Raw genomic sequence first — 136,047 nt, 5'->3', positions numbered from 1 at the left:
AATCTGTATTTTAACAAGCATCTATGATGACTTGAGTAGCAGGAAGTCCTGCTTCTCAACTCACTCTGTTTATCACAACTTATTTATTCATTCGTGTATTTGACCGAGTTTTTTAAGAAGTTTTTCAGTTTTTTAAGAAGCATCGTTCATGCTAGGCTTTCGCACTAGCTGCTAAGGACAGGGAAGGCTTGCAAATTAAGGTGTGGTCCCCGGACAATGGCCAGCAGCACTAGAAGCATTTAAAAACTTGCTCGAAATGAAGAATCTCAGGCCTCAGACCAGGGCTACTGAATCAGAATCTGTGTTTTTAACAAAGACCCCGGTGATTCACGTGCACAGTAAATTGTCAAAAGGACTGGGCTAAAGCATTGCCTTTCAGGGACCACTTTCTCCTCTTCCTTTTCCCCTTCATTCACGAGTGGGCTCTTCATACAGACTTAGAAGCCAGGAATCCCAGGCAAGTGGGTGGAGCCCTTCCGGGCTATCTCTCTGTGCCACCTTTTCTCTCTCGGGTGCAGAAGGGAGCTGTACCTCTTCTGAGCGTGCAGCAGCTGGACCTCCCCTCACCTTAGCCTCTTGCCAGATTGCCAGCCTGGGGGAGGGAAGGGAGGTTCATAGGAGACACTTGAATGGGCTGGAATGACTTGCTGAAAAAACTACCTTCCCTTCCACTCTCCTCTGCAAGGGCTTCATGCCTAGTGCAAACGGAAAAGCGGTTGTCTAATCATTTCCTTCCTACCCAATTGCCTTTGCTTTGTGCTCTCCTTCCTCCGAGTCTGCATAAGCCTCCCTCTCTCCTCCTGTTCCCCTAAGACCACCTGCCTTGGGTAGACACTCTTAGTGGCCCCCCACATGGCAAAGCCTCTGTTCATTTCCTAAGGATGTGTTGAGCATCTGGTGTGTGAACCAGGCTCAGTTTGGGGGGGGGGGCGTTGGGAGGCGAGTCCTTTCTATCTTCCTCCCCGGCGTCTTTTCTGATCTCCCACCTTTTTTCTCTTTTCTGGCCACAGCAGCCTCTGCAGTGTGTTTCCTGGGGTCAAGCAAAGCAGCTTTAAAGCCAGGGAGGGGATTTTGAACTTTGTTGGCAAAACTTTGTTGTCTTTCTCATTTTCTCTCTCGACTTCTCTGTCCATTCCACGACTCCCATTTTCAAATCTGAGCGGCTTACCTAAGTAATTCAGGCTGGGATTTGGGAAATGGAGAGAGAGGAAGCAGGAGGGTCTGGGAGGCAGGGTGAGAGTTACGGCCTGGCCTCCGTATTGGTGACAAGAGCAGAGCTGGCCTTGCAGCGGGAGGCGTAAAAATGGGACTTCTGAGCATCTTAGAGCGCACATCACACACAGTCTCCTTCCTTATCACTTTTTTAAAAATAGCATGCTTTCGGAGTTTTCGTCGAGGTGCAGTGGTTAACGAATCCGACTAGGAACCATGAGGTTGCGGGTTTGATCCCTGCCCTTGCTCAGTGGGTTAAAGGATCCAGCGTTGCCGTGAGCTGTGGTGTGGGTTGCAGACATGGCTCAGATCCCGCATTGCTGTGGCTCTGGCGTAGGCTGGTGGTTACAGCTCCGATTAGACCCCTAGCCTGGGAACCTCCATGTGCTGCAGGAAGCAGCCCTAGAAAAGGCAAAAAGACAAAAAGACAAAAAAAAAAAAAGGAGTTCCCGTCGTGGCGCAGTGGTTAACGAATCCGACTAGGAACCATGAGGTTGCGGGTTCGGTCCCTGCCCTTGCTCAGTGGGTTAACGGTCCGGCGTTGCCTTGAGCTGTGGTGTAGGTTGCAGATGCGGCTCGGATCCCGCATTGCTGTGGCTCTGGTGTAGGCCGGTGGCTACAGCTCCGATTCGACCCCTAGCCTGGGAACCTCCATATGCCGCGGGAGCGGCCCAAGAAATAGCAACAACAACAACAACAAAAGACAAAAAAAAAAAAAAAAAAAGCATGCTTTCTCCTATTCCAAAATAAAACAACAACAAAACAAAACCCTGATAAGGCAATGGCGCTGAATTGGACTCCCTTGCTGACTCTACCCTGTAAGCCGTCCAGGCTACTCCAGGTGTCTTTTCTGGCGCACCCACCCTGCTCCCCTGGCTGTGGGTGCATGTGAGGTCATCTTGCTTGTCTTCTCTTCTAGGTTTCTGTTTGGAGACAGGCCCTTTTGGTGGGTCCATGAGTCTGGGTACTACAGCCAGGCGCCGGCCCGGGTGCACCAGTTCCCCTCTTCTTGTGAAACTGGTCCAGGTGAGAAGCCTCAGCCCTCCCTCTGCCAGAGTGGTTAGGGGGTCAGTGAGTGTTGTGCAGTACTTAACAGCCAGGGTGGCCTAACCAGAGGCCTGGCCTCTCGTTTCCTGGGCCAGGGAACCAAGAAACCCAGTGAAGACCCAGCTGAATTTTAGGGGAAGAGCACCTGTGCCAGTGTGCCTCATGCCTACCTTGTACTGACTAGAGCCAAGAGCCAAGGTCAAGCCAGAAGCCTGAGAGCAGTGGCCTCAGGCAGGGGCTAAGACAACTTTAGGGCAGAGGGAGCTGTGGGCCAGCGCTGGAGGAAGACCCTCCACAGGGAGGCCGCTGCGTTGACCTATCAGCAGGGGCATCAGGGTTCCAACCCCATCCTCTCACCACACGCTTCTGAATCTCCTGGCAGGCAGCCCTTCTGGACACTGTATGATCACAGGAGCAGCCCTCTGGCCCATAATGACAGCCATCTCTTCCCAGATGGCCACTCGAACCCACAGGTACACCTTGGCCTTGCCCAACAGGGGGGCAGGGGGGATGGTACCCTGGACCCAAAAGACCCAGCAGCAGGACAGCCTGGGAGCTGGAGTTCTGGGGACCACGGGGCATCTGGTCAAACCATGGAGTCCAGCTGTGTATGGACACCTCCTGAACTGTCTGCCTCTCTTCTTTTTAGCCGCTGGGTGAGGGTGATCCCTAGCCTGGCTTATTGCACCTTCCTGCTGGCTGTCGGCTTGTCCCGGGTCTTCCTCTTAGCACATTTCCCTCACCAGGTGCTGGCTGGCCTAATAACTGGTGAGCAGCTGGGGCGACAGGGTGGACCCCAAGGGTGCCGTTGGCCGTGGGAGGACCAGTGTATGATCTTCCCATGGTACGGCCAACCCCAAGGCCCCCCTTACATCGCAGACTATTCTGCCAAACCCCACTGCAGCTCGGGGTGCAGGTCCTATCCCCAAACCCCTTGAAGCTGCTGTCACCCTACTTCCCCAGGTGCTGTCCTGGGCTGGCTGATGACCCCCCGGGTCCCCATGGAACGGGAGCTAAGCTTCTACGGGTTGACCTCGCTGGCTCTCTTGCTGGGTGCCAGCCTCATCTATTGGACCCTCTTTACGCTGGGCCTGGATCTTTCTTGGTAAGTCCTGCTTTGAAGCTTGGCCACAGTGGGGCCACAGCAGAACATGGGGATAGGCCCCAAAGGGGTTGAGAGCCATCCGCCCTCCAGGTTCCAGGGGAATCCCTCTCCTGGCAAAGACTCTTGCTCCCTGCAGGTCCATCAGCCTAGCCTCTAAGTGGTGTGAGCGGCCCGAGTGGGTGCACTTGGACAGCCGACCTTTTGCCTCCCTGAGCCGTGACTCAGGAGCTGCCCTGGGTCTGGGCATCGCTCTGCACTCTCCCTGCTATGCCCAGGTACGGCGGGCACACCTGGGCTATGGCCAGAAGCTAGCCTGCCTCGTGCTGGCCATGGGGCTGCTGGGGCCCCTGGACTGGCTGGGCTACCCGCCGCAGATCAGCCTTTTCTACATCTTCAATTTCCTCAAGCACACCCTCTGGCCATGCCTGGTCCTGGCCCTCGTGCCCTGGGTGGTACACACATTCAGTGCCCAGGAAGCACCACCCATCCGCTCTTCCTGACTCTGGGTGCCTCTTATGGCCACTCTCCCTCTCACAAAGCCAACGCTCCGTGCCCTCCATACTCCGGGAGGCAGCCCTGTCCCCCCTCCAGCCCCGTAGCCGGCCCGGCTCGTCCTGAATTTTCCACTTCTCCCACCTCCTGGTCTCCACCCCACAGAAGGGCCTCCTCTGTGCCAGGAAAGCTGGTCCTCCTCCTGCCTTCCCTCCCAAGACCCCAAAGAACAGAGGCAATGGCAAGACCAGTGGGTTCCTGTAACACTGTGAGGGGCTCAGGGCAGCCCCAATAAAGCCCTTCAACACTGCTGGCCTCTCTTGCCTCTGTGCACACTCCACTGGACTTGCCTGTGTGGGCGCAGGTGGAACTCTGGCCAGACCGCCTGTTCTGACCTACTCCAACCCTGTTCCCACAGAGGGAGAGAGTCAGAAGGAAAAGGAAGACCTCCAGCCCTGGGGCCCCTTGCCACCATCACCCCGTTGGCCACCCAAGAGGTCCCCAGAGATGCTGTGGCTCTGTTCAGTGAAACCTCGTCTTAAGCTACAGGACAGAGATCCAACTCCCTCCCACCGTCCGGTTTCCTAAATGGGGGCTGGAGAAGAGAAGAGCAGGCTTTTTTGGCCCACAGGGGGAAGGAGAGCCTCAGCACCACTTGGGAGCCCAGGGAACAGAGACCTTGGCCCCAGAAGGCATGCCAGAAACAAGTTTATTTACCCAAGGACGCACAATCTAACAGGTTACAGAATACTTAACCGAAATCCATGTCTGGGGAGACAAAGCCAGGAGTGGGTTTACATGAGAACCAGACCAGCCATGGGGAGAGGGAAGGTAAGCCCGGAACCGGGGCTCAGTGTGGGGAGGCCTGGTACACTGGGCCCAGCCCCGGCCCCATCCCCCAGCAGGACCGAGAACACACCAACAACACACAAGATACAAGTGCACAATGAACGGATGGTGGTGGGACTCCTGCCCCCGCCCCAGCTCCCTCAACCCTGCTCAGGCCCCCATGAGGATAATAAATATGGGAGTTCCCATTGTGGCTCAGCAGGTTAGGAACCCAACCTAACCTGAGGATGCGGGTTTGATCCCTGGCCCTGCTCAGTGGGTTAAGGATCCAGCATTGCCATGAGCTGTGGTGCAGGTCACAGACGCGGATCGGATCTGGCATGGCTATGGCTGTGGTGTAGGCCGGCAGCTGCAGCTCCAATTCGACCCCTAGCCTGGAAACTTCCATGTGACCAGGTGTGACCTGAAAAAGCGGAAAAAAAAAACCAAAAAAACAGACAATCAATATGTAAACAGGTTGGTGGGGCCCTGGGATGGGAGGAAGGAAAGTATACTGGGCAGGAGGAGGGAGGAAGACTCAGCCCCCTAGGGGCTGCTTCCCATCTCTTGTTTCCCACAGGCTGGACAGCGTTCCCTAGAGGCCTTGTGAGCCTCCGGCCCCAGAAACAAGTGGGCCAGGCCAAGCTCCTGGGAAAGAGAAAGGCCAGCGCCCAGTCCCATGCTGGTCTTTCTTCCCTTGGGCTGGTGGCCCACAAAGGAAACCCAGGAGGAAGGGAAGCTACAGCTGAGGGCAGACTGCCCCTTCTAGAACCCCTACTCTCACCTTCTCCAGGCTTCAAAGCCCCTGACCCTCCTGCCTGCAGCCTGCTGGATGGCTGGGGACATCTGGTCCTGAACAGCAGGGGGGGGCTCTCACCAGCCTGGAGGCCCCTGCAGGGACCACCTTCTCCCCCTCCCCAGGCTGTGCCAGCAGAGGGGGCAGGGAGGCCCCCAGAGTCAGGTGGAGGGCAGGCCTGGTTCGGAGCCCAAGGGTCGGGCCCCAGCCCTTCTCACACACCTTCAACCTCTGCAGCCCGAGAAGGGGAGAGAAGCACTGAGGAGCGGAGGGCAAGACGGCCCTGCCCGCAGACCTCAGGCCCACATCCTAGAACACAGCTTCGCTTCGGCGCTGAGGAGGAAGGTGGAAGCGGGGGCTGCATAGAGTCGACGAGGATGACAGGAAAGGGAGAGAACAGGAAGGAACGACAGGCCAGAGCCCCCCTCCCTGCCTCTCTCCAGCTTAGACTGGAGCGGGACCCTCCAGACCCGCCCCTGGGGCTGGGGAGGGGAAGGGCGGAATGAAGGCATTTTCCCCGGGTCAGCCGAAGCCAAGGCACCAACTCGCTGTGCCTTCCTCACCCAGGCCGAGCCCAGAACGGGAAGGTGCTGGGCCCACTCCCAGGGGGACCGGGGCAGGATGCAGGAAGTTGGGGGGGGGACCCAACAGGGGGGGAAGGCTGGAGAGGGCCCCCCTCCCCTTCCAGAGGGAGCAGACTTCTGGACCTGAGGCAGCTTGGAGGAGCGAGAGGGGCAAGGCTGAGAGACCCACACGGCACACGTTGTGGATGTGTGACTTTTTCTTTTTAATAGAAAAAATAAACAAAATCACAATGATGAAGCCCAGAGGGACGGGGGCCAGGGCATCACAGGGCAGGCTCCTGCTCCATGGGCTCCTCTGCCGGCCTGTAGGGATGAGCACAGAGCGGGGTATTGGGACCACGCGGGGAGGGGCCGTCAGCCTGGGCCAGGCAGGGAGGTGGGGGAGCCTCACCTGGGGCTGTGCTCCCGGGCTGCAGCAGCCTGCGCCTGCTCAGCCCCCACCGACAGCAAGGCCATGGCACTCACAGTCTCGGCCTCCTCTGTCTCGCCTGCCTGGGCCTCCCGCAGGGAACGGCCTAGACCAGCAGCGAACCTCTGCACACAGCTCCAGTGTTTGCCTGTGGATGAGGGGCGGGCAGGGGGGTCAGGCAGGGGGCAGAAAGCCCCAACGGGAGGGCCATTCCCCAGCCCAGGCCCTGGCATGTGCACCAGCGCCGCCCCCTTGGCAAGCGGAGGCCCAAGCCCCTCTGCCTGTCCCCACGCACTCTGGATCCCGATGACTTTCTCTAGCGTGGCCACTGCATTGATGTTGGGCTTTTGTTGCAGGACTGCCTCGTCCAAGGGCTGCAGCTGGCAGGGGAAAGAGGACAGGGCTTAGGGTGGGGAGTGGGCGGCCGTAACTCTCCCTCTAAGCACCCATTCGACCCCATGACGGCGGCAAGCATAGGCTTTCTGGAGAAACCCCTATTCAGAAAGCCCTTCCCTAGAGTTCCTGTTGTGGCTCGGTGGGTCAAGAACCAGACTTAGTGTCCATGAGGTTTCGGGTTTGATTCCTGGCCTTGCCCAGTAGGTCCCACATGTAGCTCGGATCTGCTGTTGCTGTGGCTGAGACACAGGCTGCAGCTGCAGCTCCGCTTTGACCCCTTGCCTGGGAATGTGCATAGGCTAGAGGTACAGCCACAGGGAGGGAGGGGGAAAGGGAAGGGAGGGAGGGAGGGAGAGAGGAAAGGAAGCCCTTCCTGGCCACCAGGAAAACCTCCCCAAGGGCCCTCAGTACTGCTCGAGCTGCTTGACCCAGGACAGGGACCCTCCCTCGCTGGCCCCTCACCCCCTGGCCTACTGTCCCACCTCCCCAGCCCCTCTGTGCACCGCCTCACCTCCACGCTGAGCAGAGCTGAGACACAGGCCTCAGAGGCATCACAGATGGCGGTCAAGTCATGGCCTCCCTCCAGGGCCAGCACCACCCGGCCCCCTGCCAGCGTCATCAGCTGCCTGGTCAAGTGGCCAAAACCTTTAGGGATGGACAAAGGGAGAAAGATTACAGAAAAACGGTTAGGAGTTCCCATCGTGGCTCAGAGGTTAACGAACCCAACTAGCATCCATGAGGATGAGGGCTTGATCCCCGGCCTTGCTCAGCGGGTTAAGGATCCGGTGTTGCTGTGAGCTGTGGTGTAGGTCGCAGACGAGGCTCAGAGAGCGCGTTGCTGTGGCTGTGGTGTAGGCCGGCAGCTGTAGCTCCGATGAGACCCCTGGCCTGAAAACCTTCATATACCCGATAAGCCACAGGTGCGGCCCTAAAGAGACAAAAAGACAAAAGAAAGAAAGAAAGAAAGAAAAACTGTTAAAGAAAAAAACCAATTCAAGAAAGAAAAAGAGAAAAAGAAACACAGACACAGAGGTGGGACAAATAGCACAAAAGAAGATGGTGGATTTAAACCCAAATATAGATCCACAATAAAATTCAATGTCAATGAACTAAATACTACATTAAAGATAGAACATGACAGGAGTTCCCGTCATGGCTCAGTGGAAACGAATCTGACTAGCATCCATGAGGGCACAGGTTTGATCCCTGGCTTTGCTCAGTGGGTTGAGGATCTGGTGTTGCTGTGAGCTGTGGTGTAGGTGGCAGACTCGGCTCGGATCCCGCATTGCTGTGGCTGTGGTGTAGGCCAGTGGCCACATCTCCGATTCAACCCCTAGCCTGGGAGCCTCCATATACTTCAGGTGTAGCCCTAAAAAGACTGAAGGGGGAAAAAAAAAAAAAGAAGAACATAACAGATTGAAGCAAAACAAGCAAGCAAGCAAAACCAGTTACATTTTCCCTAAGGAGCACCACGAAAAATCACCAGTGAAATGAGGAGCAGCCATCTCCACCCCTGCAACTCCAGGAGGTATACCCTCTGCTACCCAACCCCCACCTGCTTGCCCCTCAAGGCCAAGGTTGGCAGAGGGAGCCTGGAGGAGGCTGCCAGGATGAGTCCAAGTCTTAGCCCTGCCCCCAGCTCTCCTCCCAACCTCCCACCCAACCACCTCTTCACTGCTCCACAGCCTCCCTCGATCCCCCAGCAGGCTCACATCTGGCGGTGACAGAGTAGCCACCCAACGGAGACAAGTGTCCCTCAACAGCATCAAAGCCGGCGGAAACCAGGACCACGTCAGGTGAGAACTCGTGGGCGATGGGCATCACCACTGTCCTGCAAAGGGAGGGCCCAAGCTGACACTGGCAGATAGCTCGGCCAGCCTTCACCGCGCTGTGTCTCCTCGGCAGAGCCAAACCCCTCCACCCGCATCGAACCGGGTGCCTTGTGCCCCTCCCGCGATGGCAGGGCCCCCGGGGGCGCCCTCCCCTCCCGGGGGCTCTCCTCAGTCCCCACCTGAAGGCCGTTAGGTACTCCACGTCTCCGATGGGGGGGTCCACACCTCCCGTCCATGCCACGTTCACATTGTACCCCACACCCGGCCCTCCGCCAACCTGGCAGCACGGTGGGAGAGGGTTATTCTCCCTGCCTGCGGATCCCAGACCTTGTCCCCCGCCCTCAGCCCTGCCTCCAGCCCTCGCTCCACTGGCCTCTGTTCTGCACGGAGGGGCAGCTGGCCGGCGCGGTCCTCCCACTAGAGCCCACTTCCCAGGCACCACCTCGGGCCTCCAGGGCTCCCTGCTATGTCCCATTCTGCTACCTCCCCGAGGCCCCCACGTTAGAGCCCAGGAGCTGTACCTCTTCAGGAGCCCCAGAGCCTGGAAAGAAGTTCCCATTGTCATAGCGATGCAGAGAGATATAGAGCACGGAGGGGTCGTTGTAGAATGCTTGCTGGGTGCCATTGCCGTGGTGTATGTCCTAGCGGGGAGGGCAGAAACATCAGGACGAGGACCCGAGCTCTGACCCAAAGGTCGAAATTCCACTTGCCCCCACGTCGCCCTGCGTCTCTAACCAGGGTCTGCGGGCCAGAACGGGGCACTGAAGAGAGGAGACACAAAGCCAGGGGATGTGTGTGGCCGGCCTCCCCGAGCGCCCTCTCCGCTCAATAGTGTGGAGGGAACATTAAGGCTACTCAGGAATCGAAAGCAAACAGATACAGTCCAAGCCGAATCCAACATTATGAACTTTTATGCCCCAGCTGGGTTTCTTTTTTCTTTGTCTTTTTGCCATTTCTTGGGCCGCTCCTGCGGCATATGGAGGTTCCCAGGCTAGGGGTCCAATCGGAGCTGTAGCTGCCAGCCTACGCCACAGCCACAGCCTACGCCAGAGCCACAGCAACGTGGGATCCAAGCCGCGTCTGCGACCTACATCACAGCTCACGGCAACGCCGGATCCTTAACCCACTGAGCAAGGCCAGGGATCGAACCCGCAACCTCATGGTTCCTAGTCGGATTCGTTAACCACTGCGCCATGACGGGAACTCCCCCAGCCGGGTTTCAAAGAGACTAGATTCCCCTTTGCCGAGGATGGTACCCAGCTCCTCTGCTCACGAGGTGCAGTAGAGGCCTCTCCCTCTGCTGCGAGAGGCAGGGTTGGAGAAGCACAGCATGGTGGCAAGAGCAGAAATGCTGGGAACAAGAGGCCTGATCTGAAAACCCGGTGCCACTATCCCAAGCAAAGTGACTCTGGTTGGGTAGGTCACCCAACAGCCCAGTGTCTGCTTTTACAAAAATGGACATCCTCATTCTTCAATCGAGGTGGCCATGCAGCAGCACCGTGGGTCCCGGGACATGGTCAGCCCCCGTCTAGAGTGGCTCTGGCAATGGCAGGACCCGTCTCTACTGTTCAAGGCAGAAAGTCTCCTCGGCTGCTCTAGGCTGCTGGGTGGGGGTCAAGGTGGACTGGGGCTAAAACCACATTTGAGAAGTTCCCGTTGTGGTGCTGTGAAACAAATCCAACTAGTATCCATGAGGATGCAGGTTCCATCCCTGGCCTTGCTCACTGGGTGGGGGATCTGGCATTGCTCTCAGCTGTGGCATAGGCCAGCAGCTGCAGCTCCAATTCAGCCCCTAGCCTGGGAACTTCCATATGCTGTGGGTGCAGCCCTAAAAAGAAAAAGAAAAAGAAAAACTAAAAAAAAAAAAAAAAAAAAAAAGCTTTGTGGAGTTCCCGTCGTGGCGCAATGGAAACGAATCTGACTAGGAACCATGAGGTTATGGGTTCGATCCCTGGCCTCGCTCAGTGGGTTAAGGATCTGGTATCTGCCGTGAGCTGTGACGCAGGTCACAGACGTGGCTCGGATCTGGTGTTGCAGTGGCTGTAGCACAGGCCAGCAGCTGAAGATCCGATTTGACCCCTAGCCTGGGAACTTCCATATGCCTTGGGTGCAGCCCTAAAAAGGAAAAAAATTAAAAAAATTACATTTAGAATGGATAAGCAGGAATTCCCACCATGGCTCAGCAGAAACGAATCTGACTAGTAATCATAAGGACGCAGGTTCAATCCCTGACCTCGATTAGTGGGTTCAGGATCCTGCGTTGCCATGAGCTGTGGTGTAGGTCAGTGGCTACAGCTCCGATTTGACCCCTACCTAGCCTGGGAACCTCCATGTGCTGCGGGTGCAGCCCTAAAAGGCAAAAAAAAAAAAAAAAAAACCACTTTGGGGTCCTCTCCTAGTAAGGAGGGAGCCCCATGGGACTGTGAGGGCTGGGCTAACACTCCAGCAGGAGGGTATAAGGTGACTCAACAGCGGGGGCTGAGGAAGAGGGGGCAGGGCCGGGGCGGGGGCTTCCTGAAGGCTGCTCCTGGTCCCCTGGGTCCACTGCCTACCCAGTCCACGATGAGAACCTTGCCCACGTTCAGCTTCTGCTGCAGAAGTTTGGTTGTGATGGCTACAGAGTTGAAGAAGCAGAATCCCCTGGGGAAAAAGGGGCCAGGAGTCAGCCTTGGTGGAGGTGTGCTGCCCGTGTCAGCTCTGCCGGGAACGAGGCCGGGTGAGGGCAGTGGGCCCGGGGCAGGGCTGGGGTGACACTCACATGGCTGTGGATTCCTCCGCGTGGTGGCCTGGGGGCCGGATGATGGCAAATCCATTCTGAAGAGGTACAGGGAGACGCAGGCAGGCAGGCAAGGTGGCCATGGAGGGGGTGGACACAGAGGGCAGCATAAGCCGGGCAGGGAAGAGAACACAGATCAGAAATATAAATCCTATGATCTTTGGGAACACAGGCCAAGGGCCTCACGGATGGGCAGATACCTTCTCTGGCCGGAGACCCATGAGAGCACCAGGCATTATTAGTGCCCCTTGGTGGCTCTCTTTTTTTTTGCTTTTTAGGGCCATACCCACGGCATATGGAGGTTCCCAGGCCAGGGGTCAAATTGGAGCTGTAGCTGCCAGCCTCTCCCACAGCCACAGTAATGCTGGATCCTTAACCCATAGAGGGAGGCCTGGGACCGAACCCATATCCTCATGGATACTAGTTGGGTTCGTTATTGCTGAACCACGACAGGAACTCCCCCTTGGTGGCTCTCTTTACCCCCTAGCCCCAAGCTGGCCTGGAGCTATCACCTCCTCCCCACGCTGGCACCTGAGAGCTGGGGATGGTGCCTTACCGAAGGGAAGGCCGAGGCTGCTCCCCTACACACACACACACACACACACACACACACACACACACACACACACTCTCACCTTGAGCTCCCCCGCAGCCACCTTGAATGCCAGCTCCACCAGGCAGCCCACCGCCATGCGCACAGCACTGGAGGAGTGCATCTCATTCCACACCGTGTCGCTGTCCACCTGCAGGGGCAGGAGAGCAGGCTTCAGCGTGCCCCCTGCAGGGGGAGGGCAAGAATGGGGTGGGCACCTGGATGCGGGGCCAGTAGCTGTGGTGGGCAGGAAGGGAGGGGCAGAGCTGGGAGCATCCCCCGCCCATCCCCACTGGCAGGTACCTACTCACCCCGATGCCCCCGCAGGGCAGCACAGCATACATCTTCTGGCTGATGGGGCCTGCAGGGAAGACGGACAGAGCTACTCTGGAAGCTGTCCCAACTCCCAGGGTCACAGGTTGGGGTGTGCACAGGGCAGCAAGCTCAGTCACAGAAAAAGAAGGTGAGAGCCCAGCCCAGGACAGGCCTCTGTGCAGCCCATGCTAGTTATCTGGGGGGACATCCTACTTTGGGGCAGATGGCCAAGAGATAGAGGCCTGACAGGTTAGGGAGAAGAGCAAAGCCCATCACCAGGCCTGACCTGTCACCTCCCATCCCCCTGCACGCACCCCACCAGCATGCTCTAGCCTATGTGAATGTCGCCCTCTGGAGGTGGTCCATGTGGCAAATGTACCCGGGGAGACCCACTTGCCTGCGATGGTGGTGGTCTTCCTGACAGTCCCAATGACCCCGGGAGGCAGCAGACCTGGCCCTGCCCACACCCCGCCCACCGGCCTCTGGCTCACCCAGCAGCTTCTTGCTGTCCAGCTTCTGGCGGTTGAGGGGGCTGGTCCCATAGAGCAGGGTGTGGTACTCGGAGTGCACCGTCTGGATCTCGTCCAGCGTGGCTTTGCGACCCCGAATTCGCTGCCACGGGAGAGCAGGAGGAGAGGCTGGTGTGAGGGCTGGCACCCCAGGCCTAGCTCCCCCCGGAAACCCCGCTCCTCTCTCTGCCCACAGCCTGGGACACGGGGAGCCACTTTTTGTGTGTGTGTCTTTCTTTTTAGGGCCGCATCCGCAGCACATGGAGGTTCCCAGGCTAGGGGTCCAATCGGAGCTGAAGCCGCTGGCCTACACCAGGGCCACAGCAATGCAGGATCCGAGCCACGTCTGCGACCTACACCACAGCTCATGGCAACGCCAGATCCTTAACCCTCTAATCGAGGCCAGGGATCGAACCTGCATCCTCGTGGATGCCAGTCAGGTTCCGTTAACCGCTGAGCCACGACAGGAACACCGGGAGACACTTCCCATCCTCAGGAGAGCCAAAGGTTTTTCAGAAAGTATGCCCCGGTCCCCCGGGGATCCCAGGCCAGGAGCCTCCCCCATTCAGCTGGGGACCGTGGGGGAAAGAGGCTACAAGGATGGTACTGGGAGGTGGCTGGGGGCCCGAAGTCAGGGATGGAAGAGAGGATGCGGAAGAGGCACGGAGAAATACAAAGGCTTTCACTGGGTTTGAGGTGGAGGCTGGAAAGAGGGGCTCCCTTACCTCACACTTGCTGAGCAGGCCTGTTTCCTGCAGCCGGGACCAGATGCTCTGGATCCGGCCAGCGTGCTCCGGGTGCACGTGTGTGTTCCCGCACATGCACTGGTGCTTCAGCATGAACGTGTCATAGACCACACCTGGGCCGGAGACACACCTGTCAGCCAGCCCTGCTCTGGGCCGGGTCACAGCCTGGCCACTGCCATCCTCGGCCAAGCTCCCTGAGCTCTCCCCAGACCACCCTGGTCCCCGCACCTCCTCACGGCCACTCCAGCCACCCTCGCACACACTCACCTAAGCCTCCCCGCTCCTGCAATTCCCTCCCTCCATCTCTGCCTAAAAACAGCCTCCCTGCTCCTTAAGCTTCCGCCAAGCTGCCCTTGACAATGCCATTGGTTTTCAGTTTTTCTGGGGTTTTCCAGGGTTTTTTTTTTCTTTTCTTTTTTTTTTTTGGCCACCCCTTGGCATATGGAGTTTCTGGGCCAGGGATCAGATCCAAGCCCGTAGTTGCGACCTATGCCACAGCAGCAGCAATGCCCAATCTTGAACCCACTGTGCCAGGCCGGGGACTGAACCTGCATCCTGACGCTGCGGAGACACCGCCAATCCTGCTGTACCACAACAGGAACTCCCTTCCATCAGCTGTGACCTCTGCCCACCATGCCCCCAACACTGTATCCTCCTCATGGCACATCCTCCCTGCCCCCTCCTGCCACACCCCCTGTGTGCTGCCTCTACTTCCCCTCATGCCACACTGCTGAGATGGGACCATCCTCAGGCAGCTATGCCCCCTTGGAGCACAGCACAAGCCAGCTTCACATGACAGAGCCCCTTGGAATGGTCTACGGCCTCACCTCACTCTTTTTTTTTTTTTTTTCAGGGCCGCACCTGCAGCATATGGAGGTTCCCAGGCTAGGGGTCCAATCGGAGCGACAGCTGCCGGCCTATACCACAGCCACAGCAACGCAGGATCCAAACTGCCTACACCGCAGCTCAGGGCCACGCCGGATCCTTAACCCGCTGAGTGGGGCCAGGGATAGAACCCACATCCTCATGGACGCTGTTCAGATTCGTTACCACTGAGCCACAGTGGGAACCCCCGAGGCCTCATTCTTGACCTCAGTGGTGGGAGTTGGGGGCCCTGAAAAAGATGCTGCCCCAGCAGGTAGGGACACTCACCATCCTCTCTGCAAGGCAGAGGCTGCCACCGTTACCAGAGACGGCTGCGGTGCGCAGGGAGAGAGTGAGGGCTGGTTTTCCCTCCCTTCGGGGTGCTGTGAGGGGCCCTGGCAATGCCTACAGGGCAGGGGCCGTATCTTATCTCTTCACGATGCCCCCAAGGCTGGGTGCCAAGCACAGACCCCTGGCACATGATGGAAGGACAGCTATGGGGCCGGGGTAGCTCACCTGTGGTGAAGAGGTGCTTGGTGGGCTGGTCTGGGGGGCTCTTCATGCCCCCTGGGGCAGCAGGTGAGGACTGGGTGCGGCCCAGGGCCTGGTGGGGCACAGTGGCCAGGCTGAGGGGTGCCTGGTACACCTGCAGCGGCTGCAGCTGCTGGGCATCTGCAAACACCTGGGAAGGAGGAGAGCAGGATGGAGCCTGCGTGAGGCTTTAGCCTGAGATGGAAGCGAGGACAGGCGCCCTGGGGCCTCTGGAGGCGCCCAAGCCAGCCCTTCTCTTCCCGATCTCCTTCCCCCACCTCCTCCCTCCCGGGCCTGGAGACGCTCCAGCCTTCAGCCTTCGCCATCGCCATCTCCATCTCTGACGAGACGGGGAGGGATGGGGGGATGCGATGAGTCACGGGTACCGGAGCAGCATTGAGGTAAGCGGCTGGGAGGGACGGGGGCGTGGGAGGGGGGTGGGATGAGTCAGGCCCGGAGGGCTCAGCTGTGTCCGCAATGAATGGAGTGCATGCCAGGCGCCGGGGCAGACTGTAGTAACAGTGGGGGCGTGTGTGTACACACACGCACACATGCACGCAGAGACCGACGCACAACCGGCCCTACACAGGCAGAATATACAGAGACCATGCGCACATGTGCACACACACACACACAGAGGCGGGGCAACCACAGACTCTGGGAGGGGCTGGTAGATGGGGGCACAGATAACTGAGACGGATACAGGCGGCTCCCTCCCTCCCATGGCCCCCGTCTCCTTCCTGCTCCCCTTCTGCTCTCTTCATAAGGCTGCCTCTGCTCAGCCTGGACTGCAGACTGGCGAGAGCAAAGGGCAAAGGTGGAAAGATGGCAAGGGAGTTACCACTGTGGTGCAGTGGGTCAAGAATCCAACTGCAGCAGTTCAGGTTGCTGCAGAGGCATGGGTTCAATCCCCAGCCCAGCACAGTGGGTTAAAGGATCTGGCGTTGCCACATCTGCAGCGTAGGTAGAAGCTGGGGCTCAGATCTGATCCCTGCCCCTTCCGGGAACGTCCATATGTCACAGGTACGGTTATGAAAGTAAAAAATTAAAATAAAATAAAAAAAAAGACAGACAGCAGGGAGGACGGAGGAGTGGTGATCCAGGGCAGAGGGGGTACCTTTTTGTAACCAGCACTGGACTCCTCCAAGTCGGGGCCCTCCTCAGCACCACTCTCGCCCGCCTCATCCTTGACCTGGATACAATCCTCCTCCTCCTCCTCCTCTTCCTCCTCCTCCTCTTCCTCCTCCTCCAGGTCTTCCTGTGTGCTCTCGCTCTCCGTGGAGCCTTCTCGGGGGATGGTCAGGGCTCCCTCCCCCAGCAAGGCCTCCTGCTGCTCCGTCAGCTCCTCCTCTGTCTCCTCCGGGTGGGTGGTGGGCTGCCGGGGCAGCTCCCCAGTCTTGGTGAGGATCTGGGAGCAGGGCGAGAGGCACATCAGCTGGGAGGGGGCTCGGCTGTGCAGCCAATGGCCAGGAGAGTCTATCCTTCCCTCCTCCCTCCCCGGCAGCTGCCCAACCTATACAGGGCTTAGATGTGAATTAGAAAAGGTAAGGCTGGAGTTCGCACTGGGGCTCGGCAGCATCTTGGGAGGGCTGGGATGCAGGCGCGATCCCCAGCCTGGCACAGTGGGTTAAAGGTCCAGCGTAGCCGCAGCTTCAGCTTAGATGGCACCTTCAGCTCAGATCTGATCCCTGGCTCAGGAACTCCATATGCCACAGGGTGGCCAAAAAAATGAAAGAAAAGGAAAGAGAAAGGCAAGGTGGCTCCTCTGATGAAGCCCGGGGAATGGCCCGGGGTGTCCTCCCTGCTCCCGTGCTGCCAGCCTGGTACCCTCCTATCTCCTGCCCCCAGCTCAGCCCTGGACATTTGCTTCTCCCAGCTCACCTTGCCCAGCTGCAGCTGTTGCTGCTTCTGCTTCTCCAGGAATTGCTGGTGCTGCTGCTGCATGACCAGCTGCTGCAGGGCCTGGGGGCTCTGGGGCAGCGGCGAGGACTGAGTGCGGCTCAGGGGCCGGTGCCTTGGGAGCTTGCCCACCGTCCGCATGCTGGTGGCCACGCGTTCACCCGTCACCAGCGGGGACTGCCCGTGGAGTGGCACTGTGGGGGGGGGGGGAGTAACCCTCACTGTCAGGGCATCAGGCTCCCCCCTCCCACCCCCAGATGCTCCCTCACCTAGAACGCATCCACCTACATACTCAGGAGAAAACTAGGAGGGGCCTGGGGAATGCTGCCCCCAAACCTGAATCTCCCTCTTCCTCCCCACAATCAAACAGTCTTACAGCTCAGAGCCACTGCCTCCAGCCAGCCTTCCTGGATTCACCATTCTCTCCTTTTGATTCAGTTACTACTGCACAGATCGTCTCAGGCCCTCCGTGAGAGTGAACAAGGACTAGTGCTCTCTCCAACTGCAAGACACCTCCCTGACCATGGACTTGGCTCTGCCTGGCTGGGAAGGATCACGTGTCTTTTAAGCAGAACCTCTTCGCATACTACCAGCTACTCATAGACTGACTGTCCAAAGCTGTGCTGGCCAACCCCACAGCTGCCAGCCACATGTGACCATTGAGCGCATGAAGTGTGGCCTAAGCTGAGATGGGCTCCAGTGTGAAATACACACTGGATTTCGAAGTAAAATATTTCATTGCCGTTTTTATTCATTATATGTTCCAATCATAATATCCTAGATATACTGAGTTCAGTATGTGTTACTAAAATTAATTTCACCTGTTTCTTTTTATTTATTTATTTATTCTTTGGCCACACCTGTGGCATATGGAAGTTCCCAGGCCAAGGACCCAATCCGAGCGGCAGCTTCGACCTATGCCCCAGCTGCAGCAACACCAGATCCCTAATACATTGCGCCAGGCCAAGGATCGAACTGGTGCTCCCATAAAGACAATGCCAGATCACTTATCCACTGCACCACAGCAGGAACTCCTCTTTTTACACCTTTAAATATGGCTACTAGGCCACTTTAAGTACATACATGAGAGTTCCCGCTGTGGCACAACAGGATTGGTGGCGTCTTGGAAGCACTGGGAAGCAGGTTCAATCCCCCATCCGGTACAGCGGGTTAAGGATCTGGCATTGCCGCAACTGCAGCTCGGATCTGATCCCTGGCCCAGGAACCCCATATGCCTCGGGGGCGGCCTAAAATAGGGTGGGGAGGAAGTACACGTACAGGAGTTCCCATCGTGGCACAGCAGAAACAAATCCGACTAGGAACCATGAGGCTGCAGGTTCAATCCCTGGCCTTGATCAGTGGGTTAAGGATCTGGCATTGCCATGAGCTATGGTGTAGGTCGCAGACACAGCTCAGTTCCAGCATGGCTGCGGCTGTAGCTCCACTTGGACCCTTAGCCTGGGAACCTCCATATGCCACAGATGTGGCCGTAAAAAGAAAAAAAGCCAAAAAAAGGTACATTGGAGTTCCTGTTGTGGCTCAGTGGTTAACAAACCCGACTAGGAACCATGAGGTTGCGGGTTCGATCCCTGCCCTTGCTCAGTGGGTTAAGGATCTGGTGTGGCCGTGAGCTGTGGTATAGGTTGCAGACACGGCTCGGATCCCAAGTTGCTGTGGCTCTGGCGTAAGCAGGTGGCTACAGCTCCGATTGGACCCCTAGAACAGGGAACCTCCATATGCCGCGGGAGCAGCCCTAGAAATGGCAAAAAGACCAAAAAAAAAAAAAAAAAGGCACATATACAACTTGTGTTGTGTTTCTCCTGGACAGCACTGCCCTGGAACACGAGCTCCATTCCAATACAGACATAGGAACAAGGTCCAGCAGGCTGTCGCTACTCAATACTGTCTGCAGGAAGGGCAAGAAATCAATGATGCCACCGAGGGGAGCTGTGACAGGGCTGGAGGGTATCCCTGGCTACTTCTCCCTGAAGGCTGGTCCCACCTTGAGCCCCCAGAAGGGGGGGACCCACACCCTCTCCTTGCACAGCCAGCTGCCCACTCACCCGCGATGAGGGTGCTCTGCTGCCGGGCCTGCTCCAGCAGCAGCACGTGCTGCAGCAGGGAGGCATGCCCGTGGGGGCTCGTGTCGCCCTCCAGTGCCACGCCCAGCAGGCAGCCGGGGATGGAGGATGTGCTCATGAACTTGCCCGTCAGTGCGCCACCCTGCCGCAGGGACTGGAGGGCCTGCCTCTCGGCCTCCTGCTGCGTTGACAGCTTCGGGGAGGCCTGCGGGTGGGGAGGGGAGATGGAAATGAGGGAAGAGTTTATGCCGCCCCTAGTCCTGCCAGCTTTGGACCAGCGTCCCTCCCCTACTCTCCGCCCTCGCCCCCACCACCAAGCTCCGAGGAGGGCCATCTGAGCTCCATGGGGACCTTGGGAAGACAAAAGCCCCAGCTGGGGGCATCCAGGACCAAAGATGTCAACACCAGAGGGAGGACAGGGTATGTGCCCCGCACTTACGGTGAGGTGCGAGTTGGTGACAGTGACCGTGGCCTGCAGCCCTAGGGAGATGTTGGGCAGAGAGGGAGACGTGTAGAGGCTGAACTGGTTGGGGGAGCTGTCCAGAGGGAGGGCCCGGTGCTGGGGGAGCATCTGGGGAGCAGTTGGGAGAGACAGGCATGAGAGCAGGCAAAGGGGGGCCACCTGGGGCTGAGGCCGAGGGCTCTGAATGGCACCCCGCTTCCCGGACCAAGCCCCACCTGGGGGGCACTGAGAGATCAGAGCCATGAGACCCATGGGACAAATCCCACTTTGGGGCAACAGGTCCCTCCAGCCTGTCCACTTGGGCAGAGAGCTCCCTCGTGGGCACTCTTAGCCAGACAGACCAGATGGGACAGAAAGCAGCTGTGGCCCACCCGCCCAGCCCTTGGCAGGCCTGTACCTCGGTGGGGATGTTGGGGACTGAGCCCGTAAAGCCATTCTCGGCGATGGTGCTGTGCGAGCTGTTGGGAGAGCTGGGGCCGGAGCCTGGAGCACTGTTACACACGGATGACACTACGGGACAAGTGGCTGTCACCTGGGCCTGCTTGGAGCCATGCCCACCGCCGCCCCCCCCCAATTCCCCGGCCCCCCTCCCAACAGGAACAGGAGAGGAGCCCTTACCCCCAGGCCCGGCACCCGTGATCTCAACAGCTCTCTTCTTAAAGGTGCTAATGACAGTGCCATCCTTGCGACGCAGGAGGGGACTGCTTCTCCGCTCGGCCACCTTCTGCTTTAGCCTCGAACGTACTTTCAAGTTGGGTTCAGAGGCTGGGGAGAAGACAACCGGGGCTCAGGCACATGCGCACAAACAGACACACCTGCATTCTGGCCCCTCCACATTCCCAGCCCCCCAACCCCACCCCCCAGGAGCCTTATTCTGGGAGACCAGGCTGCACGCACTCACCTGTTTTGCGGAGGGGGAAGTCATCGCGGCTGTCGTAGGGCCCAAGCAAAGGCAGCTTGTAGGAGGGAGGCGTCCCCGGGGGGCCGCTCTGGGGAGGGGAACTCTGGTCCAAAGAAGCATGGTGGGCTCCCCTGCCCGGTGCAGGAAGGGAATGGAAACAGATCTAGGTTATCACCCAGCCTGCTGGACCTGCCACCTAGCAATCTACATTTTTTTTTTTTTGTCTTTTTAGGGCCACACCCAGAAGTTCCCAGACTAGGGGTCAAATAAGAGCTGCAGCTGCCAGCCTACACCACAGCCATGGCAATGGGGGATCTGAGCCGAATCTGCAACGTATGCCGCAGCTCACAGCAATGCCAGATCCTCAACCCACTGAATGAGGTCAAGGATGGAACCCGCATCCTCATGGATACTAGTCGGATTCTTAACCTACTGAGCCACAACGGGAACACCGCCATCTACATTTATGAAGCATCCACAGCATCTGGGGATAGGAAGTGGATCCCGGAGAGGGAAGCAACAAGAGAAACCAGGGGTGGAAGTCTCATCTCCCAGGAGAGATTGCAGGGCCCCCATGTGGCTTCGGGCCAGGAAGCCACAGCCAGGCAGCCCCTGGGCAGAGCGCGTCTTTGATCCCTGACTGCCGAGAGCCATTACCAGCATTTGGGATGCTGCGGGAGGGAATGGTTGAGGCCGCCTGGTGTGGGCTCCTTTGACTTCGACAGGAGGAATTCCTGGAGCCTCAGCTTCACCTCAGTGCTGGCGATGGCACCTGCAGGACAGGGCACAGCTGACCTGGGAGGTCACGGCCAGGACCCCCACAACCGGGGCTGCCGGGGTGGGGTGGGAGTCTGGGCCAGCCCCAGGAGGCCCTAGGCCTTACTCTCTTTGCTCTTCTCCTTGTTTCGCAGGATGAGCAGCTGCTGCTCCAGCCGCTGCTTCTCCAGCTCCTCCTGCCGTTGCTGCTCCCGCTGCCGCTGCTGCTCCAGCTCCTGCTGCCTCTTGGCTGCCAGCATCTCCTGCTGCTGCTGCAGGGGTGCAGGGGGGAGGGAGGCAGGGTGAGCCAGGTCCGGGCGGGGGTCGGACGTCTGGGTGGCCCCCCCGCGCCCCCCTCGCTCACCTTGAGGTGCTTCTGCAGCTGGACCTCATGCTGCCGGGTCAGGTGGTCGTGCTGTTTCTGGAACTCGGCGAACAGGAGCTGCTTCTGCAGCTGCTGCTGCTGCTTGAGCGCCAGGAGCTCCTGCTGGAGTTGCTGCTCCCGCAGCGCGGGGTCCACGGGGCCTGCCAGAGCACCCCGAAGCTCCACGGGGCTGGGGCTGCCTCCTCCCCCGCCCCCCATGGAGCTGGGCATGGCTCCTGGCAGCACCGGCTTCACCTCCACTGCAGGAGAAGAGACAGGAAGGGGGTCAGCGGGCCAATCCCAGACCCCACCAGGCCTGGCAGCCTTGCCTGGGGCTCAGAAAGCTACCAGGCAGGACTATTAGACCCAAAGAGGATTGGGGGGGGGGGGAGCCAAATCCCTCTGCTCCCTGGATGACACCTTCTGCCTTCATTAAATGAGCTGGAAGGCATGTACTTCGATAAGAAAATGGGCAAAAGCAAAGCAGGGTACCTGAAAGGTTGCGAGGGCTCCAGACACAATATTGTCACTGACCGTTAAGGCCACCGGGCATTTTACGAGACTGACTTTATTGATAAGGAAACCGAGCAGAGGGGTTTAAGTAACATGACTAAAGACCTGCAGACAGGTGATCAAGGAATGAAGATGTCAATCCAAGTCCTTTGCTTCTAAAGCAAAAGGTGCTTCCTCCCCCACCTCTCAACCCCACACCCTTCCGGCCAAGAAGTCTACACAAGAGGAGAAACTGAGGCACAGAGGTGGGTTCTAGAAATGATGGAGCTGGCAACCAGGGCTCTCGGTAAGCCCAGGATAGGCCTGTGGGGACCCTCTGGCCATGCCCATCTGCTGCCCTTTTCTCTGCCCCACACCCAGCTGGGGCAGATGGGGCGGGAGGGTGAGGCTCTGGGAAGAGGGGGCGGGGCGGGAGCAGGAGGCCGCAGGGCCGGGGGGGTGCGGGGCTGCACCCGACCAGGGGCAGGAGGGGGCTGGGAGTCAGACTTGCTTCCTTTGCTGGATTATCTCCTTTCAACAGTTTTATTGTAATTACCCTGAAAATGCCGCTATATATAGAGCGAGCCAAACAGCAGCTGTGCCTGGGGGGAGGGGGAAGGAGAGAGAGAATGGGCGGGCGGCGCGGGGAGGAGGAGAAGGCAGGAAAGGAAAGGGAATCAGACAGGAAGAAGGGCAGTGGCAGGGGGCGGGGGCTGGCGCTGAGGCCAGATCCCAGGGAGAACCCGCTGGGAAGGGGAAAGCGGGGGAGGGACTGGCCGGGGCCCAAGACCAAGACCCGGACGCGCAGGGTCCGGGCCTCCAAGCAGACAATGGGCCGAGGGGTCCCCGGGAGGGGCAAGGGTTCCAGTGGACCAATGGGAAGGACAGGTCTCGACCTCTTGATCCCTGTACACTGTCCTCCCGTCACTGAATGTCACTCCCCACCCCTGCCCTGTGGTTGCCAGGGCAACCGGGCAAACACCACGCCAGCGGGGAGCCCCAAGCCCAGCCCACACTCCACGAAGCCTCCCGACACCAGCAGGAAAGGGAAGGCAGGCTACCCACGGCCCAGGAAGGAGGAAGTGAGAGAGGCAGGGCCCAGCCGGCTTGTTTCTCTTCCATTTCTTTTCCCAAAGACATGGCTCACGTTCCCCACTCTGGCCCAGGGAGGCCACGGGTAGTGGGGAAGACTTTCCGAGGGCAGGGAGGCCCTCTCCAGCCCAGGCCTGGAGAAGGAAAAACCCTGCTATCCCGAGGGCTGCCGTCGTCTCTGCGGCCTCGGCCTCATGAGCAGGCCTGTGCCCAGGGCCCCACCGCCACCCCTTATCAGGAGTGGAGAGGGAGCTGGGAGGAGGTGCTAAGGGCTGAGCTCCGAAAGGCTCCCACACCCATTGCAGTCTATGAGCCCGGATCTCCTCAGGGAGCCTGCAGAATGAGCGTCACCAAAGCAAGGGCAAAGCCTGCCGAAGGCCAAGGCCGTGCTACCTTCATGGCTGAACTTGGCCCCCGGGACCCCCGGAGCCGGGAGTGGGAGGTGGCCTGAGTGTAACATGGCACCCCACCCCTAGCCCTTCTCCCCCCAGCACCGCCAAGCACATTCCTCTGTGGTCTGCCCGCCAGCCACACTGACGACTCTGCGGCCACAATGCCAGAGCCACATCTGCAGGAGTGGCCAGATGTGGCCAGGAGGGTGGGGTTACACACACACACACACACACACACACACACACACACACACACACACAGGCTCACTTGCTTTCCCTCCCAACCCAGAACCAGGAGGAAAGGCCCTTGGAAACTGCAGGGGGTCCTCCTGGAAGTGACCGGCCCTTTGCAGGGTGCAAAAGCAGGGTGGCAGCAAGGAGCCAGCAGCCAGCCTCAGGTATCCCCGGCCCTGGAAACGCTCAGCAAGGCCCCATGCTGCTAGAGAGTTATCCCGTTCCTAGGCAAGGCCGGCTTGGCCCGTGGCACTCAGATCGCTCAGCCAAGAGGTGGACAGGCTTCAACCTGCTGCTCCCGGCAGTGCTGGGGCTGCGGGAGCCGGATGCCAGCCCGCCCGCCCAGGGAAGGGCAGGGGTCCAAGCACTCCTGGCTCCCAGCAGATAACCCTGCTTGGGCTGGAACTCCCGCCAGCCACGCTGGCTTCCCTTGCAAGAGCCCTGCAGAAAGGGCACGGGCTCCGGCAAGGGGACTCTCCTACCAGGGCTCCTGCACAGCCGCCACCGCCGCAGCCAAGATGCTAGGTCCTGCGCTGCAGTGGGAGCTGCAGCCCCATTGGTATGCAGGTGGTGGGGCAGCCAGCGGGCTCCGCCACACAGCCTTGTTCCCACACAAGCAGGAAGCACAGGCGACTCGAGAATATTAATCTGCGGACCCCATGGGGCCTGGAAAGGATGCAGCACCCCGTGGGTGAGCCAGGTAGTAACCTGGCTCCATCCCAGATGGAAGGAGCCGTGGCTGGGCAGCTAGAGTCACGGCAAGGGGGGAGAGAGGCACAGAGCCCCCCAAATGAGGTTTTCTGGGCACAAAACCTAGAGTCCGGCTAACCGTGCCGCCCGTTGAGGATCTGTGCCCTCTGCCAGCCTGGCATGAGCAGGGCAGGTGGCAGTGGCTGCCATGAGATCCAGGCACCTGGAAGGGGAGATGGGTGTGTCCTGATAGGAGGAGACTCTTGACCGCCGCCTGGTGGCCTGAGGAAGAGGGGAGGACCTCCGGAAAGGGACGAAAGGAGGCGGAGGGCGCTGGTCCCTAAGAGGACAGGCTGGAGAGTCTGGCAAGGACAGGCTAGGGGAAGGTCACATGGGAGGCACAGCTCTGGGTGGTCCCCCTACCCCGTAGCTGCAGGATGTCAGAGAGGAAGGCAGCACCTGAGGCAGGGACCTCCTGCAGAGGGAGACAGAAGGGCCCAGGTCTGCCGCTCCATGCTCCACTTCTTCCGGGGACTCTGACCCTGCCTCCTGGGAGAGCGGGCCTTAGGGACAAGCAGCAACAGCCCTCCTGTCCTCTGGCCCCCGGTAGGACTAACCATCACTGCCTCCCCGGAGAAGCCCCAGCCCAGGCAGCTGGGAGACAGCCATCAGCATGTCCCCGCACATCCAGGCTCTAGCTTAGAGGAGTACAATGTGGACAGGAGTCTTTCTTGTCTGGAAGGCTTTCAGTGAGAAGAGATTCTAGTTCCCCAGGCAGACTTGGTTTTGGTTCTTGTCTCTGCCACTCAGTAAGCTATGTGACCTTGGGCAACTTACTTGCCTTCTCTGAAATTCCATTTCCTCACTTATTTTTATTATTATTATTATTTTTTTTTTTTTGCTTTTTTGGGGCCCCACCAGTGGCATATGGAGGTTCCCAGGCTAGGGGTCCAACCGGAGCTATAGCTGCCAGCCTACGCCACAGCCACAGCAACGCAGGATCCAAGCCGCGTCTGCGACCTACACCACAGCTCACGGCAACGCCAGATCCTTAACCCACTGAGTGAGGCCAGGGATAGAAGTCGCAACCTCACGGTTCCTAGTTGGATTCATTTCTGCTGCGTCGCAGTGGGAACTCCTAGTTTCCTCTCTTAAAGGCACAACTGAGCAGGTACAACTGAGCAGCAACAGCCACATCCTAGTGACATTTCCTTCCCATGAGCTGGGCTTCCGACCTCTCCACGAACCCCATCAGCCCAGTGGGGGCTCCACAACAGATTCTTTGGGTAGCACAGCTTGGCTCCTCAGAGGTGGGGCGGGTGTCGATGCAGGTTCTGACAGGGTAACCTCTGGGATGACTGCCAGCACAGGCTTAGATGAAAAAGAGAGTGTCCAGGAAAAGGGACACTCCCCTGGAGCAGCCAAGGGATTCTAGGACACGAGGGACAGGTTTTAGCAGCACCTTTGGGAAAAGGGTTCAAAATAAAAAACAGATCTGGCTGCCCAAAAGCAAGGTCAAGCCTTCCTCCTGCTCTGAACACCTAAGCCATGCCCCAGGTCCCAGCCTGCTCTTGGAGAAGTCACCAACTCCAAAACCCCTGTGACCCGAACTCTAGCAGCAAGGAAATGGCACTTGGGATTCCCCTGAAGATGCCCGGAGGGAGGGGGCACCAGTGTGTGGACCCACCCAGCAGACCTAAAACACTTAACATTTGGCTCTCAAAAGACCCTGCTCCTGGAGTTCCTGTCGAGGATCAGTGGAAACGAATCTGACTAGCATCCATGAGGACACAGGTTCAATCCCTGGCCTTGCTCAATGGGTTAAGGATCCGGCATTGCCTTGAGCTGTGGTGTAGGCTGCAGACGCGGCTCAGATCCTGAGTTGCTGTGGCTGTGGCATAGGCTGGCAGCTACAGCTCCGATTCGACTCCTAGCCTGGGAACCTCCATATGCCGCTGGTGGGGCCCCAAAAAGATTAAAAAAAAAAAAAAAGAAAAGAAAGACCCTGCTCCTGGAAGCCACTGAACGGGCCGGGGGCGGGGGGCACCAGGGTACTGAGAGTGTGAGGGAGGGGTGCATTAAGTGGTTTGGAATGTCTACATAGGATGCAAGTGAGGCCTCTGCAGATAAACCCTGGGTCTGAAGAACTACTCTCAGAAAAGAGGGGAGAGGGAGAAAGGGACATTTGAGATGAACTGTTTCGGCTGCCACCTAACACAGATGAGGAAACCAAGGCTCCACGGCTGCTGTGCGGAGAACGCCACCACTTACGGGGCAGGGGCTCAAACCCAGGGGTTCTGACTCTTGGCTCAGGGGGGCTCCCTCTGAACACTGATCGCGTAGCACCCACTCCAGTGCAGGGCGTCCCCCGGGCTGAGTGAGGGCTGGCCCTGGACATCTGGCCCCTCCGGAGAGCATAGGGCCAGCTGCCCACCCTCCCGGGACGTGCCTTCCACCAGCACCCAGGCCCCCGGGAGCTCCTCTGGGGAGTCAGCGGCTGCCCTAAAGGTCTGATGACTTTGTTCCATCGTCCTGTCCCTCCGGAGAACGGGAAAAGGCTCTGGCCCTTTCCTGGCCTGGAGGGATTTTGGAGGGAGGCAGGGAACAGTTTCACACTCCTCCCCCTGCCGCCGCTGACCCCTCCCCACAAGGACGGTTTCCCATGATCTATTTCTGTGCTCTTACGTGACTAGGGAGGCCAATTTAGGCTCAACAGGTTCTACCACAATTCAGACGGCATTTCCACATGGGCGGGCTGGGGGTGACTCTCTCCCAGCAATTTTCACAACTCTTCATGCACCTCGAGCGCACACACTTCCCGTAATGGTTAAGAGCCAGGGCTCTGAAGTAAGAGAACACCTGGGTTGAAGTCAAGCTTCACCACTTCCTAGAGCAAGGCCCTGAGCACCCCTCCCGCCCCGTACCCCATTTGGGCATCCGTGAAATGGGCACAAGGATGGCGCCTGCCTCCCAGAGCTGTCGGCGCTCGGGAGAGATAACACACGCGGTGGAGCTTGGCACAGAGCCTGGGAAAATCTCGGGGTATGAGTCGAAGCTATTCATGCCTCCTGACATCCTTGTGTGTGTCCTGGACCCTGTCGGCAGTCACTGAAGCCTATGGACCACTTCTCAGAATGTTCCTTAAGTGTGTAAAATACAATACTCAGAATCACATTCAAGGCCAGTTCACAGACGGCCTGAATTCTTTTTTTTTTTTTTGCTTTTTAGGGCCACGCCCATGGCATATGGACGTTCCCAGGCTAGGGGTCGAATTGGAGCTGCAGCTGCCGGACTACACCACAGCCACAGCAACGCCAGACCAGAGCCACATCTGTGACCTACGCTGCGGTTTGCGGCAACACCAGATCCTTAACCTACTGAGAGAGGCCCGGGATGGAATCCACAACCTCACGGATACTAGAAGGGTTTGCAATGTGCTGAGCCACCACGGGAACTCCCCCTCTGTCCCTTAAAAGCATTACTTAACACAGACGAGCACGGGTTTTGGTACCTGCTCTTGGGACCCCAGCTCCCAGCAGAGTCTTCCCAGGAGTTCCCGCTGTGGAACAGGGGGTTAGGGATTTGTCATGGCTGCAGCTGTGGCATAGGTCAAAGCTGTGGCTCAGAGTGAATACCTGGCCCAGGAACTTCCACATGCCACAGGTATGCCCCCCCCCACACACACCAAAAAAAATCTCTCTGGGTTTCTGTGCCTTCGGCAGGTGACACCTCTCTCCCTAGTACTATTTCATATCCTCCTGGGGCCAGGACTCAGGAGACCCTAAGCCCATCTTTTCACAAGACAGAAGCAATGCGAAACTGACTTGAAAGACTCTTAGAACGTCACTGAAGGAAGGGCCCGCAGATCAGCAACTCAACTCCCCCAGCTGATAGAGGAGGAAAGGGAGGCCAGAGGTGGAAGAAATTTGTCTCAGGTACCGTGGAAAGGAGAGGGAGGAGCTGGGGCTTAATCTTAGGTCTTGTGGCTCTCGCCTCCCACCAAAAAATAGGGGCAATCTTGAAGGCTGCTCCTGATTTAATGAGAGATGGAGCAGAAAGCCAAACTCTGCATAAAGGATCCAAGGATCTAGACGGGGCACCTGGTCTAGAACACCAGAGGCCAGGAGTGCAGGTGCAAGGGGCCAAGTGAACGGAACCCCCAGAGTCCTCGAGGGAGACCGTGCCTCCGAAGGACCTTAGGCTGAAAGGCTGCAGGGTCCTGATGGGGGGCACAAAGCATCTCTCACCAGGGAAGATGGAGTTGTCACTGCTCCTGGGCCGCTCTCTGCAGAAGCAGATTCACTTCCTGCAGCCCAGCCATTTTCAGGAAACACTGGGCACTAAACTAGAGGCGATTAAAAAGGCACACTGGGAGTTCCCATTATGGCTCAGCAGGTTACAGACACGACTGGAATCCATGAGGATGTGGGGTCGATCCCTGGCCTCGCTCAGTGGATCAAGGATCCAGCATTGCTGTGACCTGTGGTGTAGGCCGCAGACACAGCTCGCAGACACAGCTCGGATCTGGTGCTCCGGTGGCTGTGGCGTAGGCCAGCAGCTGTAGCTCCTATTTGACCCCTCGCCTGGGAACTTCCATACGCCACAGGTGTGGCCCGAAAAGGCAAAAAAATAAATAAAGTAAAAAAGACACACTGACCATTCTAAGCCTGCCGCTGTTGCTGGGACTGTTGGCCCTACACCTGGGGTGGACAGCGGGGACCCCAGGGCAGACGCTCTGCCTCCACTCCCCATGCACAACCCAGCCCTGAGCATCCAGCAGGGAGCCCTGTCCACCTGGCCACTTGCCATAATCCCCTTTTCCCGGGTAGGGTTTTGACACCTGCTCCAAGCCTCTCAAGACAACCCCCTTCTCCAGACTGCCAGGCTGCTGGGAGATGGATCTGACTCTGGTTGGGGCAACAGCCTCCCTCCCTCTGCAGTAGGCCCTTCTCCCAGGAGTCCCAAAACCCACTGAGGCCTTCTAGGAAGATTGGCGACACCCACTGGCAAGATGCTAGGCCCCAGGGCCCCTGCCCACAGAACCCTCACTCCAAGTATGGGCTGAGCTACTCCCATCAGAATCATCTGAGATGCTGACTCCTGGGCTGCCCTATGGAATCCAAACATTGGGGTCAGGGGTTGGGGCAAGGCTTGAGAACCTGAATTTTTTTTATCTTTTTAGGGCCATACCCACAGCATACGGAAGTTCCCAGGCTAGGGGCTTAATCGGAGCTATAGAAGCCGGCCTACGCCACAGCCACAGCAACATAGGACCTGAGCCACAACTTCGACCTACACCGCAGCTCAGGGCAACGCCAGCTCCTTAACCCACTGAGTGAGGCCAGGGATCGAACCCATGTCCTCATGGATACTAGTCAGGTTCTTAACCCACTGAACCACAAGAGGAACTTGCAGCATTTTAATATATTCCCTTGGAGAGGTCCCTTGTGGCGCAGTGGGTTAAAGATCCGGTATTGTCACAGCAGCTAAGATTGCTGCTAAGGCAGCACAGGTTCAATTCCTGGCCGAGGAGCTTCCACATGCCAAGGGTGCAGCCAAGAGAGAAATACATAAATAAATAAATACCTTTACTATGTAGATAGGTTGTAACTGAAAGTTTGAGAACTACTTTCTCACAGTGTCCAGGCCTCCGGCTGGCTGTACTCATTTCTGCTGCCAACCTGACAGCTGTTACAGCTGTGCTCGTGGACACAGTTAATCTGATTTCCTGTCTGGCAGCTGTGCAGCAGTGAAGGGACAGCTGAGGGTCTCAAAAACAAGAAGAAGGGATGAAGGAGGAGGAGATGGGGGCAGGGAAGGCTATTAGAATGAGACAGGATATTCAGATTTGTTCCTGAGCCTTTCTCCGCCTTGGGCCAAAACCCCTATGGGGAGGAAAAGAGCTGATCAAGTGGTCCCCAGTATTTATAGAAAACAGACCCCTCTCAGAAATGTCAGGAGCCCCAGCCCCCCCCCCCCCCCCCCGCCCCAAGGTCAGACTGGTCTCTCTTGTCCAGGAGCACAAACTTCGAAAGCAAGACAGGCCCACCACATCCGGTTGTGCAGGTTGTGTACTGCACAATGGCACCCAACTGAAGGGGCAAGTTGGGAGCTGAAATCTAGTCCATGTCTCAAGGACTAAGCCATGCACTCTGGCAGGAGGATACCGCCACCTGGAAAGAGGGCTGCCTTTTAAAAACTTGCACTAGGGAGTTCCTGCTGTGGTGCACTGGAATCGGTGGTGTCTTGGGCGTTCTGGGATGCAGGTTTGATGCCCAGCCTGACACAGTGGGTTAAGGATCCAGCGTTACCGCAGCTTCGGCCTAGGTTGCAACAGATCTGATCCCTGGCCGGGGAACTCCATATGCCACGAGGCGGCCAAAAAAGGAAAAAAAAAAAAACAAACGAACAATAAAAATTTGGACAGGGAAGCTCTTGTGTGGGTTAGCGGTGGCCCTAGACCAAGACCTGAGTCCAAAGCCCTGCTGTCATTTACTGTGCAACCTTAGACAAGTTCTTAACCTCTCTGTTCCTCCTCAATTGCACAGCATAGTTATTAATACCTTCCTATGGGACATAAGGTAAGGAAAGCACCCAATACCCTTGTCATTTAATACATTATAATATTAATTCCCTTCCCACCCCATTCTCGCCCTTCCTACCTTCCCCACACCCGTACACCTCCGCACCCACCGACCTAGCCAAGCGTGGAATGATGTGAAGAATTTGAATACGAACATCCAGGGGAAACCCCAATACCGAAACCAAACCCCATGGCACTTCCCAACATCCACAGCATCCCTTCCTGGCATAAGCGGGATTCACACCCGCCCTCACTGGGGAAAGAAGACTCCTCCTCCACGCCTGCTTTTAACATCCTGCGCGTTGCCCAGGCAGCAGCTCTGCCCAGTTCAGGCCGGAGGGAAGCCCAAGGCCCAGGAGGAGGGAAGCCCAAGGCCCAGGAGAAGGGAGGCGGGGATCCCCCAGCACTGAATCCTTGGGAATCCCGCACCAGAGTTCACGCTCCTGGGCTTCCTGAGCCTGGACCAAGACTGAATGAGACAGGGGAGCCGGCCGTGTGCTGGGCTGCTGCAGAGAAGCCAGGCAGAGACCCCATCCATCAAGAAAGACCTGATAGCACTAGCAGAAGCTGTCATTTGTCCCCCTCCTCAAGCGGAAAGAGCCAAGAATACCCCGCACCCTTCACGGGCTCGCCTGCCAAGACTGTGGCTCGCCCACCAGGGCAACTTACCATATCTGTCTAGTCACCCAGAGGGCCAAGCCCCAGAATAGAGCCCAGGAATCCTGCTGTCAACCCTGGATGCCAGCCCCCTCAAGCAATATTCATTCATCCATGTGCCAGGCACCATGCTAAGTGATGGGGGAATGGCAGTGCCCAAGACAATCCAGAGAGCAAAGGATGCCCCCGAAATAGGGTTCCAAAGATTTGCTGCTGGAGTGGGCAAAGAGTCCAGGGCACACAGCCCCTTTGCCCCAAACCCTCAGGCCGAGGAGGCCTGGTGACACACACTGCCCAAGAAGCGTCCCTGGACACCTGCTTTTTCAGCCACAGGCTTTTGCATCCTGTCTGGAGACTGATCAAGAGATGGGGAGAGGAGGCGTGGGGGGGGGGGGTGCAGAGGGGGGAACACCAGGCTGCCTGGGCGCTCAGGGCCGTGTTTATCCAGGGTGGATTTTTTTTTAACCCAAAGGTTAAAGCGTTTCTATTTGAAACATCTATTTACATTCCAGAGTCCAAAAAAAAAAAAAAAAAAGAAACAAGGCAGCCGAGCTCCAGGCCTATATCTGTCCCCAGTCGCGTCACAGACACAGCATCAGAGCTGCGCACGGGGAACATTCTTAGCCCTCTCCCCGAGCCGCTGAGGTGACTCACGCCTCCCTCCTGCCAGCCTGGACCACGCCATCGCTCAGAAGGCTAGGCAGTGTGCGTGTGTCGGGTGGGAGGGCACGGGGATCCGGAGAGCAGGACTGGCAGGGGGTGGGGAGGTGTCTATGCAAGAAGAGGGAGCCTTAGAGAAGGAATGGGGATAGCGGGGTTCCAGCCAGCAAGGATTCTGGGCCCAACGTGAAAGAGGATGAGAGGAGGAAACTTCGGGCCAACCACCAACTGCTTCTGGGAGGCAAAGGACAGGGGGACAGGGCAAGAAGGGTGGATCGACAGGGTATCTGCCAAATGAGGTGGAGCTGCCATCGAGCAGATGCTTTGCAGTCAGCCCTTTGCTTTCCAAGAGACCACCTGGACTCCCAGCAAGAGGTCAAGCAGGGGAGTCAGCAGGCAGCATCTTTACCTAGACCCGGGGGTTCGGCTAGACGAGAGCTAGACCAGCCCTCCCGGCTCATGGCTCACACCCCGGCCAGGGGACCTCGGAGAGACTCTGCACTGCTGGCCCTAGGGTTACGCCTCCACCCTGGGGCCTGCGTGGGCACCCTCAGGGCTGGTCCCCAGGATTATGCCCCTACCAAGAGAGGCTACACAGGCATCCCCGCCCAGGCAGATAGGAGGCCTTGTTTGAAGGGTATTCCAGACCTTCCCCAAACCTTCATGCTCTGACACATCCCAGTCCAGCCACAACATTATCCCTGGACAGCCTGGAGCCAAATCACAGGTACCCAGGCAGACACGCGGCTCCCACCTTCCGATTCAAAGCGTGGGACCCACACCTACGTCTCCAGAGGCAAAGACTCCCCATACACACACACACACACACACACACACACACACACACACACACACACACACACACACACACACACACACATCCACGCCCCAGTGCCAAGACACTGCCAGGAGGGGCCAAGCGGGCATGGCTCCAGCAGGCCCCTCCTTAAAGGAAGCATCTTGTGGTGCCGGCCTGGTGAGGAGGCTGTGCCAGAAAGGCTTGATGCTGCCAACAGGTTCCTGGGAAGGAGGGTGGGAGTGGCCCAGCTCTGGGGGACCCCACCCCCAGCCACGAGCCAAGAGTCCCTGCTGAGAAGGTGGGAGGACCAGGGAGTCCTCAAGCGTATGAACCCAAGTGACATCCCTGCATCCTCGTGTTCTGGGAACAAACCAAGGCCCAGGGAAAGGAGAGATATGGAGGAGCCAGGAGCCAAGGCCGCCAAGGCCCCCAACATCCCGGCTGCCAGGCTCTGCCTAACTCTACCACGAATGCATCAAGCCTCCTCCCCAGGCGCCCGATTCCCAGGGCACTCCTGATGGGCAACCAGCAGAAATGCCGGCACTGGATTCACTGACCCCAAGAACTCAGCCAGAGGAGTAGGGGGTAGCCTTTATTCTTACAGACACTCCGGCTCTAACTTTTCTTCCTTTGCCCAGACCTGGGGAACGGGCAGCCTGGAGGCAGGTCAGTGACCCACTTCCTCCCCTCTGACCACAGTGCCAACTAGGCCAGGATCCTCTAGTAATCCACAGCCCCCAGCAGCCCATGCTGACCCTGCTGGAGGCCAGAGGGCCTCGAGGAGCTGCAGCTGAGTGCAGCCGAGGGCACGGTGGGAGGACAGGTTTTGGCCCCGGGGGAGAGCAGGGAAGCCCATCTCAGGGAGCACACACCCGCCCCCTGAGAGCGCACATCCTCAACAGAGACCGCCAGAAAGATCTAAGCGGGATCCCATCCGGGGGAGACGCGAGACTCGGAGCCAGATGCTCAGCCTGAGACAAGGGTGCCCCATGGCAGAGGGCAGGCGGGGACACCGAGGCACTTACCTGCCACAGGGATGCCGTGTAGAGGGGTCCGAGGCAGGATTTCCAAGGATGGTTCCCGGCCTTGCATCCCATCTGCTGAGAAACAGGATTCCGTCTCATAGATGGTCTGCAGCATCTGCACGAGCCCCTGAGCCTTGGGCACCAGCAGCATGCCAGGGAGGGGGCCGCCCGAGGCGGGAGTCGGCCCAAGGGAAGGTGGTGGGGCAGGGCCCTCGCTGCTCAGGGGCTCGCTCCCTCAGGCCACGGCTGCTCGGGGACCGCGCTGTGGGGAGGAGGTGCCTCGTCCGGCCCCGGCCCTCCCGGTCCTCCCTGCCGCAGGAGGAGCCTGGAGGCCCTGGAGCCACAGGCCCAGCTCCCCTCTAGAGGGCGGGGGGCATCCGACCACCGGCCCTTCCCCGGCTCCCAGGAGCGGGCTATGGCTGAGCACTCCGGGGACAGGAAGGGGAGCCGAGAGGCAGGCGGGCTCTCTGTGTTCCCTCCCAGCCCTGGGTGACAGCTCTGGGCCCGGCTCCCTGCTCCTCCTTCCCGAATGAGCCGCCGGCAGCTGGCAGGAGACTGAAATAGCAGTTGGGGGAGGGCCCTGTCTATAAATAGGTGGAGCATGCTCAGGGAGCCGCCGGCCGGCTGCCAGGAGCCCGGGCCTGGCGGAGGCCCCATGGGGAGGGGGGGGGGAGGCGCGTTCCGCCCCAGGAGGAAGCGCCAGGCAGGGGGATGGGAAGCGGGGAGGGCCTGCACTCAGGGCCAAGGCCACAGAGCGGGGTGGCCGGAGGCTGGGCTGGGGAAGGGCCTGGGCCGGAATACCCGCGCATCTGGGGACAGCTCTGGCGCTGCTCTCGGCAGGCAAATGGCCAGAGACCAAAGAGCCATCCTCCGTCTTCCCTCTCGCCATCCAGAGCAGGTAAAGGACCTGGAAGAGTCTGGGAGAGGGTGGCAGACAGGGCCACCTGGCCTCACCTCGCATCTTCCCTGGAGTCCCTCTAACAGCCGCTGCGAGTGGATTTAACTTCTGCCCCCCTCGCAGAGCTGGGCGGCGCCGCCCGCTCAACCAGCAAGGAGACCCCTGAGCAGCAGCTGAATGGCAGCTCCCTGCTTCTCATTAGGGGTGTTGCCTCCAGAGGCTGCTCAGTTTCCTTCCAGGGGGGTGGGAGACATTTCCTGGGGAGGCCCCGCCCCGCCCAGGGAAGGGGACCCAGGAGCACCTGCGCCTTCTCAGGGCACAGGGAGCTCTTCCCTTCGCAACGTGCCAGGTGCAACGCGAAGAGAAGCACCTGCATCACCTGGTTTATTCTGCACGGTGACCTCAGAAGGTAGGTGCAGATGGGGAAACCAAGGCACGGAGAAATGAAGTCACTCATCCTAGCTCCTGCAGCTGCTTCAATGATAGGGCTGGAATGTCTGAAGTTCAAGTCTGAGCTCGAACTACCACAGCCCACTGCCTCCTGCACAGGGAGCATGCGAAGCTGCCCGGGTTCTGCTAACAGGTACAACAACCCCCAGTACCCAGGTGGGAAGAGATTTGGGTATGGAGCGCCTCTAAAAAGAGTCAAGGGGCTGCCAGCATCCAGCCCTTCCCCACTAGCCCCAGGCCTGGCAGAGCAGCCCTCACTCCTGGGGCCCTGCTGGGACCTCAGGCTAGTGCACCAGGGACCGCCTACCCTGCCCACTGCTGGCCCGTCCCTTCTCCTGAAGCTGTGCCTCCCACTGATACAGAGATCCCACTTGGCCTCCTGACCTCACTGGAGCCTTTTAATAGCCTGGTTATTCCTGGGTTTGTGTCCCCCTCCCCCTTCCTGATGTCACAGTTGCTATTTTGGAGCCCCCTCCTGGCCCCTCCTTGCCCCCAACTCTAGGCATGGAGCCAGGGACACCTGTCCTCTCCCTGGACTGGATGACCTCACCCTCCTGTCAGGAGCCCAGGAGGAGCTGGCCAAGCAAGGACACAGTGGCTATGGCTCCTGCCAGCCAGGGACAGCAGAGGGGCCTCCGGCCCTCAGGTGGAGGGAGCACATGGACAGGGGAAGTGGCAGAGATGGGCTTTCCCAGGCCCCAGGCCGGCAAGATGTATACTGGGGGAGTTGGAGATAAACAGGACCTAAGCAAAGATCTGGAAAACTGGTGATGCAGCAGTGCTTCCCACAGGGGCTGGAATTGGTGGACCTCTCAGCAGAGGTCCAGGGACTCTGTTCCCTACCCTTTGCCCCTGGCCAACCAGCCCCTCCCAAGAGCAAGCGAAGGGAAGGCCGAGGTCCCCTCAGCAGGGTGACAGGCAACAGACTCCAGGGAACCCAGAAAACTGGGGGCAGCAGCCTCTCCCAGCCAGAACTCCACCCATCCACGCTGGGAGCAACCAGAAGGGCTGGCTAGCCCTGTCCTGGCTCTCTCTGCCTGCCCCAGGCACAGGAGAGGACAGGAGGGGAGCCCTGTTCTAGAAAAAAGTGACAATGACTAAAATGACTCAAAGCAGTCCCCCCAGAACCTGGAGCCGTCAGAAACCTAAGGGAACAGAACTCCCTGTTTAGGGCAGTTAGGAGCACCCAGGAGGCTGGGCACCCAGAGGTGGCTGGTGCCAGGGGCTCGGGGCAGTTCCCAGCACTGTTCTGACTTCCAGGAACAGCTTGAAGTGGGCAGCGAAGTGTCAGACACAGTCAGACAACCTTCAGCCGCGTTCCCCGAACCCTCCAGGGGAACAAGAACGGAGGCCCGGGATGGGGACAAGTTCTTCTGAGATTCAAGGGCTGCAACAAAGTCTCCCTAAAGTCTAACCTCCATCCTTCCTGCTTCACAGCTCCTCTCCTCGTGGTTCACTTCTCTTCTTCATCCCCGCCCAGCAGCTCTCCCACGTGTCACCCACCAAGCCTGGGTTAGGAGCCGGCACGGTCCCCTCCAGAACCACAAAGACCTCGTTCCCCACCCTTGGAGGCTGGGCTTGGGCCTCCTAACCCTCAAAATCTGGAGAAGGGGAACCTAAGGTGGTTCCTCGAGCTCTTGGGGGCTCCAATTTCCTGGGTCCCAAAGGCTGGGATGGGGCCCTGACAAAAAGGGAAAAGGGAGAAAGCAGTCTGCTTTGTGCACCATAAAAAAAGCCAAGGGCTGACCAGGGTGTACCCCAGAGGGAGCGTGGGGTGCCAGCTGCACCGGAGCCCCAGAGACATCAGGTCGGCCAGCCCCCCGCTTCTTTCCTGCCCCTAGAGCCCAGTCATGCTGGACCCCGTCAGCATCACCGGGAGCTGCCATGTGCCAGGCCCCATGCTAGGTGCTGGCTAAACCCTCTCGTTTGAGACCAAGTCCAGGAAAAACGTGAACACCTCCTCTGGCATCTTCCTCACACCCGCAGGGTTGAGCCTGCCTCCTCTGATCTGCCCGGGCTAAGCCATCAACCCCTTTGGGACGACAGCACAGGGAAGTGGGGCATGGGGCAAATCCCAATCTAGAGTGAGCGCAGAGGTGCGCCAGGGGGCATCTGAGGGGAGAAGGGATGCCAGAGTCCACTGTCCAGAGCCCCACTGTCCAGACCCCCACCCCACGCCAGCTCTGGCCCACTTTCTCCTCCTCAGGGTGGCTGCCCGCCTTCCCTGGGGGCTCCGAGGCAGAGCCTGAGCCTGAGGCTGGGAGGCAGGACGCCGAGGTTCCTGGCTCCACCCTACGCCTATGCCCCAGTTTCTCTGGTCACCCAGAAAGGAGGGGGCAGCTGGGGAAAGGAAGAGGAGAAAGTGTGCAGCGAGCCGGGGGGTGCAGGCCGGCAGGTGTGGTCAGGAAGCTGGGCTCCTTCCCACGCTGGGGCCAAGGAACCTGGCTGCCGCCTCCTGGGGCCCTGTCGCCATCCGCACTGGCTTGCATGGCTGGCTTCCCCCTTGCCCTCTCCTCTGGGCAACAGCATGGAGGACAGGGCAGGGACCAGAGCGGGGCCCAGGTCCCAGAGCAGCTCCTCCAGGCTGGCCGGGCCGAGCCTGGGCAGGAGGCACATTCTGTCAGCCCTTTAGTCCCACTGAGGGAAGCAGAAATGAGCCATTCCAGCAACATAGAGCCTCGCTCCTTCAGCCCCCTTTTGCCTGAAGAGAAGCCAGACACCAGGGAGCGGCCTCCTCGATGGCCTCTGCCTGGGCTCCCAGGACTGCCAAAGAGGCCAATCAGGTCAAGTGCTGGCATTCTGCCCAGTCCAGAGGTAAGTGGATCAGCTCCCACTCCCCGGGGAAGACGGGTGAGCCCCAGAAGTAAATCTCTCGAGGAGTCCCCATTGCGGCTCAGCAGGTCAAGAACCCAACCAGCATCCATGAGGATGCGGGTTCAAGCCCTGGCCTTGCTCGGTGGGTTAAGGATCCGGCACCGCTGTGAACTATGGTGTGGGTCGCAGACGCGGCCCAGATCTGGCGTGGCTGTGGCTCTGGCGTAGGCTGGTGGCTACAGCTCCGATTCGACCCCTAGCCTGGGAACCTCCATATACCTCGGGTGCGGCCGGGGGGTGCAGGCCGGCAGGTGTGGTCAGGAAGCTGATCTCCCTCCCACACTGACAAAAAAAAAAAAGAAGCAAGTTTCTCGAAATCTCTACCTGCCACCCCTCACCCGGAATATGCTCGCTTCCTAACTTGTGTGTTTTAAGGGCAGGCATGAGCCATTTTCTATTTTTCTTCTGTTTCCCCACAGGCCAAGCACAGGGTTGGGCCGGTTGGGGATACCCAGCAGGGGTGTGCCAAATAGGAGAGCTCCTGCACTGAGAGAAACTGATGGGCACTGCCCTTCACCCAGGGCTGCTGCTCTGCCTCCTAAGGAAAGAGGTGCGAGCTTTCAGGGACTTGGTGGAGGGTGGGAGGCGCTCAGGGGCCGGGCCGGGGCACCCAGGCCCCGAGGACTAAACATTCTCATCCTTCCCACCTCCACCCCCAGCCCTACGGCCTCCCGGCCTCCCTGAGGCTCCCTCAAGGTGTCTCTGTGGGGAGTGGACACCCGCTGCTCCAGCTACAACTCGCGGTTTCATCTGACTTCCGTGGAGTCCAAAGGCATGTGGTTTCCAGGCTTCTGCCAGGTGCCCGACACTCAGAGCCCCAAGCCAGGTGCCACCCCGAGTTCTGGGACTAGCCGATGCTGAGCCCCTAGAAGCGGAAGACTGTGTGACGGTGCAGGGCCAGCCCTCTCCCTGGGCCAGAGCCACTGAACCTCCCCAAAGGCCCGGAGCCCCGGGCAAACTCATGGGAAGGGCCTCCAGGCGCTGCCTCCAAGCAAAGGGCCCAGCTCTGAGGCCTGACCACTGTCCTAAACCAAGGTTCCTAATCTGGGGGCCCCCCTCCTTCTCCCTCCTTCTGAAGAGAAGAAGGGCATCTCCCCCTGCTGGGGGGAGCCGGAAAGCCAGCCGGGAGGCGTGGCCAAGGCCATAGGGCCCCCACACCCAACCCTGTCCCCCAGCCCTGGCGCAAACAGCTCCAGGGGGATTCAGACCACATCCATCTGGAAAGGCGTCCCACTGTCAGCTGTCGGAGCTTGATGATCCCAGCCTTTCCCTGAGAGGGAATAAAATTCAAGGTGGGAAAACATCCTTCCTGAGCCACCCACGGATACCTCTGGGCAGCTCCTGTTCCCGTGGCCAGGGATTAGACCCCAGGCCCGCTGTGACTAGAGATGGCTCCGGGACGGGTCAATATAGTAGCTCAGAGGAACACCAGGCATAACCAACCCTGCGAGGGGGCATGTCCAGCAAAGATGGCCAAGGGACTGATGAGAAGCCACCAGGCCTCTCCTTTCCCTTCATCAGCCCAGCCTCCGAGAAGGAAGCAGGGAGTCAGGGCTTAGCAGCCCCCGCTCCAGCCCCAGAGTCACACCAACCTCTCCACGTCTAACACCTGGCACAGCCCCTGCATGGGGAACGAAGGCGAAGCAGAAGCGGAAGGGTCTGAGGTGGAACCACAACCCCAGGAAGGGGCTCATTAGCAAAGCCAACTTGGGGAGTCCCCTTCCTGGCTTGGCGGTGAAAGAACCCGACTAGGATCCATGAGGATGCGGGTTCGATCTCTGGTCTTGCTTAGTGGGTTAAAGATCTGGCGCTGCCGTGAGCTGCGGTGTAGGTCATAGACGTGGCTCAGATCCAGCATTGCTGTGGCTCTGGCGTAGGCTGGTAGCTGCAGCTCCTATTCAACCCCTAGCCTGGGAACCTCCACATGCCAAGAGTGCAGCCCTAAAAAGCAAAAAAAAAAAAAAAAAAGCTGACTTGGTGAGTCTCAGGGGGCCCAGTGGCCACTCCTCCACCTATGCCCGGGATAGGTCATGCTGGAAAGGGAAACGGGAAGGGGCACAGCCTTGACCAAAACAAATGTCACAAAGCCGGCCAATCCTGCTGCCTTCTGGCTTCCCTGGAGTCTGCTGGAAGGCCAGGGACCGTGGCCAGGACCACACATCAGTCGCCAGCACAGGGTCTTCAAAACAGGAAGCTGTCATGTCCAGCACAGTGACCACCGGGAATGAGAAGCGAGGGGGCCAGGGTTTCCCCCTGAAGCTGCTGCTCTACCATACTGCAAATGGCTTTCGTTTTTTGTCTTTTTCTTTTTACGGCCACACCTACAGCACATGGAAATTCCTGAGCTGGGGGTCCAATAGGAGCTGCAGCTGAGGCCTACCCCACAGCAACACTGGATCTGAGCCGCATCTGCTACCTACATCACAGTTTGAGGCAATGCCAGATCCTTAACCCGCTGAGCCAGGCCAGGAATCGAACCCACATCTTCATGGAGACAACGCTGGGTTCTTAACCCACTGAGCCACACTGGGAACTCCCTGCAAAGGGGTTTTTGTCTCTAGGCCCTAGTTTCCCTACCCCCAAAAGAAGGAAAACTCTCTTCCATCCCTACAGAACAAGATGTAAGGGACGGGATGGACTGGGTGAGGGGGGGCTCAGAGTTGAGCAAGATGGATTCTGACTCTGTTCAGAAGTCTGTGCAGAAGGAGACAGCCAAGGAGAGAAGGCAGCTATTACCCTGACCACACTGACCCAGGACCCCCCTGGGAAACCATGACCCCCCTGTCCAGCTCAGGCCACTTGGACACATCCACATGGGCACACACCCAGACCCACCCGTGCACCAGGCTGCCTGGAGTCCCACCCACAGACTATTTTGGCACTTCTAGGCAGGCTCCCAAGAGCAGAGGGGAATGGGAAATCTCAGAGTCAGAGACCCCAAACCAGAAAACTAGCATGTCCAGGACAGGGCTACCTGGACTCAAAGGAAGAAGCCAAGTCCCCTCTGCTAACATGTCACTGCAACCCACCCAACCCCACACAACCCAACACGGGCTCTGGCCACAGGCCCTGCAAACCTCCACCAAGAAAAAAGCATGGAACACAGAGAAACACAGGAAAAGAGGACACCACCACAAAGAGGAGGCTGGGCATTCAGCTATGACAGGGAACTTCTTCCAACAGCATCCCTGGACCACACGGAGAAGCTCAGGGACTCACATCCCCCTTAGCCCTGCCTGTGCTGCCGAACACGGCAGGGTGGCGTAACTTGAAGGCCCCCGAGTTGAGAGGGCAGGCATGGGGACGAAGTTGGACCAGGGCCTTCCCAGGGCCAGGCTGGACTGTGGCCCCATCAATTCCCAGCCCTACCCCATGATCAATAACTGCAGACTTGCCTCTGTCCTTTTCTCACGATGCTTCTCAGACAGTTGGCCTGGGCTGCATTCCCATACAGCCCGGTACACCCAAAGTCACCCCAAAGGCCCTCTCCAGCCTCCCAAGCTCTTACCCGACTCGGTGGGAGTGTTCATGCCGGCTCTGGGCCCACAGGAAGCTGGCGTTGGGGGCTGGGATGGGAGGGGGTGGAGCTGCAGTGATGTCAAGAGACACAGACGATAACAGACAGACGGACGGGACAGGAGCCCGGGGCCGCTGTGCCTCTAACGCCCATCCGAGGCCATCCTTCAGGGCGAGGCAGTCAGGCACTCAGAACAGCATCCCTGGGGAGAGAGGGAGCAGGGTTAGAGGTCCCCAACTCAGGAGACTGAGAGGCGAAGGAGACCTTGCAGCTTGTCAGTTTACACCCAGGGAACAGAAGAAGGACCACCCACCCAGGGGCAGAGAGGGAATCAGCGGAACTGGCCCAGCCCCTGGTTTCTTGTTTCTTTCTTTTTGTTAGGGCTGCAGCTGCAGCACATGGACCGTGCCCAGGCTAGGGGTCCAATTGAAGCTGCAGCTGCCAGCCTCTGCCACAACCACAGCAACGCAGGATACTTAGCCAGGGATCCAACCCACGTCCTCATGGATGCTAGCTGGGTTTGCAACCTGCTGAGCCACAAGGTGAACTCAGGTTTCTTCTTTCTAATTGGAGAGGCTGCCAGCACTCAAGGGAAGGGAAGTGGCCACAGTAGCCACATCCTAACAAACTCCTTTTCAGGTGACAATGTCCACTGCCAGGTGGAGGGATCTCAGAGACCCCTATGGGTGCCTGATGTGGGACGGAGCATGTACCAAAGGAGCAAGTGCAGGGAGGCCTCTGAACTCCGTCCGGGGCCACGGGGAGATACAGGGCTGACCTGGAGTCCCTCGCAGAAGTTACAGGAGAAACTGGTATCCAGGCCCAGGAGCCTGAGCCTGGACTCTCATCGACCCCTTGCTCCCTGATCCTTGTACCACTTCCAGCTCTGGAAACGGGCCGTGCTTCCATCTCGGTCTTATCCATTCAACAACCGGGCAGGGAAAGAGGGTAACAAACCAGCCTTTCTCTACCCATTAACCACGTTTCCAAGAATTTCGAAAGACAGAGACATTCATCCCACATCCAGCGCCCTCTGGACTGGGGGTCCAAGGCCCAAGCCTGGGGCCTCGCGGGTGTCGTATAGGTTGTGCCCTGGGCAACGAGGTCTGAAATCCAGCCCCTGCTCTGCCTGCCAAGCTACACAGGCTGGATCCACCCAGAATAAGGGACGCCATGTTCCAGGCTCTACAAAGGCACCAAAAGGCCCAGCAATGGGCCTGCTGAGGCCAAGACGGTAACAGAGAATGTCCCAGGACTACAGGACCAGAGTTTGCCAACTGCTCCCCGCTCCTCCAGCTCCCCACCCTCCCCAGCCCCACAACTCGTCCTCCAGCCTCAGACACTACGCACGCACCCACCTGGGCCCATCCCTAAACAGGCCAAGAGACCCACCCTAGACATGATCTCATTCATTTACTTCCAAAACGAAGGCAGGCCCTCCGACACCCAGTGAAATCGAGGTAGCAGGAAGCACCCAGATGAGGCCAAGAGGAGCTGGATGTTTAAACTCTTAACTCTGCTCCCCAAGCCAGGGACAGGCCATCCATCAGCCGTGCCCCTTGGCCAGCCCACCTCCTAGCAGGATTAACTCTCAGTAAGCTTTGCATTCTCAAGGACTTCCAGGCGCGGGGTCCATTTGGAGCCAAGAAGCCCAGGAATCAGACATAGCAGGGATACAAGAACACACTCGCACACCGTGCACACGCCATGCACACGCTAGGAAGACCTCAGGTCTTCCTAGGCCCGCTGGCCCCTGCTCTCACCCACAGGGTCTAGACTCTGTAGTTGGAGGAAAAGTGCACTCAAGACGCGGAGGAGGCAGAGCGAAGGGGCCAAACGGCTCCCAGCAGACACAGGTGTGGGACAGGGACAAAAGAGGCTGTGCAGGGCTGGGGCCACGCTCAGGAATGCAGCAGGTGGGGCTGCTGGTGCCCCGGCGGGGCCCGCGTGGGCAGGCAGCTCAGCCCGTGCCCACCCCAGGGCTGGCGCCCAGTCCTGCTCACACCCTTTCCCGTGGGCTGGGGAACACAGGTTCAGAAATTCCCACGATTCCCAGCAGCCCAAGTGACCCAGCCCATCTCCTTAGTGAAAGGAACCTCAGCAGCGGGGCACTCAGAAGGGACAGAGCCTCCGTGGGGCAAAAACTAGGTTAAGATCCGCCATGAGCCCCACTGGGTCCTCACCCCTGGGGAGAAGGCGAAGGGAGGGGCTCCTAGAACTCCCAGCAGGGCTCCGGGACTCCGTCTGGCCGCTCTCCCACCTCCCCCGTGCGATGCAGTAGGACCCCTGGGCCCTGGTCCACCTGCGGAGAGTGGCTGCCAACACCCTCATCAAGCCTCCTGAGCGAACAGGAGCCCCCAGCCCCGGGAAACAAAGCAGCGTTCACAGCCAGATCAGGACAGGTTGTGGATTTTTGTCTAGAGTGGGGCATGAAGGGGGAAAAGGGCAGCTTACTGGTTAAAAGCTGAGCTGTTTGGTCCCTCCTCGGCTGCTGGCCATTGTTACAGAACAGTCTCCGCCGGCAGTCAGGGACCAAGAGCTGTGTGCTTCCTGGCACTTCGAGGTCAAACCAGTGAGCAGCCTAGCTTCAGGACATCCCAAGCAGGCAGACCCCAGAGCCCTGTCCCCAACCCCTGAGAACTCTTTCTTCCAGTGAGACCTCAGTCCCACTCTGGGATCCAAACCCCGGAAACCAGTCACATCTCACCCTACAAGCTCATGGCTAAGCAGGGGGTGGAAGGGCAAAACCCCACCCACCCCCACTCCATTCTTGAGCAATAAAAACTCGGCAAAGGGTGGGTGGGAGGAGAAGGACAGACAAGGGAGGAACGTGAGGCAGGTGTGATGCCTCAAAGGCCCCAAGTTCACAACGCTGCCCCGCAGGTATTCCCCAAGGGACCTGGACTCCAGCACCACCAGGCAGCGCCTCAGCCAACACACCAGCTCTGGCCCTGCTATAGGCAGGCCCGAGCCCTGAGCAGGGGCCAGGAACCCCTCCCCAGGTCAAGGCAGTCAGGGGGACTGTCTGAACCAAATCTTGTGAGCCTGAGATTGCTCACGATCTGTGATGCACCGCTAAAGGCTTCATCAGAAAGCTACAAGCCCAGACATCCCATCCCTAGGCACAGAGGGCCTCTCGTCTTGACCTCTCTGACTGTGGCCGTGGCTGATCACTTTCCCAGCCTCCAAAAGCTTCCACTGCCTCGCTGCCTTCTCCCAAGCTGGCCCACCAGGAGCCTGGGATGATCACAGCCAGGCGGGGTGGCTGACTTCGATGTCCAGGCCCCAATCTAGGAGATGGGGGAGGGCAACAGAGAAGGAAAAAAGGCACCAGGCTGACAAATTCATTTCTGCAATCGGCCCATTTCTGTTTGTCTGCTCAGACGCAGCTCCAGGCATCTGCACAAGCCAGATGGAGGAGGCTGCTATTTCTAGAAAAAAAGGGGGGGGGGGCGAGAGGGGAGGGAGGGACAAGACGGAGGCAGAGGGCAGAAGACCAGGTCTGTTTCCCCTGAAACCTCAGGCACAATGATACCCCCACCCCAACACTACTAGACAGGGTCCCCATTCAAGAAAGGGCTGGGGCCGGGGCTGGGGGGAGGTGGGGTTGGGGAGAAGAAAGGCAGAGAAAGTTTAATTAGCCAAAGTCGGCTACAATAGGCCCCCTCACGGGCTGCATCAGGTTTTCATTCATGAGCAAGCAACAGTGCTCCAAAAATGCCGAGAACCGCCCCCCCCTCGCAGTCTCTCCCCCCTCCCCCACCAACAGGAGTGCGTCCTCCAGCAGGCTGGCTGAGCCTGATGCCGTGTTCCAGACACCCCTTCTCAAAGGGATGTGAGTAGGAAGAATTAATTATTAAAGAGCAGCTGGTACTTCGGCACCGACTACACTCCCCCCCAACTCCTAGCGCGCGGATGCCCCCTCCCCTGCAGAAACACAAACTACCCCCCCCCCACCACCCCATCCCCAGGCCCTATTTCTAAACACACAGCGAAGATGCCACCCCTAGGGAAGGCAAAGCGAACCTTTGTCTCTGCAGCTACTTGGAGTGGGTGGGGCATGTGATACAGCTGCCCCCCTCTCTGAATTACTCCATCCAGCCCCAAAGGAGGGTATATTGGAGAGGGAAGGGGGAGGCTGGCACAGAGCTAACATTTCTCATTCCTTGCCGCCAGCCCCCCCCCCAGATAAACTGCACCTGGTATCTGTCTGTCTGGCCCCTGGCATGCACACATATTCCCAGGATAGAATGGAGATGCTGGGGGCCCACCCCCTCTAATTCAGAGACCCCCCCCCCACACCTGCCTTGTCTGGCCATAGCCCAGATCCAAGTCCAAGGGGGAGACAGAGCAAAGAGAGGAATCAAGAAGAGGCAAGACGCAAACCAAGAGCTCCCCAAGCTTGCATTTACAAGGTACAGGAAGGAGGTTAGGACTGAAATGAAACAGCAGGCAGCCCCCTACGTGGCTCATCCACCATCCCCAGCCCAGCCCAGCCCAACCCAACCCAGCATCTCAACAGCCAGCACAGGTTCAGGATCCCTGGCACCTGGAACTCGGACTGAGGACCCTCCAAACCTGAGGAGGCCCAGGGCAGGATCCAGCCCCAGGCCCCAGTCCTGCAAAGTAGGCTGGTTAGGGGTCCTTCTGGCTAAAAGTCCTGAACCTCCCATCCTCTGCCTCCTTTTGTTCCTATGTTCTGACTCCATCTTTCCCTCCCAGTTGGACCCTGAACCCAGTCACCACGAGCATCACTTCCAATCGTCAAAGCTAATTCCAGGCCCCTGAAGCACAGTGGTCACTGTCAGAGTCGTGGCTCACTTGAGCACCCCCAAAAGCAACTGCAGCTGCTAACCTCCCTCTTTTGGGACACATCTCATCTCAGAAGGCCAACAGGGAGTATCAGGTGGTCACCTCCTCCCCCCAGAGGGGTGCTCCCACCTTCCCCTCCACCCCACTCCACTAACCAGACTCCCAGATTAATTACTTATTACCCCATCAGGTCTCATCTTCCCCAGGGCCCCAGGGAAGGGTGGGGTTGGGAAGCAGCCTCCCCCAAGTTAAAAGGCACAGGCAGTGTTTCTCCCTCCATGAGACACAGATCCAGGATGAAAAACGGGGGGCATTCACCCCAGACAAGTAGGGGGGAGCTTTCATCTCCCAGCTTCCTCACTCGGGTTCCAGGGTGTCAGACAGGAGAAGAGGGTGGGAACAAACGCAATAACGCCTCAAGGGGGAGGGAATGAGAATAATGGGAGAGAGAAGTAAGGTGGGCCCGCAGGCCCCCTCCTCCGGCACCGAAGTCAAGGACACAGAATCGAGGATACCTTCTGAGGTATGGGGAGAAGCGCTGCGGGGTGGGCAGCGCCCCTCACCTCAGAGTACCAAGAAAGGGTGTCCAGCGAAGAGGGGTCGACACAGAATCCGGCTGCAAGGCTCAAGTCGCTCTGCAACGCACCACGCGCCGCCCCGGAGAGGGCAAATCCGACTGCCCCGGCCGGTCTCCCAGCCATTCGGGGGTGTGGGTCGCGGGAAGATGGGCCCCTCCCTTACCTGCAGGGAAGGCGCCCCTACCTGGGAGGGGCTGGGAGGGGCGCGCGCAGTAGCCCCGAGGCCCGGCTCCCGGGCCGGTGATGCTCCCAGGGGGCGCCGGTTGGCACCCGGGCGCCAGGAGGAAGGAAGGGGGGCGCGGATCGCGGCGCGCGCGCGGGGAGCCCGCGGGCAGCGACGGCTGGAGGAGGGGGCGCCGCGTCGCGTCCGGGGGGCTGGGGGGAAGTGGGATCGGGGGTGGTGCAGCGCGCTCACCCCCTGCGGCTCGAGCTCCGGCTTCGCAGGCGGCGGCGGCAGCAGCGGCGGCGGCAGCAGCGGCAGCGCCTCCTCGACGGCTCCTCCATCTTTGCGGCAGCTCCTCCGGCTCCGCTCGCCGCCGCCACCAACAACAACATTCGGAGACGTCACTCCCGTCACGTGACCCGACCCAGAGCTAAAAATAGACCCAGACCCCCCCCAGTTTCAGCCACCACCAACCCCTCCCCTCCTTCTCGGCCCTCCCCGCGGGGCGGGGCCAACAGCGCCACCGTGACAGCTTCTTAAAGAGCCAATACACAGCCAAGGGTTGGGCTGGGGAAGGGGAGGAAGGCAAGGGATCGGAGCCCCGTGAGTAGTGGTGGAAGGATTGCTGCGGGGGTACAGGTCTGGCTGCTAGGGGCTCAGCCTTTGGGATGCACGATTTTCCTCTGCGCTGTCTCCACTTCCTTTTCGAACCGTGGATGGTGCAATCGCTGCCTGCCTGAGCTTCTCCTTAACACGCCCTCCCGCCTTGGGGGAGGGGAACTGGGGATGGATTCCTAGGGGCTGGGAGGGCTGTGGAGGCCCCACTTTGGGGGCCAGGCTGAGAGCGGATGGCTGGGACAGGTCCCGAACCCGCCGCCATCGACACCAGCTCCGACCTCACACACTAAATCTGTGCCAAGGGGAGGAAAAAAAAAAAAAATACTGGAAAGAACCAGGGTACAGTTGTAAGAGTCCAAGGCCTTCAAAAGGAAGACTTCCGGTCCCTGGCTTCAGTGCCACCCTGTTCCACAGCTCCCCTTAGGACACGGTATATGTGATAGACCCTAGATGGTTTGTCAGTGACCTAGTAATTTCACTAACGAAAATGTATTCCAGGGAAATAAACATTGTGCTCAAAAGTGAGTATAGGAGGAAAGAGATTTCCTTGTAATCCGGTGAAAAGTTGGAAACAACCTAAATATCCAGCAGTTGGGATTGGCGAATAAACCTGGGCACATCCATTCAGTGGAATACTTTCCAGACATTAAAAAATATGTCTATATTGACCTGAAAAGATCCGCATGATATATTGTATTCTTGAAAATCAGGAATCAAATAAGTACCACAGAATTGTTCCATTTACTGTAAACGCCAAAAAACTAGACCCATATGTCTGAATATGTATGCATATTAAAAAGCCTTTAAGAATATATACCAGGGAGTTCCCGTCGTGGCGCAGTGGTTAACGAATCCGACTAGGAACCATGGGGTTGCAGGTTCGATCCCTGGCCTTGCTTAGTGGGTTAAGGATCCGGTGTGGCCGTGAGCTGTGGTGTAGGTTGCAGACACGGCTCGGATCCTGTGTTGCTGTGGCTCTGGCGTAGGCCGGTGGCTACAGCTCCAATTGGACTCCTAGCCTGGGAACCTCCGTATGCCATGGGAGCGGCCCTAGAAAAGGCAAAAAAAAAGACACACACATGCAAAAAGAATATATACCAAAATATTTACCTTTGCTTTCTTTTTAATCTTTTTCTGTATATCTGAAATTTTGTAACTATCATGTATTATTCGTCTAATCAGAAAAAGTGAATATATTGGCGTTCCCACGGTGGCAGAGTGGGTTAAGGATCCGGCTTGTCCCTGTGGAGGTGCCCATTTGACCCCCAGCACAGTGGGTTAAGGATGGAGAGTCGCTGCAACTGTGGCGTAGGTCACAGCTCCAGCTTGGAACTTCCATATGCTGTGGGAGCAGCTGAAAAAGAAAAAAGGAAGGAAGGAAATACATAAATGTTTCTGTAATAAATGATAAAAGTTCTTCCTACAGAGTATCTCATGAACCAGTCCCACCCATCTTCATCCCTGCCCCTTGTCTGCAGCCACATCATCCCTCACTTGAGATGCTGTAGCTGTTTCTCCAACCAATCCACTTCCTGCATCCATCCCAGACTTCTCCCAAAGCCAAAATAACCTTTTTTAGAACATAAATCTAATCAAGGGAGAGCTTAAAGGCTTTCCAGTGTTGTCACTGAAATCTATATCTGGCCCAGAAAGGTGGTTTTTAAACTTTAGGGAGTTCCTGTTGTGGCTCACTCAGCAGGTTAAGAACCTGGCTAATATCCATGAGGATGCAGGTTCAACCCCTGGCCTCGATCAGTGGGTTAAGGTTCTGGTGTTTCTGCAAGCTGTGGCATAGGTTGCAGAGGCAGCTTCGATCGGAATTGCTATGGTGCGGCTAGGAATTCCATATGCTGCAGATACAGCCCTAAAGAGGAAAAAAAAAACTTTAGGGTGCTTGAAAATGCCGATTCCTGAATCCCACTGGCAGAGCTTGTTTTTCAGTGGCGATGGGCCCAGAATCTTCTTCCTCTTTTTTTTTTTTGTCTTTTTTTTTTGCTATTTCTTGGGTCGCTCCCGCGGCATATGGAGGTTCCTAGGCTAGGGGTTGAATCGGAGCTGTAGCCACCGGCCTACGCCAGAGCCACAGCAACGCGGGATCCGAGCCGCGTCTGCAACCTACACCACAGCTCACCACAACGCTGGATCGTTAACCCACTGAGCAAGGGCAGGGACCGAACCCACAACCTCATGGTTCCTAGTCGGATTCATTAACCACTGCGCCACGGCGGGAACTCCAGAATCTTCATTTTTAATAAGTATCTCAGGGGATTTTGCTGCATCTGGTCTTCTCCTCATAAAAACAGCCTAGAAGCTTCTACATCTGGTCCCACCTCTTAGCTCTCTGTACTCCAGCCATTGTGGCTTTCTCTCATGTCATTGAATAATGTGTCCCTTGTTCCTCAGGACCTTTGCACAGGCTGTTTTTTCTTTCTAGAATGTCCCCTTCCCCTCTTCCCTCTGCCTGGCTAACTCTTACTCATCCATAGAGCTCAATGAAACATCACTTCCTGCTAGAGGCTTTCCTTGGTCTTTCAATTAACTTCATTGACCCTGATAACGACCTGTAAATACATACATCTATTTATGGCATTGTCGGGTTAGTGTCCGTCTCTTCCCCATATAAATGTTAACTGTAAGCCAAGATGAGCAATTTTTTTTTCCCCCTTTGGCTGCACCAATGGCATATGTAAATTCCCAGGCCGAGACCTATGCCACCGCTATGGTAAAGCCAGATCCTTAACCCACTGGGCTGGGGAGGGGATTGAATTCACTCCTTGGTAGTGACCTGAGCAGCTAAAGAGATAACCCCAGATCATTAACCCACTGCACCACACCGGGAACTCCAAGATGAGCACTTGTTGACTGTGGACTTTGAGCAGAAAGGCCACCCTTACAAAGTCATCCCATGTCATTCTAAAACAGGGGTCTTGCCTTTTTTTCTGGAATGATGGTGCCATCCATTGGCTGTTATTCTTTTAAATTTTTTTAAATTGAAGAATAGCTCATTTACAATGTTGTGCCAACTTCTGCTGTGCAGCAAAGTGACCCAATCTCACACACACACACACATTCTTCTTCTTTTTTTTTTTTTTTTTTTTGTCTTTGTAGGGCCGCACCCACAGCATATGGAAGTTCCCAGGCTAGGGGTCGAATCAGAGCTGTAGCCGCTGACCTACACCACAGCTACAGCAACACCAGATCCAAGCCATGTCTGCAACCTACACCACAGCTCACTGCAACGCCAGATACTTAACCTGCTGAGCAAGACCAGGGATCAAACCTACATCCTCATGGATGCTAGTCAGGTCCGTCTCCACTGAGCCATGATGGGAACTTCCCCGAAGAGTTTTAAATGAAATTGTTCTGCGGAGTTTTAATTTTATTTTGATTTCATTTCGTTTTAAATGAAATCATAGACATGGCTCAGATTATAGATACTTGTTGGATTCGTTTCCGCTGAGTCACGACGGGAACTCCTGTACATTCTTTTTTAAAAAATATTATTTGGAGTTCCCGTCGTGGCTCAGTGGTTAACAAATACAACTAAGAACCATAGGGTTGCGGATTCGATCCCTGGCCTTGCTCAGTGGGTTAAGGATCCGGCATTGCCGTGAGCTGTGGTGTAGGTTGCAGACGCAGCTCGGATCTCGTGTTGCTCTGGCTCTGGCGTAGGCTTGGCAGCTGTGGCTCCAATTAGACCCTGGGCCTGGGAACCTCCATATGCCACGGGTGTGGCCCTAGAAAAGACAAAAAATAAAAATAAAAATAAAAAATATTATTTCCAGAGTTCCCGTCGTGGCTCAGTGGTTAATGAATCCGCCTAGGAACCACGAGGAACCCTCACTCAGTGGGTTAAGGATGTGGTGTTGCCGTGAGCTGTGGTGTAGGTTGCATTCCAGGCTCGGATTCCTCGTTGCTATGGCTCTGGCGTAGGCTGGTGGCTTCAATTCCAATTAGATCCCTGGCCTGAGAACCTCCATATGCTGCAAGAGCGGCCCTAGAAAAGGCAAAAAGCCAAAAAAAAAAAAAAGATCGCAGCGTATGGGGAAATAGGTCCCCACCTGATATGATGAATGTCAATAACTGTGTCATGGCCAAGCACTTCCCATCCAGCAGGTGAAGGGACTGAGGCTCAGAGAAGCTATATAACTTTTTTTTATTACATTTATTTATTTATTTAACTCAATGAAATTTATTACATTTATAGTTGTACAACAATCATCACAACCCAGTTTTATAGCTTTTCCATCCCAAACCCCCAGCCCATCCCCCCCCCACCTGTCTCCTTTGGAAACCGTAAGTTTTTCAAGGACTGTGAGTCAGTATCTATTTGGCAAGGAAGTTCATTGTGTCCTTTATTTATGCATTTATTTATTCATTGCTTTTTAGGGTGCCCCCATGGCATACAGAGGTTTCCATGCTAGGGGCTGAATCAGAGCTGTAGCCTCTGGCCTACGCCATGTAACTGATAGCATATAACATTGGTGTCTCACTGTGTGACTAACTTCACTTAACATGATAATTTCTTTTTTTTTTTTGTCTTTTTGCCATTTCTTGGGCCACTCCTGCAGCATATGGAGGTTCCCGGGCTAGGGGTCGAATCGGAGCTGTAGCTGCCAGCCTACGCCAGAGCCACAGCAACGCCGCATCTGCAACCTACACCACAGCTCACGGCAACGCCGGAACCTTGACCCACTGAGCAAGGCCATGGATCGAACCCACAACCTCATGGTTCCTAGTCGGATTCGTTAACCACTGCGCCACAACGGACACTCCTTAACATGATAATTTCTAGGTTCATCCATGTTGCTGCAAATGCCATTATTTCTTTCCTTTCAGTGGCTGAGTAATACCCCATTGTGTGTATGTACCACGTCTTCTGGATCCACTCCTCTGTCGATGGACATTGAGGTTGTTTCCATGTCTTGGCTAGTGTATATAGGGCTGCAATGAACATTGGAGTACATGTGTCTTTTCGAGTCATGGTTTTCCCTGTATAGATGCCCAAGAGTAGGGTTGCTGGATCAAATGGTAATTCTATTTTTAGTTTTCTGAGGAACCTCCATACTGTTTTCCACAGTGGTTGCACCAGTGGCCCCACCAACAGTGTAATAGGGTTCCCTTTTCTCCACACCCTCTCCAGCATTTATTGTTTGTAGACTTTCGGATGATGGCCAGAAGCTAAATAACTTACCCAGAGTCACAGAGCTCATGCAAACAAGAACTTGGATTCAAACCCACATCTCTCTGTCCCTCAAACCCTAGGCACAGGGCCTGCAGGACCCCGCTCCAAAGTTCAGCACTCTAGCCCTGTTCTCTGGAATTCTCTGAGATCATCACCTTGTCCCGACCATGGACTAATGCCCCAGAAGTTGGGAGAGTTCACCAGATGGGGTTCTGAGGAGCCTTCGGATTTTCCCTTCTCTGGTAAGTTGAGGGTGAAATAACTCCACATTAATTCTTAGGTTTCTTGAGGACATGCTGTAGGTACCAGAGATGTAGAGATGCAACTGCCTTTAAGGATCTCTGAGCCTCCCATAGAGAATGAAACTGCCTTTGCTATGAATCCCTAGGGTGGGCCCTTGCCAGGACCATTCACCATGGAAACAGGGGTCATGGGGGTGTCTCCTTAACCACCACCTCAGTTTCCTGATGTGGAAAGAGAGAGCAGATGGGATCTAGCAGCTGATGGGAAAAAGTGGGTGGGGGGGTTGGGTTTTTTGGTCTTTTTAGGGCCACGCCCACGGCACATGCAAGTTCCCAGGTTAGGGATCAAATTGGAGCTGCAGCCACTAGCCTACACCACAGCCACAGCCACAGCAACGTGTGTGTAGGACCTACACCACAGCTCAAGGCAAGGCCAGATCCTTAACCCACTGAGCAAGGCCAGGGATTGAACCCACGTCTTCATGGATACTAGTCGGGTTCGTTACCGCTGAGCCGAGACAGGAACTCTGGACAGGGAAAACTTCTGGCTCTGGGACCCAGTGGTGAATTTGGCCTCATGGTAGAAGGAAATCAATCTCGGAGGAGAGCCAGGCATTTAAACCAATAGCCTGACAGGTTGGCAGCACCCCTGGACTTTGAGAAGGAGGCATCAAGGCTGGGGAGTGGAATGAGGAGTGGTGAGCAGCACTGCTAGAGGCTCTGGGAGTTTCTATTCCTGTCTGAAATCATGACAAACGTCCTGGCCGGTTCTTGGAGCAGGACAAAGAGCAAACGTTCTCCCTGCTGGGTAGATGCTGCGCAACAGCCCCCGTCTTCTCCAAGCCCCTCTCACCCACCCGGTACCTAAGCTCTCCAGACTTTGCGGGTGAGGGCCCATTGGCACTGGGTGACCTGTCTGTTCCCCAGAGCATGCTAACTCCCATCTAGCATCTCTCCTGGGGTGGAAACGCTCAGATCCATGGGAAGAATTTCAGAGGCTCTGGGGCGGCCCTTGTCAGAATGGTCCAGCCCAGAGGTCTGGTCTCTGGTGGAGCAACATTTTAGGCAGCCCTGCTGGCCTTCGAAGAGTGCCTAGTGTGGAAATAGTCCAGCTGGGCCTCGGGCAGAAAATAATACAGAACAAAGAAGAACTGAGCTGGTAAACTGATGCATTTGGTAAATATTTATCAAAGGAACTATGCATTCTTGAAAGTTTTTATCTATTACCGAGGTCAACTTGTACATAGAGGCATCTTGTTTCTAGTTCATTCAGCAAGAATTTATTGAGCTGGAGGTCCCCTTGTGGCTCAGCAGGTTAAGAACCCAACATAGTCTCCATGAAGACTGGGGTTTGATCCCTGGCCTCGCTCAGTGGGTTAAGAATCTGGCATTGCTGCAAGTGGCATAGGCCAGCAGCTGCAGCTCTGATTTGACCTCCAGCCTGGGAGCGTCCGTATGCCACAGGTGTGACTGTGAAAAGAGAAAAAAAAAAAATCAAAGAATTTATGGAGCTTATTGAAAAATTATGAGGCTAGCACCATACTAGGTACTTTGGGGACTGCAAAAAAAAAAATCAAAAATAAAATATGAAAACAGGACAGGAGGTGAGAAAACCCGGGTCCTAGGATCAGCTCCAGCCTAATGTGCTGCTGGGTGAGTCATTTCCCTTCCGGGCCTTGGTGTCCTTTTGTGGGAAATAAGACTGGACATCTGTAGTCCAAGGTCCCTTTCGGTTCCAACCCTCCGAGAATCCCAAATCAGATGTCACAGCATCCAGCACAGAGTAAGGCTTCAAAGCTTAGATCCTTCAGGATGCTTTAAGGTACAGTCCTGCCCATGGGCTGTTTACAATAGACCCAGGAGGCAAAAGAGAGTTTAGGGCAAAAAATTCATGTGCCCCAAGGCACAAAGCAAAGGCTTGTTACTGAGGACTAAGCTATGCAGAGTTTTATGAAAACTGCCCAGGGTCGGTGGGAGGGATGGATTGGGAGTTTGACAAATTAAAAATTTTTTAAAAAGTGGCCCCCAGGATACCTGAGTTTGGCCCAGGCCTCTCAGTATAACCCTGGACAAGTCCTTCCCTCTCCATGGGGCTCTGTTTCTTTACCTGTAGGATAATGAGTGCTGGACGGGATTTCCTTCCTTCCAGCTGGAGACATTCCTGGTCCAACAGGTGAAGCTGAGAAGGAAGGACGGAAAACCCGTTCCCACTCCCCTCGGTTCCTGTCTTCCCCTCAGGGCCCTCTCCCCCAGCCCTGAGGCAGAAAGAAACTGGCTTCAGGCCAGCATCCAGCTATAGCTGTGCTTGACTATTTGAGATGTTTGGGTGGAGGGCAGCCGGTGCCTGGGCAAGCTGCTATCCCTCTGGACCTTCGTTTCCTCATCTGTAAATTTGTATGATTGAATGGATGACTTCTGAGGATTTTTCCACCTCTGGGGTTTAACAATTCCAGAGCTGTAGCTCAAGAAAACTAAAACTAAAGAGTTCCCATTATGGCTCAGTGGGTTAAGAACCCGACTAGTATCCATGAGGACGCGGGTTGGATTCCTGGCTTCACTCAGTGGGTGAAGGATCTGTCTTAGCCGTGAGCCATGGTGCAGGTGTCGGATGTGGATCAGATCCTGAGTTGCTGTGGCTGTGGCTGTGGCCAGCAGCGGCAGCTCTGATTCGATCCCTAGCCCGAGCATTTCCCTATGCCGAGGGCACGGCCTTAAAAAGAAAAAGAAAGAAAGAAAGAAAAAAAAGAACTAAAACAAAAAACAAGAGAGCCTCAGAAGTGAGGGTCTTACCTGGCCCTTGACCCCTTCTGTCCCTTCCCAGACCTCCCACATCCTGCCTTCCTGGCCTAGTGATGAGAAGCAGGGTATTGCCTCTTCTCTCAGAGATGGCCAAGCTTTGAGAAAGTCAGCATTGTGGCTCCTAGAACAAGCTGTGAGTTTGTTCAAAAATAAAGACTATTACGGGTGCAGCTACCGCCATTTGTCATGGTACCTTTAAAATATATGCAATGGACAGAGAGAAAGAAAAAAAAAAAAAAAAAGCTGCCAGTATATCGACCAAGAACCTCCCCCAGCAGCTAGTTGCCTGCTAAAGAACAGCAGGTGACAAAGCTTCTCAGCCCAGCTCCCCCCAAGGACCCAGAAGTGACCCATTCTGAGCCTTCATACCCCTCCAGCAGTGAGAAGAGCAGAAGGTCCTGGGGGGTAGCTGAAAAGGAAGCCTACCCTCTCCCCCACTGCCCTACCAGGACCTGGAAGGGAGGCCCAGGATTTCCTGTACTGTGTGGGGTTCCTGTCTGCCTGTTCAGGAGTCAAGGTCACATAAACATAACAGTGCAAGGGCAGCTATGGCCAGTCACATCCTGTATGTCAGCAGGTCCCTCCAGAGGCTCTTCTCTGGGCGGGGCATGTGTGTCAGGGAGGGGACAGAGGGTGCAAATGTGCCTGCCCTCTGGGAGCTTATGATCCTGTGGAAACAACGCAGCCCCAAGAAGCAGAGTGAAGCAGTGGCGAAGGAGGGACCCTGGGAGACACAGGCCAGCTCTGCCTATAAAAGCTCCTGTGGCCCAATAGGTTAAGGATCTGCCATTGTCATTGCAGTGACTTGGGTCGCTGCTGTGGCATAGGTTCAATTCCTAGCCCAGAAATTTCCATATGCCAAAGGCACAGCCAAAAGAAAAAAAATTTTTTTAAAAGATGAAGGGGGAGTTCCCACTGTGGCTTGGTGGGAAGGAACCCAAACAGTATCTATGAGGACGCAAGTTTGATCTCTGGCCTCATTCAGTGGGTTAAGGATCCAGCATTGCCATGAGCTGTGGTGCAGGTCACAGATGCAGCTCAGATCTGGTATTGCCGCAGCTGTGGTGTAGGCTGGCAGCTGTAGCTCTGATTCAACCCCTGGCCTGGAAACCTCCATATGCCTTGGGTGCAGCCCTAAAAAAAAAAAAAAAAAAAAAAAAAAAAGAAAGACCTGAGGCTCAGGAGTCTTGAGGAACTGCCCCAAAGCTGCAAACCCAGTAGGTGAAGATACAGGGATCTGACCCCATGTTATCAGGACCCAGAGCCTGATTAGTTTAACCACTGGACCCAACCCCAGAGAAGGGGTTAAAGATCTAGACCTGGATTGCAGCTCTGCCACTTACCAGCTCTGTGAACTTGAACTTTTTTTTTTTTTTTTTTTTTTTTTGCTTTTTAGGGCCGCACCCGAGGCATATGGAGGTTCCCAGTCTAGGGGTCTAATGGGAACTACAGCTACCAGCCTACACCACAGCCACAGCAACTCGGGATCTGAGCCGCGTCTGCCACCTACACCACAGTTCACGGCAACGCCAGAGCCTTAACCCACTGAGCAAAGCCAGGGATTGAACCCGCAACTTCATGGCTCCTAGTTGGATTCCCTTCTGCTGCGCCTGAACATTTTTTATCTTAGATAAATTCGTTATCTCTTAGGATTTCCTTACCCGTAAACATGGGCACTGACGTCCTCCTCCCTGGGTGGCTGGAGCAGGACGTGGGGAACTCACGATTAGCACAGGGCATGGCAAAGGGCGAGGCCAACCCTCACCTCCAGCCTTAGTGTTACCACTCCTTGGTTCCGGGCCAGCAGAAATGCCACTGCCACAGCCACTCCCTGAACAAGGTACTCGCCCTGGACACTGAAAACGACCTCTGCCTCGCCCTGCTGTTTCCAGCTCCTGGGTCCCCATCCCACTCGCCCAGACTTTGCAGAATTGCCTTAGGGGTGGGTGGGGCTGCCAGCCCAGATGTCCATCCCTACCTGGGTTTGTCTCTTGGCCCCAGGGGTCCTGCAGGCGCAAGGACTCCAGACGAGGGTTGCCAGAATTGGATGCCCAGTTAAATTTACATTTCAGGAGTTCCCCTTGTGTCTCGGCGGTAACAAACCCAACTAGCATCCATGAAGATGCCGGTATAAATCCTGGCCTCGCTCATTGGGTTAAGGATCCCAAGGTGCTGTGAGCTGTGGTATAGGTCACAGACACTACTTGATCTGGTGTTGCTATACCTGTCGCGTAGGCTGGCAGCTGCAGTTCCAATTAGACCGACCCCTAGCCTGGGAACTTCCATATGTCATAGGTGCGGCCCTAAAAAGCAAAAAGAAAAAAAAATCACATTTCAGATAAACAAGGAATAATTTTGTATACTTATGCAAAGAGTTCATGACTGTTGGAGGTTCCCATTGTGACTCTGCAGTAAGGATTCTTACTAGTATCCATGAAGATGTGTGTTGATCCCTGGCCTCGATCAGTGGGTTAAGGATCCAGTGTCGCCTTGAGCTATGGTGTAGGTCCCAGATGCAGCTCAGATCCCGCGTGGTTGTGGCTGTGGCTGTGGCTGTGGCCGGTAGCTGTAGCTCTGATTTGAACTGGGAACCTCCATATGCCACAGGTGTGGCCCTAAGAAGCAAAAAAAAAAAAAAGAAAGAAAAAAGATTTCGTGACTTCTTTTGGGGGGGAGAGTCTTTTGTCTTTTCAGGGCCACACCCACAGCATAAGGAAGTTTCCAGGCTAGGGGTCGAATTGGAGCTGTAGCTGCCAGCCTCCACCACAGCCACTTGGGATCTGAGCCATGTCTGGGACCTACACCACAGCTCAAGGTGACACCGGATCCTTAACCCACTGAGCGAAGCCAGGGATCAAACCTGCGTCCTCATGGAACTTAGTTGGGTTCGCTGACCACTGAAACACGATGGGAACTCCAATTTCATGACTTGTTTAACTTATTTATTTTTATACTTACAATAAAAAATTATTGGAGTTCCCCTGTGGCTCTGTGGGTTAAAGATCCATTGTTGTCACTGCTGTGGCTCTGGTTACAGCTGTGGCACATGTTGGATCCCTGGCCCAGGAACTTCCACATGCCACGGGCACAGCCAAAAAAAAATATTATTCCTTATCTGAAACTCAAATTTAAGTGGGTGTCCTGTAGTTTATCTGGCACCCCTATTCCTAGAACTCAAGGTCAGGTTGAAAGACTGCCCAGTAAATGGCTTTTGTTAAGCGTTTTAAACAAAAAGTTATTCGTTTTGGAGTTCCTGTCATGGTTCAGCAGTTAATGATCCGGACTAGGATCCATGAGGATGCCGGTTTGATCCCTGGCCTCGCTCAGTGGGGTAAGGATCTGGCATTGCTGTGAGCTGTGGTGTAGAGAGCAGACGTGGCTCGGATCTGGTGTTGCTATGGCTGTGGCTTAGGCTGGCAGCTGTAGCTCCCAATCGACCCCTAGCCTGGGAACCTCCATATGCCGCAGGTGCAGCCCTAAAAGGCAAAAAAAAAAAAAAAAAAAGACAAAAAAATATTTTATTGAAGTATAGTTGATTTACAATGTTATGTTAGTTGCTGCTACACAGCAAAGTGATTTAGTCATACCTGTATATATATATATATTCAAATTCTTTTCCATTATGGTTTATTACAGGAGATTGAATGTAGTTCCCTGTGCTGTACAGTAGGACCTTGTTGTTTATCCATTCTGTATGTAATAGTTGGCATCTGCTACTCCCAAATACCCAATCCATCCCTCCCTACTCCCTCTCCTTCTTGGCAACCACAAATCTGTTCCCTATGCCTGTGAGTCTGTTTCTGTTTCATGGATGAGTTCATTTATGTCATTTTTTTTCCTTTTTCTCTTTGGGGCTGCACCTGCGTCATATGGAAGTTCCCAGGCTAGGGGCTGTGTTGGAGCTGCAGTTGCTGTCCTACACCACAGCCACAGCAATGCCAGATCCAAGCTGTGTCTTTGACCTACACCGCAGCTCTAGGCAACACCAGATCCTTAACCCACTGAGTCACTGAGCAAGGCCGGGGATGGAACTCTCATCCTCATGGATACTAATCAGGTTCTTAACCCTCGGAGCCGCAACAGGAACTCCTATGTCATATTTTAGATTCTACCTATGATATCATATGGTATTCATCTTACTCTTTCTGACTTATTTCACTTAGTGTGATAATCTCTAGGTCCACCCATGTTGCTGAAAATGGCAAAATTTTTATTCTTTTTTATGGCTGAACATTCCATTGTGTGTGTACCATTCATATCTTCTCTATCCATTCATCTGTTGATGGACATTTAAGTTGCTTTCATATTTTGTCTATTGCAAGCAGAACAGTCACTTTTTTTTTTTTTTGGCAGAGCCTGTGGCATATGGAAGTTCCTGGGGCAGAGCCACACAGTGATCCGAACCGCAGCAGTGACAAATCTGATCCTTAACCCACTGGGCCACAAGGGAACTCATCAGAGGAATACTGCCATTTCCCCATCCCCTCCTCATCACCAGCCTCAGACACTCCTGGGGCAGCAAGTTTAAGCAACTCGTCCCTGCTTCCCCCCACGCCCCTGGTCTTGGTGCTGCAAGCAGCTGGACACAGGGCTTGTAGAGATTCTGCCAGCTGCAGCCTGCCCGGGGCCCCGCCCACCCCCACGGTCCTGAGGGGGGTCAGCCTCTTTTCTAAAGGCAAACCCTGGCGCTGCACCAGGGGTCCCTGCCCCCACTCCACCCCAACCTTGGAGGAAGACTGTCCTGAAGAGGCTTGGGGAGGTGGGCGTTGAACTGGAGGCTTAGATCTTGGAATGACTCACACGCCCCAAGAGTGGAGAAAGGGGCTGAGGGATGAATGGATTGCAAACCAGAGGGCGGGATCAAGGAGATGAGCTTTGGTGCCTGGATTCGTCCGCGTCAGTTTCTTCAACATCTGCAGTGCGTGGGGTTGAGCGATCCCACTGGGGGGGTTGGGGGGGGGGGCAGGACTGGGAGGCTGGCTGACGTTTGCTTCCCGCCTGCTGGGTCGGCCGAGCAGTTCATGAATGACTCACCTCATTGTCAGGCTGATTCACTGCTCCCCTGGGGACTTGCGGGGTGTGGGGCGGGGGGAGCGGCAGCAGCCCCCTCTGTACGTTTCACACACACACGCGCGCGCGCACACACGCAAACACGCGCGGGCGGGGCTCCAGCGGGTCTGTTTTTCTTCTGGGGTCCGGCCGGGCTGGATAGATTTCCGTGGTAAGAGGGAGGAGGGCGCACGTCACTTAGACTATGGAGAACAAGTTTGAGGTTTCTATTCATAGTCTACCTGTGACTATTTACATTTAAATTAATTACAATTAAATCCAATTAAAACCGCGCCTCCTGGAGTTCCCCTCCTGGCGCATCGGAAACGAATCCGACTAGGAACCATGAGGATTTGGTTAACCCACTGGCCTTGCTCAGTGGGTTAAGGATCCCGCAAGGCCGTGAGCTGTGGGGTAGGTCGCAGACGCCGCTCGGATCTGGCATTGCTGGGGCTGTGGTGTAGGCCGGCAGCTGTAGCTCCCATTCGACCCCTAGCCTGGGAACCTCCATATGCCTCAGGTGCAGCCCTAAAAGGCAAAAAAAAAAAAAAAAAAAATCCTCAGTTCCTCCATCACACTGGCCACACTTCAAGTGCTCAATAGCCACCATGCAGAAAGTTCTATGCCACAGCGCTGGTCTACAAAGCCTTCACATACACAGAGCCACACAAACAGACCAGCCCCTCTTCCACCCCATACACGCCGGCCCCCACCCTTGTATGCAATGCACACATTTGATTCCACGAAATTCTATGCACATCCCCTACAGGCATTCAACACACAACACCCACGCACCAACACAGCCACACAAAAGGCTCAGTATGGGTACACACTTCCAGTGTATGCCACTGTCCATACCAAGACAAATGTAAACACATAAAGGAGCCTCATCACCCTGAATGGCATTCAACTGTTCATACGTTAAAAATACAAATGAGGATGAAATGCATTTGCAAATGTGCTGAAATAGATACAAACTCAAGCCATGTGGTTCCCATAACAAATCTCAGCACATGTTTGCAAACTCAAGTGGGGGGGAGGGAACCCACATTGTTGAGCCCCTGCCAACGTGCCAGGCATGGAGTTGGCCTTTTCGATGCATTAATTCATTTAGTCTCACAGCAACCCTGTGAGGAAGATGTATTATTCCATTTTCATAAAGGGGACAACTAAGGTTCAGAGAGGTAAAGTAACTTACTTAAGGTCACACGGCCAGTTAGGACCAGGGTCAAATATGAACCAAGATTTGTCTAACTCCATAGGCAATGTGGCCTGCTGTCTCCAAACACTCACTCACGGAGTTCCTGTCGTGGCTCAGTGGGTTATGAACCTGACTGGTATCCATGAGGCTGTGGGCTCGATCCCTGGCCTCGCTCAGTGGGTTAAGGATCTGGCGTTGCCATGAGCTTCCGTGTATGCTTCACATGCATCTTGGAGCGGGCATTGCTGTGGCTGTGGTATAGACTGGCAGCTGCAGGTCTGATTCAACCCCTTGCCTGGGAACTTCCGGGTGATGTGGGTGCAGCCCTAAAAGAGCCAAAAACAAACAAACAAATAAAAAAACCACTACACACACACTCACAGAAATACATACCCGAGGTGTGCTCCCTTGTACCTAAGAACGTGAGGCTCGTCATCCAGCAACGATAGGTATTTGGGGAAGTGAGCATGGAGTTGCCTAGACTCCTTTGCACTCCCTTCTCGGAAGTGGCGTTAGGTCATTCAACAAACACTTGCTGAGTATCTTCTGTGTGCTGGGTCCTGTGCCAAGTGCTGGCTCACAAAAGTGAAAAGTTATAGTCATTCGTCCTGAAAGAGTTCAAAGTCCAAGCAGGGAGGTGTGAGAGAAATTTGAAGACAATACAGGGCATTCAAGAGATCTAAGCTATCATGGAGGAAACCCGCAAATGCAGGAAGTGAAGGAGAAGGAAACCTGGGTCGGCCTGGGGCAGTTAAGGAAGGCTTCTTGGAGGAGGCGTGGGGCATGAAGAATGAGTGGGGTGGAGAGGGATTGGTATTGATTGGGAGTTGGATGAGAGATGAGCTAGGACAGGGAAGCAGATGCCAGGACACTGCAGGCCTTAGGCATTTTGTATGTCATCCTCAGGTGACTGGGAGGGATTGAATAATTATTTACAGTGGAAAAATAGTATCTCATTTGCATATTAGGAAGAATGGTCAGAAGAGAGGAGAGCTTGAGCTAGGGAGACCATGCAGGAGGCTATGGCAACAGTCCAGGCAGGAGAGGGTAAGTCCTGATGTAGAGGCTAAGGCATCCAGACAAGAGGTAGAGGAGTTATAGTGGAGCAATGGGTTAATGGTCCAGCTTGTCTCTGAGGCGCCTGTTCAGTCCCCAGCCCAGCACAGTGGGTTAAAGGTCTAGCATTGCTGCAGCTGTGGCATAGGTCATAGCTCTGGTTCTCTGGTTGGGACTTTTTTTGTGTGTGTGTCTTTTTTGGGGCTACACATGCAGCATATGGAAGTTCGCAGGCTAGGGGTTCAATGGAGCTATAGCCACTGGCCTACACCACAGCTCTCGGCAACACTGGATCCTTAACCCACTGATCGAGGCCAGGGATCAAACCTGTGTCCTCATGGATGTGAGTCAGATTCATTTCCACTGAGCCACAATGGGAACTCCTGGTTGGGACTTGATCCCTGGCCTGGGAACTTCCACATGCCTCGGGCTTGACCAAAACAAAAACAACAACAACAAAACTATGCCACTCTGGCTGTCACTGGAAGGGAATCTGAGGTTGAATTGAGTCAATAACCACAGAAGGCATTAGTGACAAGGGTTGGCCTCCCCAGATCACTCGGCCCCTGCCCATCTGTCTGTCTGCACAACTCTCCTGGACTCTTATCTTTTTTTTCCCTGCAGCTGTGCAGCAGCTTGGGGATCTCAGTTCCCAGGGAACTCCCTCTATCTTTCGATCTGTATCTCCCCTCCCTAACTTGTTCATGAACTTGATAGCACAAGGAGTCATTCATTTCTCTATCCCCAGTGTCAAGCACTGGGCCTGATACATAGTAGTCATTGTGCCACTCCTTCAATAACTCTATTGAGCATTGTTCTAAGGGCTAGGGATACAAAGTTGAACAAGCCAGACAAGGTCCCTACCCTCATGGAGCTCATATTCTAGTGAGGAAGACACAATAAAGATGTAAACCATGACAATTATGCATTATGAAAAATACTGAGAAGGAAAATAAACGCTGTGATGGAGGCAGAGATGTTACTTGAGTGATAAGGTGACAGGGAAGATCTGAGATCTAAGCTGAAACGTGAAGGTTGAAAAGAGCCAGATCAAGCACACTTTTGCTAAATAAATATGTGTTGCAAGAATAGATGGATGGATTGATAGATGCATGGATGCACCGATGAACAGAAAAATCAGCAGAGTGGATTTTGGTGTGAAAGAGTATCACGCTGTAGTACCCAGTCCCTAGCATGCTTAACACAAGAAAGTAGCGCGAGCAGAATGGGACAGAATGGGTCCCGAATTCCCAACCTCGTTCTGTCCTGAGCTCGCACTGAACAGGTGGATTGGGCCCTGGGGGCCGCTTGGGGGCGACGGAGAGCCCATCCGTTTCCCTTTAAGGGCGGGGCGGAAGTCTGCGGTGTAGGGCCTTTGTGTCGGCGGGAGAGAAATAGGTCTGCCCCTTTAAGAGGGCGGAGACGCTGAGTGGCGGCCGCTTCGAACGCGGCCTAGGGCGCCTAGCTCCCGCTTCCGCGACCACCCTCCCTCGGCTCCCTCCTGGCTGGCAAAGACGCCTCTCTCCGACCTGTGTCCTGAGACACCGTCGCCCGGACTCCGACTCTCCCACCTGGGCCAAAGCCAAGGCCTCCGCGACCCCTAGAGTTGGGGTCTGCAAGGCCAAGCCGCGGGCGGGAGCCCACCGGCCGTCTCCATGGTAATGCCGCCCTGGGGACCAGCCTTCCGGGTTCCAGCCGCTCCCCCCGTGCGAGCCGGAGGGCCGGGTTAGGGTTTGGGGGTGAGCTCGGTGGTGTCGTGAGGTCCGGGGTTTAGTCAGGGCTTGGCACGGACACACCCGTTCACCCGGGGAAAGTCTCTCCACCTCCCTCCCTCTGGGCCTCAGTTTCCCGCCCACTGCCTTTTCTCATGTTGGAGAACTCGCAATTCATCCTTCCCAGTGTGCTCAAACATCACGCCTCCTGCGCCAGATCCCCGCCCCACTTCCAGTTTGGTCTCCCTAATTGTAGCTCTTGCTGTCCTGGCATCTGGGGTTAGGCACAATCCTTGGCTCTAGGATTGACTTTATTTATTTATTTTTGCCTTGCCCAGGCATGTGGAAGTTCCCGGCCAGGGATCAAATCTGTGCCACAGCAGCGACCCGAGCCACTGCAGTGATAGTGCCAGATTTTTTTTTTTGTCTTTTGTCTTTTTTGTTGTTGTTGTTGTTGCTATTTCTTGGGCCGCTCCCGCGACATATGGAGGTTCCCAGGCCAGGGGTTGAATCGGAGCTGTAGCCACCGGCCTTCGCCTGAGCCACAGCAACGCGGGATCCGAGCCGCGTCTGCAACCTACACCACAGCTCACGGCAACGCCGGATCGTTAACCCACTCAGCAAGGGCAGGGACCGAACCCGAAACCTCATGGTTCCTAGTCAGATTCGTTAACCACTGCGCCACAACGGGAACTCCAGATAGTGCCAGATTCTTAACCTGCTGCACCACAGGGGAGCTCCAGGACTGAGGCACTTTAGTGGTGGCCACAAGCAGCCCTGCTGCCCAGAAAGAAGGACTGGGGTGTCTCACTTTCCTGGGATCCTAGCTTTGGGGTGTTGGATTAGATAAAAGGAAACCACTGGTTTGGAAACAAGGCCACTGTTCTGGACATGCCTGGCTTTATGGTAGTGTCTCTTAACGTTTGACAGAGATTCATCAGGCCAAACCTTTGGGATGCTGCAAAATCCTTAAGCCACTCGCACAGGACTGAGTCTAATGAATGACCCAGGCTCCCTTGAGCAGCCTTCCCTTTGCCTCCTCCCTCTGATAAGGTTCATGCAAATGGATTTGAGTGAAATACTTTATAAGAAAGGATTCTAAATCATCTAAGTCTCTAAGTAAATCCCATCTCTTCTTGCCTCATTCCTTCTTCCCAGAAAACTCTACATTTGGAGTTTCCTGGTGGCCTAGCAGTTAAGGATCCGGCATTGTCACTGCTGTGGCATGGATTTGATCTCTGGCCCAGGAAACTCCGCATGCCAAAAAAAAGAAAGAAGGAAAGAAAGAAAACAGGACACCTGATGGTCTTATTAGAATTGGAAAGAAGCACATCGGAGACAGAATGTACTTGCGAACAGCATTTCTTTCCAGCCTCAATTGCTTTGTTTTCCTTTCAGGCATGCAGTCTGCAGAAGCTGTTTGCAGTGGAAGAGGAGTTTGAAGATGAGGTAAGGAAGTGTTGGTGATCAGAGATGGCAGAGGAGCTCTTAAGATGCAAACACCCAGGCCCAGAACATTTTGGAACGGTCTGCCCAGCTCTCCTTTTACTTGACATGTTATCTTTTTCTTTTTTTTTTGCGGGGGGGGGGGATCTGTAAGAGGCTGAGAAATGATGAGAAATGTAAACAACCCACTTAACTGTCTTAGAAACAAATAAAAAAACCAGAGAGATGGGCTGCCTGATTGTCCTACCTTTAAATCATAAGGGCTCTTGCCTAGGAGCTGTGTCCTGTGGGTGATTAGGTTCACATTCATGAGGACATACTTGACGTGGGAAGAAAGTTTATGGAGAGGCAGAGACAGCAGAGTTATTGGATGGCGGGAGGCCTGGGGCCACCAGCTGGCCACCTGAGCCAGGGCAAAGTGCTTCATTCTCTGGCCTTCCACTTTCTCTTCTGCAACATGAGGGGCGTTCTTCTCCCTCATTCTTCCTTTCCCTGTCTCTCTCCTCAGAAGATGAGGGATTAGACTAAATCTGGAACTGGCATATTAGAATCATCCCGCTTGGGGCCCTACCACACGCCAATGAAATCAGAATTTCTGGGGATGGGCCCAGGTAGGAATATGTCGGGGTTTTGTTGTTGTTGTTTTGGCAGCACCAGAGGCATATGGAAGTTCCCAGAGCAAGGATCCAACCTGTGCCACAACAGCAACCTGAGCTACTGCAGTGACAATGTTGGATCCTTATCCTGCTTCGCCATAAGAGAACTCCCAGGCAGGGGTATGTCTTATATCTGGGTGCAGCCAGAGACCCCGGAACTGGTGGTCTTCATGCTGTCTTCCCTCTCAGATGTGATGGATATAGTTTCATCTGGGAGGCTTGCTCTCTCAAATCCTTTTCTTCTTCTTCTTTTTTTTTTTTTTTTGTCTTTTTGCCATTTCCTGGGCTGCTCCCGCGGCATATGGAGGTTCCCAGGCTAGGGGTCAATTCAGAGCTGTAGCCGCCGGCCTACACCAGAGCCACAGCAACACGGGATCCAAGCCGCGTCTGCAACCCACACTACAGTTCATGGCAACGCCGGATCGTTAACCCACTGAGCAAGGCCAGGGATCGAACCCACAACCTCATGGTTCCTAGTTGGATTCGTTAACCACTGAGCCACGGTGGGAACTCTCAAATCCTTTTCAAAAAGAAACAGGATTTAAGTGAGTAAAGCCCCCAAAGGTAAATTAATGTGCTTAAGAAAATAGCACCAAAAGTCCGGAGAGCCTCTTGACTCCAGTCTAATGTACATGGAAACTACTAAACTGTACTTATAGAAGAGAGCTGCTCTAGTTTATCAGTGACAAGCCATTCAAGCCTACTTTTTGTCTCCCTGTGCTTTGCTTTAAAAATCACATTTAGGATTTAGCCAGATGGCTAATTTGTGCCTAGTAGGTTGGTGAATGCTGCACCAGGGGCCCTGCTGTGGCAGCCTCGGCCCCAGGCTTCCCTTCCTTTGAGGCTTTTGGAACCTGAAGTGTGAACAGGAAAACAGACCTTCCCCAGACCTCTTAAAATTCTGTCTTTGGTTTGTCTCCTTCTTTGAGGCCCCAAGACATAGTGACAAAGGCACATATGGGTTCCAGTCCTGGTTCTGTGACGTTGCTTAACTTCTCTGTGTCTCGGTGTCTGTATCCATCAAGCCGGGCTAATAATAGTACCTATTCATAAGGCCATTGTGAGAATTCATTGAGAGGATTCTGGTTCCATGTTTACAAGGAAGCTGGCACCCAGTGAGGTTCTCCAAATGTTAAATGTTTTGTTGTCACTGATTTTTGTTTTAACACATAATTCAGAACTGCCAGCTTTGTCAAGGAGATGTGTCCTTGTCCTTGTCTTTCAGCTTTGGAGATGTGTAATCACAGGCTGGAAAAGTGACTGTTAAAGTGACCCTCCTGGGTCTTACCCGGTTGTGGTTGGACTGCGAGGCCAGTAATGGAATTAAGAGTGAAAGACTCTGACAGCTCAGGTTTCTCTTCCGTGACCAGTCCCTTTCCCTCTTCCCAAGGCAGATGTCATCGTGTCTGAGTGAGAGCTCTTCCAGAGAAAAGGGCTCCATCAACCCCCAGGGTCATCAGGATTTTCTTGCTGCTGTGATTCCAATGATATTATTATCACTAGGTCCTGAGGTGGTCCTGTGGGAGTGTGCTACTCTCCTGATGATACGCAAGGCAGGAAAGATCCTTCCTCTGGCCTAGACAGTCCAATGAGGCAGCAGGGGCTGGGGGTGGAGGGACCTTCCTGTCAGTTAAATCAGCAGTTCTGACTCAAAAACACCCTCAGAACAGGTCTGTTGCTCTTGAAGGTGTCAATCTCACCTTGCTTCCCAACTGGAATCCATACTTAATTTAACTTGCCTGAAAAGCTATATTTAACTTCTGCCTGTGTTGCTGGATCTAGGGTCTCTCTGGCTCACTGATGAATTCTCTGTGTGTAGGGGGGCTGGGGTGAGGGGTGGGAAGTGGGGTGAGGACGGGTAGCAGGACCAGCTGGACAGATCCCTAGTGCACAGGCTGACTTCCTTGGGATGGGTGTGTGACCTTGGGTGACTTGTTTGACTCCTTGGTGACCTGGTTCCTTTGCTTCTTCCTACTTCTCCCCCAACTGCCACCACTTGCCCATCACCACCACCACCCCCTGCCCCTGCCTGAGATTGAACAAAGAGCTTCTTGAAGACTTAACCTTAGAATGTGGCTGGTAGAAGCCTGGTGATGGGCTCACGGCAGGATCAAAGGTGGTGAGAGTCCACCACTGCCTCTTGTGCCTTGGTTTCTTGTTGCACACATCTGTGCACACATACGTACCACAGGCCTGAAACAGTCAAAGCAGAGTGTTTCTTGATTTCCAGGTGACAAGACCTGCTGTCTCTGCTTTTTTTGTTTGTTTGTTTTCTTTTCTTTTCTTTTTAGGGCTGCACATGCGACATATGGAAGTTCCCAGGTTAGGGGTCAAGAATGGGAGCTGCAGCTGCCAGCCTACGCCACAGCCACAGCAATGCCAGATTCAAGCCGCATCTGCGACCTGCACCACAGCTCACGGCAACGCTGGGTCCTTAACCCACTGAGCAAGGCCAGGGATCAAACCCGTATCCTCATGGATACTAGTCAGGTTCTTAATCTGCTGAGCCACAACAGGAACTCCTGTCTCTGCTTTTTTGTAGGATTTTTTGTCTGCAGTGGAGAATGCAGAGAACCAGTTTGCTGGCTCGGGGCCTGTGACCACTGGGTGCCTGCGTCCTGTCTCTTCCCGGCCACAGGAGGCTGCACAGGCACGGGCTTCTGGGCAGCTGCTGCCATGTCCCCCTGCTCCTTCAGAGGCAGCCCCGGGGCTCCACCGTCCTACATCCAGCATATCCTGGGCCATCAGAGGTCAGCCTTCCACAGGAACAGCCCCCCTAGGGCCTGTCCCGACGTCTAGCAACTGGACTGGCGATCAAAGAGTGACACTGACAGAAGTGCTCAAAGAGCCAGCAAGGCCCCAGTCCTCAGCCTCCCGCCCCCAGTTCACCTTTAAGAGCCAAGAGCAGGTGATTTGTGGCTTTGAGGGGCCTGAACAAGATGAATTTGATAAGGTTCTGGCAAGCATGGAGCTGGACCTTGGAGTTAGCAGTGAGGCCACAGGAATCCTGCCTGCCTGGCAGCGGGAAGACTCAGCATTGGCTAAAAAGGCCCGGGTAGCTGATCTGAACAGAACTTGCCAAGAGGGGCCCATGTCTGCCACCCACGTCACTGGTATCGTGTCAGCCCAGGATGAGCCTCCGGAGCCTGGTGTCCTCTGTGGGACTCCTCAGACCCACCTGAGACCTGGTGCCACGGCTAGCCTTCCTGGCCCAGCTGCCTCAGTAGTTCATGCTCAGCAGCCCCACTGGCAAGTCTCTCCCGAAGGTCCCCGTCTTCGAGCACCCCTGCCTCTCCATGCTGCTGGCAGGCCCGTTCAGAGCATCCCTCAAAACCGGCTCCCAGGCCCGCCGTTCCTGTTTCCAAACACCTGCTTGAGTGGCACACCTCATCCTCCCAGCCCACGAACTCCCAGCTCAAGCTGCGCCACCCCCTCAACGACTGTTTTTGGATTGTCTCCTTCGCGGCCCTTCCAACCCCGGGCTGCAACGTCTGCTGTCCAGTCTCCTGCCAGCACCCCAAAGGGCCCCCGGCCCTCCCCCGTTCCTCAGGCCGCTCTGCAGACGCCCATAGTCACCAACCACCTGGTGCGGCTGGTCACTGCTGCCAGCCGGACTCCCCAGCAGCCCGCCCGCCCTGCCACCCGTGCCAAGACACGCCGCTTCCCTGGCCCCGCAGGGCTCCTGCCCCACCAGGTGAGCGACACTGAACAGAGCCCCACCGAACGGAGCCAGGGCTTTGCAGGCCACTGGGGGAGAGCAGCCGAGGCCCAGCGCGGCCCAGTCCCGAGGTGGAGGAAGGAAGGGCGGAGAGGGAGGGGTTCCAGAGCTGTGGAGGAGGTCAGGGGCCCGAGGGGGCTGTTGAGGTGCTCAAGCTCTGAGAATTTCACACTTTCCCTACATTGAGCACCTACTGTTTACTGGCCCCGGGGCAGGGAGACTCATTTGTATTTGTCAACCACCCATGTGTTGGGCACTTTGCTTGGAGATTCACATAGAAATAGTTGCTGTCCTAGGGAGCTTCCAGGGGACTGAAAGAAGCAGAACAAATGATTATACATAAAAGGCACAAAGGAGTTCCCATGGTGGCTCAGTGGGTTAAGAATCCAACTAGTATCCATGGGGATGTGGGTTTGATCCCTGGCCTCGCTATCACGAGTAGGTTAAGGATCTGGCATTGCCATGAGCTGTGGTGTAGGTCACAGACTCGGCAGGGCCGTGACCGTGGCTGGCAGCTACAGAGCTACAGCTCTGATTCGACCCCTAGCCTGGGAACCTCCATACGTATGCCGAGGGTGCAGCCCTAAAAAGGCAAAAAAAACCCAACAAAACAGGGAAAGGGCACAGAGAGTAGGGGCCGTTCCCTGGGCACTGGGGAGGCACTGGGCTTGCTGAGTGGGCTTTGGATGGATGAGTAGGAGGTTTATGGACGTGTGTGGCGGAAGGCTGTGCCCTGGAGGACATTTCAGCCGTGGGAGGACGGCAGAGCACGGGCAGAGGCGGGCGAGCAGGCCGCTCGGGAGAGCCGCAGACCTGCTCATTGTGTCTGGTGTGCTGGGAGAGCTGGGCAGCCGGGGCTGGGCTGAGCTGGGAGTTTGGGTTTTGGCACCAGTGGAGGGACAGTGTCCATCAAACCAGATTTAGATCAGATCCCAGGTAACTGGACTCTGGTCTGTTGTGATAGGTATCCCCCTTTCCCCACATTTGGAGCGTGTTCGAAACAGTTTCTACCTGTTCCCTGGTCTTTCCTGTTGCTCCAGGGAGGCCATGTCCACTCCTCCCGGGCTGCATCTCTGGAGGGAAGGCTGAGGTCCCTGAGAAGGGGCCTGGGAGAGCTGCCCTTTAACTCCTCACGCCCTCTCTATTCAGGTCCTTGCCCCTTTAGGAAGCCCTGCGTTTTGTTCCCGGACCAGCTCCAGCTTTCTCACATTCCCGAAACGAACTCCAAAGCGTCTTTTTTGAGCTGCCAGCGAGGCTCCTGAGACTTCGTTAGGAGAGCTGTAATATGTGTTAATTGTCTCTGATAGTTTCCTGCACTCATTATATAACCCAGACAAGAAGCTGCACTTGTAAATAACAGCTGCTGAGCTCGCTCTCACCTTCTCCTCCTCTCTCCCCTCGTAGCACAGCGGGAAAAACCTGGACGACATCATGGTTTCCACGCCCCAGACTCCAACTCACGGTGCTCTGGCTAAACTCCGGACAGAGGTAGCTGATCATGTGCAAGCGGTACTTCCTGGGCATCACTTAAGGGCTGGGGACATCCCTGCTTTGGGTGCTGCTGGGTCTGTTCCCTGGGGTCATGCACCAAAGGACATTTGGAGAGGTGGCAGTTTTACTGGCATTAACCGAAGCCTGTCCTGATGCCGTAGGGCCATTAACCGATGCCACGGGTCCAGCCTTCTTCGCTAGGTGAGAAGGAAAGGCCCAGCTAACTCCATCTTCCTGAGGAGGAGGAGGGGAGTGTGATAAATATCAGGAAATCGTATCTCAGGAACCCTTCCTCTCAGATTTCTGGGAATTGAGCTGAGAAGGATCTGACTTCATCTTGCCTCTGGCAGGTTCCCTCTGGGTGGGTGAGACCCAGCCTCCCTCCCCCCAGGATTCCGATTAATCTGCTCTGCCCTCAGACCCACTTTTGCTTTAATTCTTTCTAGAAGTTTTTCTCTTTGCCATTTCAGATACAAAGCAATAAATACTCATCTGGATTCAAAACTTTTTTTTTTTTGCGCTTTTTTGCTTTTTTAGGGCTGTACCTGCTGCATATAGAAGTTCCCAGGCTAGGGGTCGAATCGGAGCTGCAGCTGCCAGTCTACACCACAGCCACAGCAACACAGGATCCAAACCATGTCTGTGACCTACACCATAGTTCATGGCAACACTGGATCCTTAACCCACTGAGCGAGGGCAGAGATCAAACCCACATCCTTATGGATACTAGTTGGGTTCTTAACCTACTGAGCCACATCAGCAACTCCCAAAAGATTTTTTTTTTTTTTTGCTTTTTAGGGCCACACCCGTGGCATGTGGAGGTTCCCAGGCTAGGGCTCTAATTGGAGCCAGAGCTGCCGGCCACAGCCACAGCCACAGCCATGCCAAAACATTTTTTTAAGTATAAGAAGGTGGGAGTTCCCGTCGTGGCGCCGGGAACTCCCACCCCCTATCCCAACCCAGTCAAGGTCTGCAGCAGGCTGGACCCGTTGATGCAGGCGCCCCTTCTGCTCTCTGGTGCCAGGTGGTTACTAGTTCCCAGGCGTCGGTGGAGGAGGACTTTGGACGAGGGCCCTGGCTGGCCATGAAGTTGTCTCTGGGCCTGGATGAGAGAGACCCCACCTGTTTCCTCTGTACCTACAGCATCGTCATGGTGCTGCGGAAGGTAAGGGTCCTGGTGCTGGGATCTGAAGGAAGACCATCGTTGTCCCTTTCCCCAGCCTCTGCCCTGCTCCGCCTCAGGAAAGGGGCTCTCTGTTTGCTCCCTCTGACCCTAGGCCTGTCTCTGAGCTGCAGTGTGAAGCCCCTTTGGTTATGTCTTCCACTCACCCACCTTTTCACTGCCATCCTCCGAGGTATCAGGCACAGGAGGAAGTGGGTCACAAGCATGTCTCTACACATCCGGGCTCTGAATAGGGTGGGATAAGCTCACTGCCAGCCTTAGCGCTCCCCAGAGGTCAAGGGTCGTGGGCAGTACACCTGCTCATGTATTCCTGCCTGCGGCCTGCTGTGCCGGACCTCTGTGTAAGTGTAAACACATAAACACACGAAAGAAAGGAGGCAGGGGACAGAAATGCAGCCCGCCAGCTGCAGGTCTGCCAGAGGGAGACGGGAGGAGCCCTTTAAACTGCCCCTTTGCCCTCTGCAAAGGAAGATCACCACACCAGTGGTGGGTTGCCCTGGCACACTTGGGAGCCTAACAGATGGGACATGGCTGGCTCAGCAAACACCTCTCCTTGTAACCAGGCAGCCCTGAAGCAGCTTCCCAGAAACAAAGTCCCCAGCATGGCGGTGATGATCAAGTCCCTGACTCGGAGCGCAATGGACGCCAGTGTGGTTTTCAAGGACCCCACAGGTGAGGAGTTAGGTCCCGGGAGTGTCTGATGAGTGGCCTCTGTTGAGGTAAGGAGGTGAGGAGGCGTCACCCTCTCCATTTGCAGTTGGGAAAATGGAGGCAGTGAGCAACCCACTTCCCAGCCACGGCCCAGACCAGTCGCTGTGCTGCCCTTGACCCTGACGCTGACGGCTGGTGTGGCGTTTGCAGGAGAGATGCAGGGCACGGTGCACAGGTTGCTGCTGGAGACCTGCCAGAATGAGCTGAAGCCTGGCTCAGTGCTGCTGCTAAAGCAGGTACGGGGAGCCCCGGGTCGGGGCCTGCTCTCCCGACTCCCGCCCTGGAGAAAGGCCCTGGTGTCTCTCTGGCTCCCTTCCTTCCCAGGACCCAGGCAGGGAGTGGCTGGGCTGGTGCTAGGCCCTGGCTTCCTGGAGCTGAGTCAAGGCCTAACTGCCCCCTTTCAGGGGCACGGATGGGGATGGGGGCTGTGCCATGAGGGGCCGAGAGTGCGGGAAGTGGTTCTACTGTTGCACCAGGGCTGGATAAGGAGCAGTTTGTGTGACCCTGGTGCAGAGGCCATCAAGGGAGAGCCCAGAAGGGCCCGATGGCCGTCGGGCAGCACCTAGTGTTCTGTCAGGGCACTGACCCCGCCTTCCTCTACTCCAGATCGGAGTGTTTTCTCCTTCACTCAGAAACCACTACCTCAACGTGACGCCCAACAACCTGGTCCACATTTACAGCCCGGATTCTGGGCCATCCGAGCCCTTCCCCAAGGTAAGGGGAGCGGGTGGGGGTGGGGACTGGGAGCGCCGCCGCCGCATCTTCTGATCTCTTCCCCTCCTCCACCCTGGGGAGCAGGCGTGTGAAGTGTCCCTGCTCCAGCCGCTTCCCAGATGGCACAGTAACAGGACCCAGAGGAGCAGCTGGCTTCTTGGTGATCCTGAGTGTCTGACAGAGGGCATGGGAGTCACTTGAGAACTGCCTGAGTTGAGGGTCCCCGCGGGGGTGGTGGCCCTCCGTGGGTGACTGCGGCCCGGGTTTGCTGCAGGTGGCAGTGCAGAGAGCAGTTAGCTGCAGATGGCTTGTCAGGTGCTCCAGCACTTGCTCCGGTCTTCCCTCCTGGCTTCCGCCTCTGCTAGGGGAGGGGCCCCAGCCCAGAACTCGGGGAGGGACACGCCCTTGGGGAACAAGGGAGACTGGGTTCCAGGCAGCTCCACTCCAGGGTGAGGGTGCAGAGCCCAGCCTTAACTTGGCACACCATGTCCCCTCTGTGGCCACCCCCACCTTCCTGGGATCCTATGTTGTGGCGCTGGCCTGGCTTGGGGGTCAGGAGACTTGGTTGTGTCCCTGGTTTGCTGGTAGTTTGTACCATGACCTTGAGCAAGTCCTGTCCTCTCCCCTACCGTTGCTTTGTCTATAAAAAATTGGACTGGATGACGTCTGGTCAAGTTACGCTTTTAGCTTTAACTTGCTACTTCCATTTCTCTCTTTCTCCTTAACCTTCCACCTTCTCTCAATATCACCCCACTTCTCTCTTTTTTTTTGTCTTTTGTCTTTTTGTCTTTTGTCTGTTGTTGTTGTTGTTGCTATTTCTTGGGCCGCTCCCGAGGCATATGGAGATTCCCAGGCTAGGGGTTGAATTGGAGCTGTAGCCACCGGCCTACGCCAGAGCCACAGCAATGCAGGATCCGAACCGCATCTGCAACCTACACCACAGCTCACGGCAACACCGGATCGTTAACCCACTGAGCAAGGGCAGGGACCGAACCCGCAACCTCATGGTTCCTAGTCGGATTCGTTAACCACTGCGCCACAATGGGAACTCCCACCCCACTTCTTTTTAAATTTTTTTCCAGAGTTCCCCTTGTGGCGCAGTGGAAATGAATCTGACTAGTAACCATGAGGTTGTGGGTTCAATCCCTGGCCTCGCTCAGTAGGTTAAGGATCCAGCGTTGCCGTGAGCTGTGGTGTAGGTCGCAGATGTAGCTCGGATCTGGCGTGGCTGTGGTTGTGGTGTAGGCTGGAGGCTACAGCTCCTGTTAGACCTCTAGCCTGGAAACCTCCATATGACACGGGTTTGGACTTAAAAACCAAAATAAATAACTAAATTTTTTTCCTCCATACCCACAGCATGCAGAAGTTCCTGTGCCAGGGATCGAACCTGTGCCACAGCAGTGACAATACCTGATCTTTAACTTGCTTTGCCACCGGGGAATTCCTTACCCCACTTCTTTTTTTTTTTTTTTTTTTTTAAATCTTTTTAGGGCCGCACCTGCAGCATATGGAAGTTCCAGGCTAGGGGTGGAATTGGAGCTGTAGCTGCCGGCCTACACCACAGCCACAGCAACGCCAGATCCGAGCCACATCTTCGACCTGTACCACAGTTCACAGCAACGCTGGATCCTTAACCCACTGAGCGAGGCTAGGGATTGAACCTGCATCCTCATGGATGCTGGTCAGATTCATTTCCGCTGAACTCCTCCTCGCCCATTTCTAAAAGAATCATCTTTATTTTTCTTTAAAGTTTTTAGTTATGTATGTATACTTGCTGAAAAAATTTGAAATGGTACAGATACAGCAGCATGAACTGACCCTTCCCTGCTTCCATTCCCTGGGGCTAAACATGGCTAATGGGCTTAGTTACTAATTTTAATTACTTGTCCACATATTAGCTAGTCTGGGATTGTTAACAGCTCATCTTTTTCAAATAATTCAATGAATTGTATTATATTTATAGTTGCATAACAGCTCATTTTTAATTCTAGGCTAACTCCTCAGCATATTTCTAAATGTTCTCTTCACTCTGCTCCAGCTATAGAGAGTCCCTAAAACATGAGATTCCAGCAGCATTAGAAAAGAAAAGAAAGTCAGCCCTAACTTTTTTGTTTTATTTTTTTAATTATCTGCCGTTTGGCGCATTTGACGTTTCCGCTCCCTCCAGCAGCAGGGGCCTGGGTGACTGGCCCCTGCCACATTCCCCTGTTCTGAGCCCCCACCTGTTCCTTGGAGGTTGGGTGGAGATGATGGTACTGTCCAGAGGGATTTCAGGGGCAGAGGTGTTGCTAACCAGATCCTCTGTCCCCAGGATCCAGGAAGCTCCCATGAAAGCCTCCAGCACAAGACAGCGAAGCCTGGGAAAGACCTCAGAGCAGCACAGAACCCAGAGGCGGGGGTGGAACTTCCAGAGGCAGGTAAGGCCGCCAGCCCACCCAGGAGCAAAAGAGCTTCTCCCTCTATTTCCGCTTGTACAGCTCAGCCAGATTGTTCTGGCTGCATCTTTTTCCTCCTATGACTCTTTGGACTTTGCAGAATCTTATAGAATCAGATGTGGTGTGTCCTCTGGCAAGGCTGCCGGCCACAAACTAATTAACACAAAGAATGCGATCCACAGCTCCCCCATTTCCAGGCCACATGCTGTTAGCCACAAGGAGGACACAGACTGGCGCCTTCCTTGTGTCTTGTGTGGGCTGATGTCCAGACTGCAGAGGCAGACTCTCCCATCTTGACTAAGTTCCGAGGCCCTCCAGGCAGCGCTGAGGGCTCCTGCATCCGTGTGGTTCAGGCGGAACCAGGATACAGACCTGAGAGGCCCAAGTACAGACCTCTTAGGGCAGGGCCAGCTTGTTCCTCAGGAGGAGGCATCACCCAGGTGAAGCTGACACAGTCCAGGTCTGGTCCCTAGCTCTTTGATTCTGTTAATTCAATCTTGTTTGGCCCCAGAGTTCATGGGATTATGGGTAGGTGTCTCCACATTAACCAGATTCACAGTAGACCAATGGATAAACTGCATGAACCCATTTATTTATATTGTGTCAAAAAGTGTCTATCCTGTATGCTGGAATCTTCTCTAGAATCTTGCACCCTCTCCTCGTAAGTCAGCGTGATGTCAGGCTAAGCATGATGTCAGCCGTCGTCAGAAGGTTGCTGGTGGACGTCGAATAGAGTGAGGCGGGCTGCCTGGAGACTCTTGTGGCTTGGTGTCACATCTCCACTGTAGGGACAGACTTGCCGGGCAGACAGCTGCTGGCGGTGGCTGACCAGTGCTGGGAGACACAGATGTGGATTCCTTCTCTTGAGTCCCATTTTCTTAGGCCCACACTGGCTGCTCATTCCCCTTCATTGAACCTAGCATTTCTCCAAACGCTGTAGTGTAGTTAGTGAGAGGTCTTTTTTTTTTGGCCATGGTGTGCAGCAGCTTAATGTGGAGTCTCGGTTCCCAGACCAGGGATTCAGGGATTGAACCTGCTCCACAGCAGGGAAAGTGCCAAATCCTAACCACTAGACCACCAGTAGACTCCCAGCGACGTTTTTTGTTATAATCAGATTCCAGTCCTACCTCCCTGAGTACAGTGCTGGTCACCTCGATTAAATTTTGAATGCCCCCAACCTGACGTCTGTCCTTCCAGCAGCAGTGTTTGTCGAGTGCTCTGTGCCAGACGGGGAGCTGGCCTCTGCAGCTGGAGTCCCCGCCTGACTGACTCTGGGCCTCCTGATCCCATGCATCTTGGCGGGAGTTTTCTAGGTGGAGGCCGTGGCTCTGACATCAAATAGATGCTCACTTGGGCAAGTTGTCAGCTTCTTTTAACTTGTTCTCTCAGGTAAAGTGGGGATTATAACAGGAACTACCACAAGATGCCCTCTGAAGGGGCGCAGTGAGACCCCGATGAAGTGATGGGGATAACAGGTGGCCCTGTGCCTGCCCCCAGGCCAGCAGCCTACGTGTTAGCTGCTGTTATTAACAGCGTAGCAGTAGGGTTTACTGAGGTCAACTCTTGCCAGGTTCTCAGGCATAAGCACCCCCTGTGAGAACTGGGGTCGGGAACAGTTAATTTCATGCCATCTGCCCACAAAGGGGAACAGTGATGATGGCTCCTGCTCTTCAGGTGAGGGACCAGATTAGTGAACTGTGGTTCGGAATACTTCCGGTGGTTTTCCCCGGCCTCATGTCTCCCTCTGTCCAATGAGAAGGTTGTACTAGGGGACTCTGAAGCCTTTCTGCTCAGGTACTGTGCCTCTCGATGGAAAAAGAGGAGACCTGGCAGCCCATGGGGAGCCTTTTTTCTTTTTTTCTTTTTTTAGGGCTGCACCTGCAGCATATGCAAGTTCCCAGGCTAGCGGTCGAATAAGAGCTGCAGCTGCTGGCCTTCGCCATAGCTACAGCAACACCGCGTCGGAGCTTCATCTGTGACCTACGCCACCACTCATGACAACACTAGATCCTTAACCCATTGAGCAGGGCCAGGGATCGAACCTGTGTCCTCATGGATACAAGTTGGGTTCGTTACCTCTGAGCCACAACAGGAACTCCGAGGGAGCCTCTTTCTTAGCAGAATAGCCCAGGCATTTTGCTTTGCCTTTTGTTGTGTGCGAGTATGTGGGACACAGAGGGAAGATGCCAGCCTCAGGCCTATTGGCTTAGGCACCTCTGTCCAGGAGGAGCCACCTCCCTGACTCTGCAGCGGGGTCCAGGCCCTCCTGAAGGGCGGGAGCTTTGGCTCCGAGTCACGTGGAGCCCTGGTGTTCTCACTGTCTCCCCACCCTCTCCCTGCCCCCTGCAGATGACCTGGATGGGCTCCTGAGCGAGCTCCCTGAGGACCTCTTCTGTGGGACCAGCAGTTGGGACTGCCCCAAGGCAGGGCACCCACCGTGAGCCGGCAGCCTCTCAGCCCCAGGCAAAGCTCTGGTTGTGTCGGATCACACCCCAGAGAGAGAGGAAGACCAGCACAGCTGGAGGACAGTGTCCCCGCGCTTCTGTGGTCCCCCCAAACCCACCCAACACTTCCCCGAGGACGCCCTCATCCCTCGGATTCTGCGCTGCCATCACCTTGGGTCTTCCTTTGGCAAACCAGAACTCTGCCCGGGATCGGCTCCGGCCTACTGTCCTCCAAGCCCTGGGTGCATATTCCTTCTCCTCCTGCCAACAGGGCAGGTGTGTACTCACCCCCCTCAGCTTGACTTTAGAGGATGTTGGGCCTGGTCCCTTCACTCCCCAGTCCTTGGACAGCTTTGGAGCCAAGAGGAGCCACATCTTGGCAGTGGCCACTTGCCCATCTGGACAGGGAAGGAACACTCAGACTTCACTCTGCTCTGTCTCTTGAGGCCTTAGCTGCCCAGCTCCCCTGTGCCCAGGGCTCCCAGGTGCAGGGGCAGGGGTGAGGCTGGGGGGCCTAATTCTGAAATAAAGCAGCCGCCTGCTCCCCTCTCCTTTTCATCCTTGCTGCTCCTGGTCCTGTCTGCCCTGTCAGTGGTGCTTTGGCCCAGGCAGAGCCAAACTACTGTTTTCTTTCTCTCTCTCTTTTTTGTAAACTTTTTTTTTTTTTTCCTTTTGGCTATGCTGGTAGCATGTGGAAATTCCAGGCCAGGGATTGAACAGCAGTAACCAGAGCCACAGCAATGACAACACCAGATCCTTAACCCACTGAGACACCAGGGAACTCCTAAACTTTTTCTTTTGGACAGCTTCAGGTTTATAGAATTATTGCAAAGCTATTACAAGGAGTTCTCACATCCCCCACACCCTTTCCCCTACTGCTGCCATCTTTCTTTCTTCTTTTTGTTAAACTTTTCTTCTTTTTTTTCTTTCTTTTTTCTTTTTTTCCCTTCTTTTCTTCTTCCACATCTGCAGCATATGGTAGTTTCCGGGACAGGAATCAAATCTGAGCCACAGCTGTGGCGCTGGATCCCGAATCCATTGCGCCACAGTGGGAACTCCTGCCATCTTTCATTATATATATGGTAGATTTATCACAACTAAAGAACCAGGCTTATTAACTGAACTGTATACCTTATTCACATTCACTCCGTTTCTCACTGACGTCCTTTTTTTCTTCCAGGATCCCATGTTACTTTTAGTCATTGTCTCTCTGGGTTCCTCTTGGCTGTGGTAGTTTCTCAGACTTTATTTTTTAATAACCTCGACAGCTTGGACGAGCACAGGTCTGGCTGCCCCTCCATTGGAAGTTGTCTGCTAGGTTTTCAGGATTAGACTGGGTTGTGTGTTTGGGGAGGAAGACCGCAGAGGTAAGGTGATGTTTTCATCGCATCGAATGAAGGGTTGCAGTTGACCTTGACAGCTGGCTGAGGTAGGGTTGGTCAGCTTTGCCAGGTTTCTCCTCGGTCACGTCACCCTGTGGAAGGAAGTCACTCTGTGCTGCCCGCACTTAAGGAAAGAGGAGTTCTGTTCCCCCCCCCTTTTTTTTTTTTTTTGTCTTTTTGCCATTTCTTGGGCCGCTCCTGCGGCATATGGAGGTTCCCAGGCTAGGGGTCGAATCGGAGCTGTAGCCCCCAGCCTACGCCAGAGCCACAGCAACGCGGGATCTGAGCCGCGTCTATGACCTACGCCCCAGCTCATCGCAACGCCAGATCCTTAACCCACTGAGCAAGGGCAGGGATCAAACCGCAACCTCATGGTTCCTAGTTGGATTCGTTAACCACTGCGCCACAACGGGAACTCCTGTTCCCCCTTCTTAAGGGCAGAATACCTGCGTGGGAATTCTTGTGCATGGGTGATTCCTCTGGTCACCCTTATTTTTTATTCAGTCACTCATTTCTATCAATGTGGACTCATGGGTATGTATTTTATGCTTCAGGTTATAATCCAGTACTACTTTATTTTGTGGCCATGCAACTCTTCACCACCGTAGTTTCTCTGAACCCCCTTTTAGGCAGGAGTTGGACAAGGGCCGTGGTGGGGTGTAAAGGGTCTTCTTATGTCGCCCTCCCATTCGCTCTTCCTTCCTAAGCGCACCTTGCACAGCTTCTTTCTCTACCCCCACCCCTGTCCCCCGGTGGCTGACTCCCCAGCTCTGCCCCCGGGCTGGAGCCCACCTACTCTGGGTGCTCTTCCTGCACCTAAGCCACTGGCGCCGCTGGCCTGTGTGCCCTTCCCCACTCACCCCCCACCCCCACCCCGCTGAGCCCTGGTCTCTGCCACTCACGATCCCGACACACGTCCTGGTTCCTTGCATACTCATCACGCCACAGGCTCTGAGCTCCCAGAAGGCAGGCTGGGGAGCCAGTCGCCTGGCACTGTTCCTGCCAGTGAAACTGGGCTCCATGTGGGTTGAAGGAAAGGCCTCAGGAAGTTAATGCTGAGGACAGTTTTTCTGCCCTTAGGAAATTAAAGCTAAGGACAGGAGACAGAACCTATGGGATCTGAGGACCGAGCTGCAGTCAGAGCACCTTCAGGCTTGTGACAAGGCTGCAGAGAGGCTGGGAGGTCAGCACAGCCGCGGGCCCCACTCGCCAAGGCTCCTGTGTGCCTCAGGGCAAGGGGACGCCCACCCAGCCTTGCCAGCGCCCAACCCTGGGAACCCAGCTGTGGGTGCTCAGCCCGGCCGTTGGTGGGGCAGTTAAACCATCGAATAGGTGCCAACAGGGTTAATCACAGCTGCGTTTATAGAGGCGCCTTTCTCCGAGGCTCTCCAAGGCCTGGCTGGGCATGATCTCACTCCTCTGGGATCCCCCACCCTGGAACACCACCAAGACGCTGGGGCCGGAGTGGGTGAACCGCAGGGTAACGGCAGAGCCGGAAATAGCCAGGGCTGCTGCACCCACACGGGCAGGCAGATGAGTGTTGGCCCTGGCGGGGAACAGGGGCCCTCAGTCAACGTGCTACACAGGAGGCCGGCCCCCCACAAGCCAAGGGCTCCCAAACACCACATCAAGAGCTGCTGCGTGCCAGGCCCAACTGGGTACCAGAACCCCAGCTGAATCGATTCAGGTCCTGCCCTGGAGCCCACATCCAGCGCGGCAGGCTGTTATCCGCGGTCCTGGGGACAGGGGCTCAACAACCTGCACGAGAAGTCCTTCAAGAGCAGGGACTGGAGAGCGGCTAGAACCACATGGGTGGGGGATCTGAGCTGCTGTAGGGACGGCTCCCAGAGCAGGTGACCTTTGAGGTGGACTTTGAGGAATGAGTCAGAAGGGAGTTCCAAGCAGAGGGAATGGCAGGGAACTGTGACGGGGACGCTGCCTTACATGAGGCCAAGCTGGGGCATCGGAGTTGGAGGGAGAGCGCAGGGCTCAGGGGTTTGGAGCTGGGGAGTGAGCTGTTTCGGATCCTGCCTTTGGGGCAGTGGAGCCCAGGGGTTGTGGCCCGAGGAAGGAACACCGGGTAGGAGGCTGGGCTGGTCCAGGTTAAAGACCTTGAGTTGGTGCCTGCACGTGTGCCAATGGGAGCCTTGTGAGGGTACCAGGGAAAGGATGGGGTCGGGGACTCATAAGCCGGGGCCCTGCGGGGCCAGGCAGTGGAGGAAGCGCAGTGGGCAGAGGCGCCCGGAGGGGTGCGGGCAGACCCACCCTGAGGGGCTGAGGGGCCTCCCGCCCTCCCCTCCACTGCTCAGCAGTCACACCAGCTAGTGCTGTTTCACAGCCTCATTCCTCCCCCTAGAGGCTTCTGGAAGCATAGCAACTTTCTCCAGAGAGTGAGTGGGTTTGTGACGTGAAGGTTCCTAAAGTTTAAAGGGGAAGCACTGGGTCCTCCTCAGGCACCTGAGCCCTCTTCAGGAGCTCGGGGGTGGGGTGGGGGGACCAAAACAAGATGTGCTGAAGGCAGTTTTGGGGGCTGGGCTGTCCTGCTTAGAAGGTGGGGAGAGGCTCTCACTGAGGTGCACCATCTATGGAGTCAGGCCCACTGGGGTCCTAGCCTGGCTCCCGGTCCACAAGCTGTGACCTCGAGCCAGTGAGTTCACCTTGCCTGCCCATCTCAGAGGAGCCAAACTGATGATTAGCCTGATCGTATAATTTCTTGTCAAAACCAAGTTTGCTGTTTACGTGGGTGAGCCAGGAAGCAGGGTCACCTGAGTAAAGATGGATATGAAAGTGATTTAAGGCGTTCCCATTGGCTCAACAGAAATGAATCTGACTAGGATCCATGAGGACGCAGGTTCGATCCCTGGCCTCGCTCAGTGGGTTAAGGATCTGGTGTTGCCATGAGCTGTGGTGTAGGTCGCAGACACGGCTTGGATCCCACATTGCTGTGGCTGTGGCATAGACCAGTGGCTACAGCTCTGATTTGACTCCTAGCCTGGGAACCTCCATATGCCGAGGGTGCGGCCCTAAAGAGACAGGAAAGAAAAAGTGATTTAAATATTGTAAAATCTTGTGCCTATAGGTGCAGAGTTATTCCTGCTACTGCAGGGGTCTGAACCCTGACGTGACCTGCCCTTATTTCCTGGACGGGGGTCCTCCCTCCAGCCAGCATCGGAGAGGCCTGGGGACTCTGACACTCCCTCCCTGTCCTGTCCATTCCCTGCTTGACTGTTTCACTCACCTCGGACGGGACCTTGCCACCCCAAGATGCTCACTCCAGAGATGCGGGAGGATGCCGGCCTGGGGCTCAGCCGAGGGCTGGCTCCCCAGTCGGAGGGTATCCGCAGGGGCTGGCCCTCTCCCCGGGCTGGGGGTTGGCCCAACACCTTCTCCACAAAAAGATGATGACTCTGGGCAAACCATGTTTATCAGAGCTGCGAAGGGCCTATTTATAGCCTCAGCTGCTCCTCTCTGGGTCACGGGTGAGGGGGCAGGGTGGCCTCTCAGAGCGAGGGTGGCAGTCGCACCCGAGGGAGGCTGGCTCTGCTGGGCGGCGGCTGCCCAGACCCCCGGATCGCGCGCGGCCCATGGCGGAGGAGACCTTCCCCTTCACCTCCTCCACCCTGCGCTCTCTCCGCCTGCAGCGGGAGTGGCTGGAATGGGAGGACCGGCGGCGGGCGGCGGCCCAGCGGTGCCGGAGCCAAAGGTGCCCCTCGAGTTCGCGGGCCCGACTCACCAGGCCGCGCCGCTCCTGCCGGGACCCGGCTGTGCACAATGCCCTGTTCTCCGGCGACCTGCAGCAGATCCAAGCCCTGTTCCAGGACGAAGACGCTGCCAACATGATTGTGGAGACTGTGAGCAACCAGCTGGCCTGGTCAGCTGAACAGGGTAGGGAGCACCAGGTGGGGGCCGAAGAGGGGGGAGAGGGAGGAGGGGGGGAGGGGAGAGCGCCTGGGCCCTTCGCCTCCCTCCTGACCTGAGACTAGACAGTCCCTTCCCACGGCCCATTCTGCCCCCACCCCCCGAAACAGAGAGGAGGCACACTGAGTGGTTTGTGTGTCTTTTCAGAATTAACATCATGTTAACGTATTACATGAATTTCATAGGCACACAGTTATATTCTTTTTTTTTTTTTTTGTCTTTTTGCCCTCTGTAGGGCCGCTCCCACGGCATATGGAGGTTCCCAGGCTAGGGGTCGAATCGGAGCTGTAGCCACCAGCCGACACCAGAGCCACAGCAATGCAGGATCCGAGCTGTGTCTGCAGCCTACACCACAGCTCACGGCAATGCCGGATCCCCAACCCACTGAGCAAGGCCAGGGATCGAACCTGAAACCCATGGTTCCCAGTCGGATTCGTCAACCACTGAGCCACGACAGGAACTCCCACAGTTATATTCTAATGCAGTTTTTTCCTCTGAATATATAGCCGTAAATATAGAGCCATACATGAGTTTTTTCTTTTGGAGAAGGAAATTATACTCCAGATGCTATTTATAGCCTAATTTTTTTCACGTAACATCTTTCTATGTCAATTACCATAAATCCACATAATTTTTTTTTTTTCTTTTTAGGGCTGCACCCGTGGCATATGAAGGTTCCCAGGCTAGGAGCCGAATCAGAGCTATAGCTGCTGGCCTACACCACAGCCACAGCAACGTGGGATTCAAACCACGTCTGTGACCTACACCACAGCTCACAGAAGTGCCACTGATGGAGGCCAGGGATGGAACCCAAGTCCTCCTGGATTCATTTCCACTGTGCCACAATGGGAACTCCCTGCCCTTTTGCTTTTAAAGGGCAATTGACTGTTTTTGTCTATGACACACATACTGTGTTTTGTTACAGATTGACAAACTGTAACAGTTTACACTCCCAACTGGGGGCCTAAAGGAGCCACTTTCCACAGGTACAGAGAGCACAGAGTTGTGCTCAGCCCGGTGTGCAGAGGGAGGGCCAGTGTCATTTGTACATACAGCCTGCCCCGCCCGCTGTCTCACATACGTTACCCCCACACTACCTGCTCTCTCCAGGGTTCTGGGTGCTGACCCCCAAGGCCAAGCACACGGCACCCCTTACCATCACTGCGGCCCGAGGCTACACCGACTGCGCCCGCTACCTGATCCGGCAGGGAGCCGAGCTGGACGCTCGAGTCGGGGGCCGCACAGCCTTGCACGAGGCCTGTGCCCGGGCCCAGTCCGACTGTGTGCAGTTGCTGCTGACCTTCGGCGCCAAGGTCAACATGTTGTCCGAGGAGGGCACGACCCCCTTACACCTGTGCACAGCCCCGGAGTCCTTGCAGTAGGTGCCCAGGGGCTGAGATGGTTTGGGGAGGTGGGGGGCTGTTTGTCTTGTGTGTCTCCAGCTCACATGCCAGGAAAAGGGTAGCACCGCACATACACCAGCCCTCACAACAGCCTGGGAGGTGGGGCCCATTCTCTGGACGATAAAACGGAGGCTCAGCATAGTTTCCTGACGTGCCCAAGGTCACATCAGGAAAGCTGTGCTCCTACTGTAGTCCCCTATTCCCTGGGGATGGACTTTTCAGTTTGTTCGTTTTTGGCTGCGCATGTGGTATATGGAAGTTCCCAGGTCAGGGGTCAAAACCTCACCACCATTGTGACTGGAGCCACAGCAATGACAACGCCAGATCCTTAACCCACTGTGCCACAAAGGAACTCCTCCCTGGGGACTTTCTGTAGCCACATTCCTAGCTGTTTTGAGGTAGGCATCAAGAATGATCTAGGAGTTCCCTTCATGGCTCAGTGGTTAACGAATCTGACTGGGAACCATGAGGTTGTGGATTCGATCCCTGGCCTCGCTCAGTGGGTTAAGGATCTGGTGTTGCCGTGATCTGGTGTTGCTGTGGTGTAGGTCACAGACGTGGCTCAGATCCTGCGTTGCTATGGCTGTGGTGTAGGCCTGCGGCTGTAGCTCCGATTCCACCCCTAGCCTGGGAACGGTCATAGGTAGTTTGCGGCTGGCTGGCTGCTGCTCAACACTTGGCCACTGAGTAAAGCGCCTACCGCACATGCGCACTGAAGGGAGCTGGAACTCTGGCCCTTTGGGGAAGGACGCTTGGTCAGCAGGGTTTCGTGGGGGATCAGGGATCTGCTCCTGACTTTCCAGTGGCTACCGTTCTGGCTTTTAAAATTACTGTTAGTTTAGTGTCATCATTAACTTAGCTTGTAGCACGTTTGATTTACCCCATGATGGTTAATGATGCATATTTACCTCAACAGTGTTCTGACCTATAATTTGTCCAGGAACTAGAAGACTGTGAAACCTGTGCTCCCTAAAATCTGGTGTTTATTGTTTGGTTTTGTTTGTTTTCTCCAGGGGAAGGTGGAGTAAGCGAGACCCAAGTGCCTTCCTTTGCTGGAGCGGGTGTGGCTGGCCAGGAAGGGTGGTCTCCGTGTCTGGAGTCAGGAAGAAAATACTAATTAGAACTTCTACTTCTTTTTCCTTGGGGGTCATAAGCCTTAATTCTGTGCTTCATAGTGTACACATAGAGGGTTTTCAAAACTTTTCGTGCTATCACAATGTTAGGAGAATTGACAGAGCAATGGAAATCAACTACAATAAAATTCCTTTTTTTTTTCTTTTAGGGCCACACCTGTGGCATATGGAGGTCCCCAGGCTAGGGGTTGAATCAGCCACAGTAACGTGAGATCCGAGCCATGTCTGCAACAGCTCACTGCAACACTGGATCCTTAACCCACTGAGCAAGGCCAGGGATCGAACTTGCATCCTCATGGTTACTAATCAGATTTGTTTCCCTTGCGCCACAGCAGGAACTCTGAGGCGTGAGTATTAATCCCCATGCAGCCACTAACTTGCTGTGTGTCTTTTGCGGCATAGCAAACTTTCTGAGCCAGAGTTTTTCGTCTGAAACCTGAAATGCTCTCGGTGACTTTAATGAGCCTTCCAGCTCTGGTGTCTGTCATGGGGCTGCTGTGAGTCCGGTGGTGGGCATCGGGCTGGCCTGAGCCAAGGAGGGTGGGAAGAAGGGATCAGGGTGACAGCTGGCTGAAGGGTTCCCAGGCCAGGCCTGGTCCCTCAGGATTGGCCTGGGGCGGGGGGTCGCATACCTTGTTCCCAGGTGCGCCAAGATGCTGCTGGAGGCGGGAGCGACTGTGAACTTGGCCACACGGGATAGCGAGGTGACGCCTCTGCATGTAGCTGCTGCGCGTGGCCTGGAGGAGCACGTGGCCCTCTACCTGGAGCACGGCGCCAACGTGAACCTGCGCACCAGCCAGGGCGAGACAGCCCTGAACGCAGCATGTGCGGGGGCCGAGGGCCCGAGCAGCAGCCGGCAGCACCAGGCTGCTGCGCGCCGGCTCCTGGAGGCTGGGGCCGATGCCCGGGCAGCTGGGCGCAAGCGCCACACGCCGCTGCATAATGCCTGTGCCAACGGCTGCGGGGCCCTGGCCGAGCTGCTACTCCGCCACGGGGCCTCCGCTTCAGTCCCCAACGGGGCAGGCCACACACCCATGGACTGCGCCCTGCAGGCTGTCCAGGACGCCCCCAACTGGGAGCCCGAGGTCCTCTTTGCCGCACTGCTGGACTACGGCGCCCAGCCCGTGCGCCCTGAGGTGCGCAGGGAGGGCCTGTGACAGGAGGCTCCGGTTGGGTGGGGGAGCCTGAGGCTGGAATTGCCCCGCAGGCCGCAGGGGAAGAGAGGCCAAGAGACTGGGAGCCCACCCTCTCTGCCAGAGGTCTGCTCCCGCCTTGGGAAGGAAGAGTAAGAACCATGGGGGAGGGTGCCCAGGGAAAAAAAGCCCCGGAGGTGACTGGCTGGGGCCAGGAGGTTGGAGCACCCTTGAAGGGGGGTAAACTGAGCCACAGAAAAGGATGGCTTCCCACATTTGGATGTGAGTGGGGCTTTGGTCCACGATGGACTTGAGCCTGCCCTTGGTTGGAGAGTGCCCTGAACCCTCTTTTGTTTTCTAGTCTGAAAATCTCTTTGGATTTCTAGATGCTGAGACACTGTGCCAACTTCCCTCGGGCCCTGGAAGTCCTGCTTAATGCCTACCCTTGTGTCCCGTCCTGTGATACCTGGGTCGAGGCAGTGCTCCCAGAGCTGTGGCAGGTATGTCCACCCCACGGGCACAACTCCCTCCTGGGCTCTGGGGGAGAAAGAGAGGAAGGATGAGCCCCAGGCCCATCCCTCCAGATGGGCTTCCTAAAGGCAGAATCAGGGAGGACCTTGGGCGGGAGGAGGATGGGCAGAGTAAAACCCCTGGGTCACAGGTACCCCTGCCTGTGGGCAGCTCAGAACACACCTCTCTCTTCCTCGCATCAGTATAGACATTTACCAGGCATCTCTGACTCAGTGGGCACTGTGCTAGCATCTTTGGAATCGGGGTGGGAGTAGACATGGCTGAGCCCCTGCCCTGCGGTGTGGTCGCAGCTCCCATGACCCCTACAGGGCCTTTGGTTCTGCATCTGAGTCCTTCGAGATGCACCAAGTGCATGTTGCAAAATCCCAGAGCCCCACCTCTAGTCACCCCCAGATGCAAGGGCAGAGCCAGGGTGTTGGGCCATCTGACCCTGTTCCGCTCCCAACCTAGGAGCACGAAGCCTTCTACAGCTCGGCCCTGTGCCTGGTGAACCAGCCGCGGCGGCTGCAGCACCTGGCCCGGCTGGCTGTGCGTGCTCAGCTGGGCAGCCGCTGCCGACAGGCCGCCGCCCGCCTGCCCCTGCCCCCGCTCCTCAGAGACTACCTGCTGCTGCGTGTGGAGGGGCGTATCCAGTGAGCCCCGTGCCTAACTCTTCCCAGAGCTTGTCCTGCCCCCTCCATCAGCCATCCCCCCAACCCCGGAGGACCAGTCCCTGGCCTTCTTGTCCATGCCCCGAATGTCCTCCAGGGCCAGTTCGTTCCATCCATCTTCTTGAGCCACCTGCCGACCTCCAGTCTGACCCGAACTTCAGCTCCTCTCTCCAGTGGGAAGGTCTGCAGACTCAGCCTTGGCCTGCCTCCTCCTCCTCTGCCTAAGTGGATGATGGCCCCTCCATCCACACAGGCCCCAGTCCAGGAGGAAGTGATCCTTGTTGCCCCCTCCCGTCTGCTACGCATGCACCTGTTTAGCCTTCTGAAGAGTGACAGACTCTGCCTCTAGCTGTACCACCAATATCTGACCTGCCTTTGTCACCTCAAGGGAGGCCCAGACTGACTGGTCTTGAAACCCATGCCCTGCAAGGATGCTGGAACAATCTTTGGAAATCACACAACTCTGATGGTGCCCTTCAGTGGCTCCACACTACCTTCAGGCTAAAGTCAAAACTCAACAGAGCGGAGAATTTCTTGGTGTCTCAGTGGGTTAAGGATCTGGCATTGTCATTGCCGTGGCTCGAGTTCAATCCCTGGCCCAGGAACTTCTTCAGGCCAAGGGCATGCTCCCCGCCCAAAAAAATTGGGGAAAAAAAAAAAAAAACTTGACTGGAGTTCCTGTTGTGGCTCAGTGAGTTAAGAACCTGACTAGTATCCATGAGGATGCAGGTTCAATCCCTGGCCTCACTAAGTGGGTTAAGGATCCAGCGTTACCTCGAGCTGTGCTGTAGGTCACAGACGCAGCTCGGATCCCCCGTTGCTGTGGCTCTGGTGTAGGCTGGTGGCTACAGCTCCGATTCAGCCCCTAGCCTGGGAACTTCTATATGCCCCAGGTGAGGCTCTAAAAAGAAAAAAAAAAAAAACTCGACAAAGCTTCTAGCCCCTGCCTCTGCCAAGCTCTCTGGCCTCCTGATCCCCCTTGTCCTTTCTAAGGCTCTGGTAGCCCAGATTCAGCAAACTAGTTACGAGTTGCCAGATATGACCTGGTCCCCTTTGCTTCCAGGCATCTGCATGTGCTGTTCCCTCTGCTTGGCTCACCCTTCCCACATTTTTTCTTTGCCCTGGTTGAAGCTGATTTGAGCCTCAGGATTCAGGCCAATAGCCCTATCTCTGCAGAGCCTTTTTTTTTTTTTTTTTTTTTTAGCAACCGCAGCTCGGGGTTGGCGTTATACTTCCTTGGTATTACACTTATTCAATCAGGAACCTGTGTCTGCCTCAACTACCACCCCATCCCCCGCGGTGCATGCTGTTTTAAGCAGTGGTCAGTGACCACTCAAAAGGGTCTGGAACAGAAGGACCAGCCACCCGCTGCCCCCCCCACTTCCTCCTTTGTCTCCAGAGTCAAAAGTACCATCATTCATCTTTCAGAGGAAGCTTTCTGAGCCGAGCCAGTTCTTATGAACACAAATAAATGATTTGTGCACAGAACCAAAGTGTGGATGTTGTCAGCTTGAAATGTGGCTGAGATGCCTGTCATTCCGTGTTTCTTTCCCCCGCTTTGTCCTATCCCGTGGTTCCCAAGTTTTCTGCACTGAGCAATTGTTACTCTTGTGATAGGAAAAAGGGTATCAGAACAGGGAGTTCCTGCTGTAGCACAACAGTCTGGGCAGCATCTCTGGAGCGCCGAGGTGGTGGTTTGATCCCTGGCCTGGCACAGTGGGTCAGGGATCCAGTGTTGCTGCAGGTGCAGCATAGGTCGCAACTGCAGCTCTGATCTGATCCTTGGCCCGAGAACTCCATATGCCCTGGGCTGGCCCAAAAAGAAAAAGAAAAAAAGGAAGTTGCCCATCATGGCGCTTCAGTGACGAACTCAACTAGTATCCATGAGGATGTGGGTTTACCCCTGGCCTTGCTCAGTGGGTTAAGGATCCAGCATTGCTGTGAACTGTGATGTAGGCTGCAGACACAGTTCAGATCTGGTGGCTGTGGCTGTGGCACAGGTCAGCAGCTGCAGCTCCAATTTGACCCCTAGCCTGGGAACTTCCACGTGCCGCAGGTGCAGCCCTAAAAAACAAATAAGGAACAACACAGGAATCGTCCCGAGACCCTGAGCTTGTACCCAGCGTAGGAGGAAACAGAGAGGGTGGCTCCCAGCAACCTGCTCTCCTGTCCTTTTGCTGAGGGACCCCGGGCTCTCCAATGTCATTACTATTTGGAGTCACATGGTAGAGATGGGACAGGAGTCCTGGTCAGCCTCCTGCAGCTGTTGCCCAGTCTCGCCTCCTCTGCTGAGAAGTTTATCTGCAGATATTTCCTTTCACCAACAGGAATTCAGTCTTTATCCTTGTGATGCAGAGCAGCAGCCTCTCCTTTCTGAATAAAATTCAATTTCACAGATCCAAAAGGCCCCAGAGAAGAGAGAGAAATCCTCTCTGGTCCTGGGGCCAAACTGGGAGCCTCACTCTCAGGGGAGGATACCCAGCTGTCCCCTGCTTACAGCAGGCAGACCCCAGTGAGCACAGCCTTTTCTGTTATATTTACAATGCTAAGATATCTGCTTAAAAAAGAAAACAGAAGATGGGGAGTTCCCGTTGTGGCTCAGCAGAAATGAATCTGACTAGTATCCATGAGGATGCGGGTTTGATCCCTGGCCTTGCTCAGTGGATTAAGGATCCAGCGTTGCCATGAGTTGTGCTGTAGGTCCAAGACTGGGCTTGGATCCCAAGTGGCTGGGGCTCTGGCGTAGGCCGGCAGCTGCAGCTCCGATTCAACCCCTAGCCTGGGAACTTCCATGTGCTGCAGGTGTGCCCCTAAAAAGCAAAATAAAAAATAAAAAATAAAAAATAAAATAAAAAAGATGCATGTGATTTGTGCATAAGTTTGGAGCAGGAGAAGATTTTTCAGGGTAAAGCATTCTAGAAAAGACACTGCAGTGCCAGGATGCAGGTTTTATTCCCCTGACTGGCACAGTGGATTAAAGGATCCGGCACTGCTGCAGCTGTGGCATAGGTTGCAACTGCAGCTTGGATCTGATCCCTGGCCCAGGAACTTCATATGTTGGCCAAAAAAAAAAAAAGAGAGAGAGAGAGAGAGAAAGAGACTCATAGATCTGGACACAGAAAATATTTATTTATTTTATTTTGCTTTTTAGGGCTGCACCTGCGGCATATAGAAGTTCCCAGACTAGGGGTTGAATAGGAGCTACAGCTGTCGGCCTATGCCACAGCCACAGCAACGCCAGATCCGAGCCTCATATGTGACCTACACCACAGCTCACGGCAATGCCAGATCCTTAACCCACTGATCGATGCCAGGGATCGAACCCGCATCCTCATGGATACTAGTCAGGTCCGTTACCACTGAGCCACAACGGGAACTCCGACATCTGTTTATTTTATTGCTGACTTGGTGCTGGTACAGTATCTTGCGGAGAGTGGACATTCATATATCTCTCAAAGCAATGAACAGTCATGCTCACCCTCACCAGTAATTAGGGAAACGCAAATTGAAACAACAATAAGATGGCATTCCCTTGTGGTGTAGTGGATTAAGGATCTAGTGTTGTCACTGCAACAGCTCGGGTCACTGCTGTGGCTACAGGTTTGATCCTTGGCCTGGGAGCATCCACATGCCCCAGGTGCAGCCTAACAATAACAATATTATAATAACAATAATATAATAATATGTAACATAAGACATAGATTATGTTTTATATAGAGATATATAATAATGTAATAATAACAATAATATTATATATAGTAGATATTATTCATCTACTAGATTGGGGGAAATTTTATTTTTTTATGTAATTTTTTTTCTTGTCTTTTGTATTTTTAGGGCCACAGCATATGGAAGTTCCCAGTCTAGGGGTCTAATTGGAGCTGTGGCTGCCAGACTACGCCACAGCTCATGGCAATGCCGGATCCTTAACCCACTGAGCGAGGCCAGGGATCAAACCTGCAACCTCATGGTTCCTTGTCAGATTCGTTTCCGCTGCGCCACCACAGGAACTCCCTATTTTATTTTTTGAAATTTAATTTAATTCTGTTCGTGCCCACAACACACGGAAGGTCCCGGATCAGGGATCGAACCTGCACCACAGCAGCTACTTGAGCTGATGCAGTGACAATGCCAGATCCTTAACCTGCTGTACCACAAGAGAATTCTAGGGGAATCTTTACAACTGATGACATGCAGTGCCCATGGAGACATGAAGAGATAAGTCTTTGCTTATCTTGTGGGTGGGAAAAGAACTTGCCCCTGATGATCGATCAAGCAGTGCCATTAAACATTGCTCTCCAGTTACACACAGAAACACTCATCCTAGGGGTTCCCATCATGGCTCTGTGGAAACGAATCTGATTAGCATCCATGTGGATGCAGGTTCGATCCCTGGCCTTGCTCAGTGGGTTAAGGATCTGGCATGGCCTTGAGCTGTGGTGTAGGTTGCAGATGCAGCTCGGATTCCGAGTTGCTGTGGCTCTGGCGTAGGCTAGCAGCTACAGCTCCAATTCGATCTCTAGCCCGGGAACCTCCATGTACCATGGGTGCGGCCCTAAAAATACAAAAAAAAAAAAAAGAAAGAAAGAAAGAAAAGAAATATTCATGCCAGCATTGCCTGCAACAACTCAACATGTGGGACATGGTACAAATGCATACTGTGGAATACAATTCAGCCCTTACAAAGGGTAGTACCCCAGCAGGAGAGAACCAGGGAGGGAATTGAAGCGACTAGCATACATGTGGCCTTGGAAAGATTACCAAGACTGTTACCAAGGTCGGAGTACACCATGTACAGTGAACAACCAAACCCCGTGATTGGAGAGGAATAGAAAAAGGCCTGGAAGGCAGGTGCCCAAGAACTCCCCTCTGGGGAGGAGAGAGAGACTGTGCCAGTGGGGCTTTTGATGGTTTGCATTTGAATTGTTTACAAAGGAGTGCACCCATGGATCCTTGTGAAGTTTGCTACAAAATTGAAGGGAAGAAAAGGCCAAAGGCCCAACGATTAATTTACAAAGTGGTTGAGGGAACATGGCAGATGCGCACACTCACTAGTATCACAATGAATGCAAGTTAAAGGAGCAGATACCCTTTTGCCTGGCAAATGGGCAAACATGAAACAATATTTGGTGGTTAGGGAAGGAGCACTTTTTGACTTTTTACAAAACAGATTTACTATAAACATATTTAGGGGAGTTCCCGTCGTGGCTCAGTAATGAATCTGACTAGGAAGCATGAGGTTGCAGGTTGGATCCGTGGCCTTGCTCAGTGATTTAAGGATCTGGCGTTGCCGTGAGCTATGGTGTAGGTCGCAGACGAGGCTCGGATCTGGTGTTGCTGTGGCTCTGGCACAGGCCAGGGACTACAGCTCCAATTGGACCCCTAGCCTGGAAACTCCCATATGCCGTAGGTGTGCCCTAAAAAGCAAAAAAAGAAAAGAACCCAACTGGTATCCGTGAGGATGCAGGTTTGATCCCTGTGGGTATGGCCCTAAGAAGAAAAATTGCATATGAAAGTATAAAAATACCTAAGTTTCATAGTTGAGGAAAAATAAACAGGTAAGGAATTAAGATCCATTAAAATACTCCGTAGGAGTTCCCTGGTGGCTTAGCGGATTAAGGATCCAGTGTTGTCACTGCTGTGGCTTGGGTTCAATCCTAGCTCCGGAACTTCCACATGCTATGGATATGGCAAAAAATAAATAAATAAAATACTCTGTTAATTTTAAATATATATTATATGTAAGAGACCAGGCAGTGATATAATCCCAGCTGCAGGCTTCTTTCTTTCCTTTCTCTTCCTCTTCTAATATCTCCACCTTCAAAAACCTAACCCTCACCAACTATAATGGAAAAAATAAAAATCATTGAAAAACAAAACAAAACGGGAGTTCCCGTCGTGGCGCAAAGGAAACGAATCCGACTAGGAACCATGAGGTTGCGGGTTTGATCCCTCCCTGGGTTAACTAAGGATCCAGTGTCGTTGTGAGCTGTAGGCCAAAGACGCGGCTTGGATCTGGCGTTGCTGTGGCTCTGGCGTAGGCCAGCAGCAACAGCTCTGATTAGACCCCTAGCCTGAGAACCTTCATATGCCGAGGATACAGCCCTAAAAAGACAACAAGACAAAAAAAAATCCCCACAAAACCTTACCCTAGGAGTTCCCTTTGTGGCTCAATGGGTTAAGAACCTGACATAGTGTTCATGAGGATGTAGGTTTGATCCCTGGCCTCACTCAGTGGGTCGGGGATCTGGTGTTGCCGTGAGCTATGGTGTAGATCCCGTGTTGCTGAGGCTGTGGTGTAGGCAGGCAGCAGCAGCTCCTATATGACCTGTAGGCTGGGAACTTCCACATGCCACGAGTGTGGCCCTAAAAAGAGCAAAAAAAAAACAAAACAAAAAAAAAAACAAAGATTTCACCTCTGGCCTGCAGATGAGAGAACTCTCTCAAATTCTCTATCTCTTCCCCCAACTTCTCTGAATGCATCTATCATTCATTTCATACATTTTTACCAAGACCTACTGCGTGCAGGTACTGGAGAGACTGTGGGGATACTGTAATAAAAACAAACAGTTCTGCCTTCAAAGAACTTGGTAAGAGAGAAAAATGAAAAATAACACGTAGTGTAGTAAATGCTACAGCAGAAGTCAGTCCATGCAGCCTCAGGGACAAAGAGTGTGTGTCCCCAACCCCAAATGGCCAGATCAGACTCCTGGGGCCGTGGGCAAGCCAAATTTCCTGTATCCCCCGCAGGGCAAGCCCACTAGCTGGCTTAGCCTTCTGTGGCTCCAGACACCACTGCTCTGTCATTTCTTCCCTTCTTGGATTGCATTTATCTTCACGTCTCTCCTTCCTCTATGCTTTTTTTCTTTTTCTTTTCTTTTCTTTTTTTTCTTTTTTTTTTTTTTTTTTGCTGCTTCCTGAGGCATGCGGAAATTCCTGGGCCAGGGAAGGGACAACGCCAGATCCTTAACCACTAGGCCACCAGAGAATGTGTCCTGTGCTCTTTGCTCTTGACTTACTGGTATCTTCAGAATTCTCACATCTTTTAAAACCTCCCCCACCTACTCCCTGTTCCTCTCGAGGCTCTACCTTGTTTTGAGAGGAGAGAACATTAAGGAGAACTCCTCCCACTGCTGATGGGAATGAAAGCAGACACAATCTTCTAGACGATACAGTGACACCGTGTTATCAAAAATCTTGGGAGTTCCTGCTGTGGCGCAGGGGGTTATGAACGTGACTAGTATCCATGAGGATGCGGGTTCCATCCCTAGCCTCGATCAGTGGGTAAAGGATCTGGCGTTGCCGTGGCTGTGGCGTAGGCCGGTGGCTAGAGCTGACCCAAGCCTAGGAACATCCATATGGCCCTAAAAAAGCAGCAGGAAAAGAAAATCTTAAAAATGGGAACGTCCTTTGACCTAGCAATTCCAGTTCAAGGAATTCATCCTGGGGAAAAAATCATGCATATAAATAACTGTCACCAAAGATGTTTACCAAGGAGTTCCCGTCGTAGTGCAGTGGTTAACGAATCCAACTGGGAACCATGAGGTTGCGCATTTGATCCCTGCCCTTGCTCAGTGGGTTAAGGATCCGGCGTTGCTGTGAGCTGTGGCGTGGGTTGCAGACATGGCTCGAATCCCGCGTTGCTGGCAGCTACAGCTCTGATTCGACCCCTAGCCTGGGAATCTCCGTATACCGAGGGAGTGGCCCAAGAAATGGCAAAAAGACAAAAAAAAAAAGATGTTTACCAAATGGTTTGGGAGTTCTGTTGTGGTGCAGCGGGTTAAGGTAGCTGCTATGGCATGGGTTCGATCCTTGGCCCAGAAACCTTTTCATGCCATGGGCGCAGCCAAAAAAAGCCTCCCCAAAACAAAAAGGGATGTGTGTACATGTATAACTAAATCACTTTGTTGTACAGCAGGAATGATCACAACATTGTCCATCAACTATACTTCAACAAGAGAGTTCCTGCTGTGGTGCAGTGGAAACGAATCCAACTAGTTTCCTTGAGGACTCGGGTCCGATCCCCGGCCTCCTTCAGTGGGTAAAGGATCTGGCATTTCCATAAGCTGTGGTGTAGGTTGCAGACTGGGCTCGGATCCCGAGTTGCTGGAGCTGTGGTGTAGGTCGCAGATGAGGCTTGGATCCAGCGTTGTTTTGGCTGTGGCGTAGGCTGGCAGCTACAGGTCTGATTCCACCCCTAGCCTGGGAACCTCCATATGCCACGGGTGCGGCCCGAAAAAGACAAACAAAAAAAAAAGGGCTACTTGATAGGTCTTAATGAGATAATGTATGTGAAGTGCCAAGTACAGTGCCTGGCACATAATAAACTCTCAAAAGCATTACTAATGGTTCAACTCAGTGCTTTTTTTTTTTTTTTTTTTGCCTTTTTAGGGCTGCACCTTCATCATATGGAGGTTCCCAGGCTAGGGGTGGAATTGGAGCTGTTGCTGGCAGCCTACACGACAGCCACAGCAACTTGGGATCCAGGCATCGTATGCAATATATACCACAGCTCATGGCAACGCTGGATCCTTAACCCACTGAGCAAGGCCAAGGATCATGAATACTATCAGATTCGTTTCTGCTGAGCCATGGTGGGAACTCCAACTCAGTGCTCAAATATTCATTGAGAGCCCTTGAAACTGCTCTTCTCTCTGTTTGGAAATTTGCTTGGTAAATCTGTACTCATTCTTGAAAATTTTCTTTAACTGAGCCTGATGCCCTGCCCTCTCTCGTGTTCATCAAAATAAAAATACCAAACTTGGAGTTCCTACTGTATTGCAATGGGATTGGCAGTGTCTCTGCAGCACTGGGACACAGGTTTGATCCCCAGCCTGGCACAGTGGGTTAAGGGTCTGGCACTGCCACAGCTGTGGCGAAGGTGGAGACTTTGGCTTGGATCTCATCCTTGGCCTGGGAACTCCATCTACCATGGGGCAGTCAAAAAAAAAAAAAGAAAGAAAAAGAAAAAGAAAGAAAGAAAACTACACTTTAAACCCAAAAGGCACATTTATGCAGAAATTAAAACTGTACCATTTATTTCACAAACACAATGTTAATCAAAAGAAGTCAGACAAAAGAATTGAAAGCAGGGGATCAAACCTGCAACCTCATGGTTCCTAGTTGGTTTGTTTCCGCTCCAGTAGTGATAGTGACTTCTCTTTGGAAGATAGTGGCTGGAAGAGGACTGAAGGGAGGTTTTGGGGTATCTTTCTATTTCTTAAGATCTGGTTCCCCTGGTCTGTTCTGTGGTGAAAACTACTGAGCTTTTCGCATTTTAGCTTGACCATCTGCATTATTTATACTTCTTCAATCCATAGTTCACCAGAGTAGTTCCCTTCGTGGCTCAGTGGTTAATGAACACGACTAGTATCCATGAGGAAGCCAGTTCGATCCCTGGTCTTTCGCAGTGGGTTAAGGACCCTGTGTTGCCAGGAGCTGTGGCGTAGGTCGCAGATGAGGCTCAGATCCTGGGATCCTGGGTCTGTGGCATAGGCCACAGCTACAGCTCCAATTCCACCCCTAGTGCCTGGGAACCTCCGTATGCCACGAAGGTGGCCCTAAAAACAAAACAAAACAACAACAAAAGATAACACTTATGGAGTTCCCATCCTGGAGCATTGGAAACAAATCCGACTAGCAACCCAGAGGTTGCAGGTTCGATCCCTGGCATCACTCAGTAGGTTAAGGATCTCTTGTTCCTGTGAATTGTGGTGTAGGTCACATAGGCAGCTCCGGAAAACAGCAACAATCCCAGAACGTCTTTAGAACAAAATTTAATTGCAAAAATCCAGATAAATTCTTGTAAATTAAACCTGTCTTTTTGGGGGCTCTTGCCATTCCTGTACCCCAAGCCTAGAAAAAAAATCAGTGCCTTCTTTGAAATGCTTTCTCACCTTATTTACCAAGGTGCCACACTATCTGGAGCCGCAATCTCGAAACACCGAATGGTTACTAAATCGTCTCCTCGCCTGGCTCCCGACTGAGCCCTGATTTGAACTCGTGGCGCTCAGAAAGACCAGTGCCTGCTGATTCCACTAACCCAGAGCTCAGTGCGCGTTGTTGGACAGTAATAAGTCCAATCAGTCTGGGAAGTTGGGAGCAAGACCGGATAGAGAAAGCTGCGAAAGAGGAAAGGGTAGCTCTGGATTGCCCAGAGGTGCCATCCAGCTTTGACTTCCAAACGCGGAGCCACGCCCCTTACCCAAGCACCTCCCCTAATTCCCTCCAGGGCCCACTCCTCACCCCTAGCTCTTTAGGCCCCGCCCACCAGGCGTGGCTCGGCCCCGGGAGGGCCAGGATCCCGCCAACAATGACTCCGCCCCTCCTTCCTCCGAGAAACCTGTCCCTTTTATTTAAAGAATACGTTTACGTCAGCCCGCTTTACGTAGCTTTTCGTCATCAGTGCAAGGCGCAGAGGCGGAACTTCCTGTCTCTGGTTCTAACGGCTTCCGGGAGAAGCCGGAAGAGACTGGACCCTGAACAGAATTGGGGCTAGTCAGCCCTCTCCCCGATTCCCTAAAGAAAGGTGAGTCCATGGGCCGTCTTGACGAAGTCAAAACACTTAGTTTGGCCGTTTCAGGTGAGGACCTCCTTCCTTATCCAGGCGCGGTACCAGTCCAGTCCCCCTTTAATTTCCCATGTTCCCCCGCGTACTCAAGCCCCGCCCCCAGTTTCCCGGCCCCGCCCCGAAGTTTGAGGGGTGTGGATGGTTTGTGACCCCCTCACCCTCCCTTACCCCTCTTGGGCCGGAAGAACTGGGTCTGGGAACTGTGGCGGGGAGTAGACAGCCCTTCGGCTCGGCTGGACCTACGGACCCCTCCCCAGCGTCGCGGGAATAGGACCGCCCAAACGCGGAGCCTTCGCTTCAGATAGGCAGGATCGGGGACCCTTCCTCACCGCGCCATCAAGGGTCGCTCACAGATTGAGGAGAGAGCAAAGGCCTCCGCCGAGGGAGACCTGGGGTCTTGCCCGGCCCCTCCCACAAAAGTTCCCTGTGCCTGTGCCAGTCGTGTTTGCCTCTATTCACCGCAGTTTTCTTTTCTGTAAGTCAGGGTTAATGATATTAACCTTACCATCAGGGGTTAGTTGTGAGAGTGATAAATGATTGCTACTATTTGTTACTGAACAATTGCAATGTGCTGGGCACTGTGCTAAGTATTTTGCTTCGATGATCTCTCCTCATCTTCAAAACGACCTTATGAGGTAGGTACTATTTTTAATCCCATTTTACCGATGAGAACGCTGAGGCTCCGAGGAATTTAAGGTTACAGAGCTAGTAAGAGGCAAGACGGGGCTTGTAGTTTGGGTTTGTTTATTTGTTTTCTGACTCCAAGGCCCATGTACTATTGGAAATTATTCAGATGTTGATATATTCCACAGATATTCTTTGAGCAACTGCTATAGGATTATGTTGGGCTCTGTGAGACACAGAAAAATACATGTGATCCTTGTCTTCCAGGCGTCTGGTAGAGAGATGGACAGGTGGATAAGTATAATGAAGTTTTATAGATGCTGTGAGAACAGGCTGGTAACGACAATCATTAGATGGGATTTGCCCAGGGACAGCTATGAAAGCAGCAGATCTCAAAGGGAAAGAGTAGGGACTCCAAGGAGCAATAGAGATCCTTACTGCCTTTCTAAGACACTGCCAAGGGAGGCCACCTTACAAGAAGAAAGATTGCAAAATGGATTGTGAGAGCCATTTGGAATCTTGTCCAAATTAGTTCCACGCAGGTAGCGGTTTTGTAGTTGTGAGCCTGTGGTAACCCAGGAGGGTGGTGTTTCTGTGTGTGTGTCCTGCTTCACTGCCAGGAGAATTTCAAGAGGAGGCAGCCACAGTGTCTGCTGCATAGCGTCTAGTGATGGCCCCTACAGAGTTGTCCCTTTGAGGTGGTCTCACTTTGCTTTTTTTTCTTTTTTGGTTGCCCCAAGGCATATGGAGGAGTTCCCGTGCCAGGGCTCAGATCCGAGCCACAGTTGCCACCTACGCCGCAGCTATGGCAACACCGGATCCTTAACCACTGTGCCGGCCCAGGGATCGAACCTACATCCTGGCGCCGATCCTCTTGTGCCAGAGTGGGAACTCCTGGCTTTGCTTTTGATGATAGATTAATTTTCTTCGGCTCTTAACAGCTGGACCTAAGTCCATGACCATGAATGAGATTGGGTTCAAATGAGATAACCTGGCCAGAGTGGCCGTGCTGTGCCTCCAAAAGGACCCCCAAGTAAAATATTCCAGGCTTCTTTAGTCTCTCTGAAGCTGCCTTGGAGGCCTTTTGCCAGGGAGGCGTCGTTGTTGTTTTACCGAGTGGTAGAAATCCTAGAGAAACTTAGGGCTCAAAGAAGCCAGTGTCTTCCCTACCTGTCAAAAAGCAACAAACAGTAGCAGTAGCAGCAACAATGAAGCTGTAAGCTTTCCTTGATGACCCATGCTCATTGGGGGGTTGGAATGTGAGACAGGAAGGGTGTGGAGTCTGCAAGTCAGCCTTTCACAGTGGAGGCAAAGGCTAAGTCTGTAGCCTTGGGTTGGGGTCCGGAGTTAGGAAGGTTTGTGCCCCTCTCTGCAGGACAGTGAACTCCATTTTCTGTCAGGGCTGGGTCAGGCAGAACCTAAACAAACAGGAAACCTGGTTGCAAGCCCTCAGGCCCTGCTGACCCTATCCCCTTTTGTTCCTGCAGTGTGGACCCAGTCAGCAACCAGGCCATGGAGCTCTCTGATGTCACCCTTATTGAGGGAGTGGGTAATGAGGTGACTGTGGTGGCAGGTGTGGTGGTGCTGATTCTAGCCTTGGTCCTAGCTTGGCTTTCTACCTATGTAGCAGACAGCGGTAGCAACCAGCTCCTGGGCACTATTGTGTCAGCTGGCGACACATCCGTCCTCCACCTGGGGCATGTGGACCATCTGGTGGCAGGCCAAGGCACCCCCGAGCCAACCGAACTCCCCCATCCATCAGAGGGTAGTGATGAGAAGGCTGAAGAGGCTGGCGAAGGTGGGGGAGACTCCACAGGGGAGCCTGGAGCTGGGGGTGGTGTTGAGCCCAGCCTCGAGCATCTGCTTGACATCCAAGGCCTGCCCAAAAGACACGCAGGCCCAGGGAACGGCAGGCCAGAGGCGCCCCTGCGATCCGAGGAGAGCAGCTGCCTCCCTTCCGGCCCCAGCCTCATCAATGTGCGGCTCAAGTTCCTCAATGACACCGAGGAGCTGGCTGTGGCCAGGCCAGAGGATACTGTGGGTGCTCTGAAGAGGTAAGTGGGCTGGGAAGTGGGAGGCTGCTCAAACCCCAAGCCCCCAGCCCTTGGTCACCTCGGAGGAGGCCAGGATAGAGTGGGGACAGCAGGGATGCATCAGGTCCCGCCCCTGCGGGGCAGGCGGGGGAGCACTTTCTTAGAAACCCGTGCTTAGAAACCCCCTCACCCTGCTTCGCTGGTCCGGGCTTTTCGGCCTTGTCTCATTGCTCGCCCTGTCTCTCCTTCTGCCTCTCTCGTCCTTGCAGTAAATACTTCCCTGGACAAGAGAGCCAGATGAAGCTCATCTACCAGGGCCGCCTGCTGCAGGACCCGGGCCGCACGCTGCGGTCCCTGAACATCACGGACAACTGTGTGATTCACTGCCACCGCTCGCCCCCGGGGTCAGCTGCTCCAGGCCCCTCCGCCGCCCTGGCCCCCTCCTCGGCCACTGAGCCACCGGGCCTGGGCGTCAGTGTGGGCAGCCTCATGGTGCCTGTGTTCGTGGTGCTGTTGGGTGTGGTCTGGTACTTCCGCATCAATTACCGCCAGTTCTTCACGGCACCTGCCACTGTCTCCCTGGTGGGGGTCACTGTCTTCTTCAGCTTCCTAGTATTTGGGATGTACGGACGATAAGGACCGTGGGGAGAAGACGCAAGGCCTGGTCTTCCTCCTTTATGGCCTCCCCCCTTTCCCGGCCAGGGCTGGGCCCAAGGGCCTGGGAGGGAAGGGTGGGAAGGATGCGGTGGGTCTTCGTCCACAGGACACGAGAGGCAGATGTGGGGGCCTCCCCTTCACGTCCACGAGGGTGCGGACGTCCCCTCTGTGCAAGCACAACTCAGGTAGAAATGAGAATGTCATCTTCCTTCACTTTCACGGTCCTGGAGTTCAGAGCCGAGCCGGTGGCCCTGCTCAGTGGGGAGCCTGGGCTCTGAGGACTCCCTCCCAGCTGCGGCCCTGGCTCTTCCCGTTATCCTGCATGTCTGCTCCTCAGCACCCCGGGCTGCCTGCCAGGGCAGCTCAGCATGGCCCCAGCATACTTGTGTAGGGAGCCCCGAGGCTCTTTCGGTTCCTTAGCGGCATATCCATCTTGACACATAGGAGCGAAGTGTGTGTCAGCTTTCCCTCTGGGCACCTGGCCGCCCCTGCCTTCTCCCTCCAGCCTGTAGCCGGAATAGGGTGTTCTGTGTTCTGGACAGTTGCCAGTGTTCTCCCTTTTTTTCACAGCACTTTGCTTATTATTATTTTTTTTTAATAGTCCTTTATAGAGCTCAGTCAGGAAGGGGATTGGGGCACAAAGCCAAGCCCCCGGCACTGGGAGAGGCCGGGCCACAGCTGCTGCTCCCCTAGGCCTAAGGCTGTAAGCAAGAGGCAGCTCTGGCCCTCAGCCAGCGTCCTACCCTGCCCAGCTCCAAGGACGAGCTCTGGGTACGGAGCACTGGGCCCCAGGCCCTTGTCTCTGGGGCTCTTGGATGGTCAGTATCTGTGACTGAATAAAGTTCCATTTTGTGGCTGTGGAGTCTCCTGTGACATTGAGAGAATGGCTTTGCTCTGCCCCAGTAACGTGGGAATGAGGGTGGGTAGGCCAGGCTACCAACAGGAGATGCAGTTTATTTACACCAGCAGCCATGGGGGCAGGGGGAATACACAGCGTTTACAAAGTTAGCTACCTGTACAGGATGGATTACATATGCAAAAATAAAAATTTCAAGACCACAGGACAGCGTGAGCCCCACCCCCCTCCCCCAATGACCCCAGCATGCGGTAATGCCAGGCGGGTGGCCCCTGGGCATGCGGGGGGGAGTGATGCATGGAAGGAAAAGCCACCGGCCATGGAAATTAGTACAGAACCCCCCCACACACACTCAGACACATGATAGGATACAAGGTGGACGACACCTAGCCGGGGTGGGAAGGGTGGGAATTGAAACCCACACAGCCTGCTGTTAGAAGGAAGGGAGTGGGGAGCTCCTAGCCCCTGTTCAACTACATGGTAGGGGGGGGCACGCGCTCCCCGGAAGGAAGGGGGTTTGCTCCCTCAGGGTCCCTGCTGGACCAAGCCCATCTCTTACCCAGCCTGGGCAGGGGGCTCTGCCCTGAGGGTGGGCCAAGGAACAATGGGGAAGTGGATGTGGACAAACCAGTTCCCAAACTACTTCCCACTTCTCCCTCCTCCAACCAGAAGGGGGAAAGGGAGAGGCCAGAGGGGAAAAGGGTATTTGGGGGCCTGAGCTGCAGCTGCCTCTCAGAAGGGAGCGGGGCCCGCGGCCTTCCTCCCTTCACCTTCAACCTGCTCCCCAGGCTTGGTTCGGGAGCGGGCTGGAGGCCGGCTGGGATCCTCCTTTCCCTCTGGCTTCCCCTTGGAGGGAGAAGGCTGTGGAGGGCCAAGAACAGAGGAGCCCAGGCCCCGGGGTTGATTCTAACTCCTGCCAAAATACGTTTGGCTTTTTAAAAAATAATCACAATTCTTGGGTTAAAAACCAATTTGTAACCATGCGTCAGCCACAATCAGAACCACCCCAGGGGGAGATTGGGGTTCCAGACGGGGTTCCAAGCCCCATCTCTGCTGTTCCCTTAACCCTCTAGGGTCCCTAACCCAAATCAGTCCAACCAGTCCTGGGTACTAGCTACCCAAATGTGGGGTGGCTCCTCCTGGGAGGAGGGCAGGGGACACATCCAGCAAGTGCCAGAGAACATGGCTCAGGGTCAACTCCATCCCTGCGTCCGTCAGCTCTGCTCCCAGCCCGGACCGCAGTCCTCCAGCTGGGCTCCCGGGAGCGATGGTGCCCACGTGGAGGGGGCCCATACATCTCTTCAGGATGTAGACCAGGCAGACGGGCACGCGGGCAGGGCAGGCCCATGGAGGGGCACTGCCCAGGCACGGCACCCCTCCCCCTCTGCTGACAGCCCAGAGACCACCCCCTCTTCCCACCCTCCTCCTAGCAAGGGGGGAAGAGGTAAAAAGATCAGGATTTTCCTCAGAGCCCCAAACCACAAGTACAGAATAAATAACTTAAAAGCGGCTACGGAAGGGGAAACAGGGCAGGCTTCGGAGGCAGGAGCATCGAGAGAGGAACTGAAGCTGGTCAAGGTGAAAGAGGGGGTGGCAAGCAGCAGCTGGGAACTTGGGCTGCCCCGGCAGGGCAGTGGGGCAGGGGAGGCGGGAGGAACAGGGGGCCACCCCAGGAGGGTGAGGCTGGGCCCCTTCCTGGGGCAGGGAATGAGGTAAGAAAACATTTCAAATAAAGCAGCACCGTTCCCTCTCACCTTGGGGCCCCACTCCTCGCCAGCCCTGGGGTCAGGGAGGAGAGGCAGGGGGGAGTCTTTTTGACACACAGCTCCCTCTTCCTACCCTCCCCTTGCCCGTTCCTTGAAGCTGTAGAGGCTGGAGGCCCTTTCCTGGCACCCAACAACGAAAGGACAGCTCCTGCTGCCAAGGAGGCCCCTGGGGACTGAGGGGAAAGGGCTGCCCCTGTGAGGGGCAGGGAAGGCGGCGGCAGTTCTGGACGCCCACCTCAGCAGACAGCGCGCTGTGCCTGCCCACCCCTGGATGGGGGCGTTTGATAGGATTCTGCACAGACAGGACACGCCCAGCCCTGCCCCTCGGCTCCAAGCACCGGACCCATTCACATTGCTGAGGGCAGCTGGGGGAGGCCCCCTCCAGGCTCGGCTTCCAACCCACAGCCTCCCGGGTAGCCACGATGCTCCTCGGCAGGGCTTAGTCCAGTTCCTGGGGTGGGGGGCGGCAGTGCCCTGGCACAGTGCCCAGGTCAGGCCCCTGGCCTAGCTGGACATCCAGTAACTCACAGAATAAATAGGAAAACCGCCTCCCCACCAGACTTATGTCCAAGGCATAACATGTCCAGGTCTGAGTCCTACAGGCCGAGGGGTCGTGCTCCACCGCAGAGGACCCTGACACCCCCCAGGGGTGCAGAATTGGATCCTCCACCTGCCTGGCCTACCAAGCTTCCCAAGCCCAAACCCCCAGCAGCCGTCCGTTTGCCAGGCTGTGCCACCTGGGTGGGGGTCGGGAGAGCGGGCTCTGCTCAGCCAAAGGCTATCCCTTGCACCCGAGTCAGTTGATGTCATCATAGATGCTGGGCGTCGGGGGTGCCGGCGGCTTTGGCTTTTTCTTCTTGTTGGAGCCCAGGCTGGAGGCAGTCCCTACCAGGCTCAGATGGGATTTCTTTTTCTTGGTTTTCCGTGACTCAGAGCTGTTGGTACCTGAAAAGAAAGAGGCACGAGGGATGGAGAGAGAGCTGGGGCAGGGGAACGCAAGGTGCCCCCACTCCCTCGCTCCGAGCAGACAGGCCCCGGGCCCTGGCTGCATCACCTACCTAGACCCCATCCCTGATTCTCGCTCGTCTTGGAGGAGCCTGAATCGGAGGGTGAGAGATCAGAGGAGCCGTCCCACTGAAGCCGGCTGATCAGGGCTTGGCTGTCAGTCATGTCAAAGCTGTCATTATCCAGGGAACTCTCGACCTCTGGAAGGGCACTGGGAAGAGGAGAGGCCGGAGGAGGGCTTTAGGGATCCCAGCCGTCCTCCTCGCCTTCTTCCACAACCACCGCCCTTCCTGGAGGGTCACTTACGCTGAGGGGCCAAGGAAATAAATCCGCACGGCTCGCCGCTGCTCATCTGTGTGCTGGGGGCAGCGCAGGGACCTGGTGGGGAGCAAATGATCAGCCCCGGATGAGCCAGGAAGGGTCAGAGGACCCCAGAGAGGCCCCTCCCGCTTCTGCTGAGGACACAGGGAGGGGATGAACAAGAGCCCCCAGGTGGTGGCCTAAGGCCTGACCGGCAGAGGACGGGGGAGGGCGGAGTCCCGCTGCTCAGTTCCGGGGGCGGGGGGCACTCCCAGCCCGGGCCCAGGGTGAGTGTGCAGAAGGGCCTCCTGGCCCCCTGAGAGATTCTGAGCTCACCTTGTGCACATCTTCTTGGTGTGTTCAGAAATCACCCCGCATTGCTGCAAGAGGAACAGAAGCTGAAAGGAGGAGCGGAGGGAAGCCTCCTCCAGACACTAGACATTCTCTTCTGTACAAGTGCTGGACTGCACGAGCAGAGCGGGCCCCAGGGTGTCCACGGCAGAGGGTCCCAGACCGCCAGTGGCCAGGAAACCTAGTTCTAGAGACAGAACCGCCCAGCCCTCTCTGCTGCCACCAGCCTCTCCCAGAGCCTCAACCACCGTCTGTGACTGACTCGGGCCCTCACCGTGGTGAGCAGGCTACGCAGCTCCTCCGGCCCCAGGGTCTCGTAGCTGATCCCAGTTGAGTTGTTATACTGGGTGAGAACCAGAGGTACAGGTTAGAGACTGGGCAGCCAAGGGCGGGGGCAGAGGTGGGAGTGGGGAATCAGGCCCCCGCCCCCCACCCCTCCGTGAGGCCTGAAGCCTGCCTGGCGGTCTCCCCGTGATGCCTTCCACCCCGCGGGCATTGGGTAAGGGGCTGGGGCCCACAGAGAACACAAATACACAAGATCTAAGCACCCTGTCCAGAGCTCCTGGCCGCCAGTGTTCTGATCCCCACATGTGCAAAGCCCATCCAACCCGCAGCAAGGAAAATGAGAGGAAACCTCAGGGGCAGTCCCTACTCACCTTAAAAGGATCCGAATTGCTAAGTTCCCCTGAAGAAGAAAAAAGAAGGGGAAGGGTGTTTGATGCAGAGGTACAGACAGAGAACCCTGAAAATAACCAGAGAGGAAGTGGGGGTGACAGAAGGATCACAGGCCCTCCCTCGATACCCCTGCCCACCCCCCACCCCGTGTCCCCACCTCCGCCCTCCGGCCACGAGTCCCAGAAGACACAGCTAGAATCACTCCCGCTGTTCCAACCCCACTCACCATTTTTGTGTTTTAAAGACTTGGATCTTCGAGGGGAATTGGGGTTCTGGAATGGGAGATACCATAGCTTTGGGGAAAGGGTAACGATAAGGGGGAGCCGAGAACCCAGGGAAGGAAAAAAGATTTGACAAAGAAAATCCTCAAATTCCTACTCTTCCCCACCAGTAAGAGGCCCGTCTACCCACATGCCCCCCCCCCACCTTCCCCAAGGCCTCTGCTGCCCTCCTGCCCACCAGACACCCTCATCCCAGAACCCAGAGAGGCACCCAGCGACCTCAGACTTGAGTCAAGACACCCGAGGACTCCCTGCCCAAAGGGGAGGGTATCTGTCCTTGGCCCAAACCTCCCTCGAGCTTGCCCCGGCTCTCACCTTGTCCGACTTTCTCTTCTTGGCTGTGTAGGACAAAAGGATAAAGGGCAGGGTCACTTTAAGTTCCCAATCTAAGGGCACCTAAAGGAAAGCACAAAGCTACACTCTCCTCCCCCATTCAAGATGACAACTCGTGACTGTCAAATACCCAACTCCTGCGTGCCCACCTCACCCCAATGTCCCCTCAAGTTCCCCCAGACCCCCAAACACCTTTCTTCTCTGAGCCATAGGACCAGTCGTTGTCATTGATGTCATCGTTATCCTCTTGGTCACTCTCAGACTTGTTCATGTTGTTGCTATTGGCGATCCTGCCAAGGGTAAGGAAGAGAAGGGGTCAAGGCTGCCACCTCTCTTGACCTCCAACTTCACGGGCAGAGTGGATCACCCGGGGTCAAGCACGACCCACTCTCCGTGCCCCACAAATGCCCCCGGGGGACCACACCATGGGACGGGCTGCGGAAGAAGAGCGGCTCTGGTTCTAGCAGGGGGAGAAGCCCTCACCGGCGGTTGGCGATTCGGCTGCTGTTCCGACCCATTCCCAGGCACTTCTCCAGATGGGGAGCAAAGCGGGAGGCGGCAATGCTGCGGTTGCAATTGGGACAAACACACTCTTTGCTCTTCCACTGATTGAAAACCTGTCCAAAGATGTCCAAGCCCGGCTGGTCCACGATCTCTGGGGACAGGAGAGGCGTGGCGGTCAGGGTGGGCAGGGGACCCTCACCTCTCGTTCCCCAGCCCCGTGGCCCCATGGCCTCTTCAAACCCCTTGCCTAAGCTCAAAGGAGCTCCAGACTCTACACCTGGTGTGGCTGCTGGAGAAGGACCCTTCGAGCCCTCCCAGGGCAGGGCGAGACTGCACGCCTTCAACCCTGAAGCTCACCAAAATCCTTCATGCTATCAGGGTCCGTGTCGTCCAGGAAGAAGTAGCCGCACTTGACAGCTCGGTGTACCTCAAAGCAGAATCCCAAACAAGAATCCTCGACCAGGTCCGCGTATATCTCCTGAGCGATGGCCTGGGCCCGGGGCAGAACATCCAGGGTCACGAGAGTTGCAGCCCCCCGGACTGAGAGCAACTCTCACCAACCAAAGCGCCTGCCAGTTTGCCCTGGCCAAAAATAATGCTTTCTTTGCCATTTTCCCCAGCCTGACTTCGAGTTCTTTCTTCTTCCGGATCCTTGGGCCTTTTCAGCTGGCTATTCCCTTTAAGGAACAAGGCTGACTACCCAAATTCCTCTCCGGTGTGGATGCCAGATATAGCGACGTAGAGACATCAAGAGAAAGAACTAGAGGCACACGTGGGGGAGCCCTCACCTCTAGTTTGCTGTTATCCAGGCCAGACAAAGACATTTCCTCCATTTTCATTTGTAAACTCTTGTGGAGACGGCGCTCTGACTGCTCATAGCACAGCGGGCGGCAACACGGCTGCACACATGGGGGTGGGGGTGTTGTTGTGAGTCCAGGGCACCTCTGAGGTCTGCCACCTCCCCTCCGTACCTCACTGCCCAGAGCTTAATGGTGGCATCAAGATCCACCTCTCCCTGAGGACAAGGCTCCCTAAGTCTGGATGGTCCTCTGGGGCCTGAAAGCCAAAGGTGGCCTAGTCCTTCCCAGGCCAGAACTCAGGCCCTGGACTCTACTGTCAATCACAGTTTGGGTCTACAGGAGGCAGCAGTTCACCCCAGGTCCCCCAAACTCAAACCCCTTTTCAATACCCATGGTGCAATGCAGCAGGGGGAGGAAAAGGAACTCTAAGGCCTCAAAGCAAACCCACAGGGTGTGGCAAAGAACTGCACAGACTCCTAAATACACTCCCCCCCCTTCCCAAGGTTCTCCTCAGAGTCACCTCTGCTTTCAGCCAGGATGTCCACTTGGGGGGGTACTGCTACCAGAAGTAAGAATGGCCCTAGGACCCTACAACCTTCACCCCACTCCGTCTTCCCTTGAAATAAGCCTGCCACTACAGGAGGGGAGCAGAGCCCACAGAAACCTAGAGCTGAGGGGCATCTCCAGCAGTCCCGAGCAAGAGGAGGCAGAGTCCGGTGGGATGGCATGCCGAGAGTGGGCACTCCCCTTACCTGGTCTTCTTTTAGATAACTACCCTCCCTCCCTCAGGACCAGCCCGGAAGTCTCTCCAAGAGCCCCAAAGTCCAGCAATCCCCACCAAAGGATTCAGAAACAGCGCCCACAGTCCGGGGCCCCTCTGAACGGTGGGTACGAGTTTAAGGAGCTGCCGGCCTAGAGTGGGGTGGAGACTGACAAATGAGCCAGGGGCACTGGGGAGGGTAGGAGGCCGGGCCTCGGCTCTTCCCCCGTCCCTGCGGCACTGCTGCTGCATCATACCGACTGGGGGGAGGAGAGGAGAGGAGAGCCGAGCCGCCGGAGGCCGGCGCCGGTCCGGGACAGACCGACCCCTAGAGAGTGGGCAGAGTGGGACGCGTCCCGGCCCCTCTCCCTCCCCGCCCGCCGACAGCCCCGGCCGGCTGGGGAGAAGAGTCCGGGAGGGTGTCTCTATTGTCCCGGGGGCTGGGGCCTGGCTCCCTAACAAAGGCCCCGCGCCCCCTCCCCGGCCGGCCCTGCCCCGCCCAGGGGGGACCCAGACAGGGGGAGCGCGGGGGGCCCCGGCCGGGCCGGGAAGCCGGGGGAAGCCGGGCGTTTCCGCGTCGGCCCGGGGGGAGGGGAAGGGGCGCTGACCCAGACCTGGGGGGAGGGGGCCCAAGCCCCGCCTCGGGCCCCGCCCCCCGCCCCCCGCAGGCCCCTCCCCCGTCCCCGTCTCCGTCCCGTACTCACCCCGCCCGGGGGACCGCGCCGGGGCCCGGCGGCCTCTCAGGGCCGCGTCCTCCGGCGGCGGCGGCGGCGGCGGCTGCTCCGGAGCCCCATGTCCGTCGGTCCGTCCTCGCCTCTCCCCGGGGCCCAGGGCCCGGGGCCGGGGGGTCGGGCCGCCCCCCCGCCTCGCCGCCTCACCGGGCGGCCATGGCCCCTTCCCCTCCCTTCTCGTCCCGTCGCCGCCTCCTCCTCCTCACCTCACCCCGCCCGCGCGCAGTCCGCGCGCCGTCCGCGCGCCCCTCCCCCCGCCCCCCACTCCAGCCCGCCTCTCCCGGGCGGGGGGTGCGGCGCGAGCCCGGAGCGCGCGCGCGTGCCGCGACCGGAGGATGGATGGATGGAGCGAGCGAGAACGCGAGCGTGCGCGCGCGCGCCCCTCTCCCCCTCCCTCCGCGCGGGCGCGAGGCCAAGCGCGAGCGCGCTCCAACCTCCTCCTCTTCCTCCTCCCGCCCCTCCTCAACACCCCGCCCCCGCCCTCCCTTCCTCTTCCTTCTTTCGCTTTCGCGCGCCCAGCGACTGCTCGCGCCTGCTAGAAGGGCCCGAGCGCGTGCATCTGCCCCGCGGCCGCAGCTCGGCAGCATTTGCTCCAGGGGGCGGGGACCGGGCGGGGAGGAGGGGCGCCACGCCGCCGTCCAAAGTACCGGCGGACGGGGACGGGGGCGGGGAGATGGGCGGGGTCTTCTGGAGCACCTCGGCCAATCGCCGCCTCGCGTCGACCCAGCCAGCCCAATAGGATGGCGGTGGGCGGGGCGGCGTTCAAGGTGAGGTGCGCGGTGCGCTGGGGGCGGAGACGTTGTGCCGTCCCGGCCGGCTCCGGGGCGGGGGCAGCGGGTGGCGTCGAAAGAGAGCGCCGGCTTCTAGCCGAGCCTGGGACGCCTTCCGGCCCAGGCTCCCCCGCCCTTCCCTCGGGGCTCCCGGCTCCTTCGCCCCCGCCCAGACTCCCCCCAATCCCGGCTTTTACCCTGAAGCGTGCAGCCACTTGTGTGAAGAGGCCAGAGTTGAAGTGGGACGCAGTTAGTACCTCAGGGCAGAAAACCCGTGGAGCCGAGGGGGCTCGTCCGAGCCTCCGTTCCCCTTGTTTCTGGGCGGTTCTCAGGCCTGAGAACCAACAGACGCCCGAGATGAGGGTCCTCCGCTGAGGGCGGAGGCCGAGCTGTGCCTTTCTGAGCGGAGCGTCCTCCCCGCCCTTATCCTAATTTAGATCCCACACCTGCTCGCCTTTCCTGCTTCCGGAACCCACGCTGGACCCCCATCTCTCCTCTTCACAGCCTGCCGGGCACTAACCAGACCCTTCTTCCGACCCAGTTCTACTCGCCTGGGTGTGCCCATATCCGCGCTCTCTCACAATCCCTCTTTACCTTCTGGAGCAAAGGGCCTTTCCCAGCCACAGTAGATGCCTAGAGTGGCGCTTCCATCTCGCTTACTCTCTTGGTCTGGAGTCTTGGAACGGGTGTATGAGAGCCCTCTTCCCTCAGAAGATAAGATTAAACGAGGGCAGCTTTAAATCATATACTTTAGTCTTCAGCAAGCATTTATTGAAGCAGTAGTCCTAAGCGTAAAGACCAGGAATCATCTGAATGTAAATCTTCGGTGGGTGTTGTTGGGTTTTTTTTTGTCTTTTAGGGCCGCCCCCGCGGCACATGGAGGTTCCCAGGCCAGGGGTCCAATCGGAACTGTAGCCGCTGGCCTACACCACAGCCACAGAAACTTGGGATCCAAGCCGCCTCTGCAACCTACACCACAGCTCACGGCAACGCTGGATCCTTAACCCACTGAGCGAAGCCAGGGATCAAACCCGCATCCTCATAGATCCTAGACTGGCGGCGGGGGGGGGGGGGGGGTGTCACTAACCGCTGAGCCACGACGGGAACTCCTGAATTTAAATCTTTGGACCTGACAAATGAACTTTAGCAAATGAGCTCTCCGTTGCCTCAGTTTCCTCTCCTGTCACTTTGTGTGATGGTGGTACCTATCTCATTAGATTGTGGTGGGGATTAACAAGTTAGTACATGTGAAACTCTTTTAATGTGTAAGTGTTGGGTAAATCTTAGCTGTTACTCTGATTGGTGCACTGTGAAAATTCTTATGGTGCATCCGTGCTGGGATGCAAAGATACAATAAGACAGTTACACTTCTTCAAGAAGTTCACAATTTGTGGGGTAGACAGACCTGTAGGGAAATAACTGCCAAACAGTGTGATTAAAAACAAGAGAGATGAGCATAGGGGACCAAGGTGGCGGGGAGGTGAGATCAAATGACATAAAAAGAGTTGGTCAGGATATCTCGAACAGAAACTTCAGAAGTGAAATATCCTTGGAGTTCCCGTGTAGCTCAGGGGGTTAAGGATCCAACGATGTTGTCGATGAAGTGGCTCTTGTCACTGCTGTGGCACAGGTTTGGTCCCTGGCCAGGGAACTTTTGCATGCCACGGGTGTGGCCCAAAAAAGAGAGGAAAGAGAAGTCTGGGCACTGGCTGGGTCAGGAGTGGGTGGGGAAGCAGCAGGAGGTAAGGTGGGCGGACGATGCAGGACTAAGGGTGTGCCTGGGAGGTTGTGAGCTTTACCCTACAGGCTGTGAGGGTCCTCAGGGGGAATCGTTTGACCAGACTTGCATTTTAAGTAGATCACTCTGGAGCGTAGAGGCTGGTTACCTTCGAAGTGGTTAGGTTTTTGTTATTGTTATTGCTGGAGATGTTTGGGGTAAAAGACCCTGAAAACATCTTTAACCAAGATGGGGCACTCTGGGAGCTCCCTTGTGGCACAGTAGGGCTCGGGACCCAGCATTGTCATTGCTGTGGCTTGGCTTGCTGCTGTGGTGTGAGTTCCATCCTTGGCTTCCGTGTGTTGCCGGCGTGGCAAAAAAAAAAGAAAGAAAAAAAAGATGGGGCGCTCTGAAGAGGAGATGTGATGATACAGGGGAATGAAAAATTCTGTTTGGGAATATGTTGGAGTTACTGGGAGATTAGCTGGTGGAGCCTCTCAGAAGATGGTGGAACTTGAGACTAGAGCAAAGTAGTGAGGCCAGGCCTTCAGGTATCTCCACAGTACAAATCAGGAATTCTCCACTCCGAGGATGCTGATCTGTTTCTTAGTCTTGGAATATGTCCAGTACATCCTGCCCTAAGGAATTTACTTATGCCCAGGAGGTCTTCCTGTCTCCTCCCTGTTTATCTAAATCCTTCCTCACTTCTCCACCCCGTGGCCACCCTCACAACAGACTCCTATAAAATTGGATTATGCTGTTCATTCTTGGCCTGAGCGACTCTGTAGTGGTGACCTCTTTGGGCACGTGCCCGGTCTCCACAGTTAGCACCAGTCAATAAACACTAAGGACCGTGCTGGTCCAGGCTCTGGGTGAGACCCTGGGGTTTTAGCAGAGAGACCCACAGACCTTGTCCTAGAGGAGCTTACAGCCCAGCAAACCTGACGTGGAAGAAAGAAGTTTGAATGTGAAGGCATCCGGGCTGCTGAAGAAACAAATGCATAGAAATCTTTTTATCAGGGGGTCAGGACAGGCTCCCTGGAGGAAGTGATCTTTTTGGGGGAGAGGGCATGCCCTGCAGCATGTGAAAGTTCCCAGGCGAGGGGTTGTACCCTTGCCACAGCCACGACCTCAGTAGCTGCAGTGACAATGCCAGATCCTTAACCTGCTGAACCACAAGGGAACTCTGGAACTGATCTTTTAAGTGGCACCTTGAATTAACTAGGAAGAAAGGACCATTCTAGGAAGAGGGTATCGTTGCATGAAGGTGGAATGCGTAGAGGCCTGGGAAGAGAGTGTGATGTGTTAAGAGTCTTGGATGGCTTGTGTAGCTGGGTAGAGAGGCCAGCAGGGGCACCAGATCCCCTGGGCATTGTGGGCCATACTTATTCACTCATTCAACAAATATTTCTTTTTTTCTTTTTCTTTCTTTTTTTTTTTTTTGGCCATTTCTAAGGCCGCTCCCGCGGCACATGGAGGTCCCCAGGCTAGGGGTTGATCGGAGCTGTAGCCGCCGGCCTATGCCAGAGCCACAGCAACACAGGATCTGAGCCGCGTCTGCAACCTACACCACAGCTCACGGCAACTCCGGATCTTTAACCCACTGAGCAAGGCCAGGGACGGAACCCACAACCTCATGGTTCCTAGTTGGGTTCGTTAACCACTGAGCCACGATGGGAACTCCCAACAAATATTTCTTGAGTGTCAAATGTATGCTTAGGTGCTGGGATTACTGTAATGAATGAGCAGATAACTTGTCTTCTCCTTGGGGAGACAGACAATAAACAAGTAGATAAACTCAGAAACAAGGAGATGGAGGAGGAGGCCTTTCTAGAGAGGGTGGTCAGGGAGGGCCTGTGAGGAGATATTTGAATTTCAGTCTAAGAAAAACAAACTATGTGTGGTGTTGTGGGAATAGCATCTTGGGCACAGAGAGATCAAGTGCAAAGGCCCTGTGGTAAGCATGTTTGAGGAACAAAAGATGGATCCCTTGGCTGGATCATTGTGAGCAATTAGGAAGAGAGAAGGGAGGAGGGAAACGGGGGCCAGGCCTTGTAGGGTCACTGTAAGACACGGTAGGTCGTAAGTGCAGAAGTCATCAAATTTAAGTATTTTATTTTATTTTTTTAGCCACAGCCATGGCATGTGGAAATTCCCGGGCCAGGGATTGAACCTGTGCCACAGCAGTGACATCCAATCCTTAACCCCCTGAGTCAAGAAGGAACTTCCGGTTTGTTTTTTTTAAGATAGCCTTGGTTGCCATGTGCAGGATGGACTGTAGGGGGCAAGAGTGCAAGCAGGAAGACCAGTTTGAAGAGGTCTTTGCAGAAGTTGAGCAATGGCGGTGGCCTTGAATAGGATGAGGATGGGCAGCCACGTGTAGACAGATCTGAGAGAGATACAGGAAGTGGAACGGATAGATCTAGGAGAGCGAATTTCACTGGGAGATGAACTAGGGAGCGAGGAGTTAAGGCTGATACCCTGGTTTCTAGATTGAATGACTAGATGGTTGGTGATCGTCTGGGGCCTTGAGGTAAGATGCCTACTAGACATCCCAGAGGATACCCTGAAGTCTGTACTGGTGTGCAGCTTGGAAGAGCGGTCTCTGTAAAGGCCACCTTTCAGAATGGCTACCTGTGGGTGATAACTGGTGGTTCCTGGAGTGACTTGAATACCTAGGATAGAATGAGGAGGAGGGGCGGGTGCCAGCAGAGGAGACCAAGACGTCAAGAGACGGGCAAGGGTCTGCGGTGCCCTCAGAGGAATAGTGCGTGGGAGGTGAGGAAATGGGAGACCCTAAGGGCAAGGAGCTTTTCACAAGTTTGGCCAAGAGTGACAGAGGGGCGTGGGGCAAAGGGAGGGGTCTTAGGTGGGTCTAAGCCTGTGGTGGGTCTAAAGCCTGGGCTTTAGCCCGCGGCGTTCCAGGAACCCAGCCAGGGCCAGTGCAGGGACGGCTGTCTTCCTTACCCTCAGAGAGTGATTCATCTCGGCCCAGCCCACTTCCCATCAGAGGTCTGGGTGTTAGGAAAGTCATTCCTAACCCTGAGTGAGCGAAGGGCTCAACTCCCAATGACAAGCCCATGCATGACGGGGACGAACCCCTGACCCTAATGGCTCATCATCTCCATTTTTTCAAGGCAGTTGCACTGTGGGAGAAAATAATGTATTTGTTTTCCAAATATCCAGTCCTTAGTGGCCTGACAACCCAACGTGAACCAACTGAATCGAGAAAGTGCAAAAACAGTAGCACAAGGAGTTCCTGTTGTGGCGCAGTGGTTAATGAATCTGACTTGGAACCATGAGGTTTCAGGTTCCATCCCTGGCCTTGCTCAGTGGGTTAAGGATCCGGCGGTGCCATGAGCTGTGGTGTGAGTCACAGACGTGGCTAGGATTCCGAGTTGCTGTGGCTCTGGTGTAGGCCGGTGGCTACAGCTCCGATTCAACCCCTAGCCTGGGAACCTCCATATGCTGCAGGAGGGGCTCAAGAAAAGGCAAAACGACAAAACAAAGCAAAACAAAACAAAAAAAAAAAACCCCAGTAGCACAAAACAGTGCAAAGGTAGGTTGCCTATAGCATCTTCAGGAGAGAGGAAGTTGGTTCTAGAAAGAAGAGGCCAAGAAGCTGGCTTCAAGGGGCTTTCCACATTGAGCCTGTTCGGTCACCTCTGCCACCACTCCCCCTTCATGGAGTCCAGTGATCAGACAGCACTCAAACCTTTGTTTTTTTACTTTATTGTACAAAAAAAGGGAAAACAAAACTTCCACAGTTGGCCTTAAGCTTAGGCGGACACCTCTAAGCCATTCCCTCCCACCTCCCATGTTACAAATTCAAGTTGTGGTTGTTGTTGAAACCTACAAAAACACTCCTTAAATATTAGAAAAAAGGAGGGGGGAGCGGGGTCCTCCCACCCCAGCCATCCCATCCCAGTGCCAAAATGCACTCAGAGTGACCTCTCACAGCACCAACACCCTCACCCCCCACAGCCCTGTTTGTACTGTAAGAATTTTTCAACTTTCAAAACGGGGGGAAAGAAACAGTGCCCCGCTCGAAGTTGGTTTTAAGTGAAGACACGTTTCACTAAAACACAACAGCGCAGGAGCATTCAAACAGGGAAACAGGGTTCTCTGCAGGGGCTCTCCGGAAGAAATAGAACCTATGAACCCTTGTACCTAATTCCAGGATCAGGACAAAGGAAGGGGAGTGGGAGTGGGAAGTGTCCCTCCCTAGCTCCCCCCACTCCCAGCACCAAGTCCAAGGCAAATCGGGACCGCCTGCCTTTGGGAGCAGGACCCACCTTTCCCAGCCCGCCTCCTGGGCGGAGCTCCCACTCTTCCCCATCCCTTGGCTTTCATTCAGAGGGGAAGGTGGAAAAGCACAAAGCCCCGATTAGATAGGTCAACGATGTGATTGTTTAAAAAAAATAATAAGTCAAAATTTAAAACACCCCCCCCCCCAAATTTAAACCCAGAGACAAGGTGGCTTGGCTTATTAAAGTCTAGGAATCGGGGTACCAAAATTGGGGGGATGGCTGGGAAGGGTTAGGACAGCTGCAAAAACAGCTTTTGCAGACCTCTTCCCCAGCCGTGGGTTTGGGGAGGTGGGCAGACCTGAGAAATCAAAGGAAATGGGGGTGGGGGAGCTGGAGGATGTGGTGGAAAGGCAGGAGCGACGTGTAAGTTACAAGCTTCCAACACATTTCTCGGAGCCCAGGGTGGCCGGGAGGCCTCTCAGATGAGCTGCAGAGGCCTTTCCCACCAAATCAAAGCTTTAAGGTTCTACCTGGTCTGTTCCCCTCTCCGCCATCCTGCTGGATATTGGAGACCAGCAGTAGCTCAGAAGGAAACCAGTATGAGAAGCATCAGAGGAGCTTCAGTCACCCCGCAAAACTGAATCCGAGATTCGGCAAAGCAGAAGATATGGAGAAAGGGGCCACCCAGCCTGTCCCCACCAGGATCAATGTCACCCCGGCCCGCACCAACCCTTTCACCAGATTCACAGACTTGAGGTGGGCCCCTCCTCCTCTCTTACACACACAAATACACATGTGCCTTTGCACACATCCACAGGTGCACCCATGCTATGTACAGGCCACACACACGCACACACACACACACGCACTTTTCCACACGCATCAAGACCGTTTTAAAAAAGTCCCAAACCTAACCCCTACCCCCTCCCTCTCCCAGAAATGACAACAGAGACGGCAGCCGAGATCGGTAGGAAACGTCTCGTTGACAGCTCAGAGCTTAAAAAAAAAAATATATACACATATATAAAAAACACTTCTGCCCCCTCCCCTCGTGAGTGGGTCCAGGCAGCTCCTTCCTGCAGGGGGCAGGGGAGAGGGCTGGGGGGCCGTGCCTATTTCCCCATAGGCACCCGCCCTCCTCTCCCATGTCCCCTGCCTCCAGTTCCAATGTAGGGGTCCAGGCTGCAAGCCCCTCTGGAAACAAAGGGGCCTTCCCCAAGCTTCCGCCCTCCCAGGGGTTGGGCTGCAGGTGTAGAGGGCCTCAGAGAACTCTTTGGGACCCACCCCCGATCCCACTCCCAGGTCCATTGTCCATGCCGGAACTGCGAGTGCAAAAGAGGGGTGGGCTGGGCCGGTCCAGTGGTGGCTCAGTCTGGTGGTTGCGCTCCCTGGAGGGCCCTCCAGGGCTGATGGCTCTGAGGACGCAGAGTTCTAGCCTGGGCGCCTCCAGTGCCTCTCCCCACTGTATTTTGTTTTTTTTTTTTTAAAAAAAAAGAAAAAAGAAAAAGAAAGAAAGAAAGTGGGGGAGGCCAGGGGGCAGGGGACAGAACATGGGAGAGAAACAAAGGTGGTCAGTCGAGGAGGGGCGCCCCGCGTGGGGCTGAGCCTCAGTTGGAGTCAGAGTCCGAGGAGTCCCCCGAGGAGGACGAGCTGGAGCTGCTGCCCTCGGATTCGTTGTCCTCGTCCTCGTCGTCATCCTCGTCGTCGTCCTCGTCCTCATCCTCATCCTCGTTCTGGGAGGCAAGGGAAGTGCAGTCACCAGGGGGCCGTGCTGGCGGGACCCCGTCCTGCCCACCCGCCCGCCCGCCCGCCCCACCTCATCCCCGTCCTCGCTCTCGTCCTCGCTGCTGGACTCGGAGGAGTCGCCGCCATCCTCGGAGGAGTCCCCGTTCTCGTCATCTTCCTCCTCCTCGTCCTCGTCATCCTCATCCTCATCCTCTTCATCGTCCTCCTCAGACTCCTGCGAGGGATGGAAGCCCATCAGGGGTCCCTGCCGCGCCTTGGACCCTGCACGGGACCCTCCTCCTGGGAGGGGCTCCTTACCGACTTAGACTGCAGGGTAGTCCGGCTGGACTTGGGGTTCGGGCCTCGAAGCTTGGTCATGCTCTTACGTTTCTGCAGGAGAGGGACGGGGACACAGGCGAAGGGAGGGGCTGTAAGCTCCAGACCCCACAACCGAGTCCCCCCCCTTATCCCAACATCACCCTGTCCCAGACTCACGCTAGAGATGTACTCTTTATACGCTGCACGGTCCTGAGGAGACAGGCTCTGGGGGAGACAGAGAAGGAGGTGAGAGACAGAATACGACCCCTCAAACTACTGCTGATGGACCATGTTGGCCAGGTGCCAGGCAGGGGGCTGAGTATTTACCACCACCCCACTGTCACCCATCCCGGTCTCCCCACGCCTAGGGTCTCCGTAGAGAACCCCAGGGACTGAACCTCACCAGCTCAGTGTTTCAGCTAAGAAGCCCCGAATCCTTTCCTAAGCCACAGGAGGCTTTTCGTGTCCGCCCTGTTGCTCTACCCAAACGGAGGCTCCAGAGCCAGGGCTTCCTCGACTCAAGAGAAGCTCCCCATGTTGACCTCCGTAGCCGGGCTTCATCACTCCTCCCCAAACACCAAGCCCAGAGCCACTATTGAGGCAACCTGGGGCTCACCGAACTTCTGGAACACTTAATCCACACTATTCCCCTGAGTCCTTGGTCAGCCTGCCTGGGTGGCTGGGGAAGACATATGTGACTTCCCCTCTTTAGAGACCTGACTGCTCAAGCAAGGCATAGAAGGAGAGCTCAGGGCCGGGGGTCGAGCCTGTATCTAGGGGAGGTCCCCCGATTCCGGCTGGAGAGAGGCAAAGGCAGCCTGCTTTGGATTTTCCTACTTACTAGCTGTGTGACCTTAGGTAAGTTACTTAACCTCTCTGAGCCTTGGCAACCTTATCTTTGACAGATCATCACCCAGAAGGACTGCTGCAACACTGAATTAAACCCCGAGTGCAGACCAGCCAGCATGACACCTCCCTCATCCTTGCCGCCCGCCCCGCCCTCTCACCTTGACCCAGAGGTCCAGGTGCACTTTGTACTGCTTCTGCTGCTCCTCGGCCAGCTTTTTGTAGTGTTCCTTCTGGCTCTGGGAGATGCGCTGCCAGCGGCTGCCAATCTCCACCATGCGCTCCTTCAGTGGCAGGTGGTTCAGCTCTCCGTTGGACAGTAGCTCCTGGGAGAACTTCTGGTAACCGTTCCTGGGAGGCGGGAGTGGGGCAGGGAGGGTCAGGATACCAACCAAGCAGCCCTTCTGCCCTGGCCAGCGCCCCCCAGGGTGGACTCCAGCCCCCAGGCTCACATGGGAGGCTTCTTGGGTTCTCCCTGGAACTTCATCTTCTTGGATGAGTTGGCAGCAGCCGGGGGTGCCCGCATCTCACTCAGCTCTCTCTGTGGGGACAGCCCGGACAGGTCATGCCCCTCGACCTCCTGCCCCAGGCCGTCAGTCCTTAGCTGACTCTGCTTTCATGGGCCAGGAAGGAGGAGAAACCGAGGCACAGCTTCCTTACAGCTCACGCTGTGTCCGGTGGGCCCTGCTGTCTGAAAGGGCTTTCGCCATTGCCCTCATGTGACAGCATCGCCCTTGTCTGACTAAGGCCCGACTGAGGCTCAGAGAAGGAAGTTAGGAGACCCACTCAGGGTCACAGAGCCCAAGCTGGGACTTCTGGCTCCAAGCCCCAGGCAGTGGGGTCAAGCTGCCCACCCAAGAGGGCGCACCGGAGCTTTCTGTGGCAGGAGGGGCCCCCAGCTCTGCCCTGCCCCGCGCGGCTCTGACCAGCAGCCCCCTTCCTACCTCGTATCGCTTTTGGTCTTCAGCGGCCTTCTTAATCCACATCAGTTTCTCCTTCTTTTCCATGTTGTTCCAAGTCATCTCCATGGCTTTCAAGGCCTTCACCCGGTCATTCTGGGGACAGACAGGGGCGTCAGCTGTGGGAGGGGTCACCCAGGGCTGGAGGAGGTCTGGGTGGGTGGTGACAGAACAACCCCTTTCCCACTGCCTGCCACCTTGAAGCGGGCCAGGTAGTCGCCAATGACGCTCTGCTGCCAGATCTCCTCGGCTCTCTTGGGCGACTCGGGCAGCTTGCCCCGGTCCTCGCGATCGGCGCCCGGCTTCCTTTCCGACTGGGCTTTCAGCGCCGCCTCCCGGGCCTTGTACTTGGCCTGTGGACGGACGGACGGGAGAGGCGTCAACCTTGCAGCCGCCCCCAGGGGGCGCGCGTGGCTCGCCCAGCCGCTGACCGCTCTCGGGGAACCCACAAGGGCGGGGCGGGCGAGCTAAGGGCCGGGCTGGTGCGGACGGGCTGGTGCGGATGTCTCCAGCCAGCGGCTCAACCCGCCCGGCAGCCCTGCTCCCCAGGGAGCCCACAGGCCTCGGCCCGACAGCTTCCCGCCTTCCGGCTTGCTGGGTTCCTGGCCCCGCCACCTGCGCCCGGGTGCAAGTGGGGCTCCGGCCTCATCCACACATCACGGGGCAGGGTGAGGAAGTGCAGCTGGTCCCCGGGGAGAAGGGGCCCGGCCTCTGCCCGGCGGGCGGTCTGGCAACCCTGACCTTTTTCTTCTCGGACAGGTCGTTCCACATGCGGGCCAGCAGGCGGGTCAGCTCGCTCTCTGAGAGCTCGGGCCTCTCCTCCTGCAGCTGCCGCCGCTTCTCTTCCGAGAAGATGAACATGGCGGACACGGGCCTTTTGGGCTTCTCTGAGCCGCCCTGTAGCCGTGCAAAGAGGGTCGGGATCCGTGGCGTGCGGACCGGAGCCTCGCCTCTCCCACCCCCACCTGGCTGGTTGTGCCCCCTGCCCACCTTGCCCGCTTCCTGGGAGGGCTTCTTGGAGGCTGGGCTGGTGGCCTGCTTCTTGTTGATGTTCAGCATCTTCTCCTCCCCCAGGACCCGCTGCTGCTCCTCCTCGGGCAGGCTCTGGTCGGGGAGAAGAGGCAGCCTGCGGTCAGACGTCTGGTCCCCAGTCCGCTTCCAGAGGCCCTAAGGGCCTTGCTCACCCACCCCTAGGCCCCGCTCTCTGCCCCGCGGCCTTCCGCAGAGAAACACTCACCTCTAGGAAACGGAGCAGTTCCACCTCGTAATCTTTCTTTTTCTGGGGAAGGAAGGGGAGTCAGGGTTAGTCTGGGGGTAGCCTCGCTGGAGACCCTCCCTTGTTCAGGGACAAAGAGCGGCCCCTCGGCAAGCCACCTGGAGCCTGCACAGGGCCCTGTCTCCTTCTGCAGATGGATGTGAAGCACGAGGCCTGGGGCTGCCTCGACTGGCCGGAAGCTACACCTAGAACACCACCTCCACCAGGTGTGAAGTGAGGGCCCACGGGTCAGACCGCATGCTTCCAAGCCCCAGGGTTGGAAGTCCTCCCCCTACAGGGCTGGCTCCTGGCACGGCTCACCTGGTCGCACTTCTTGTGGTAGGCGTCCTTCTCCTTCTGGGACAGCAGCTTCCACTGCTGGCTGCATAGCACCATGCGCTCTGTGCTGGGCACGTCCTTCATGTTGGCCATCAGCTCTGCGCAGTACAGCGAGTAGCTGTTCCTGTCACAACCGGCAGCAAGGGGGGAGCACCCCTGTGAGCGATGGGGCGGCCCCAGGGCAGCGGCCTCCTCACTTCCAGAGCCAGGGCCAGAGGTCCTCTACCGGCCCAGCTCCCTGGCTGCCCACTGGCCCACCCGCCCCAGAGCGGCGCTCACGGAGGTGGCTTGGTGGGTCGCCCATCAAACTTGTCCTTGAGCTGGCGTTCGGCCTTGGTGAGGGTGGACTTGGTGATGCCCTCCTCGCTGATGTTCAGCTCGGGGTGCTTCTGGATATAGTCACGCATGATCTCCTGCAGAGTGAGGTGGGGGGGGATGGAGGGCAACGGGGTGCGGGGTTAGCGGGGGGCCGGGGAGCGGGGAGAGCCGCTGGGGAGGGGAGGCAGGGAGCAAAGCTGGGGGGTGGCCGTGTGTCTGCTGTGTCACACGAGACGTGGTGCCCTGCCCTGCCCTAGCCTGAGATCTCATGGTGGGGGGTGGGGGGGTGGAGAAGGAAGGGGCAGAGGTGAGGGGCCCAGACGGCCCCTCCCTCAGGGGCGGGGTGGGGAGGGACCGCCTCCCGCTGAGTGCGGAGGCCAGAGAGTCAGAGCGCAGAGGCTCGTGAAGAGCCGGGTGGGGCGGAGCGCAGCGGAAGCCTAACCTCGTACTCCTTCCGCTGCTCCAGGGCCTTATGAATCCATTTCAGCCTCTTTTTGTCCGAGAGCTGAGACCACTGCTTCCCCAGGGAGTCCTTCACCTCCTTCGTAGTGGCCTGCAAACCAAAAGCCGTCAGACACACACAGGCAGCCGGGGGCAGGGGGGAGGGGAAGGGGAGGGGGGCGCAGAGGCCCCCGCCCCCTCAGGCCACAGGAGGTCACAGGAGTGTCCCCCACGGGCCAGGAGGGGAAGGCAGAGAGGCGGGGGGGCCCCGCCTGGGTGCAAGGGGACAGGCTCACGCACGCACGCACGCACACACACGCTCGCACGCCAGCTGGCCCAGGCCCTGTCCATGCAGCCCACCCCTGGGGAGGGGCCTCCTCTCCTGCTCCCCTGCACCGTGCCCGGCCGACCTGGCGCGGCTCCCCCCTTGCCATCGCCGTGCGCCCTCCCCGCCACCCCTTGGCCGGACACTCACATCTGGCCGCACTTTGAGATACACCTTCTTCTCGTGGGTGTACCACAGCTGCTGGGGGGTTTTGGGCTTCTCGGGGATGTCCGACTTCTTGGCGTTCTGGATTAGGTCGGGGTGATCCTCCCTGGCCAGGGCGCAGGGAGCAGCCATCAGCCGGCGGCGGCAGCGGCAGGGGAGGGGGGGGTCCTGCCGGGGGCTGACCCGAGCCAGCTGCCCTGCCCACCCAGGCCCCTGGGCCTGGCGGGAAGGCGGTGGCCTGCCTGTCCCTGCCCCTGCGCCACCGGGGTCTACACAGGACCCAGCCACCCCCTGTGCCTCACCGATGGCTGCCTCCAGGCTCTGGCCAGTGCTACCCTCTTCTGCCACACCCAGCACCCCGTGGCCCTCCTCCGGGCTCCTCTGCCTTACCTGAATCGGGCGAGGTTTCGCTCAAACTCCTGTTTCTCTCTCTGGAAGTCCTGAATATACTTCATCTGGGGGGAGGAGGGGACAGGGTCACCCGTGACCCAAGGCCTGAGCTACAGAAACCACCGCGTCCTCGCTAGCTGTTTTGCCCCCCAGTTGGTGACGTGCACCGGGAAAGTTATAAGCGGGCAGGGACGGTGGCCTGCCTTCCAGGGTGCTGGGGAAGGGCTGGGAGACACTCGACTGTAGCCCAGACGCGGGGAGCTACAGGGGTCTCCCAGCACACATCCTACATCCCCTTCTCTCCCTTTCGGAAAGTCCCAGAAGGGGGACAGGGCATTGCCCTGATGTCCAGTGACGCTACTCCTCTGCCTTTCCCCACCACGAGACTCCCACAACGCGGCAGTCAGGAGAGGGTGTAGGCCTTGCCCCGGCACTCTCTGCCTGTGTCTGTGGCAGCTGATACTGATCTGCCCCCTCAGAGGTGGCCCAAGGAGCTTCTGAGGCGTGAGGGGAGATTGCACTGAAAATAACCCAGAGTGAATCCTTGCAACCCAAAGCACATCCCAACAGATCTGTCTCCTGGGAGTTCCCGTCCTGGCTCAGCGGAAACGAATCTGACTAGTGTCCACGAGGACACAGGTTCAATCCCTGGCCTCGCTCAGAGGATTAAGGATCCGATGTTGCCGTGAGCTGTGGCGTAGGTCACAGACACTGCTCAGATCTGGAGTTGCTGTGGCTGTAGCAAAGGCCAGCAGCTGCAGCTCGGATTTGGACCCCTAGCCTGGAAACTTCCAATTGCTACAGGTGTCGCCCTAGAGGGGGAAGGGGGGGGAAAAAAAAAAAAAAAAAGGCCAAGAGATCCGTCTCCTGAATTTGGATTTCCCCTCATCCGCTGCCTTTGGGTCCCTGGCTGTCCGTGATGGTTCTGCAACCATCCCCACCCCGTCCTTCCTCAGTCGTCACCTTCCCTACCGCCTACACCTTCTTCCACGTGTTTGGCTTTTGGCTCTCTGGCTCCTGGATACCCCCCCACCCCTGCCCTGAGTTATTCTCCTCTGCTGCTTGGTTCCCCTTCCTTCTGCACCAGCTTCCACCAACCTCACCTTCCCTGCCCACCATCCTCGACTCCTTCCCTGCATCCTTCCTGCCTCCCCACACCCCTGACTCTGACGGCCTTCCTAACCTGGCTCTCACTCGATGTCCACCTTTCCTTTCCCCGTTTCTTCCCAGATTCACGAGAGTCAGCACTGGAGGGGGCCAGGGGCTCGAGCTGACAGAGCCCAACCCCTGCCCCTCATAGAACAGGCACCAGGTGCCAAGAAGCGAGGCAACTCTGCTTCCCTTGAGGTTCCCACGGAAAACCGGGAGCAGAGCACAGCCTCCTCTGCCCTAGTCTTGGCCCTCCTCCCACAAAACAGCAGCTTTTAGAGCCGGAAGGCACTGCCCCCCGCACCTCAGATCAAGAGCAGGTCCGGAGGAGTGAAGCGACTTACCGAAGGGCACACGCGCGGTGACTCCGTGGGAGCCAGAACAGGCCCAAGGCTTATGTCCCCTAGGCTGGCACCCTGTCCACTCAACAACGTGGTCTCTTCTGTCCCTTCTTCGTCCTGAGACCCCCTGCCTATCCCTCCCATCCCCTGAGGATGCCTGGGTGTCGTGTGTACAGTCAGCTCTGGGATGTCCCCATCACAGGGGTCAAGAATGGCTCCAGCCGCTCACACTCCGGCTCGGCTCAGGCAGCAGCTGCAGACAGCTGGATTTATCCAGCCCAGCTGGCTCCTTTTTTGGGGTACAGAACCAGCGCCTGAGCCGGCAGCCAGAGCGCACAAACCAGGAAAAGGGCTAAGCACTGGTGCCCTCCTGAGAGGTGGCCGCATGCAACTGTCTCCTCTCCCAGCAAATGGGCCTTCCTGCCTCTCTCACTGCCCCTCGCCAGTGTCTCTCCCTGGCTCCAACTCACTGGACAGCGTCTCCTGTGTGTCCCCACTGCAGGCGCGGAGCTCCTGCCTCTGCGAGGGACTGGGAGACCTGCTGTGTGGACTGTGTCCACCCCTGCCTGGCAGGCTGGGGCAACCTCCACCCAAGGGTCACAGCCCCGATGGTCTAGGACAGCACGAGGCCCCAGGGCACAAGGTGTACAAGGGCAGGGAAGCCCATCCAACCTGTGGATGTGGCAACGCGAAGAGCAATAGACAGGCAGCCTGAGCACTAAACCGGAGTCCTGCTCTAGCCTCGCTGAATGGGACCTGATAACTCCAGCACCCTAGTTCCTTGCCTGCAAAATCGGGATCATGCAGTCTCCCAGAGTGACCTTTACGAGCAGCAAATGAGACCATGTTGGGAAAATGTCAGGCGTGAAGGGCTGTGCGGGCCTAACAGTGAGGACTCGTGTGAAACACCACCATGGGCTGCCCGCGGCTAAACCGAGCGCCCGCCTCGGTCCGGGTGGCACGGACGGTGTGTGGGGCCAGGGAGGGCGATCAGGGGCGGCCACCCGAGGCCCTATTCTGCTCCGCTGACCCCCTCGCGCCCCTGACGCCAGGTCCCTCGGTCTAAGCCCTTGCCCCCCCCCAACAGATGACCCACGCCACGCCGACTGCTCCCAGCCTTTGCCCTCCCCCCACCTTCTTCTTCTCGGGCAGCTCCTTGTATTTCTTGGACAGAATCTTGGTCAGGTCCAGGTTGCTCATCTCAGGGTGGAGTTTTGCGTACTTGGCCCGCTTCTCCATGAAGAAGCGGAAATAAGGGGTCAGGGGCTTCTTTGGAAAGTCCGGATGTTTCTGGAAGGAGGGACAAGGACACGGTGAAGGTCAGACGCCATCCGATCTTTAGACCTGGCCTCTCCGAGCCCTGGCGCTCCTCCTCCTGGAAACTCACCTTGAGTTTTTTGCCTTTGTAGGGATTTTTAACATGTTCCTGAGCATCGAGGATCAACTCTGTCAACGTTCGGAACTTCCTCACCTGGGGGAAGAAGGGAGGTGAGCGGAAGGGGACGGTCCCAGGAGGGGAACACCACGCGGGCGCCGACCCTCGTTTTCCCCACGAGCCTTCTCTACGTTCCACTAGGCTGAAGTTACCAGAGGAGGAGGGGCAGAGGCCAACAGCCACACCGCTCAGGCGGCCCCGGACACCCAGGCCGACACCCAGGCCCTGGCCTGTGCTTCCTGCAGAGGCCCAGGCAGTCAGAACACACCACAGGACAGCAAAAAGGTGACCACCTGACCTCGGAATGGTTGTCCGTGCCAGCACCTCATTCAATCCCCAGAACAGCTCAGACGACAGACGCTCCAAGACGGTAAGTATTCAAGGCCACACAGCTAGAAAGTGGCAGAACTGAGAAGTCTTGGCCAGGGCTGTCAACCGTGCCACCTCCCGAAATGCACAAGGGCGACCACGCGAGCACCTCGCCTGGTCTCTTTCCTTCCTGTTTATAGACTTCTGTTTCATCTCCCCCACCAGGAAGGCTGAGGCAAAGGTATGGGTGGATGTGTGCTCAGATGTGTCAGGAAGGGGGGGGATCAGTTACCTCGTTAGAGATCTCCACCCATTTGAGCTTGCACATGTCTCCCGAAAAGTCTTTAAAGGCTACTTTTTCCCAGTCCATATGTGACTCAGTGGTTTTGAACTTGGAGCTGTCATTGGATGGAAGGTTGTTCTTCATGCATTCCAGCAAAGTCAGCATGTCTTCCTGGGACCAGCGGTCTGGGGAAGGGTCGGAAAGGCCATCACGCTGGGCTCATGCTAGCCCCCAGCTGCTCCCCAGTCCTTAAGCAACCCTTCCTTTCCAGAGCACCCCAGACCCTCGTTCTCTTCCCTCTGAAGGCACAGACACGACACGACCTGGCCCTAAGCAAGAGCTGCGGCCACACGGGTTAAAGGGGGAACTCCGGGCGGGACAGCATCGCATCTAGAAATCTCCCTTGGACTCAAGTCTGGCTTCCTTCAGAGCTATTATCATTTCTAACATGCTACCTGCCCTGGGCCACAATTTATTAGATGGAAGGGGGCGGGGGCAGGGGCGGGGGCAGGGGCGGGGGGGGGGGGGGGGGGGAAGCTACGGTGACTTGGGACCCTGCTGGAGAATAGCTAGCTTATTGCAGAGGGAGGGGAAGCAAGAAGGCCACCCATCTACCTAAACATGAAGCTTAGTTCGACCAAAGTTCTAGGTGAAGATTCTAAATGCGCAGACTGAGCAAGCGGTGTGGGCAATAAGGAGAACCCATGCAGATGTTTCTCTCCAGCACAGCTAGAAACTACCATGAGAAACATGAGTGATGACCCTACCCTCCCTCTTGAGGAAAACCCAAGGAGAATGTGGGGCGAGTAAACAACTGAAAGAGCCAATATAGGGCAGCTGTGAGGCAACGCAGGCAAAGGCTCCCAGGGCCCTGCTCCAGCGAAGAAACCCCAGAGCCCTGGAATTCTGCGTTGTCTTCCTAGCTCAACTTCCCCTAGAGGCAGAGAACAGGGTCTGGCCCAGCTTTTTCCAGCCACTGAAAAATGCAGCTCCAGTGAGGCTCCTCTGGAGGATGGCCAGCCTGGAAGGTGAGCTGGGAGTACACACATCAAAGGGGCTGGGAGCACAGCTAGGCGTCAAAGGGGCTCTTCACCTGCATTTACATCTGGTGATCTGGGCCAGGGTTTCCAGGACGGGGTCACGGAAACCCATGAACCTGTCTTCTCAAGGTCTCACAAGGATTGCCAGATGCTCAGATTCATCCTATCCCCTGCCGCCTTACACACTGGAGCCCTATGGGCTGGGGTGCTAGGTGAGGTAGGGTGGAGTTACATATCTTGAGGCCTCAAGCCACCAAAACACCCTCTCTGGCCAGTCTGCCTCACCAAAACCCTTGTCCCCTTAACAACAATAAAAAACCTCAAAAGCCTTCTCAAGCCCTCTCATCTCCCTCTCCTTCATGTTCCTCATCTCTCTCCCATTCCCGGACATTGCTGAAGACACTCTGGGTGATGGGAAGCTCCAAAGGAAGACTTCCACACACAGGGGCCTCCTTCTTTCTCTCCAACACGAGGGAACAGAGTGTGGAAAATACAACTTAGAGGCTCAAGACTGAGTAATTTGGGTCTAGCCAAACCCCCGGCGTGAGGGCTGCTTGACTATTCTTATCAACACTCAAGACACTCCCTCCCGTCTCATTTCAGAGATGGAGGAGTCCTTTAGAAGGGGAGTGGGCTCTGCAGACCCCCGTAGGAAAGAGAATTTAATTAAAGACGGCTAAGGGTCCGGGCTCCTACCTTGGCCTTTGGGGGCGGCCATTTCCAGGTCTGTGGGGCAGTCGGCTTCTCCGTTCATTCTCCAGCCGTCCAGCCACCTCCTCGGGTCGTGCTGGCCAGGCAGGCCGGGGTCAAAGCCACCTCACCTTTTAGGAAAAAGAAAAAAAAAAAGCAGTCCTCACTCGGGCTGAGAAGTGAGGAACTGTCTATCCCCTCCCTCCCCCAAAGGGGGAGGGAGCACCAAGTCCCCACTCTGTAAGCCAAGGTCCTGGGAGATGAGTCGGTGGGGGTGGGAATGCCCTCCTCCACTTCCTCCTAACTCCCTCCCCCTGCCCCCAGCCCCTACAGCCCGGCTCCGCGGCGTGCGCCCTCCCCTGCCCACGCGAGAGACTGCTCCCCGCTCCCGCGTGCAGCTAGCGCCCGCCCTCCACCCTCCTTCCCCCACCCCGGCCAAAAAAAAAAAAAAAAAAAAAAAACTCCTCCTCCTCCTCCTCGGTGCGCCCGCCCCGGGGAGGCCCCAGGCTGGAGGGCGGGGGAGGAGGAAGGGCGGGTAAAGGGCGCGCGCGGCCGCGGAATCGGGCACGCGCCACAGTCTCCTCCTCCCGCTCCCCCCGGCCAGTTCCCCCCGCCTCCGCAACCCGGCGGGGACCCGGACGCAGCGCAGCCGCCGCCGGCCCCGGAGCGCAGCGGCCGCACCTCCCCCGGGGACCGGATCCGGATTCCCGCCGCCCCCCCCACGCGGGCTCGCGACGCCGTCCCCGCCCGCCTGGGCGGGCGAGCAGCCGGAGAGAAGCGGCCTGGCCTGCCCCCCGCCCCCGAGCCACCCACCCCGGGCAGAGGCGCCGCCACCGCCCAGCCACCCCGACGCGCACGGAGGAGCCCGGCGCAGAGGCGCGACCACGGCGGGAACCGCCGCCTCCTCCCTCGAGCTTGCGGCCCAGCCCTGCCGGCGCCCCCGCCCCGGCCTCCGGGGAGCCGAGCCAAGGAGAGGGCGGGAGGACGGCGGCCGGGAGGCGGGGGCGCAGCGCTCACCGGCCCCGCCGCCCCCTCCGGCGGCCGGCGAGAACTGCGCCTGCCGGCTCGGAGAAGCGCGGGCTCCTCCGCCTGCTGCCGGGACTCAGCTCGGGCCTCGCTTCCTGCCTTCCCCTCCCCCGGTTCTCGGCGTCCTCTCCAGTGCCCTGGCCCTCTTTCGCCCAGTCCCTTGCCCGGAGGTTGTCCCGGGTCCCCTCCGGGCGTCCACCGTACCCGCGGCTCGCTCCCTGCCGCCCGGCCCCGACCCCAGCGCGCGTCCTCAGCCGTCTCGGTTACCCGGCACAGCGCGGCCTCCAGGCTTCCCGCTCCGGCGGCTCCCTCCCCGGCTCTGAGCGGCGGCGCCCTCCCCCGCTCGGCCGGGCACAGCCGCAGCTCCCTCCCGCGGCGGCAGCGGCTCCTCCTCCGGGCGCGGCGGCAGCGCTGGGGCGGCGGCTGCTGCTGCTGCTGTGGCGGCGGCGGCGGCTGTGGCTGCTGCCTGCTGCTCCTCGCGGCGAAAAGCACAAAGCACAGCGCCCTCCGCCTGCAGGCAGCCCGCCCGCCGCCCGCCCGCCGGCCCCGGCCTCAGCTCGCACACCCCCCGCCGCCGCCGCAGCCTCCGCCGCCGGAGCGGGGAGGAGGAGGGAGAAGGGAGGAGGAGGAGCGGGAGGGGGGGGCGGGAGAAGCGGGGCAGCGAGCGCGTCCTTCCCCGTAGAGCGCACACCGACCCCCGGGGAGCGAGCGCCAGCCCGCCCGCCTCGCCGGCTCCGCTCCCTCCCACAGCCTGCCCGGGCGGGCTCCGCGGGGGGCAGCTGGGAGGAGGGGCGGGAGCTGGGGGGACCCGGGCGGCCGAGGCGGAGGGAAGGAAGGAGGGGAGGGGGGTGGTGGTGGTGGTAGTGGTGGTGGTGGTGGCGGCGGCGGCGGCGGCGGCGGCTGCTGCTGCCGCCGGAGGGGGGGGGGGGCCGGGGCAGGGAGACACGCAGCCGCCCGGATGGCGGCGGGGCTCGGAGCCGAGGCAGGCGGGCGGGCGGGCGCCGAGAGCGACCTCGCCAGACCCGCGGGGGAACTGGCAGGCTCGGCCGGCGCGGGAGGGAGGGCTCGAGGCGCGGCCGCAGAGAGGGTGCCCGGAGGGCCCCCCGGCGGCCAGGGAGGCTCGGGGGGTGCCTGCAGCCTTGTTCCGGAGCTCTCTCTTAAGTCTTCCCAGCTCAGATTCAGGTTTCCACGCCGGCCCTCACCCGCTCCCCTCGCCTGCCTCCCGGAGCGGGCGGTCCGCGCCCACCCTTATCCCCGGAGCGTAGCCACCGGCTTGGGGCGCACGCCCGCCGATCGCGGCGCCAGGCTTCGGCGCCTGCCTCGCGGTCGCCTCGCTGCCAAGCAGCACACACACGAACTTTTAAAAAATTATTCCTACAAAATATCCTCCTTGCAAATTAAAAAAAAAAAAAAAACCTGTGCTTACACTCCGCAAACGGCGAGGGGGCAACGGGCTCCGGCGGAGGAGCCTTTCTGGGAGCTGGTTCAATCCAGCCCGGCATGGCTCCCCAGGCCTGCCCGGGCGCATGGAGATCGTCGCTGCCGCCGCTCGCAGCAACCCCTCTCCCCCGAAATCCGCGGCGCTGGGGCTCACTTACCGAGCGTGTGAATGGGAGTGCGGGCCAGGGGCGCCTTAGGGGTGCTGCGGGCCGAAGAGCCCAGCCGCAGCTCCGCCGCAGCCGACGCCGGGGCAGCGAGTCGCCAGACAAAGCCCGAGATGGCGAAGCGGAGCGACGGCTAATGGCGAGCCCCACGCGCCGCGCTCCGCCCGCCCCGCTCCGCCCGCCCGCCCGCCCGCCTCGGCGCAGCGCAGCGCCGCTCCGAGCGCTCGCCCGTCAGAGCCGCCTCGGCGCCGCCGCCTCCCGGGCCACTCCGGCCTCGCCTGGCCCCTCCGCCTCCTCCGAGCGGTTCAGCCTCACCCCTTCCCTCCCACCGCTCTGGGGGTTGCACGAAAATAAAAAAAAAAAAAGGAAAAAATGCTTTTCTTTTTTTTTTTTTTTTCCTTTGGCAGGGCGGGCTTGTTGAGACTTTCGGGTCTTTTTTTGCCCCCAGCTCGCACTCACCTGCGGAGCCGCCGGGAGGGCTAGGGGTGGGGGCGCGCGGGGCTGTAGCCGGCGAGCGCGGGTTGAAAGCTAGCCAAGCTCTGCAGCGCCCGACCCGGGCGTATACGCCGCCGCCAGTCCCCGCAGAGAAATCGTCCTCCTACCCCCGCCTCCATCGCTCTGCGTTTCTCTTCCAATCAGCCGATCGCTTGGCGGCTCCTCCATTCTCCGGCCAAGCCCGCTGCCTAGAGCGAGCTCCACTCCTCCATCTGCTTGCCCGGATCCTCGCTCCCCTGCCGGGGCCGGCGAGGCGACGTGGGGCCGGAGGGGGATTTGCGAGGGAACCTGCCGGCTTCCCGCTCCCATTGCTCCCTCCCTGCTGCCTCCTGCCTCCTGCTTCTCTCCTGCGTCTTTCCAACTCTCCCCTGTCGCCACTGGTGTGTGTCTGAGTGTGTGCGCGGGTTTTTTTTTTTTTTTTTTTTTTTTTTTTTATTGCTCTTTGCTTTTGCAACCCTGGAGCCAAAGCGGAGTGGGTGGGGGGTGGGGAGCAAGGGGGAGTGTTACAAAAAAAAAACAAAAAAGAAAGAAAAAGATAAAAGCAAGCAAATAGCTCTTAGGCTTGCAACACATTGAAAAACCCGGGGAGCACCCCGCCTAGTCCGATCTCGATGCTCCGCCAGGGCCTTCCGGGTTTTGGAGCGAGCCCCTCGTTGTTCTCAATGCCCCTCACCTCCTCCGGGTTTAGGATCCGAGGAAGTCCAAGCAAAAAGTTCTCCCCCTGGGCCGTAGCAAGGGGGTGTCAGGGTGGGAGGTGGAGGCATTTCTCAAGAAGCAGCAACCGTCCCTCCCACCCCGGCTTCAGTGGCTGGGCCGGCGTCTGGATAAAGAGCAAAAACCCCGTTGGGTTTAGGCAAAGGGGAATCCGGGGTGAACTTGGAGCTTGAGACCTCGCTTCGCGCATCTCCCCTTCGGTCTCTGCCGCCTGTCCCCTGCCAGCTCCCCCTTTAATTTTTTTTTTTTTCCCTTTCCTTTAATCTAATTTCTTCCAACTCCACCTTTGTTGTTAACCGGCGTCACGCCCGGACCAGCCAATCCCCGCCACGCAATCGGCTTGTCAAAAAGGCTCGGCCAGCCCTGGGAAAGCAGGCTGCGGGCGCTGCCCCCCACCCTCCACTACCCCCACCCGCGGCCGCGGCGGCGGGGAGCCAAGAGGGGAGCCTGGCACCCGGGCCTCGCCGCGCAAGCCGCAGCGGGGCAGCCTCCTCGTAGGCCTCTGTTCTCCTACTACCCTGCGGGCCGGGGATCGAAAGGCCTGGGCGGGACCACCATCCACCCTCCCAACTGCCGTCGTCTGTGGTTGTCTGCCTCTGCCAGTCCTCCTCCGAGGAGGGTTTATCTGGACGCAGGAAGCCAGATGACAGTCTGAAGAACGCCGGCTTCCGAC

The 136,047-nt window shown here is 56.3% G+C and overlaps 7 protein-coding genes across 28 annotated transcripts in view; 4 read left to right on the top strand and 3 right to left on the bottom strand.

The window, feature by feature from the left end:
• G6PC3 (glucose-6-phosphatase catalytic subunit 3) overlaps positions 1-4,166 on the top strand; it is a 4,988-nt gene extending 822 nt beyond the window's left edge. The window contains exons 3-7 of one of the 2 annotated variants that reach the window (XM_047758378.1): positions 2,132-2,238; positions 2,642-2,732; positions 2,909-3,027; positions 3,223-3,364; positions 3,501-4,166. In XM_047758378.1, the coding sequence (XP_047614334.1) occupies positions 2,132-2,238; positions 2,642-2,732; positions 2,909-3,027; positions 3,223-3,364; positions 3,501-3,864 (823 nt within the window). In that variant the 3' untranslated portion in view covers positions 3,865-4,166. The remainder of the gene's footprint in view (positions 1-2,131; positions 2,239-2,641; positions 2,733-2,908; positions 3,028-3,222; positions 3,365-3,500) is intronic. The other variant, XM_047758379.1, reaches the window with a different exon arrangement.
• Positions 4,167-6,246: 2,080 nt separating this feature from the next.
• HDAC5 (histone deacetylase 5) lies at positions 6,247-47,812 on the bottom strand. Of its 2 annotated transcripts, none has more exons than XM_047756856.1 (27): positions 47,667-47,812; positions 41,853-42,063; positions 34,123-34,197; positions 21,499-21,758; positions 21,262-21,406; positions 21,036-21,150; positions 20,379-20,509; positions 20,096-20,242; positions 19,875-19,987; positions 19,454-19,585; positions 18,997-19,219; positions 16,916-17,127; positions 16,152-16,442; positions 15,020-15,185; positions 13,619-13,752; positions 12,876-12,996; positions 12,381-12,430; positions 12,113-12,220; positions 11,460-11,515; positions 11,254-11,341; positions 9,223-9,342; positions 8,881-8,978; positions 8,582-8,700; positions 7,381-7,514; positions 6,769-6,853; positions 6,456-6,621; positions 6,247-6,367 (listed from the first exon to the last, which is right to left on the bottom strand). In XM_047756856.1, exons 2-27 carry the CDS (start codon positions 41,872-41,874, stop codon positions 6,328-6,330), a joined length of 3,351 nt encoding a protein of 1,116 aa, XP_047612812.1. In that variant the 5' UTR covers positions 41,875-42,063; positions 47,667-47,812; the 3' UTR covers positions 6,247-6,327. The 2 variants fall into 2 exon arrangements, with proteins under 2 accessions (XP_047612812.1, XP_047612813.1); XM_047756857.1 differs by having other exon boundaries at positions 34,123-34,194.
• A 17,173-nt stretch (positions 47,813-64,985) lies between these two features.
• Positions 64,986-80,632, top strand: HROB (homologous recombination factor with OB-fold). Of its 3 annotated transcripts, XM_047758549.1 has the most exons (10): positions 64,986-65,222; positions 66,675-66,725; positions 69,921-71,072; positions 72,501-72,584; positions 73,612-73,752; positions 74,334-74,442; positions 74,632-74,717; positions 75,088-75,195; positions 77,507-77,612; positions 79,980-80,632. In XM_047758549.1, exons 1-10 carry the CDS (start codon positions 65,220-65,222, stop codon positions 80,069-80,071), a joined length of 1,932 nt encoding a protein of 643 aa, XP_047614505.1. In that variant the 5' UTR covers positions 64,986-65,219; the 3' UTR covers positions 80,072-80,632. The 3 variants fall into 3 exon arrangements, with proteins under 3 accessions (XP_047614505.1, XP_047614504.1, XP_047614506.1); XM_047758548.1 differs by lacking the exon at positions 79,980-80,632 and having other exon boundaries at positions 77,507-78,478; XM_047758550.1 differs by lacking the exons at positions 75,088-75,195; positions 77,507-77,612; positions 79,980-80,632 and having other exon boundaries at positions 74,528-74,712.
• A 4,287-nt stretch (positions 80,633-84,919) lies between these two features.
• ASB16 (ankyrin repeat and SOCS box containing 16) lies at positions 84,920-91,712 on the top strand. Its single transcript, XM_047758129.1, has 5 exons — positions 84,920-85,341; positions 86,485-86,752; positions 88,554-89,046; positions 89,430-89,543; positions 90,025-91,712. The coding sequence occupies exons 1-5, from the start codon at positions 85,041-85,043 to the stop codon at positions 90,208-90,210; spliced, it is 1,362 nt and encodes a 453-aa protein (XP_047614085.1). The 5' UTR covers positions 84,920-85,040; the 3' UTR covers positions 90,211-91,712.
• Positions 91,713-100,644: 8,932 nt separating this feature from the next.
• TMUB2 (transmembrane and ubiquitin like domain containing 2) lies at positions 100,645-104,964 on the top strand. 3 transcript variants are annotated; one of them, XM_047758258.1, is made up of 3 exons: positions 100,645-100,752; positions 102,906-103,472; positions 103,721-104,964. In XM_047758258.1, exons 2-3 carry the CDS (start codon positions 102,931-102,933, stop codon positions 104,085-104,087), a joined length of 909 nt encoding a protein of 302 aa, XP_047614214.1. In that variant the 5' UTR covers positions 100,645-100,752; positions 102,906-102,930; the 3' UTR covers positions 104,088-104,964. The 3 variants fall into 3 exon arrangements, with proteins under 3 accessions (XP_047614214.1, XP_047614215.1, XP_047614213.1); XM_047758259.1 differs by lacking the exon at positions 100,645-100,752 and adding an exon at positions 100,760-101,269; XM_047758257.1 differs by lacking the exon at positions 100,645-100,752 and adding an exon at positions 100,760-101,429.
• Positions 104,965-105,042: 78 nt separating this feature from the next.
• ATXN7L3 (ataxin 7 like 3) lies at positions 105,043-112,830 on the bottom strand. 11 transcript variants are annotated; one of them, XM_047758253.1, is made up of 13 exons: positions 112,444-112,830; positions 110,968-111,078; positions 110,537-110,669; positions 110,159-110,330; positions 109,868-109,965; positions 109,658-109,680; positions 109,288-109,354; positions 109,043-109,071; positions 108,661-108,729; positions 108,372-108,415; positions 108,042-108,113; positions 107,789-107,946; positions 105,043-107,675 (listed from the first exon to the last, which is right to left on the bottom strand). In XM_047758253.1, the coding sequence occupies exons 2-13, from the start codon at positions 111,016-111,018 to the stop codon at positions 107,527-107,529; spliced, it is 1,065 nt and encodes a 354-aa protein (XP_047614209.1). In that variant the 5' UTR covers positions 111,019-111,078; positions 112,444-112,830; the 3' UTR covers positions 105,043-107,526. The 11 variants fall into 11 exon arrangements, with proteins under 11 accessions (XP_047614209.1, XP_047614207.1, XP_047614211.1 ...); XM_047758251.1 differs by having other exon boundaries at positions 109,043-109,128; positions 109,288-109,333; XM_047758255.1 differs by having other exon boundaries at positions 109,288-109,333.
• Positions 112,831-118,669: 5,839 nt separating this feature from the next.
• Positions 118,670-135,012, bottom strand: UBTF (upstream binding transcription factor). Of its 6 annotated transcripts, none has more exons than XM_047758241.1 (21): positions 134,625-135,012; positions 131,542-131,666; positions 129,815-129,990; positions 129,166-129,249; positions 128,913-129,068; positions 126,289-126,353; positions 125,884-126,004; positions 125,410-125,520; positions 124,929-125,062; positions 124,632-124,773; positions 124,293-124,334; positions 124,046-124,159; positions 123,797-123,952; positions 123,253-123,408; positions 123,041-123,151; positions 122,549-122,637; positions 122,258-122,447; positions 121,428-121,475; positions 121,251-121,322; positions 121,024-121,167; positions 118,670-120,940 (listed from the first exon to the last, which is right to left on the bottom strand). In XM_047758241.1, the coding sequence occupies exons 2-21, from the start codon at positions 131,597-131,599 to the stop codon at positions 120,815-120,817; spliced, it is 2,295 nt and encodes a 764-aa protein (XP_047614197.1). In that variant the 5' UTR covers positions 131,600-131,666; positions 134,625-135,012; the 3' UTR covers positions 118,670-120,814. The 6 variants fall into 6 exon arrangements, with proteins under 6 accessions (XP_047614197.1, XP_047614195.1, XP_047614196.1 ...); XM_047758239.1 differs by lacking the exon at positions 134,625-135,012 and adding an exon at positions 134,160-134,297; XM_047758240.1 differs by lacking the exon at positions 134,625-135,012 and adding an exon at positions 132,829-132,956.
• Between the last annotated feature and the right edge of the window lie 1,035 nt (positions 135,013-136,047).

This window comes from Phacochoerus africanus, chromosome 14 (assembly GCF_016906955.1).
Source record: "Phacochoerus africanus isolate WHEZ1 chromosome 14, ROS_Pafr_v1, whole genome shotgun sequence".
Lineage (NCBI taxonomy): Eukaryota > Metazoa > Chordata > Mammalia > Artiodactyla > Suidae > Phacochoerus > Phacochoerus africanus.
This window is presented reverse-complemented; position numbering and strand designations above follow the sequence as displayed.

Bases quoted from the DNA above. Each gene is read 5' to 3' on its own strand.
- UBTF (XM_047758241.1), bottom strand. From the start codon at position 131,599: ATGAACGGAGAAGCCGACTGCCCCACAGACCTGGAAATGGCCGCCCCC. The intron at 126,354-128,912 runs GTGGGGGGAGGG...TCCTCCCCCCAG, and splicing joins AGCTGCCCGAGAAGAAGAAG to ATGAAGTATATTCAGGACTT. The intron at 126,005-126,288 runs GTAAGGCAGAGG...CGCCCTGGCCAG, and splicing joins CGAAACCTCGCCCGATTCAG to GGAGGATCACCCCGACCTAA.
- ATXN7L3 (XM_047758247.1), bottom strand. From the start codon at position 111,018: ATGAAAATGGAGGAAATGTCTTTGTCTGGCCTGGATAACAGCAAACTA. The intron at 109,681-109,867 runs GTGTTTGGGGGT...TGTCCTACACAG, and splicing joins CTATGGCTCAGAGAAGAAAG to CCAAGAAGAGAAAGTCGGAC. The intron at 107,676-107,788 runs GTAGGTGATGCA...CTTTCTTTTCAG, and splicing joins GAATCAGGGATGGGGTCTAG to GTACCAACAGCTCTGAGTCA.
- TMUB2 (XM_047758257.1), top strand. From the start codon at position 101,395: ATGATCTCTCCTCATCTTCAAAACGACCTTATGAG. The intron at 101,430-102,905 runs GTAGGTACTATT...TTGTTCCTGCAG, and splicing joins CTTCAAAACGACCTTATGAG to TGTGGACCCAGTCAGCAACC. The intron at 103,473-103,720 runs GTAAGTGGGCTG...TCGTCCTTGCAG, and splicing joins ACTGTGGGTGCTCTGAAGAG to TAAATACTTCCCTGGACAAG.
- ASB16 (XM_047758129.1), top strand. From the start codon at position 85,041: ATGGCGGAGGAGACCTTCCCCTTCACCTCCTCCACCCTGCGCTCTCTC. The intron at 86,753-88,553 runs GTAGGTGCCCAG...CCTTGTTCCCAG, and splicing joins ACAGCCCCGGAGTCCTTGCA to GTGCGCCAAGATGCTGCTGG. The intron at 89,544-90,024 runs GTATGTCCACCC...CTCCCAACCTAG, and splicing joins TGCTCCCAGAGCTGTGGCAG to GAGCACGAAGCCTTCTACAG.
- HDAC5 (XM_047756856.1), bottom strand. From the start codon at position 41,874: ATGAACACTCCCACCGAGTCGG. The intron at 16,443-16,915 runs GTGAGCTGGGAG...CCCTGCTCCCAG, and splicing joins AACAGCTGCAGCTGGGCAAG to ATCCTCACCAAGACTGGGGA. The intron at 6,368-6,455 runs GTGAGGCTCCCC...TCATCCCTACAG, and splicing joins GCCCGGGAGCACAGCCCCAG to GCCGGCAGAGGAGCCCATGG.
- HROB (XM_047758548.1), top strand. The intron at 66,726-69,920 runs GTAAGGAAGTGT...GCTTTTTTGTAG, and splicing joins AAGAGGAGTTTGAAGATGAG to GATTTTTTGTCTGCAGTGGA. The intron at 74,718-75,087 runs GTACGGGGAGCC...CCTCTACTCCAG, and splicing joins CAGTGCTGCTGCTAAAGCAG to ATCGGAGTGTTTTCTCCTTC.